The sequence below is a fragment of the Gallinula chloropus genome (assembly GCF_964237585.1).
Source record: "Gallinula chloropus genome assembly, chromosome: 3".
Classification (NCBI taxonomy): domain Eukaryota; kingdom Metazoa; phylum Chordata; class Aves; order Gruiformes; family Rallidae; genus Gallinula; species Gallinula chloropus.
In genome coordinates, this window is record NC_140087.1 from 20,471,145 (window position 1) to 20,587,451 (window position 116,307).

General features: G+C 43.0%; 3 protein-coding genes across 3 annotated transcripts; all 3 read left to right on the plus strand.

Annotated features, from left to right (window-relative positions):
* The first annotated feature begins 20,482 nt into the window (after window positions 1-20,482).
* RRAGD (Ras related GTP binding D) lies at window positions 20,483-41,019 on the plus strand. The gene is made up of 7 exons (XM_084261655.1): window positions 20,483-20,679; window positions 27,145-27,440; window positions 27,837-28,036; window positions 29,014-29,128; window positions 34,834-34,976; window positions 36,802-36,950; window positions 39,718-41,019. Exons 1-7 carry the CDS (start codon window positions 20,532-20,534, stop codon window positions 39,867-39,869), a joined length of 1,203 nt encoding a protein of 400 aa, XP_084117781.1. The 5' UTR covers window positions 20,483-20,531; the 3' UTR covers window positions 39,870-41,019.
* A 13,229-nt stretch (window positions 41,020-54,248) lies between these two features.
* UBE2J1 (ubiquitin conjugating enzyme E2 J1) lies at window positions 54,249-79,802 on the plus strand. Its single transcript, XM_084262103.1, has 8 exons — window positions 54,249-54,290; window positions 64,675-64,748; window positions 65,991-66,122; window positions 66,774-66,858; window positions 68,354-68,459; window positions 70,728-70,857; window positions 74,680-74,811; window positions 78,634-79,802. The coding sequence occupies exons 1-8, from the start codon at window positions 54,260-54,262 to the stop codon at window positions 78,901-78,903; spliced, it is 960 nt and encodes a 319-aa protein (XP_084118229.1). The 5' UTR covers window positions 54,249-54,259; the 3' UTR covers window positions 78,904-79,802.
* A 1,848-nt stretch (window positions 79,803-81,650) lies between these two features.
* LOC311190585 (gamma-aminobutyric acid receptor subunit rho-2) lies at window positions 81,651-110,283 on the plus strand (the record flags this gene model as incomplete). The annotated part of the gene is made up of 9 exons (XM_084262550.1): window positions 81,651-81,844; window positions 90,488-90,594; window positions 97,747-97,814; window positions 101,423-101,646; window positions 103,946-104,028; window positions 105,159-105,299; window positions 105,543-105,695; window positions 107,594-107,790; window positions 109,975-110,283. 9 exons carry the CDS (start codon window positions 81,651-81,653, stop codon window positions 110,281-110,283), a joined length of 1,476 nt encoding a protein of 491 aa, XP_084118676.1.
* Window positions 110,284-116,307: the final 6,024 nt, after the last annotated feature.

The window sequence follows — 116,307 nt, forward strand, 5'->3', positions numbered from 1 at the left end:
CAGCCTGTTAAATCAGGCCCTCTGTGTACCCATTACCTGTTTTGAAGGACTGTACAGTACCAAAACTGTCTATGATGTTGCCTAATGGAGCACTGCTTATTGCAAAACCTGCAATGCTTTTTCAAACTAAATTAGGCTAAAATACCCATCTTAAGTACTGCAGAGCCTTAGGATATGGATGCATGAATTCCTCTTAAGATACAAAACATTAGATATACACCACCAGTAAATAAAAACACGTCAAAGATACTACATAACCCAGGCAGCTGGTTCTAGACAGCCCTTCAGAGATCCCTTCCAACTCCAACTGCTGCGATTCTGTGATCCATCTAAAATATATTCAGTTATTACACAATAAGGATTTATGATTTTAGTTAAGCATATCAAGATGAATAAACTGAGTAGCTATGTTAGAAATCAGAAATTTGTAAAGATGTATTCAAGAATTGATTTTTAGGGCAAAATAGACATAACCACCAGATAAATGAAGACCAGACCAGAGTGTTCCACACACATAGCCCCAACCACTCCCTCAATTCATCCTGAGTTGTTTAACTACTGAAGGAGAAATGGTACAGCAGCAATGCTGCCCTCCATGCACATCTGAACGTATCCAACCCAGCCCAAAGTAAGGCAATTTCTCTGCAGCAAACACAATTAAGTCAGTAATTCTAGTAGGCATATCCAAGTTTTCTTCATCATCTGTTCATACCCAGGGATGCAATGCTGTGATGATGAGATCTGTCCTGCATAGTGTTCTTGTTGGTACAAGACAAAGTATTCAAGAACAGGGCCAGTAATTACAGCTCTGTAATTCTGCTCCTCTCATACATGTATTTTGTCAGTGAGGTTTTTAATGCATCAACCTGAAGGACCTAACAGCGAGTGCCACATCCATGATAAGTACAATAGGGTTACATCTGGATTTGTTTCAGCAACAAAACCTCTAGGAATTATAAAAAGATAATACAGTTCATGAAAAGAAGAATTAAATCTAAAACAGGGTTTATTGCTAAAGCTGCAAGGACAGAATACCCCATAGGAATTACTTTATACAGAGAGATAAACTTGGCAAATACTACCTGAAAAATCGAGATAAACTCAGTAATTACTGAAAAATCAGTTCACATTTTTTAAGTCAGGGAATAGCTGCTTGGTGCAGCAAATCACCCATCAGGGTGGTTGTCACGAACGAGGAGAAATATATTTCAAAAAGCACACGGATGAGACATGCAAATCATGGAGGGAACACAGGCATGCCTTACATCCTATGTCAGTCTGAAGGTTTTCTGAAGTGTTTCCCACTGGATGCTTTGAACAGCAGAGAACAGCTCAACTTTATCCCTAGGTAATTACAGAGTGTCTGTGGAAGGCAAATATCTGAAGCAATTAGAAAATATGAAAAGATCGACGAGGTTGACAAGTTCTGGAGTTGGGAGACTGGACTGATGACTTGATTCTCCAGGGAAGCAAGTCTTTGGTGCCTAATGCACTCACCATTATCAACAAACAAACAGTCAGGGCCAGCAAGAGTGAGATGCAGCACGGATACAGACAGGCTCCAAGTTCTTCCAGAAGGAATACTACCATAAGAAATAAACAGTATCTCTAAGCAGTAATCTTAACCCCTCTATGAAGTTGTAATGCCATACAATCTCTCAATCCCTGATGCTTAGCAGTAGAGCCCTTTTTTTTTGATGATTTTTTCTGGCTGATGGATAGTCAAGCTGCCCTTCACAGCAGTATCTGTACAGGCAGTGTTTGTGAGTAAGCTCCAAAGAGGCCACAACAGAGAATACTTTGGAAATCCTCATCCTCCTGCCTGATCCCTGGCAGACATGGTGCTGAATGAGCTCTCAATGAGTGATGGGCACTTTCTGTGCTTTCTTTAATATTTGCTAAATTCTCTGGAATTTCTGCAGAAGACCCCTGCACACTTGTGGTGGTCTTCTCAGTCTGGTAAGGGGAGTCTGACTTAGGCTTCCCTACCCCAGGGCTCTTTTCTTCCAACCTGTCAAACAGCCCCATTCTGAAAGCATCCTCCCTCATTTGCTGTGGCAGAGTAAGGCCACACAGAGCAAGAGTCCACTACCTTCAGCGCAGCATCTGACTCACGAGGAATGCCTCTACCCCAAGCTCAAAATAAACAAAATTGTATGTTCCTGTCCTATTCTCCTTCGACTGCAAACTAAGATCTCAATTAATTAGTTTTTAAAATCTATGCGTCGACACAAAGTACTTTCAGACCAAGTAATTGAAGTTAATTGTATGTAACTTCTCTCAGTCCAGGCTACAGCTCAGATAACTCACCTTGAGTATCACATTGCTCTTCCATGTATCTCTTGAGAATCTTGCCAGCTGTACAAGCACAGGAACAACAGAAGAAAGTGAGTATCACAAAACCTTGGATCTTGCATCAAGTGACCATAATAAGCATTGCACAAGGGTGCTTTGATGTTACAAAAGACCTAAGAAAATGCCGATGGGTTAGGTCTTATTCTTGCTAGGTTTGCTCCCTTACCAAAGGGCACTTATCAGACACATGCCATCTGCTGCACTGAAATGTGACACCCAACCAGGTAAAACAAAAACTTCCCATACCAGCAGGCTCTTTGCACAGGTAACAAGGAACACCACTAACGTAGTCGTTGGAGGTGATGAGAGAGTCAGCGCTATAGCGACTGCTCCTCTTGCAGGGCACAATCTCAGCTCCTGGTGAAGGCTCTGCCCTAAAGGCTAGGCACAACAAGTCACAGGTTCATCATCCAGAAATATCTGTACTTGTGTCAAGAACAGGGAAGCTGAAAGTGTAAAGGGAAAGCAAATGCTCCCACTCCCTCTCACTGCTCCTTGTTCCCCCAACTTTTCCATGAGCTTGCCAGCCCTGCAGGAACCCAAAGGAGCAACCCTGATCTGGAAGTCATCTCTCTGGGAACTGATGCTGGGTTTAAGGAGACCCAGCCTCTTAATGCTTGTGGACATTTCACACAGCTTGGAAAAAAAGGGGAATCTGGTAAAGTCTTACCTCACAGGCCAGGTTACTGCACCTTTGTAAAATCAGACTCCCTTAGTGCAAGCACCTCTTCGGTCAGCCACTGGTAGAAACCTTGGAAGACAACGCTACCTGTCACACTCATTTCTGTCTCCTCATGTTTCTAATTTGTCTACAGCCAAAAAGAGATGTTTTGGTCTTATTTCAAGTATTGAAAGGGATCGTGCAGTTCAGTGTACCTGCTGAAGTATTTTGAAATTTCAGCATATCTGAGTAAGCTTCATACTTTACTAGGAGTTAGCTTGTGCAAGATTCTGTTACTACATGGAGAATGCCCACAAATTCTGCCCAGGTCCTGCATGCAAATATGAAGCAAAAAAACCAAAACCAATGATGAGCAAAAGCAATAGAGAAGGGTAGGCCCAAGATACAGAGATGTCATGTTGCCAGACTGTGTTCCCAGAGCAAGACAGGATTTTCCTCCTGGCATTCTACTCCCCTACCATCAGGAAGCTCAGCACCCCTGTGCCTCCCATATCCCAGGACACTCTTTTCCAGACACCTTTTTTTCATTTTCACAACATACAGAAAAAAGCCAACCAAATCTGAAGGAGACAGTTCCTGTCTGATAGGATAGAAACAGATACTCACCTGTCACTCCTGCCTAGGAATACAGTAAACCAGTGTTATCAAAAAAACTCTGACCTGCTAAGGACTGGAGGCCTAACAAAGATGGAAGAGCAACCAGAAAAGCCCATGAGCTGCTGGTGTTAGAGTAGACAAGGTTAAAAGAACTCAAAGACAGGAAAAAAAAATGCCTAAAGACCCAAACATTACTAAGGCTGATGTGAGAGCAGACAAAAAAAAAAGAAAAAAAGATGTTGCAAGCTGAGGTAGGTAAAGCCTAGAAGAGAAGATGAAGAAGAAAATCCCAAACATAGAGCTTTTACAAAGCTTCAGGAGATGGTGCAATCACCAATCTGGTAACAAGCACCTGGAAGAGCATTGCAGACAGACAGGAATCTTTTTCCCTTCTCTCACAAATTCTTTTTGAAAGGTTTGTTAAACTACCTTTTGCTCTATTCATGGTTTGTCTGGGTTCAAAGCTGTGACTCAGCAGTCATTAATCACTGCCAGGAAGGCAACTAGCAAAACAAGAGAAGATTTGTAAGGGATGAGGAACAGATCAAAGAAAACCAGACAGTTCATAGATCAAGGATGAGAGATTACTTCTAGGACAAAAGAGAGAAGAAGACAAAGGTGAGGAACAATACAGAGAAACTTTTGGAAGTGGCACAAGATGAAGAGGATTTTTGCTTGGGAAAATTAAATAGGCAGCACCAGATAAAAGGTAGAGGACATGCTCATTACCTTAAAAGCACAAGAGTGGTCTAATATGACCAAAACACACGTTGGCATTTCAATGCAGACAAGATCTCCTGAACTATGTCGATCCACCCTTGGACTTGCAGCTACTGCACTGTGATTAAGGAAAAGTTACAGCACAGTTTTTCTCTGTTCACACTACAAGACTGAATCACATTTTATCAGAGGAGCTGCATTGCCACACAGCCAGCAGCTCTCAATAGCCTATAAAAAAGAGAAACCTAAGGAAAGGAGGACTTACTCTGGTGCCATTTTCTTTTTCATACAGTTAAACTATTCATCTCAGTACAGGTAGGTAGAAAGGAGGGGGAAAAAGAGAAAGCAAGCATTTTATGTATTTGTATTCCTGTTTTCCAATCCTTCTACAAGGCCAGTTTTGCAAACAGAAAGCAAGCTGAGATTTTCTTTACCTTGTTTACTGCTCCCATGATGGTAACTTACCACGCAGTGCTGACAAATATCTCTCCACTGAGTGTTTTCCATTGAGAACACATGGCAACTTCTTTGCAACACACATTATTTTCGTCAGGTTATCTGTACCTTAAAACACTCAGCCTATTGTTCCAACAGCACAGACCTACATGCTGAATTATAAAAATTGTCCAATATCGTATCATCTTGGCTACAGATTTAATTTCATGGAATATGAAACTTCACTGAAAATCATTATAAAAAGAGACAAGAAAACACAAAGGTTTGTTTCCTTTTTAAAAAAAAAATAATTAAGTGTAAGCCTACTACAACTCCCTCTGGGAGGATGTTTTTCATGCAAAGCCAAATTCTTTGAGTCTTATCCACATAAATAGATTCACTGAATTAAATGAGATCAGTCACACAAACAAGAGAAGTCAGGTTTTGATCCAGCATTAGTTACAAAATATGGCATTAAAAATTCATTTTTAAAAAGCCCAGGATAATACACATCCATCTTTAAACTATCTAATAATGCAAAGACCAGTTGAAGGTTTTGTTTTTCAGGTCTACCCTTCTGAGATTTAATACAGTATATTAATTATAATTTTACTATACACAAGTTGTGGATAATTGCCTCTCTATGGGCAATACTGTTATTGAAGTACAAACCAGGAGAATTTTATTAAGAGTAATTATTTTAGTATCATTTTGTTCTTAATCTTTAATTAAGCAAGCCTGAAAATCCCATTTGCAGAGCAGAAGGGATTTTTTTAATGGTAATTGGTAAAATCTGCTAACTTTTGCATTACAGACACTTTTACCCTACCCTGTTTTTCCTGAAAGACCGTGTATATTTGGAGGACAACTAAGTTGAAGATACACAAACCATGAGAAATTTCTGTGTTAGCAGAAGAAGGTTTAGACTCAAAATGTGAAGCGTGAGAACTAATCAAGTGAGGGCTGGTTTGCTTTATACAAGTAAATAACACAGACATGCAACAGACGCTTGCCTGCTTTATTAAAATTCAAAATGTGAGTTTATTAATAGCAATCAAAGACACTGCCTGTATGGTTAATATGTTTCAAGTATTTTGGGGAGGATACTGGGATCCCCTAGAATAACAAGAAGATTCACCACCTTCATGTAAAACATTGTAGCACACTGTTTGATCAGGAAAGGAGGAATTGCATCACACCCCACTGGCTTAGTTTACTTGAAAGGTGCACTTTTTCCACCAAGGCAGAGTAACTGGATGTTTCATGAGAGCTACAGAGGACTACAAGACAGAGTAAGACCTCCATTTCACTGACACTCTTTGTTGCACCTCTGGGAAACAGGGAGATCAGGTCCCAGACACCACTGGCTTTACACCACAGCCTCATGATTTGCTCCCCACTTGCTTCTGCTTAGCCAAGAGGAGATTCATTGTTTCAAATTCTGAGAACAAATAAACCTTTAAAATGTTTTGGGAGGGGTTTTTTTTAAACGCCATGTTCAGTTCTACTGAATACACCACTCTCTTTTTCTTGGTCTGCCTTTGCGCCACCAAAAGCAGCTCCAGCTCATTCCATGTAATTATATTCAGACATTTGCTAGAGGTACAAACCCACTTCGATATATGAGCAAATCCCTATTAATACAGTATTTCAAAAATAATTGTTCTGCAAAGCTGAAATACATCCAAATTCCGGATGCTAGATTTTGAATAAAATACACTTCTAGCTTCCATGCCAAGTATTCCACTTTGAGAATTAAAAACAAAAATAAGAAAACCACGACATGATTCTAGTAGCTGAAGCAGCAACGTGGCATTTGTGTGTCTGCACAGTTACGGATGTGAAAGGCTACATTTGCTGACAGAGTAATGCACTGTGGAAGCCAGAAGTTGGATTTTAAACTTCTAAAGCACGAGTTGGTGGGGAAGGATAAGGGGGAACTGAGAGGAGGGAGAAAAAAGTTGGGGTTTGGGTTGTTTGACTGAAGTTACTCCTGCAGGCATACAATGAATATGGGAGTATTTTTTTTTTCCAAAGTTAAAAATCTCTGCCAAGGCCCAGAGCTTATGCTTACAAATTCTGCTGCAACTTACAGGTGTGTCATGCTACTTGGTGCAAGTACTCATACCAACCTTTCAATTCTGCTGTTCCCTTTTCACCCTGGGTCCTACCTTTCTTCTAGATAAACAAAGTGTAAACTTCTCATTGAGAAAGGACTGGATATTTTCTGAACAAGCAAGGGAGACCTGCACGTAGACATAGTCAACCTGGTCTGACAGGTAGGGATGCACAAGTGAATTACTCCAAACAGTCTGTATTTGAGACTTGTCAAACAAAATCCCCCAGGGCACCCTTTGACCAAAACTAAATCCCAAACAACACACTGAAACGTAAATTTTATGAACCAAGCTGGGAAGTAATCGTGGCATGGACTAGTTAGAGCTGAATGCTCACTGCTGGACACAAGAAAGATGTTTAAATTAAGCTGTTTCATATTTGTGGTGAGTCTGCCTGTAGTCTGTTACCACACATGTGCTCACACAAAGTTTCTCCTCGAGCAACCTCAAGTAATCTGTGGCCAGTCCCAGTGGATTCACCTCAAAGAAGGCTGCTTAAAAAAAAATAAAAATCAATACTATAAAAACTGGGCAGCTATGAGATTAACAGGAAAAGTCCTCATCTCTACAGAGAACCAGCTGGACAGGAAATAAATGGTACATGGAAAAAGCAGTCCATCTTCATAGTGGAGGGACACTAACTCTGCAGCCCCACAGCTATTTGCTTTAAGAGCACCTTGTGTTCAGTATACACACTAACGAATCACAGGAGGACAGGGAAAGATTGCAACAGTTAAATGAGAAAACTTATTGATAGTACTAAATTATTCAAGATAAAGGCAAGCGCTGACTGCAAAGGGATACAGAAGAACTTTATGACACCAAATAACCAACCAGCAAAATGGCTGGCAGAATTCAATACCACCTAAACACAGGCTGATACTCACTGCAGGAAAAAAACCCTTCAACTTCACAATGATGGGCTCTGAATGATTCACAAATAAGATCTTGGGTTTATAATAGATTCTTCTTATGAAAGCATCACCACAGTCAAGAAACAGGGAGAGCGCTGGCAACTACTACTGCAGAGAATAAAAACCAAAGGCACCTTTATTCAACTGTCTGAAAAGTTAAACTGCATCCTGAAAGTTGCAACTCTGGCCCTCACCTCTCAGAAAAGGTTTAACAAAATTGAGAGTGTTTCAAGCAAGAAGAACAAAACAAAAAAAAAACCAAAAAACAAACAAAAAACAATATCAAAGGCAAGACACAGTTAAGTAGGGGGAAATCAGCTTGGAGAAATGCTAGATCAGCATCCAATGAAACCAACGGATGTCAGGCTCAAAACAAGTGAGAAGAGATGGCTCCTCTTCTCATAAAGCAATTTTCAAGCAGTGGTTCTCCTAGCCTTCTCCTCGGGTTATCTCAGCCTGTTTCCTGACCACATTCCCTCCTCAGCTTGAGACAGTCACCGACATGAATGTTTTAAAAGAGGACCAGGAATTAAGGGGATATACACCACCCTTGGCCACAGATGAAATGCAGCCATGTAACAGAGATGAGAATTACCCAGACAGCACAAAAGCCTCCACGTGAACCTCCAAACTAGGCTCAGCCACTGGCCAACACACAGGGCAAACTGAACGAGATCTCTCCAGATGGACGGCCCCATCCTAGTCAGTGAGATATATGCCTTGATCCCAGGCTTCAGGTTGACTGAAATAACATGACCACAGAGAGAAAGATGACCACAGAGAGAAAAAGCTAACACTAGGCTGTCTGTTTTTTCAAGCTATGTCAAAAGCATCTATATTGCTTGGTAAGTTTCTGAAGGTTCTTTATCTTATTAGAATTTAAATATATTAGATCTGTTCTAGCTTATTCTGAAGCTAGTAGCAACCAAGACAGCTAACATCAATCCCCTCTTTTGGCTGAGCTGGCCTCCTGTGCCTTAAATCCAGTCCTGCTTTATCAAGCACACTGGTAACTAAGCTGTCTGTCTCCAGAAGTATCTCCACTCACACATCAAGACATCAGAGAAAGTGAAACAGATGATAACCTCACCCAGTGCATGCCAGGTCAGGATGTCTTAAACCTGGGCTTCTCAAAACTCTAAGTATAATCTTCTGGTGGTACAAAAGGATCCCATTTGGTAGCTGATTATTTATTACTAAAACACCATACTTCAAATTCACACTTCAGCTTACTCCATATTAGAGTCTCCTATTTATATCAACAGACTTAAACCATAGCTGCACTAATGTGGGGTATTGAAGTGTACTGAACAGCCATTCCTGGGGGAAACTCACACACCCCTGGAAGAAATCATCACACATAAAATCTGGGGTAGCATCTCACGTCTGCTCAAGGCTGGAACACATGATACTCTACAATTTCATTCCTGGGGGTGGGGGGGCATCTGCCAAACAACGCAGGGAAGTCCAGAGACTGGATTTCAACATGTCTAAAAGGACCTGAACACATGAAGAAGTGGATATGGCAGGCAGCATAACACAGAAAAAATATTTCCAACTACATTTTTGCTCTCAGCTTCTCCCATGCTACCAAGTTTTTTTGGGCAAGGATTCATATTTACCTGTAAGGCACCATAAGCACGTGAAAATGGTAATAAAATACAAGAATAACATTTATACTTTTTGTAACTACCTTCAGACTCTGAAATGAAAAAACAAGCTGGTTGGCAACAGCTGCTATGACACCCACCTGCAACTCCATCACCCAGCACTGTTCAGTGAAAAAACAAACCAGCAGTTTTGCTGCCCACAGCAATCTACCCAAACTTCCTGTGTTTCTACACATGCAGATTTTAGATCTTGGGAGCTATTCAAAAGGTTGAAATTATATCACAGTATAATGAAAGAAAAAGAATGTAAAGATTTGAGACCAATACCACTCAGAGGGGAAAAAAAAGGCACATGAAAAAAGCACAGCCTGATTCTATACAGAAGCTGTGAAAAGCCATGGAAAAGGGAAAAAAAAAAGTACTTGGAAGAATTCAGAAGCTGCTGTAAAGTCTGGAAAAGACAAAACGATAAGAAAGCACTCTACTTTCAAAATCTGGATTTAAACCAGAACAATAATGTCAATGAAAGACTGCAGATGGCAGGCAAATAATTCCACAGCCGGAAGAAAGACCTGCCTCCCATCCCTAAATCCTCTCAGAAGACTTAAGCCAGATGCAGTCTAATCACAAAAGTGGTCAAAAAGAAAATGAAGGAAAATTACTCATATGTAAGCTTTACAATATACTAATGAACTGGCTTAAGCAATGGGTATGCCTTGCCTATACTGGTGCAGTTATGTGAGACAGTGGCAATGCAGTGAAAAGATCACGTCCTGCCCAAGACTGTGAACCAGCTTCAATTAGATATCAAACTTGTAATAAAAGTAAAACATACCTAAAATGATTCACTGTAATCACTAACAAAAAGTTAACTTAACTATGGAGCTGGCATATGATTACCAGGTATTCATGGTGGTTTTTTATTTTATAAAGCTAGCCCTTTCCTCAGTGACTGACCCGTCTGAGACAGTTTGTACTCAGAAGTGTATCAGCACAACATAAATAGACACAGGTTTTGCTAAGATTCCACACTGCAGATGTTGATAAAACCAACAGAAAATCTTTTTTCTTTTCTTTTTTTTTTCTTTTTACAGGCTTAAAGCAATCAGCATCTCAAACTGGAAACCAAAAGGAGCTCACTGCAACGTGGACACAATGATGTGAATTGTGAATCCCTTATGGAATTCATTCCCATCAGATTCAAATCCATTTTCATAATGCAGAGGAAACTGTTTTCATCCAACACCACGCCAGGTCACGCACACAAAAACTTATCTTCAGTGGCTCACTTCATAAAACCAGATGGGGAAGAAGGCAAGTCATGAGAAAAGTAAGGATAGACAGTTCAAAGAAGCTTGTTTCGAAACAGGATTTGAAGGAAGTAAGGTTTCATGATTTGAAGAGTACTCCAAATATGCTTTTGTTCACACTGTAAGATAAAAAAACCTTATGGTTTTTTGGCATAGGGCCTGGGGAGTAGGAAAAGAGGCATGGAGGAGCAGACAGGAAGACATGAGTGCTGGCAGTAAGACACAGTCTTCCTGTTGACTGCAATGACCTTGAATTTTATCAACAAACGGCAGGATCCCTGATGAAAACCTCCAGGAATAAGTAAAACTGTGCAAGAACAAGGCAGCAATCTACAGCCCTGCATCATATCACAAGCAAACTGTGCACGCAATATTGCGTCAGAAGTACCTCACCAAGTCTACCAAGACAAGCCCTCCAGAACCAGGTAATGCAAAAATTCAAGTTGCTGTACTGTATCTACCAAGCCACTCAGTGTGGATTCCTTCATCACAACAACAGTTTTCACAGGACATCTTCCTCTTCCAATACACCAGATTAACTATTGGTAGTAACGTGCTAGAGTGCTTTTGACCTCAAAGTCCTGAGTAGCCTTAATGCTTCACTTATCCCACACTTCTCAAAAACATGTCCTAAACTGACAGCCATGTCATCACTGTTTTTTCACAGCATTCTTTGCCCCGGCATCAAACAGCTGCACACCAACAGTATCCTTTCCTGTTTCACTATCAAGACCTGCACAAGCAAGTGTCTTGCACCTGGGAAGGAATAACCGCTTGTATCAGTACAGACTGGGGGATGACCTGCTGGAGAAGAGCTCTGTGGAGAAGGACCTGAGGGTCCTGGTTGATGACAGAGTGGCCATGAGCCAGCAGTGTGCCCTGGTGGCTGAGAGAGCCAATGGGATCCTGGGGGGCATCAGGAGGAGTGTGGCCAGCAGGTCAAAGGAGTTGATCCTCCCCCTCTACTCTGCCCTGGTCAGGCCCCACCTGGAGTGTTGTATCCAGTTCTGGGCTCCCTGGGATAAAAAAGACAGGGATCTCCTGGAGAGAGTCCAGAGGAGGCTACAAAGATGATAAAGGGCCCGGAGCATCTCCCCTATAAGGAAAGGCTGAGTGAGCTGGGACTGTTCAGCCTGGAGAAAAGAAGACTAAGGGGGGACCTTATTAATGTTTATAAATATCTGAAGGACGGGATGGAGGGGGAATTGGCCAGCCCCTTTTCAGTGGTCTGTGGAGACAGGACAAGGGGCAATTGCTGCAAGCTGGAGCATAGGAAGTTCCACAGAGAACACCCAACACACACACACACATGTAACAGCTACACAACAACTAAGCCAGGAATTCACACGTTGATTCTGTTTCTCCCAAACTTCCCACCACCTGCCTTCATAGGCCTGTAGGCTTTTGGATGGCGGCATTAGATAAACCACATACAGAGGTGAGGAGAGGGGAGAAGGTTTAGAAAGAAGCCACTACATAGAATTCATTGAAAGGTCACAGCAAGACACAGGGGAGGCTTCCCCCTCCTCACACTGTTGCTAATAAAACAATTATCAGGAAAATTTATTTTTAAGCTTAATACCAGTTACAGAATCAATTTTTAAATGGAAATATTAACACGCTATACTCACAATTAACGGCTGAGTAAGCACAGATGACGGCAGTAACAGCATCATCTAAACTGCCCTTTTCATCAGTCTAGCTCAAAATGTTCAAAACAGGCAATTTAAGTGCAAGAACCCAGATCAGAAACAGAGGCTGCCCCTTAGGATAACCAGACCTAGACACTCCCAGACTAAAAAAAGATGCTTTAGAATCAATTAAATCTTGTGAGCTTCAATTTAAATAAAAAATCATCTCTTCCTGTAGTCTTCCTAAGTAATCATGTGTGTACCAAGAAACACATTATTATCTATCAAACACCAGTTTGTGTATAATATGCATAAAAGAAACTCAGATTTGAAGTTCAAGTTTGTTTTAGCTCCAACTACTTACCATTGCATAATACAGAACATTTTAATTCCTGTAATAAATACATTTGAACTTGAACAAGAATTTTTAAGAAGTTCTTTCATTACTCTAATACCTACGGCAACTGGTCCACACATAATTATTTGTTTGAACTCAAACAGACAGAAATTAAACTATTTTTCTGCTCGGAGCGTTAGGATGAAAAGAACCTTTGGTTCAATTTTAGTCAAATATCTAGATTAAATGTCTCAGCAAGACACTAAAATCATAGTTGCCTTAAAAAAATAAGTATTTCTCATTTAACTGATGGCTGAAAATTTTTTTTCCCCCCAAAGTGTTAGACTTTTGGAAGGTAAACTGTGAAGGCAATCAAAATATAATGCTCTATAATGTGCTGACAAAGGTTTTCCATTATTAATAACCTTTGCCTCTGCCAGTCCTTAGAAATATTAAGCATTGGAGCACCAAAGCAGTAAAACCAACAATTTCGCAAATGCTTTTGTCTGGTATAGACAAATACCTAAGATGATCTCAAGGAAGCTGAGAAAAGTCTGAAGAGTTGCCCAGACACTACAAGCAACTGCAGCTGTCAGAGATACTGAAATTGGTGTTTCTGCTTTGCCTCATGTAATTACTCATCCAGACTTTGATCTGAGTTTTGATTAGAAGGTTGGGTTTTATCCCTCCTGAGTAGAAAAATAAATAAATAGATTTAGACACAGATTTGATCCCATAAAATCCTGGTGTGAAATTCAAGTAACCTGTATTTACAGAGCAAGTAAGGCTGCACTTCAGTCCATCACATTTCTTCTTGGTACTAAAGGAGTGTACATGTTCTGCAGATAAAACTATGTACAGAGCAGATTTTCTGATGTCCAGAAAATCAACCTGCCAGTAATCCTCTACAGTGTATATACCATATTCCCTACCAGTACACCCACCTTACATGGCACTTCCTTGAAAAAAACCTCCATAATAATTTCTGAGTAAAATAGTAGCAAATATTGCTGCATACCATCGCTACCTTGTGGACCCTTTAGGAAGAGATTAGTTAGTTCTTTCCTGACTACTCCACTCCCTGATAGCAGGTACTACTGAAGAATAGTTTGTTCCAGCACATCGATAGTAGCTGGGAGAGAGCAAAGGGGAATCCTGAAATGCCTGGAAGTCAGGTCCTCATAGCTGGACAGGAGGCAGGGAAGAAAATTAGCCCCTTGCTGTACTGTTACAGACTGGGGCCTTTCCAAAGTGCAGCTCTACACCGTCTGATTTCGGTTGGATCATTTTTGAAGAAGGCATGTTTCATTCCTTAATAAACGAAAGGAGCTAAAATTACTTATTTCAATGTTTTATTTACTTAAAGCAATTACAATTCATTTATGTCTTTGACAAATATCTCCCTAGGCCAGTCTTGCCAGTGAAATATGTTGCCTCATTTGTGGTTTTCAATAAAATACTTCCTCTAGTGACATTACACCTATGCATCTCTAAGAAAAGAGATGACAGTGAGCTCCCTGGAAGTTCACCTGAAGTCCTAACTGATGAGAGAAAAAGAGGAATTGCAAGTCTGAAACTGATTAAAATAAATAAATAAAACACAGTTGTCAGATGGTGTTAATTTAAGAACCTAGAAGTGTTTTATAAACATCATCCTTACGCCACCCACCCAAACAGATACATATTGTTAGTCCTATTATACAGATTTAGAGACTAAGGGGCATCGAAGTTTTTTTTCTTACATCACAAAATGACTCACTGGCAAAGTCAAGCAGAGGTGAAGCTGAAGACAAATGGAGAAATACAGCTTGAGGCTCAATCGCTCATTACTGTACAAGTACCTGATTTATTAAGATATCATTCATCTAATCAACTCCAAGAACATTGTAAGCTTGACAGCACAAACTCCAGAACGTGCCACCTGTGACAGAGCATGGTGCTGCAGCTGCCTTGTATCAGCAGACACCCTGAGCCCCGTTTGTGGGGTCAGCTTCCCTGTCTCTGTTCCCCAGCAAAGAAAAGAACTCTGCAAAAAAAAGCACTTAGGTGATCAGAGGGTTGATCAAGATGTTTTCACTCATGGTTTACTGATCATTTCATTCCTAGTGCTCAAGGCCAGTCTTCTACATGAGGTCAATAGCAGCGTCTGGGTAAATACCAAGAATTAGGGGAAAGTGAAAACTTTCCCAACTGAGTACCTATCACAAAGACACTTCTGAATTTTATTACAGTTCCTTTTCAAACAAACAGGGGGAGAAGGAATGAGATTACAACCGTTACAGAATTCCCATCCACTCTCGCAAACTAACAGGTCCTCACTGACACAAACAGGCATAAACCATCCACGTATTAGGCATCTAAAGGATTTCTATAAACATTAAGCACTCACTGAAATCTAAAGGCAGGAGCCTAATACTTCATGCAACCATCCAAATTCAGTTTTGGTATGTGCAGTGGATGTAACTAGTATTTTCAGCTTAGAAATTATTAGGAAGTTCTTAATTAGTGTCATTAGGCTACGTCTTGTGGTCTGCAATGCAACTGAAAATCTTACACAAATCATACATCTCCAGAAACACTTTGTTTTCCAAATATCTAGAGAATGAAGATTACACAATGCTTGGAACTTGAGCCTGCCAAAATAAGTTGTTATAAAACTAGCTGCACACCCAGACATATCACGTTGAGAGCAAGCAAAAGAATAACATTCTCCTCAGAATAAACCATGCACTCAAACAATCCTACTAAAGGTCCTGGACCACGGCTAACTAACGCTACATAAGAATTTAGTCATTTTAACATTTCTCTATCTTTGAACAGAGACAGTTCTACTGATGTGCCCAACAGATTGTTCATTAAACACTGGTAGGACATTTTAAGTTCATTTAAACAGCTAATGGAGGGAAGATCCTCCTGCCAATAAGACACATTCTACCACTCTCAGTTTTTTTTCCCTGTGGATGAAAGGTAGACAGTAGCAGACATGTCCTTCTGGCTGTGTATAGAAACCGATCAGAACCCCAAACGATCACACATAATTACAGAAAACCCAATGACACTGGTTATGCTTTTCAAAAAAACTCAAGCACTGCCTACAGCCTGTGCTGCAACACACACGACACCCCAGCGCATAACCCCCTTACTACTGCTTGCCATAAGATGAACGCTGTGGAGCAAATACCCGCGGTAGCCTTGGATTCTGAAGATCGGAGAGCTGTACCCGCAGCCGGCGTGTACTCACGAGGTGCCGAGCCCTGAGGGAAGCTGCTGTTTGCAGTAAACTAGAGGAAATATTTCCAGCGGAGTTTTCAGGTGATGTCAACAACAGGAAAGATGACTTGGAGCCAGATTTCCATCTCTCATCAGACGCGGCCTGAAAAGTTGGAACGAGAGCGTTAAGGCTTCTCTCTTTGACACCCTTAAACCTGCAATTAACCCGCTACCGTAGATCCAGGCTCCCGGCTCGATGCGGCAGCCCGGGGGGTTCGCGTGAGCGTGAAGGTGGGAGGCGAAGGGGTATATGCCCCTCCTCGGACCCTACTCCGGGGCCGTAACAAGGAAACACTTTAATTACGCGGGCACCGAGTGCTCATTTCGCAGGGCCGCAGCCCCGCCGCCTCCCCGACTACCTGTTCGCCCCCCGCCACAAGCGCCCCCGGCCCTGCCCCGGCCCCATCCCGCCACGACGCGCTTCCCCTCCCGCCGCTCCGCCATCACAGCCACACGTAACCCCGGCGGGAGCGGGTAGGTACGGGCGTGTCCCCGGGGACCCACGCGTGCCGGCGGAGCTCCGCTCACCTGCGCTGCCCCCCTCCCACGGCACAGACTCCCCGTCGGGCGCGGGGCCGGGCGCAGCCAGCCCTACCACCGCCAACGGCGCCTCCGCTGCCGAGCTGGGCTACCCCGGAGGTGCCGCCGCCGTGCCCGCGGCGAGGGCGACACCCAGCGGCCGCGGCGGGCGGGCAGCGCCCCGCCGACCCAGGCCGCCTCCTCAACGGCGTGAGGTCGTGACAGAACGGGCCACCCGCGGCCCTGCCCGGGGCCCTACCCACGCCCCCGCAGCCCTAACGAGCCATTCCCCACCCAGGAAACGGGGAAGGTGGGGCCTGGAGGCGTATGGCCGCGGCGCCCCTACCTGGCACCGGCGCGGGAAGCGGAGCCAAGGGCAGGCGAGGAAGCCAGGGCTTGATCACCAGCGTGGCCTTGAAGAGGGGCGAAGTTACCCGCCACCGGGCCGGAGCGCCGGGTCTGGCCGGAGCGAGGCTCCTGGGGAGCTGGGCGCTCCCCTGAACCGAACCTCCTGTGCGAGTTGTGGCGGCTCGTAATAATTTGTGTAGGAGCAGAAGTGCTACAAAACCAATTTCAGGGAGCAGAGAGCAAGCCAGCGGGCTGTGAAGTCTGGGCTGAAGGTCAGAGAGGGCTGGCTTGAAAGCTGGCTGTGCCTGCCCACCGCCTCACCCACCCCTCCAGCCACCCAACATCCCCGGGACCTTCGGCTCCCTGGAACGATGCGTGTGCGTGGGCGATCGCGTGTGTACATTGGAACTTCACAGACCGATAGGGATGGCAAGTTAGACGGGACCATCTGTAGGCACCGGCACAAGACAGCGTTTTGTGTGAGTAGGCTGAGTAAAAGGATAAAAGGAGGAGCGGGGAGAAGGCAAGCAGCTGCTCCCCATACAATGCCTGATCCTGCTGGCACATCGCTTTCAAAGGCTGCTCCTCTGGAGCTCGCAGGCATTCTCAGGATGATGCCCTAAATGAACTCAACGTTGAAGTATCGCAACCACTATCTAGTTATGGGATCAATATATTCTTTTTAATGTTTCTGTAGATATTCTACTTATGTGTTTTTTTGCCAAACAATTACTATGGCATTCATCCTTCTGTAGCAATAGTCACACCCTGGGTTCACATCAAAACCCTTGGTCTTCAGCAGGGAAGATTTACTGACTGAATTTTGTGTCCTGACGCCTCTCCCATCTCAGCAAAGCTTTGCAACTTTGTCAGAACTCCAGCACTAGCCTGAAGTATAAATGAAATCAGAATGCAATTGCTAAAATAAATACAAATATGTTGTGATTCCTCACCCTATAATTTTGTTTGCTTGTTTCCATATTCAGGATAGCCTTAATTCATGGGGATTTTATTTTACTTAATATTGTGTAAAATTCTGATACAGGAATGGAAGTATTTGTGTGAGTGACAGTTAAGCTATATGTTAAAAAAGTTCTATGTATGTAAATGTTTGCAGGACTACTTTGGCTATGTTTTAGCATTATAATTGAGAAGTAAGATGTTAACCCATTGCAGAAATAGGCTTTCTGGCCACTGATCTGCTGCCAGCCTATTTAATGGGAGTTTTCTACCTTTAACAGAAGTAGGATGAGACACCGTCACAATCCTGCAAGCCTCATGCAGATGGGGTCCCTTGATTGTGTGGATGTCAGTGGGGCTGTTCTCTGTCATTAATTATTGTTAACCTTTTTTAATCCAGACAGCCAATTTTATATTCTAGATTTTTTTTTCAGTTGGGAGGAGAAATTCATGAGGGATTCCCTCAGTTGTCTGAAGTAGGCCACGTCTATGAACTGCAGCTCTCTGCTGGCGAAGGCCAGTCACATCTGATACTGTTCATGTCATATGTTCAGATTCAACCCTGTGTCTGACTGCCCTTACTACAAGTCCTGTGACTGAAGGGTGGGTACTGTTTCATTATGTGCAATAGGGTTCAAAGTCAAATGACCTGACAAAAGAAAAAGGAAAAAGGCCAGGTGGAAAGGGAACAACTTGGTGGCAAAGGGACAGAGGAGGAACAAATCCTGAAGTTTATGTAGAGTCCATGATAGATTATATTGCCCAGGGGCTGGCAGAAGTGCTAGGGGTTGGCAGGAAACCTATCTGGCAATGGGCCTGGAGTCTCTGTGGCTTCAAACTCGAAGCTGGGGTCAAGCAGCAGGTGACTGACATCAGTGTTGTGGGAAGAGTTGCATTGTAACCAGTCCTGTAATTCCTGAGCTTCTACACCCTGATTTAGTATTTTAATATCTCCAAATGATTCTTTCTCACTGGCAGTGCTTCATAGCTCTTTGTATAAAAGAAACCCTAATACAGTCAGATGTCTGGGAAGACCCACTTCCCATAGCTGGCCTTGAAACCAAATAGCCCTTTCTATGCAGATGTGGTCAGCATGCGAGTGGGATAGATGGTCCTTCATTACAGGCCTGGAAACTCTCCTCTTTATCAGGAGTTTTCAGCAGATTAAGGCCTCCCAGGGCCTGCCAAGACACAATGCTTACAAACATGACAGGTAAAAATGCCTGCCCCAAACTCAACTCCCGATTCCTAATTGTAAGAGTTTTCATTTTTAAACGTTTCCCATTATCATTTGGTACAGTGTTAATCTGTTCAAAACTTCCAGATAAGTTTATAAACTGAGAATAAAGGCATTTCAATAAATTCACATATTGTTAGATTTTTCATGATGTGGAACATGAGAGAGGGGTCTCTTCTCCCCCCGCCTCCCCAGGACAAAAGTGGTCCTCCATTATCTTTAATGGGTTAGTGCAGCCTGGTGATGAGCAGACTGTTATGCATCATAGAGGTAGGAAAACAAGCAGGTGTGAGAAACACATGGAGACTCCAAACATAAGCCCAACCATTAGATTGGGCAAGGAGGGAGAGCGGGACAGGAAGAAGCAGGAAGACAAAATGTGCTGCTGGAAAATTGGGAGCTCAGCTGCAACCACCACAGCGGGCAGCATGGGATGACAGCCAGGGGCCAACACACACGCTCCAGCACTTCAGACTGCTACAGGACAACACAAGCAGCGCTAGAAACTCCAGTGAAGGGGCCTGCTGAGGGGCAGAAGGTCTGTCTTCACAGTGCAGGTCTGAGGGAAGCAACGGCAGGCAGCACAGTACACCTCAGTCTCTCACAGCCTTCAAAATCCCATCCTCTTCCAAGGGAAGTTCACTACTATGGTCTTCTCTAGCCTCATTTATTAACCTATAGTATTATTTCTAGAACAATCTCTCACAGCCCCACTGCAAATATCTTACTACCCATTAGCAGCACCCGGCTTAACAGGCTGGGCCTGGCCATACACCGGCATGATCAGCATGGAAGGAGCACTGGGCAGGCCGCTGGCAGCACCCCCGGCGGGCACAGTGGTTGTGGGAGCTGAGCAGAGCAGAACCGAGCCCTGCCCGAGCCCCACGCTCTCCGTGCAGGGTGAGGCTGCCGGACTTGGCTGCCTTTGCCCCCCCCGCTGAGCGGGTAACGAGAAGGCCGGCAGTCATTTTGGTGCGCTGGGCTGGCTGCTGCTCTGCTCGCCCACCCGGCCCCCCGCATGCCTGGTGCGTGCACCGGTCCCACGGTGTCTCTAAGCCCGCGAAGGGGCACCACGGGGCAACAGGGCCGGGGTGGGAGGCGGCGGCGCCCGGCAGGCCTCGGAACCCGCCCGTGAGCACCGCACCGCACCGCCCCGCCCGGCTCTGCCTCCCCGCGGCGCCTGCCAGCGGCGGGGCCAGGGCCTGGGCGAGCGGCGGGCGCGGAAGCCCCGTCGGCCCGTGACCGGCCGCGTCAGGTGACGCGGGTCACGCCGCCTCCCCCTCCCGTTCGCTCCGCGCCCCGCCGGCAGGCTGCGCCGCGCGCTCCGCCGAGCGCCGTGCGGGGGAGGGGAGCGGCGGTGGCGGCGGGGAGCGGCGGTGGGGCACGGCGCCAGCGCGGCACCTCGGCCCCCCCCCCCTGCGCTCAGGCGCGCCCCGAGGCCGCCCGGAGGCAGAGGGGCCCTCGGAGCCTCGCCGGGACCGAGGCCGGCATGAGCCAGGTGCCGAGGAAGCTGCCGGAGGAGGAGGAGGGAGACGAGGAGGAAGAAGACGAAGAGGAGATCGTGGGCTTGGCGGGCTACGCCGACGGGGCCGAGTCCTTTTCGGACGGGGACGCGGAGAGCGGCGGCGATGAGGCGTGTGAGTGCCACCCTCGGCGGCCGCAGCGGTACCGGCACCGAGGGCGGAGGGGAGCGGCATCGCGGGGGCTGCTCCCGGAGAGCCGGGCTGGGCAGGCACTGGCCTCGGAGGGGGCTTGGGGATAGCGGCCAGCAACCAGTGCGGGCATCGAGTGAGGCGGGGCAGAGGAGCGAGGTGAGGGGCAGGGGCGGCCCCGTGTGCGCGGAGACGTGGGTGAGGCGGGGCAGGAGCCGAGGTGAGGCAGGAACGGTGGCGGGGCAGCCGGGGCCACAGCTGGAGGAGATGAGGCTGGGCAGCCGGGAGTCGGGCCTGACTGCCAGCGGATATGGGTCAGGGAGGAGGCAAGGCTCCCCGCGGGATTTGGGGCGCGGTGATGGTGAGCAGGGCACGCAGGGATCCAGGGGCAGCGGGGGCGGGGGCTACGAGGCGTCCGGAGGGAGGGCAGGCCTCGCTGGCGGCGGGGCTGGGTGGTCAGAGGCCAGGTTGAGCGGGGATGCTGCGGAGGTGACCGTGGGAGTGGACGAGACGAGGACAGAGTGGCTCGATGGGCACTACCCTGGGGTCAGGGACAGGGGGGCTCTCTGGCAGGAGCAGGGCCAGAGCTGACAGGTAGCAGGAACGGCTGTGGAAGAGGCAGAAGGAGCGTAGCCAAAGTGGTGGGTAATCTTTCAGTATTTTCCATGTCTGGGGTGAGTTATTAGCAGCTGCAGCCTGGTGATGTGACTTGAGTGTGCCAAGGATGTTGCGGGGGGGGTTGGGTGTCAGGCTATAAAAGGCAGTGGCAACACGAAGCTCTGTGTTCAGGGCTGCTCTGCAGCTGTGAGTGTCAGTCCCCACAGTGGCAGGCTCTCGGAAATGTCTGTTGTCCGTGTGTCTCTGCATATGAGGATCCACGTTACTTGCTGCGTATCTGTGTCAGTATGGATGGTGATGCTGGGAAGGACAGACAGGCTTACCCGGAAAAGCAGCCTCATTCAGTAAAAAGAGGCAATGCCAGCTCAGAGCCTGTCGCTTTCATTCAGAGCCTGAACTCATTCTTCTGAGACGTATTTCACAAAGGAGCTTGGAAAACTCTCAGTATCTCAAAATTGCATTTTTATAAGAGCATAATAAAAGGCCACATGTTTTAAAGATACTTTGATTATTAGCACGCAGAAAACGTAATGTTTAAAGGCACAACCCTATGGGCTGTCAGCGAGTTAGTGCATTGATTAATGCAATTTTGGGGAGGGGAGAAGGTCAGTGCTTTGAGTGTAAGCCTTTATTTTGATTCAAAGAGAATATATTTTTGCATATTTCTTTTGTGCTAAACTAACTTAGCATTTTCTGTGGAGAGTAATCCACATTTGGTCCTCAGAGGAATTAATTGAATATTTTTCAATAGGACCTTTGGTAGAATGCAAAAAAAAAAAAAATTGCTTCTTTATAGTAACACCAGAATATTGTACTTAAAAGAAACAAACCTTTAGATCTCAATAGTAGGAGAAGACAGTCCATGCAGGGACAAGATTAAAACAAAGATCCATTTTAACAGTCCAGATGCCCTGGCTTTCTGTTTCGTTCTGAATTCTCTGGAGGAATAGGCATAGAGCATTTGCAATGGAGGGAATTGGGATTTGGGTCTGTGTTTTGTGTATTTAACACTGGACTGTGGGGTAAGGGGCTTTCCCTTTCCCAGTTTTTGTCCTCTCTCTTCCTGGATCACAGTGTCACAGCCTCTACATTTTTTATGAAGAAAGAATAGAAGGGGCAGTATGACTGTTGAAAGTGAAGGGAGAAGCCAGGCTTAAAAGTAAAAGCGTAATTTGTGCTTGTAGGTATACAGGAGGTTTCAAAACTTCATATTGGTCATCTCTCACCTCATACTGTTTCCCTGTCTCTAGACTGAATGCTGAAACCACGGCTCTTGTCCCTCTCCTCCTCCTCTTCTTAATCTTTTTACTTTACACATAGGGTCATATTCAGAGACCATAAAGCACTTAATTTACATAAAGCCTAGTAATATTTTTTAAATACACAATTTAGAAATATTTAGAAGCAGGGAAATCCTCTGCGGAGTGTCCAAGGGAGTAGCTTTAAGACATATCATTGCAGAGCGCTGCACTTGCGGCAGGGTGGAACCGGGTCTTCTGGTTCTGAGTCTTTTCTTTAGCCACAAGAATTTCCTTCCACCAGGCATTTCTGCAGTGTTTATGAACCCACAATAGCTGAACAGCCTTCTCGATTGCATATAAGCTTTTTCTGTTAACTCTTTCAGGCCATCTGTCAGCATTGGAGATGTTCGTTGTGTGTGGTTTGTAAGGCTGTTGTCTTGACAGCACTCCAAAGTGCTGCAAATGTCACAGTCACAGTAGGAAATGCTACAGGATCAATAGGCCTGAAGATTCATGAATGGAGAGTTTCTTTACTCAAAAAGGGTTAAAGCTTAAAGATAACATTTTACTAGTGGGGAAAAAAAATTAGCCTTGTTGGTTTAAAACTCAGAGGTTTGCTGCCTTGCAGCAAAATAATTTCTTTTGGTTTGATGTCACTTGAGTAGATGAACTGCAACGTTTTATTTCAATATTTGGAAACTGGCAAGATCTACAAATACATCTTCCAACATGGCATCCCCATCATACGTGCCTGTGAGGTACTGGTAGTCTCCTGCTTGAACAACTAATTGAAATTGGAGAGGAATTCAGGATGGGCTTCAAAAACTATTTGAGTTATCAATGAATGTCTCTAACAGTGTGAAGAAGGTATTAAAGTCTCTGTGCTGTACTGTGCAACCTGGTGAGATGGGTCGGGACTACTACCTGCAGTCCTCAACTAACTCCTCAGAGCTGGGCTCTTCTGCATGTTTCAGTGCGTGCAGATTTTACACCACATGCAAGGACACAACGGCCATTATGAAATTCTGTAAGGAGTTGAGTGCTGCCTTGTGAGGAAAGTGCTTTTGGGTTTGTTAAGTTTAATTTGTGAATACTTCAAAGGACAGGGCCCCTAAACCAGCATGACTTCTGTTCTTTATGGCTGCTTGGAAAAGTCGAAATATTTGGCTGCTGATGCCCATTAGAAACTGGCATTTTATAACATCTACTGTCTGCGGAAGTGAATGAAGCAGGAAATGTGTTGCATCTCACAATGAGGAGAATAATCTTTCCACATTACAGAATAGAGAAGAGTTGAGTGTCTCTCTTAGGCGTATTATGATCTCACTCAGTAACCTAGTCTCGGAAGTCACAATGATCCATCTACTGGCATTTCTGTGGCAAATTAAAGAAGGAGTTGTCATGTACTCTGCAAAGGAATGTGGGCAGGCGGCACATCATCCAATTCCTTTACATATAAGGTAATCTCCTAACTCTCTCTCAGAGGAAAGTGCTGTAGCAGCCATGCTATCTAGTCAGGTTTGGATGATAGTCATTTACATTTCCCTGTCTTTGGACTGGCAGGATTTCAAAAGCTAAGTAACAGTCTTACTAGCAGAGGAGCTGCTGTTCATTCTTCTTATCGGTAACTCCACACATGCAATGGTATTGTTTCAGATGGCTTTAATATAAAGCAATTTATTTCTAGTGAGTAGTAGAGTCCATAAAAATCTTAACGGTCTGGAATAATTTACTACAACAGCAGTGTAAACCCTCAAGTTATTTAAAACATTTTTCAGATACACATGAGTTTGTAGCCGATTTCTTAAAGAAAAGGAAGTTATTTGGGTTACTTGTCTTCAGGTTGTCTCCTCACGGGTCAGAACTTTTGAAACTGCTGTTCACCTTCAGCCAAATTTGAATGACAGATGTCTGAGAGATGTTTAAGTTCCCACACGTTTGACAAAAGCTAGCACAGAGAAGAGACACAAATGAAAGTGTCCTCAGAGGGACAGGCAAGCAGATGTGTGCATTCTTGGTGGCAACAGCTAGCAAACTGGTGTATGTGTGTATGTACCGGTGTAGGTATGATGTAGTAAGCTCACATGTGTTCAGCTCCACCTAAGTCACAGTGTCTCATTTCTGTTATTTGGAGGATATGTCATAAGACATAGGGGGGAAGTTGGTGTTACTGTGGTGGGAAGAGGAAGGGGACACAGTGCAAATCCGTAGCAAATTAGACTTTGTAAGTTCTGTCACCTACAGAGCAAATGGAAATATTTTTTAAAAATTTCTGAAACATGCAACAAAGCCTGAACAAGACTGTTCTTTATATGCCCTTATGAAGTATTGTATTCAAAGTAGTTCTTGTAAAGCTTTCAGTAAATTATTTCTCTTTTGATGTCCAAAATGTAAATTGCATGATGTATCCACACTGATTAAATTGTCCTAGAGCAATGTTTATTATTCCTCTATACATATGAAATATTGTAGGCACATCTTTCTTGCAGCCACAGGAGGGTACTATCACAGGTCAGGTTGATAAGAAGAGTAGAGCAGTGTGTTTACTGCAGTTTGTTACTTCCTAAATTTGTTGTCTGTGGATCAGCAGACCTTGGCCACTGCTGAGTTAGGAGGACGAAGATTCTTAAGGAGTTACCTGTAGTTGTTCTGCTTGAAGGAGTTTCATCTGTGCACTGCTCCAGTGTGGCAGGGTTTCATGTGTGATAATTGCCAGGAATACAGTAAGTGGCAATACCTGTCAAGGTCTTTCAGCTGTATTTAAAATGGATATGATCCCACTGATAGTAAGTTTTCAAAACTCTGCATCAGTCAGTCATTGTGATGACACGGCCCACACTGAGTGGCATAGCTGCTCACAAGCCAGTAGATGGTGCCAAGGGACGTTTGATGCAAACACTGCCAAACCTTCAGTTGAGAAGCCCTAATTCTGGGTTATTGAAGGCACAATTTGGGAGGCACAAACAGACGTGAATAAGGTTCTGTGCCCTCCTGGCAGGCACATCCTGCTCTTGTGTTTCTCAAAGTTGTGGGTGAGGCTTGAGGAACAGTAGAAGATGGTTGTGATCATCACCCCAGCTGCAAGACATGTTCCACATCAAAGGATTCCTTCAAGCTTTCTGGTTTTCAGCTCACAAGGCTCTGTAATAAATTGACAGGTTCAAATTGTTGTTGCTGAGGTTCCTGTTTTGGATTCCCCTACGTTTGGAGTAAAGTCGATCGTGTGAAGCATGCAGAGCGTATGCAGGAAGGATGCATATGAATAAATGTCTGCCAATTTTCTGCAATTCAGAATTTATCCTAGCATAAAAAGCAATGCAATTATGTCGTGCTCTGAATAATATTAAGTACTGCAGTGGGTGGGCGAAGGTCTGCCTGACAGCTGGTGTGCTTAGCCTGTTGTCTGATCGGTCTTTTAAATCTGACCTCTGTGAGCCTTACTCTGCAGATTCAGCATTGACAACTCGGGTTTTTTGCATGGGTTGTGTTTGATGCTGCAGACAGGATGTCACAGGGTATCAACAGTGGTGTTCGGAAGCGTTTCACTGCCACAGGCAGTACCGTTTCCACCTTGGACACTTCAAAGTTACAGCCCAACTAAATGCAACGACTGAGACCACTGCAGCTGTTTTAATTAGAGATACCTGAAACTGAAGTGGGTGTGCTTACAGGTGTGGATAGCTACATATTCATGTCCTTACAGACAGAACAGTGTAGTTTACTCCTGTGACTAGCTTTATGCTAATATAACTGCATCAGCTCTAGAAAATGTTCTGGTTTAGTGGCACCAGCTTCAAAGTGGGGTAGGTAACATAATGAAATCATTATGTTTCCAGGTCTTTGTTTTGGAGATAGGCAAGGGATATGCTGTCATCTTATTTATTAGATAACAAACTTTTACAGATTGTAACACAAACTGTTCAGTAGCAAGTGAAATTCTATTACCTTAGAAAAGGAGTCCTCCTGCGCTCAGTACTGTCTTGTAAGTCCCAACACAGAAGAATTTTTGCCTGTCAAGTTGTCTTCCTCCTATAGCTCCTGGGATGTGTGAATTTATTTATCTGTTTATAGCTAGCTATTTACTCATTTTAGAAGAAAGGAAGCCCTCAGGTAGCCTTAGGAAGATCACATGGATGTAGCTAATGCAAAGTTACTCCTTTCTTTCAGCTGTATCTTTCTGATACAGCTACCAGTTGATAAGGGTATTTGCTACCACATTATATTCTTTTTAAAGATGGGTTTCAGTGTATATGGGATAGTATTAATTAGAGTAAAATCAGGTATTTTAGGATGTCTTTGAGTGATAATGAGTTTTTCACATTCAAACTGGGTGATCAAACTGTCTGCAGTCTCTATCTTACAGGTGAGAAGTTCTTAACAATGAGAAGTAGGTTTTCTGGTAGTATAGCTTAAGGGACAAATAATTCAAGTTAAAATGCCTGTAGCACTACTCCCTAATCTTAAAAATTTGGAACATTTGCATAAAGTCAAGTAAAATATAGTTTAAATAAATGTCAAATGCCTGTTATCTGACAATTGCTAATTACACTGCCATAGCATATTACTTTTCTTCTTGTGTAATTTTATTCAGTTTTGGATTTCAATGATCCCTTCAGTACTGAAGTTAAGCCAAGAATCCTGCTCATGGGATTGAGAAGAAGTGGAAAGTCATCTATTCAGAAAGTTGTCTTTCACAAAATGTCGCCGAATGAGACTCTCTTCTTGGAGAGCACAAACAAGATCTGCAGAGAGGATGTTTCCAACAGTTCCTTTGTCAACTTTCAGATATGGGATTTCCCTGGGCAAATTGACTTCTTTGACCCTACGTTTGACTATGAGATGATTTTCAGAGGCACTGGAGCACTGATATTTGTCATTGATTCTCAGGTAAAAAAAGAGGGTTTAAGCTACTTTCTTGTTTAGCAATAGACAAATGGGTTGAAAAGCACAGATTTTTTTTTTCAAAGTAAATAAATTGTCACAAACACACATTCAAAGAAAGCTTGAAGAGCTGCTTGGTTGTTTTTAATCTCTCTCTGCAGTATGTTCAAAAGTTAACTAATTTGCTTTAACATCTCAAGGTTCTTGCTCGGACTCCTAAGTGCTGACAGCATGAGATTGGTGCACATGATGTATGTAAGCTCAGGCTTCTACTTACAAGGAATAGAAAAAAAATTAAGCTGTTGTTGAACTGTAGCATTATCTAAAAATAAGTATCACAAAATTTTATATATATTTTTAAGAACATTCCTACAGTTGTAGCTTTTCTTTTTACTTCATTAGGATGATTATATGGAAGCATTAGCTCGGCTGCATCTTACTGTGACCAGAGCCTATAAAGTGAATCCAGATATCAACTTTGAAATCTTTATCCATAAAGTGGATGGTTTATCTGATGATCACAAGATTGAAACACAAAGAGATATTCACCAGAGAGCAAATGATGACCTTGCAGATGCTGGATTGGAGAAGATTCACCTCAGGTGAGAAAAGCTGCTCTGCAGAGAATCCCAAAGAGAACAGCAGCTTATTTGATGCTACCATTTGCTGTTCTCTTGAAGTAGCAGACAACAAGCTTTTGATATATGAAGGAAAAGGATAATCAGAGACATTGTATTTGACCTGAACCAAAGAAAATATCTTATTTCTGATTGCTGTCTTGGAGGGAAAGATGGAGAGGACATGGCCTTTAAAACAGATGACAGTACGCCAGAGTCTTAGCAGTTTTTCCTGCAGCTGTTGTCTTGAAATAAGTTGCTTAGACAGCAGCAGCAACCCGAGCTCCAGCCAGTAGGGTGTATGTGGTACCTTGCATCACTTTTGTCTTCTTTGAATCCTCTCTGCCTGACAGTCCCCTCCTCATCAGTAGTCCTCACTGCTGCAGCCTGCTCGGAGCCACTTGGGAAGACAGGTGCTGTATCTTTGCCTTATGTCTGTTGATAAAGCAGGTTGTTGTAGCAAATAATGAAAACTGGTGGGCTTCTGCAGACTGGGCGCTAGAGGACATCAAGTTGTAGTGTCTTTCTTAGCACTTAAAGCCAAGTGCAAATGTGTGAAAAAGAGAGACAGACCTGCTCCGTGAACATGCCAGCTCTTTAGAGCTCTGAGCAACTTGACTGCATCGTTGCACTAATAAATGGCTTCAGAGCTTTCAAAGAGTAGATCACAACAGATACACTCAGTAATATTCCTGTCCTGCAATTTGAAACATTTTTGTAAGAATACCAAGGTGGGAGTTGCATCACGAAGTTCTACATAGAGGTCTAGTTTGTAGTGTCCAGGGTTTTTTGGTAAAGAAATTAAGTTCTGTGCTTCAATCTTAACATGTGACTTTTGATCACAAGGGGTATTGCATAAGTGTAGGCACTTGCTGTTTGACAATATTTCACTCATATTATGAAAGGTACATCATGTTCACAGTATGTGGCTAAAAGGAAAATGTGGTAACGTTTTTTTCCAGCTTTTATCTGACAAGCATATATGATCATTCTATATTTGAAGCATTTAGCAAAGTGGTACAGAAACTGATTCCACAGCTCCCAACACTGGAAAACCTGCTTAACATCTTTATTTCAGTAAGTACTTGTTATATACTTTGTCTGTAGATGCGCCTGTGTCCAACATGCATGTTCAGATACTCTGTTTGCTGCCTTCTGAAAAATTATGAGCAATGTGAACTCTCAGAGAAGTTGTCAAAACTCAGTTGAAATGCACCCACATGCAACATGTCTTTGCCTCCCTGTTTGTTAAGCAGCCCTGCTGAGATACTCACAGTATTTCCCAAATCCCATAAGGTGGGTTAGCAGCCATCACTTTCCTGCTCGTATATCAATCTGAATGTTGCAAAGGTCCATGCAGCATGCATTTGTTTAAGTAGTATATAACCTTGTGTAAATAAATTCTTAAAGGAACATCATCTAGTCTGACCTCTTACAGAGAGTTTCATAGAATTAATTCAACTTTGTATCAAAGTTTAAAGTCTTGTCTTGACATTTTTAGACATAGAGTCCATCACAGCTTTCACAGCTTTTACAGTTACTCTTAAGGCAACTCAGAGAGCTTTATATACCTAGTGGCTTGTTGACTTCTGTGGAGCTCACTGCTTCCTCCACTCTTTTGTTTGTGTGGCTCCTCCCACTCTTTTGTACTGGTTCTGACATTCGCCCGTTTCTTCATGGACTTGCTATGACACACACTAAGGCACTGTTAAATTTAGTTAAAAACAGGGCACAGAGCAGTCCAGCATCCTTTTGTTTTAGCACAAGATGAAAGATGGGAAGGTGTGGCCATGAGCAAAGACAAACACATTGGGTTGGTTGGGAAAAGGATGAACTCACAGTTTTGATGTCCAGTACGTCAGATTAAAGCAGCTTCTGAAACTGCACCCCTTCTCACAGTATTCTGATTTTGTACCTTGCATCTAGGATGAATTTGTCAAGCTTCAGTTTCCAAACAAGGTACTTAGCTGTGCCTTTTTGTGATTTTGAAGTAACAAAGTTATTTAATACCATTCAACAGCCTGTGAGATAAAATTAGACTTCACAGTTTCTCAGTGTAGGGTGTGAAAATGGAGAGAGAAAAGAGTTGGATGAGTTGCTGAAAGGGAGAGTTAGAGGATGATCTTTCCAAAACTTACTCTTTTACTATTAAGCAACAAATTATGCTATTTTGTAATGAGTAGTTTGTTACAAAGATCTGTTTCTACCAAAATGGATCGACTGTATACCAGTCATCATCCAGTCTTGAACTCCACTTAGGGCAGAAAGAAAATATAGGAGTCCTGGCAAGAGTTTTGGAGCAATTGGATATTGAATATGTCTCACAGGCTTAAAAGAGAGAGCCTCCTTGTGCCAGAGTCACCCTAGTCACTCCTGTCGTGAGTCAGATCTCTGTACAGGGTCTTCTCACTGCTTGGAGTTAGTAAAGAATTTCTGTCAAAACCCTGTATGAACCAAGCACAAGCTGCTTCCTGAATGACTGATGACACTTGTGTGTCTGGAACACCCACAAGGCAGCTCTAGTAATATCTAGAGTATCAGACATGGTTTGTAAGGAAGAGCAGTTCTTTTAAATGAGTGGGAAGTTCAGAAAAGTGAGGGAAGTATGCTGTTTCCCCTGGTCAGTAGGGGAAACATCCTCAGACTGCTTCTTAACTCCAAATGGAGCAAAATCCAGTTTGTTAGTGACCTGTAGCAAGGTGTAGCTGCATTGCTACGTCCTCAGTGTGCTTGCTGTCTCTCTTGATGAGTATCCTCTATCTGTAGACAGGAAGCTTGGAATACAGCTTGGAATGACTTCTACTTGCAGCCACAGGAAGACCAAACATCATTCCCCAGCATAGAATTAGTTAGTGGGTGCCTCTTTACTTTAGCAGCTTAGTGACAAAACACCTTGACATAGATTTTCGTTATGCCTTGCCTCAGGAAGCCCCTGTTTGGGATATTGAAGTGTGGGTGTATTGGTGTTCTAGTTTGGGTTTTGCCAGCAATATTCATGAGGATGTGCTTTCATTTATGCCATGAAGACTTCCAACATGAAAAGCTGATGATTACAAAAATAGACTCTTAAGTTCACATCAGGTATTTGCCTAACTTTATAGTGCCACAGTGTGTTAGCATGTAGGTTTGAGGAACCATCAGTGTGATATTACTGTTTCTACATTCTTTAATGTAATTCTTAGCTGCATGTAAACCATAAAATAACAGTTCAATTGGCATTCAGAACCCATGTAAATCTTAAGTGACTAGTGCTCTTACCAGCTTCATATAGAAGGATATCTGCTTTTAATTACTGTGGCCTTACCAAGCAATCAAGTTATGTGACATGGGAATGTGGATTTTCATTTTAGGGTTGTTGGGGATTTTTGAGGGCTGTTAAAAAGGATGTGTTACAAAACGAGTTACTGTGGTTAAAAAAAAAAAAGGTACAGTTTTGTTTATTTAATGATTTAAATTTAACCTGAAAACTCAAATATATTTAAAATTAAAATTCATACTTGAAATCTTATGTTTGGTGCAAGACCTGTTTAAATGACTGTCCAAAATTAATTTGTAGCTCTGACTGGTGATAGCCTGCAAGTTCTACGAAAAACAACTGTTTAAGGCCGAATTCTGTCTTACTCTTCATACTTTGAAGAAGGAAAAAGATAAGCCCATTTACATAACCTAGGAATTTGAGTAATGCTACCAGTTTTACTGAACCCATTCCATTTAAAGAATGCAAACTGCCTTCTACTTATCAAACCCAATATAGTTGTGAAATATTTCAACTACCTCCTGGGTTTTTACCTATCAAAAATAAAATCTCTTACATTCATTGCAGAAGATTTGTCACAATGACTCTCTTGGTCCAGATTAGCCATGGAATACTCTTACATCTGTTCAGAGTGCTTGATAAAGCTTCTAGCCCATGTTGCATCTTCTTTCCAGACTGTAGGGTTCTGTCAGAGATGACAGTTGCTTATTCTGACCCTGTTCTTGTCGACATCAATGGCAGCATTTCATTCAGTTGCATAAGGCCTTTGTTTCTCTGCTGAGGAACCCTCCTGCTCTAGTAACAGAAACAGTTGCTTTCTTACTGTTATTTTCTCTGGCTAAGCATTAATGACATAATGTCTTTTTGAATAGTGTTTTTTATCACTGTTTCCTTAATTTTTTTTAATGACCTGTAAATATTGTTTGCACTGGTATTTTTTTTTTCCTTGAGCTATTTTATCACAAACATTCTGGCAAATACTTTGCTTTTTCAGTTAAAGTTGTAATAAAACCCCTGGCAAATCAAATCTATCAAGTCATGTGGGTACAATTCAGTGCCTGCTACTCCTGGGAGTCCATCCTACCCTTTTGCTGAGTTCTGTCACTACATAAAGTTTGACAGAAGGAAATCTGGCAGTTTCTCAGCAGTTCCTACCACAACATACTAATTTCATCTGAAAGTGAGTGTGGTTGAAGTTAAGATGGCAAGCTCTCCCCTTATGATCAGGCATGACTGCTGGCGTGGCTAACCTCTCAAGTTGAGAACCTTTACAGATGTCACTGCAAGTACAGGCAGGCTGCAGCAGCTGGAGGTGGAAAACTCACTTCTCATTGCTAAATCTTATGTAAATGTTATTACATTGTCCCTGGCATCTTAATAATTTAAGATGCATCTTACCTGTACAGCTGAAATTATCACTAATTCTCACTTTACATAAGGCAAAATTTTATAACCAGCTCTTCATGAATGACACTACAGGACTTGAGTTCCAACTTCTTTTGTCTAAAGTGACTTGCATTTTCAAATATATATTTTGGCAGTGAATATATTTAGATGATATTTACAGGTGACTCTTGTCATTAATCTTATTTGACAGCATCTGTTGAAGTATGTGATGTGCTGTCAGAATTATTATTTTAAAAAAGATTTAAATTACAGAACTATCACAGGTGGCCAGAATAAACAAAATAACTATGGATATCGTTCTTAATGCTTGAAGAATGTAGACTCATAGAGCCAGGCAGGCTGAAAGGGACCTTCAAAGGTCAGCTCCTGCTCAAGAGTCAGGCCAGTCAGAGCAGGTTGCTCATGGTTGGGTCCAGACCAGTTCTGTGTGTCTCTGAGGATGGAAACCCAACAACCTCTCAGGTCAGCCTGCTCACAGTGCTTCACCACTCTTACGCTAAACCTTTTTCTTGTATCAAGTCACAATTCTAGCTCGTGCCTTTTGCCTCTTGTCCTTCAACGCTGTAGCTCTGAGAAGGGTTTGTCTCTGTGTTCTGTGCACCCTTTCATTAGGTATTTGTAGGTAGCAGCAAACCTTCTTCAGGCTGAACAAACTTGGAGGCTCTCCTTGTACATTGTATGCTTCAGCCTATGTACTTAAGGTGTCCAGAGTGTTTTGTATATTGTTTTTATTAAGCAATCACTGAGATGTGCCCACTCATGGAGTCTTTTCCATAATGAAATACAAGAAATTCAGCTCTGTACTCTGTAATTATTGGTTCATGTTTCCAGCCTTATGGGGGTGTGTGATGGTGGAAGAAGTAAACCTAAGAAGAGAATGCCTGAAGTATTGCTGGCCGTTGCTCAATAGCATACCTAGGGTTGAAGCTTTTCTACCTATTTCAGGAAATTTGGAAAGTGGAAGGGTCACTTTAGTCTCTTAACTATGTGTTAAATAGTTGACTTGGGACAGAAAACAAGGAAAAGTTCTGTAACTACAAAGGAAGCTGAAGTTGTTAGGGGTTTGCAGTGTGGGTTTTGGTAGTTACAAAACAGCTGTGGCAGCAGTTCCAAACCATATTAAAAAGGGAAGTCCATATATGGAGAAAATCCGGTTTAATAGAGCAAAGTTGCTTCTCTTCCTGTATAGGTAGATTCTGGAGCGTATTTTATAGCTTGAACTTTATCAGTTCTGGGAAATTGCCCTTTGCGTTCCTGCTGGGACAACTGCCTAGGTGCAGTCCCTTGATATCAGCAAGCAAAGCTGCTGTTTTCAGTTAAACAGTACATTTTTTAAATTATTTTTTTTTCCCCAGGAAGCAGAGGCTTATGGCAAAGAGTATATGCTAGAATTCCTGGCTAGCTTCTGAGAGCTGCAAATATGATACATCTCCAGTATGGAGGGAGTCTTAATCAGCTTGGCAGGATGACAGGAATGTAGCTGTCATCGCATTAGCAAGCCTTAGCATTATAAACATGGCTTTAACCACCAATGCTACATGAAAACTGAAAGAACTCCCTCAAAATACTGGGGTTTTTTTCCTATGATCCGAAAAGATGTTCTAAGGAACCAGGCAGTGAGACAGCTACAGACCCCAACGAGAGAATGTCTCAATTTCCTTGAGAAATTAGTTTCATCTTTGTCCATCCATTTTTTCTACCTTCTTGTATGTCTAGCTAGAATAACTTTACATTACGGGTCTCTTTTTATGTCCCTTCTTACAGTCAAAACCCCAGAAGCTTGATCTTGGAAGATTTTTTTTTCTTTTTATTTCCCATGCATATTCCTCTGAAAATATATGTAATCTCTCCAGATGTTTTCCAGAGAGGGCAAGTTTGGAAGTGTAATTTGGTGTTGTGTCTGCTCAGAGGCAGAAACCGCTGGAAGGTCAGTGAGCATCATGGATTGCAATAAATGCCAGCAGTGCTGTATGTACAGCTCTTTCAAAATGAGCTTGATTGCAGTTTAACAGCCACTTCTTAAGCCTAACTTTTTGTGTAATAGGCAAGTAGGGGAACAAAAAAATCTTGGTATTAATTTAAGACATGGCTTTCATTGTATTTTTCTTTTCTTAAATAGAATTCTGGGATTGAAAAAGCATTTTTATTTGATGTCGTCAGTAAGATCTATATTGCAACAGACAGCACTCCAGTGGATATGCAAACTTATGAGCTCTGCTGTGATATGATAGATGTTGTCATTGACATTTCTTGTATATATGGGTAAGTAAATTGTTAATGTTTTTCATAAAACGGTGTACCAGAATTGGAATGGCCTCAAAATTAGAATGACGTGGGTATAAATGGCAATGAGAATGTATAACTTGCCAGAATTATAAATTATTTGTCATATAATTTGTCATGATAGTTATTTGTCAGAATGGGAAGAAAGGGGAAACAGCAGACCTCTGAGGTGCAGATCCCCTGCCAGCAACAAGCACTGTTCTCCACCCAGCCTCTTTTGTGAACACCTTCCTCCTTCTTTGCTAATAATTATTTTTTGAGGAAGGAATGGGAAGTAACCAACCTACAATAAAAGGGAACATTATCTTTTCGTTCCCCAGGGACACATCCAACAGAAGGATGCCTCCCATTTAAAAGGAAAAAAAAAAAAAAAGTGGGACCATATTTCTGTTTATTTTATTAGCTGGTGGCCTCTGCTGGCCTCAGGGAGCTGCCTCACTTGTGCTTTGGTGCTCTGTCCTCTTTTCCTGACATGACCTCCATGGGGTTTGGAGTTTTTTAGGGGATTTTTTTTTCCAGTTTCCTCTCCTTACACATTAGCAACCAGATATCTTCCGGGGTAGCATGTACATATCCTTTCAAGTTTTGTTTTAAATGGCTTGGCCCTTGGCCAGATACAATGCCAGCTATTCCTGGGAAAGGCAGGGGCACATTAAGAATTAGTGCATTAGGATGCATACACTTGGAGGCCAAAGTGCAGCATGCTTTGGAGTCTTTGATAGCCTTGCATTCGTACCCAGGGACAGACTCCTTGCACTCTTGGAGAATGTATGAGGGAGAGTCCTAGTGCAGATGTGCACTAAGCATTAGAACTTCAAAAGAATAACAAATCATTGAATACCTTTCTAAAATGTGTATGTTCTACTGTACATTTCAGATTTTGGAATTGGTCCCTTCACTAATTGTACAAGAACTTGTGCTTGGCAGAGGTGTACAGTAGAGGATGCTGATTCTGTAGCCTTTTTTATAGAGAGAAAGATGCTATGTAGTTCAAAAGACTGCATTTAATTATTATGTGCACAACGCCACTTGTGGGTTCTCTATTCACAAAATGTCTCTGCCACAGTCTCTGTGTAATCATTTAGCATTTATCACCACAAATTTACTTGCCATGCTGGCATTACAATTAATTTCTTGCCCTCTGTTCCTGGAGCACCAGTGGAACTTGCCACCTTAATATACTACTGATACTAGTTGTTCTGGGAGGTTTGTAGTAATTACCCATTTAGCAAGGTCTGTGTGTACATTGAGGAATGAGGGTGAAATTACAAGGTACAAAACTAACACAGTGATCATCATAGCACATCATTTGTGAAGGAGAAATGCCTTTTCATGATGTGGTGTTGCAAAAGCCAACATCATGAGGAAAGTCTCATGATGGCTTAAACTATCAGCTGCCACTGCACAAGCAAGGTTACTAGACTTGGAATTACCAGTACAGACTTACTGGTTCACGTGTTTTAGATAAAGTCATGCAGTAGGGTGTTGATTAAAGGAAGAAAGACTACCTTGCGGTAAATGGTTGGCAACTAATAGAAAATACGTCTGCAGCTCATGTACTTGTCCATCCAATTACCTGATTTCTAGCCCCAAGTCTAAGATTTGGTATGTGATTGGATAAATGACTTAATGTCTAGGTGTTTTTAGTTTATATAGTGTGTGGCTTGAAGAGCAGCCTCCCAAAAGATTAAAATGAATGGTTCATGAAGTTTGAAATTATCTGGTGAAAGAAGAAATGTGGGGGTACTGCTATTACATTATCTGGTGACTTATCTTGTGTGTTTGTTTGAATATTGCCCTTTAGGCTTAAAGATGATGGCACTGGAACTCCTTATGATAAAGAATCAATGGCAATCATAAAACTGAACAATACAACTGTCCTTTATTTGAAAGAAGTGACAAAATTCCTTGCTCTTGTTTGTTTTGTCAGAGAAGAAAGCTTTGAGAGAAAAGGTATTTTTCCCTTTCCTACTATTGTGTTACTTTTCCCTTATATTAGCAAATTAATGAATAACTGTGCTTGTTATTAGCTGATAACAGTCTCTAGCTGTATCCCAAATAGTCAAGGTAAGTGTAGAGCTTACATAACATCTTTAAAGGCATGAGGTATTTGTGCTGGCATTAAGATAAGATGAAATCATAAATGTGTTTGACAACGTTGTGATATGAAAGCATATGAAAGTTTACATCCAATGCAGTAAAGTTCCCATCTGCAGCAGTAGAATGTGGCAGTTTCTCTTGGCTAACGTTGACTTGTACCTGCCAGCACCAGCATACGCGTTTGGAACAGCTTGTGTGCCATAACCAAGGGAAAATTATTGAAACTGCCTGATAGAAAGAAATATGGTCTTGCTTTCCTCATCTCTGAAAAAAAGATGCGGCCTTTAAAAAGCTTCATCTTTGGGAACTAGATTGCTTTCATATTTGGCAGTTTAGGTGCATAAAGTTTGTTGGTTATCTCTCTGGCGCTGGTCATGGTCAATACTGAAAGCTTAGTTCGCAGCAAGTTTGCAGATGATACCAAGCTGAGTGGTGTGGTCGACACCCTAGAAGGAAAGGAAGCCATCCAGAGGGATCTTGACAGGCCAGAAAGATGGACCTGGGTGAACCTAATGAGGTTCAACACTGCCAAGTGTCAGGGCCGGAAGAATCCCAGACACAGATACAGACTGGGAGAAGAGCTCCTGGAGAGTAGCCCTGCTGAGAAGGACTTGGGGATTCTGGTAGATGAGAAACTTAACATGAGCCAGCAGTGTGCTCTTGCAGCTCGCAAGGCCAATGGTATCCTGGGCTCCATCAGAAGAGGGGTGGCCTGCAAGGACGGGGAGGGGATTGTCCCTCTCTACTCTGCCCTTGTGAGGCCCCATCTGGAGTCCTGTGTCCAGGTCTGGGGCCCCCAATACAAGAAAGATGTGGAACTGTTGGAGAGGGTTCAGAGGAGCCACAAAGATGATCAGAGGGCTGGAGCAGCTCCCCTACGAAGAGAGGCTGGGGGAGCTGGGCTTGTTCAGCCTGGAGAAGAGAAGGCTGTGGGGGCACCTCATTACAGCCTTCCAGTACCTGAAGGTAACATACAAACAGGAGGGGAATCAACTTTTTAAAAGGGTAGACAATGGCAGGACAAGGGGGAATGGATTAAAACTAAAGGAAGGAAGGTTTAGATTAGATATTAGGGGGAAGTTTTTTCCAGAGAGAGTGATGAGGTGCTGGAATAGGCTGCCCAGAGAGGGGGTGGATGCCCCATCCCTAGAAGTGTTCAAGACCAGGTTGGATGGGGCCCTGGGCAACCTTGTGTAGCTCCAGGCCTGGAGGTTGGTGTCCCTACCTGTGGCAGGGGGGTTGGAGCTCTATGATCTCTGGGGTCCCTTCCAACCCATGCCATTCTATGATTCATGATCACTCTGCTTGCTGGCATGATTTTCACTGAGGTACTGGTCGTAGTGAAAGGTCCTGAGACCAGACATGATCCCTGGTAGAATGAGCCATCTTCTGGGCTTGCGTCCCCATCTTGTGATAGTAATCCACCAGTGTTGGTGTGTTTGTGAGTGCAGTACTTATCCCATGTCTCCTGGGCTGTTCAACAGGCTGTTTAGCTTTTTATAGAACAAATAGTTGAAATTCTCTTTAATACCCATACTGCCTTTATTATCTATGACTGTTAGATGTGGTCATCTTTTTTTTACTGCAAGTAGTGTTCCTTTGACATACCTACTAAGAAAAGACACCCTGTTGAATAACACCCTTCAGGGTTTGTCCAAAGCTGTGTCAGGTTGTTGTGTCTGCTCAGTTTGGCACACTTTGTGCTGTAGCCAGTTTTGGTATTATAATGCAGATTAGCCTTTCATGGAGAGTGATTTCCACTTAATATTTTGTCTGAACTTCAGGGAGAGGGAAAACAGTTCCTGGAGTAAAATCAAAGTGTAACACGGTGGATTTAAAATACCTAAATTACATGTCATCTCCTGTAAGGGAATTTGAAGTGCTAAACATTGCAGCATTTGAGTTAAGAAAGCTTATGGTATTAACCTTAAATGAAGTCCTAAGCTCAGTATCAAAATTCTAAAATTGTATGGCAGTATTACACAGTTGTAGCACCCAGTACATCTTCCAAAGACTGCCAGTATGACTTTACAGCTTTTCTGTGGGAACACATTCAGCCCACTCACATGGCACAATTATCTGCCTGTTACGTATGTATGTAATCTAACAGCATGTTTATTGTGCTATTTTTATTTACAATGTAAGATGAAATGTAGCTGTCTGTTACTTGGCAATATTTCTATCAAATATCCATTTCAAACCATATGCATTGTTGGAAAAATGAAAACTTTTTGAATACTAGGTGCTACTTATTTTTATCACAGTTATTCTGTAAAGAAAATTTACAAAATTGCACCATATTTTATGAAGGATTTTAATTTTTCTTGTAGTATATTGAGCATTTCTGCAAAGCTGCTTTATTAAGTTGAAGCTTTGTTATCTGCCAATGAACTTCTATTTGTTTTCTCTTAAGACTTAAGAAGTATATTAAATACGAGACAGAGTGTGAATCTCTAACGGTCACTGAATTATTTGTATAGCACAGAAAAAAATGCCTGGAACAATCACTGATTATGAGACAGTAGAGTGTTTGCCTAAATGTAAACTCTTGAGTAATTTTTTCATTACCTAATTTTTATAGATGTCTTTATTAATGTGGAGAACATTTCTGTTCCTGTAGGATTAATAGACTACAATTTCCATTGTTTCCGAAAAGCCATACAAGAAGTATTTGAAGTAAGAATGAAAGTGGTAAGATCTAGAAAACATCAAAGCCACATGCAAAAAAACAAGAGACCCACTCCCAATGGGACACCAAGAATGCCACTGTAACACGGAGGGTTTCTGGCACCGTGGCAAGCAAAGCCTGGCGTGAAGTTGATGTGACTTCAGCATCTCATTGCACTGAGTGAAGAGGAAAGCGAACGGGACTGATGTATTATATGGATTTTTTCCTGAACGTTCAGAAAGCACTGTTTAAATATTTTTATCCAATTGGTTCTTTTCATATAGTGAGCACTTTGAGCAAAATGTTGTATATATAAGCATTGAGGTGAACACTTGTAAGAATTTTCTTAATATATGCTGTAAACCTTTTTCATGCCATATTAAGAAAAAACAGCTGTGACAGAAATACTGGGTACATAATTTGCACTTTTTCATGTTTTCCTTGTGGAGTTGGACTTCGATAAACTTAGTTTTTATGGTGATTTTGATGCATGGTGTCAGGTAAAATGTATGCTGTAGTTTATTTACCTGCTACAATCAAATTGGTTAGTAAACACTTAAGAAAACTTGGTACAATGCCTTTTAAAATTTGTGACAGCTAATACCTAACATTCATACAGATCTAATTTCGTATATTTTTCAATTTGTAAACGGAAGAATAATTTTGAAGTATTGCAGCAATAAGCACCTTACCAGAGATCATAACTGGTAGGTAAATATTAGCTTTTATAAAACAGGCTTTTGGCCAAATTCCACCCGGAGTTCTCCATAACACTGGTCATGCCCTCTGTTGGGTCTGTTTTATTATTTACCTCAGCGCATACCACTAAAATACCTTTCTATAAAGATAATTGTTTTGTAAAATGGCTCTATGTTTCACTGGTATTTTTATAAGGCTTCGGAGGAGGGTGTTGTATCTGAAAGGTTGAATTTACATTGCTAAGTTTGTTTTGAGAACCTGCACCTCTACAGTTGGCACAGTGAAGAATCTCTATGTATTTCCACCCTGATGTTCTGATGTACTGGTAGGAAGTCTTAAAGATGTGAGCACTGGGTTCTGATTCCCTCTTATCGGGATGCATCTGTGATTGAAATTGAGACCATTAAAATGAGGTCTGGACAATCTCCCTGCAGTAGTAATCAGCATACGTCAATACTTTTTCTTTTCATAGTGAACATGGGCAGACTTGCCACAGGATCAGCCAAGACAGCAGAGCACTCTCAAACCTTAAAAAAAGTAAATCTTACTTTCTGAGTTCTGTATTCCATGGTTTTGTTTAATTAATGATACAAAATTATCAGAAGAGCAACAGCCTTCTTTTTTTTCCCCTCCCAGTCCCACCACACACCAACTGCATGCGTGGTGCAGCAGTGTTGACAGCAGCTCTTGGGAGTAGGAAGAGCTTGACCTGAACGGGAAGCAGCTTGCCATACACCAGAAACAGGTAAAGGGAGCTGTAACTCACTCACTCATAACTAATCTGTCCCCAGCTGAGAGAGTTCTGGAGACAGAAGGGAAGATGGAAATTGGAAAGTTTTCTGCCAGCCATGGTAAGGCATAATGCTGTCTGTCTGTTGGGCTGCTAAGAGCCCCTAGTGTTTGTGGGCTTCTGTTGAACAAGGAGGGGTTCAGCCACTGGTGAGTCTCAGTTCAATTGTGGGTTGAATGCAAGTGCAGTTTCTGTGTGCTTGTGGTGGTTTTACCCCAGCTGACAGCTAAACCTCACACAGCTGCTCACTCACTCCCACCCTGGTGGGATGGGGGAAAGGATCAGAAGAGACAAAGTGAGAAAACTTGTGGGTCGAGATAAAGGCAGCTTAAGAGCACAAACAAATTAAATTAAAAGAAAAAAAAGGGAAAAAATAATTTCCACAAAACAAGTGATGAACAGCACAATTTCTCATCACCCAAAATCAATGCTGCATGAGGCCCCCAGCTGACATGCCAGTTACAAATGGAAGATGATGTTATATGGTATGAAATACCTCTTTGGCAAGTTTGGGTCAGCTACCCTGTCCCTGTCCTCTCCCACCTTATTGGGCACCCCCCTGCCTTCTCATTGGCAGGTCAGTTTGAGAAGCTGAAAAGTCCTTGACTGGCAACGACTGAAAATATCAGTGTATTATTAAAATTACTCCCATCCTAAATCCAAAACAGCACTGTGAGAGCTACTAGAAAGAAAATTATCCCTGCTGAAACCTGGACAGTACCTACCACTTATTCTACACCATGCATGTCATGTCCAGGTCCCACATGTTCCAAGACATTTCAATTAATCACCACCACTTTTCCTGTCTCTTGACATATACGCACATATATATTATTCTCCTAGTCAGTGGACTACCACAGTGAAATGTCGGTAAGATTACAGAATCACAGAATCACAAGGTTGGAAAAGACCTTTGAAGATCATCAAGTCCCATTCCCATCCTAAGCTAAACCATATCCTTAAGTACCTCATCAACCTTTTTTTGAACACATCCAGGGAAGGTGACTCAGCCCCCTCCCTGGGCAGCCTGTTCCAGGCCCTGACAACTCTTTCAGTAAAAAATTGTTTTCTAATATCTAATGTAAACCTGCCCTGGCACTCCCTTCAGGTACTTGTAGGTGGTGATGAGGTCTCCCCTCAGCCTTCTCTTCTCCAGGCTAAACAGCCCCAGCTCCCTCAGCTGCTCCTCATAGGATTTGCCCTCCAGCCCCTTCCCCAGCCTGGTTGCCCTTCTCGGCACTTGCTCCAGGACTAGAGTGTCCTTTTTATGGTGGGGAGCCCAGAACTGGACACAGTATGTTCATAAATGCCCACGAAATGTCCATTTCCTCTTCTGTATAGAGACAGGTATATATTGACACATAGCGAGGCTCTGGTACTAGACTGGATACATGAGCTGGGAGAGCCAGCTGGCATGAATGTGAAGGCTCTCTGTGCAGGCATCTGCCAACAGGGAGACGTGTAGTTTCCAAGCCCTTTACTGCCCCCGATGCGCGTGACTTGCCTTTTTGAAACAAACTGGCTCTTTTGACATGAGTCTTTTGAGTGTATGTGGAGTCCTTAGTAAAAGATGGTAGCCAATAGCCTTGATGGGGCTGAGCTCCATCTATCTTCATACAAGATACACTTCTAGGTGCTTGGTAAGGTGAGAAGCATAGGGCACAGCCAGAAGTACCAGCCCTGGTGCCAGTGTGAAGGATGAGGACAGTAGCTGTAATCAAAGCAGAACACTTCAGAAATGCAGAGCTGAAATTCCTTTTGCTACTGTCACTACCTGTCATCTCAGGTGAGGGCAGCTCTTCTGACAAATGCCTCAGTTAAAATACACAAAGCTGTCTTCAGAGTTCACCACAGCAATGGTGGGGAAGAGCTACATTTTGACAGCTCTCCAATCCATGGGACTTGATGCAGTTTCCATATATTTGGCCTAAGTTCTATGTAGTCATGCATATCCTTGTATTTAGAGACTGTCAACTTACTTAAGTTAGCTCTTGTAGTCCCCTCCCCTCTGACATAGATTGCTTTGCACAATTTAGTGAAGGTGACTTTGCTATTGTATAAAATTTTGGATTGGTTATTATCAGAGTAAGCATAATTTTTATCAGATTACTTATGGTTCAAATATGTTTAATTATAAAACTGAAAGAATGTTAAAAATGCATTAGTTTTACTGTTTAACTTTGGTATTTTCAGTTTAGGTTATGACTTACCTGTTTCACTTTAGAGTAATATTTTTTTAATTGGTATATCAGATTTCCACGTCTGGCTGAAGTGATTGAGCACTGAGTGACTGAGTGAGGCATGCAAGGTTGGTTTGTTGGGGCTTTTTAAAGAGTATATTATTTCAGATATTTTGCTTTCTTTTAAAATGTATTGAGATTCTAGTTTTGCTTTTAAAGGGATGAAATACCCATGTGCTACAAGAGAGAACTCTGACATACTGGTGTTGACTGAGATGCCTTTTTTCAAATCAGAAGTTAAGCAAGAAGTAATCACTTCCTGAAGAGTACAGCATTTCTAAAACACCTGATCTGAGAGTCTCTATTTTTATATATTATCAGAGTTGCCTAGACATATCAGAGTTGCCTAGACATAGCAGGAACGGTTACTGATCTAGCCATGTCTCTTCAGAACACTGGTTTAGAATAAACCCAAACCAATTTAGTATCCCACAGACACTTTAAGGTCAGGAGCTGAATAATTATAAAACATAGAGTCCAACAACTTCTTGCAGCTGAGGAAATTTCTGCAAGTAATTCAGTAGGCAGCAGCCCAGAGTACTTAATGGATTCTTTGAAGAGTTAAAACACATCCTTGAGCATACACTGGAATGCGGCTATTTAAAACATTACAGTGCTGGAATGTCTTTCTAAATTTCTGTGATTACAGACATGCTGTGCATTAGCAAGGAAGTGTAGTTGACAGGAGCAAAGCACTCTGATAAAGCCTAATTCAGATGAGATCTCATGTTTTGTGATAGAATGGTACGTAAAAATTCTGAGGTTTCTTGCATGATACGTAAAAGAAATTTTAAAGAACCCACTCACTCCCTCTATTTTTATATGCATCATCAGATTCAGATTCAGAATTAAAATAACCCTAAACAGGTGTGCTAGTTTGACCCTGGCTAGAGGCCAGATACCCACCAAAGCCGCTCTATCATCCCCCTTCTCAGGTTGACAGGGGAGAAGGTATATATTGAGAGGCTTAGGAATTGAGATAAGGACAGGGAGAGATCATTCCACAATTAGCATCATGGGCAAAACAGACTCAACACAGTATAAAGAAAGTAAACTAATTTATTACACCACATTACACACATAGTAAAAACAGTTGGATAATTTGACACCAAATCTTAAAGCACCTCCCCCCACCCTTCCCTTCTTAGCAGACTTCTCTTTAGTCATGATTTCACTCCCTTCTTCCCCCCCATTGTGACATGGGGAGGGGCAGGGACTGGAAAAATGGAGGTTTCAGTCAGTTCCTCACAAGCTGTTCTTCTTGGCCGGAGGGGCTATTCCTCACATCCTCCCCCTGCTGCACCGTGAGGTCCCACCCACTGGAGCCAGTGCTCCATGAACTTCTCCAACGTGAGTCCTTTCCCACAGGACTTCAGCTCTTCACCAGCTGCCCCAGCGTGGGTCACTGCTATGGGGTTGCCCTTCTCTGGACTCGCTCGAGGACCTCAATGTCCTTCTTATGGTGGGGAGTCCAGAATTACACACGGTGCTCGAGATGCAGCCTCACCAATGCCAAGTACAGGGGCACAATTACTTCCCTAGACCTACTGGCCACACTGTTTTTGATACAAGCCAAGATGCCACTGGCCTTCTTGACTGCCTGGGCACACTGCTGGCTCATGTTCAGTCTGCAGTCACCCAACACCCCCAGGCCCTTCTCTGCCTGACAGCTCACCAGCCAGTCTCCCCCAAGCCTGTAGTGCTGCATGGGGTTGTTATGTCCCATGTGCAGCACTCTACACTTGGCCATGTTAAACCTCATCCCGTTGGTCTCAGCCCATCGGTCCAGTCTGTTCAGATCCCTCTGAAGAGCCTCCCTACCCTCAGGCAGATCAACACTTCCTCCCAGCCTAGTGTCATCTGCAAACTTACTGAGGGAGCATTCAATCCCTTCAACCAGGTCATTGATAAAGATGTTGAACAAGACCGGACCCAGGACTGAGCCCTGGGGGACGCCACTCGTGACCGACCTCCAGCTGGATTTGGTTCCATTCACCACCACCCTTTGGGCCCGGCCATCCAGCCAGTTTTTAACCCAGCAGAGGGTCCACCTGTCCAGGCCAGTGACAGCCAGTTTCTCAGTCAGAATGCTGTGAGAAACCGTGTCAAAGGCTTTATTGAAGTCCAGGTAGACCACATCCACAGCCTTCCCCTTGTCCATTAAGCGGGTCACCTTGTCATAGAAGGTGATCATGTTAGTTATGTGCTGATGTTCTGAAGCCTCTGCCCAGTGCAGGGAGAGCAGTCTGTCTGTATCCAAGGGGAACCTCAGCGTGTCATTGAGAAGGGGTGTAAGTTCTGCCCAACATGGCAATTACCTGAGAGCTAGCATCAGGATGCCATGGTTCTAACTCACTTTCTTATCAGCACTACAAATTTCTGACCCAAACGAACTCAAGTTTGCACGTAGGTGTTTATATCTCAAGTAGGTGTCCTACTTGTTCTGGGGTTAAATCAACTATTGATTGAGTTTCTCCTGTTATTCATGTACATCCACATCAGGTTTGGGGACTACTTTTGTAATAACCAGAGCCATCCGAGCCTTGGGAAACATAATCTGGTTCAACTCTTTTTGCAAAGGAGTATATGGAGAGAACAGGAAGTCCAGAAGAGTCAAGTCAAAAGGACTGAGCCAGATGAAAAGGTTTGAGGGGCCAACATCTTCATCTTTAAACCCTGCACTGAGAGGTGGAACCATACTCCACTTTTCTGCAGTGCCATTTTCCAAGACTGACTCATCCTCTGGCAAGCCAAATGGTCTGATCCACAAATTGCTGCTCTCAATACTCCCTTCACAGCTGCTCGAACTTCTGACTGCCAGTATGCCATTCATCACACTGTCTGGTCTCACATCCCCAGCACCAAATGCAAGCTCTGCAGCAGGGGCACACAGATCAGCTCGCTCCCGCCAGTCCTGTTCCCCTTGCTCAGCACTGTTTCCAGCCCTGTTCCTTCAGCAATTTCATTTCATATTTCAATTCCACATTTTCTATCTATAAAGCAGCAGTTGGCACTCCAAGTTCTGCAATTCTTCACAAAGCACATCATGCAGAAACCTGGCTTTAAATTTATTCTCTTGACAGATTATAAATGTCTTTCCTGCTTTTCTTGATTCAGCCTCTCCTTGAAAACTTCCCACTCCCAAGAACTTGGTGCATCCTTCAAAGTTCCTCAAGATGGGAGAAGTTTATTCCCTTCTTCTCTCCCCTCTTTATATTGCTCCCATTAATAGTCTGAGCTGTAAATCTCAGAAATCTGAATAGTTCCAACACCAGACTGCACAATTGGTTTCCGCTTTTGTTATTCCTCTTTCAGAATAACAGAATTCCTCTGCAGCCTGCATGCCCTGTGTCGTGGTTTTACCCCGGCTGAGAGCTGAGATCCATGCAGCTGCCTGCTCTTTAAAGGAAAAGAGCAAGGGGGGGGGGGGGGGGGGGGCGGTGAGAGGCAAGAGAAGGGAAAAGGAAGGGGCACATAACAACCCCAAAACCAAGAAACCAAAAGGCCGGTGGGTTGGGATCAGGATAGTTTACTGAAATAGCAAAAAGATACGATATAACAATGCCAACAGGACTTCAGAGCAAAAAATCTATGAAGCTGTTGATACACAATGCAGTTTCTCACCGAACCCACAACTCAGGCTGTGCCACCCAGAGCCGTCTCGGAACCCGACCGTCCCCCAAAAACCGCGCATCCTGGAGCCGCCCCTCCTCCTCCTCCCATCAGCCCCCCTTTATACTGAGCATGATGTAATTGGCATGGAATACTCTCTTTGGCCAGTTTGGGTCACCTCTCCTGGCTTTGCCTCTCCTTTCTCATGAATAGAGAAATATGAAGAGCTGAGAAAGTCCTTGACTGTCTGACAGCAACTAAACACATCAGGGTGTTATCAGCACTGCTCTCATCTTAACTCTCAAACACAGCATTCCATCCGCTGCTACAAATGAAGTTAACTCCATCCTGACTGAAACCAGGACACCCTGCCAGTCTGCACCCCTTGTGAGTCATTTTGCTAAACACCTTCCACCATCTGCAAAAAACTCCCCCTGCGAGCAGAAACACACAATTTAAAAGTGTGAAGCAATCACTTCTTGATTAATACAGCTGACTGTGACTAGCAGGCTACTAGACTAAGCATTAGCATTAAGAAGCTCACCTCCCCCTGAAAGACACCAGGTGAGTCTTCACTGGCCAGTGTCACCAAGCTGCTGTTTTCCAACCCTCCGCTTTTCCCTTCCAGCATTTTGTTTTCATATCAGTGTTTTTCTTCTGGACCTCATCTCAAGAACCATACCTCCATCCATCTCAGGTTCTGCCTTATCTTACTTGGCTCTGCTGTGCTGTGCAGCAGTGCCGTGAGCGTGCTGAACTGAGGCTACAGGATGGGCCCTACCAGGGCTGGGCTGTGGAGCCCAGGCAGCTGAAGCTGCAGAGGAAGGTGACTTGGTAGCAGCAAGTGGTGGAGATCAGGTTAATATAGTCAGCTGGAGCCCAGAGAGCAGTGCAGTTTGCTGGAGGGCAGACATGCTCAGTCAGCTCACTGTCACAACTCCGTGTTTAGTCCAGTCACCCACATGGGCCTCTTGTGTTGTTGAAGGTGCTGTAGGCACTCCACCTGGCCTTCAGGTACTGCTCCATTCAGAATGGCACCAGTGTCCCATATTGCACCATTTTGTTCCATATGAATGTCTGGCATACCTTAGGATACCTCACATGGCATCAGGTGCTTATGTGTCAAGCCCTAGATTTCCACTAACCATCTAAGAAACTCCTTGGGTCCCCAGCTATCTACAGGGGGTTGGTAGAGATGACTGATAACTCAATATATCTTGGTTAATGACCCGGTAAGCTTTAATCATTCTTACACCAGTAGTAACAAACACTTTTGAGAACCTTTAGATTGAGAGCCTGCTCATAAATCCTTTATTCCCATTGCTGAGTCAGCAGGAGCTGTATGGTAGCAGTTGTACACGGGCAGGTACACACAAGCTCACATTAGAGCCGTAAGTAACATTTTTGGAATGGATGGGGTGGAAAGATTTCTTGGTGGCAGTTCCACAGACACAATCCTGACTGCTTTCCCTCTGGCTGCCGTAACTGTGAAGGCACATGCTTCCTTCCCAGAAGGAAGCTTATGGGAGTCATGTAAAGTGAAGGGGAATGGGGAGCAACTCACATAAGAAAAAAGTGACACAATCTGGGACATGAAACCCCGAAGAGGGAGGATCATGCAGAAGTGGCTGCATGAGTGAAAGGCTACACCCCACATTTTCTCTCTAAGGAGTGGCATAGGTGCAAAATAATTTTTAATTGGAATAGTTCACAACTATTGTCCAACGATCCAGCACTCTGCAGTTTGCACAGTACAGCATATGCAGCAGAGAAAATTCCTCCTGTTACCTGTTGTTAGTAAAGCTAGAGTAACTAGGTGAGGGAAGCCCAGCGTCACAAACAGCTGTCACTCAGACAGCAGCCTCAGCTTGGACTTGGGCCTTTGCGCATTATTTCTGAACCAGCAAACCACGTGAACTATTACAATGATGATGCCAGAGGGGTGTGAGTCAAGTCACTGGTGTGACTCTTCCCATTCTGTGGGGTGGGGAAGTGGGGAGAAGATGAAAAATAAGTACCTTTATTTTGACTTCACATAATGGAGACTACTGCTTGGGCACTGAGAGCAATCTGTTAATGTCTTCCCTCATTCTCTTTCTTCCATTTCTGAAATAACACAAGGCAAAAGTCAGCTGGTAAAGCCACTCATTTCGTGAGATGGTATCTTCAGAGCTCAGCTTGAAGAAAAGACTGTAATCGCTCTCCTGAGAAGCACCGTGCATCTGTGCAATTGCTACAGGGCATTGGTTACACAATGCTGTGCTTGTTTTCATTGGTGAGGAGGAGGTGCACTTGTTGAATCCAGATTTACCAGGTCTGAATTCACAGAAGGGTTTTTAAAAGCTGAGACTGTTATTAGTCACCAATGAGCACAATCATGATTTCTCTTCCAAGTGAGTCATACCTGTTCCCAGCTGATAATACAGGTATATTATTAGATTCCTTAATACAATTGGAGTTTAATTATGCAGCCAACTGTCTGTATTGAAAGGGCAACGTTATAAAAGAAGCAAATCGCTCTACGTTTTGTGAATTGGTGAAGTGCTTTGTACAAAGAACTATTGTATTTTCATAAGCTTTGGTGATCTCAAACTTTCTCTAGAAGCAGCGATTCGTAGCGGAGTTTGAGACAGCCTACAAAGTGTACAGCCCCCACACTGAACTGACTTTAGGCAATTGCTTAACGTACAGTACATGCTGCTGAAATGTGCCTTACCTCTCACAATGCTATAACCTGCCCAGAGAAGGAAATAATAGTTCAGTGTCACCTTACCTAGCTTAATTCTCTAACATCTGCAAGAACACACTGAGGCGTCAGACCCACGTGCAAAAACTGAACCCCTGTGTCACCCAAGTGTCCTGCCTCCAAGAGAAAGGGCAGGTTTGGGGAGTGACTCTCTCTCTGGGGGCTCCTGCTGGGGCCTTCATGGTGTCCATCGCCCATCCAGCTCCGCACACCAAACTCTGGGATTCCCATTCCTCCTCTGTTGGACCTTTGAAGTCGGTTAAATATCAGAGACTCCATCAACTGAAATGGTTGTGGTTCTTTTAAACTGAGGGGAAATGCATGGTACATTTTTATCAGCTATAGAGCTATAGCTATCAGATGGACCTATATATATACATGTGAAGACACCTAACTGTGACGGTCTATGACATAGATGGTTTTGCCTGATCACCCTTCACAACTATTGGAGAGAATCAGGAACTTTTAGAGCATCTTTTGTTGGATCTACAGCTAACATCTATGCCAGGCAAGATGAACTGTGCTGTAAAAACTCCTGGTTCTCTCTGTGAAGTGAGTAATCTGCCCTGAAATGTATATACATAGTCTGTGATTCTCCAGAGGAATTCTGCCCATCTGTTTGCTCTGATTTGGCCTTTCCTTCATAGTAGAATCGGCTCCAATTGAAGAATTAAGCCTTTTATCGGGGCTAATGATTGTCATTAATTTAGTACTATTTTTTTCCAACATCCTTTGCTCTGATGCTACGTGGTTGTATCAGAGTATCTGTTTTCACCCTAAAGAAAAAAACATCAGCTTACCACAACTGCAGAAGTTCATAGAAACGTGGAAAAACATCTTCTCAGAAACTAGTAGAAATTAAAAAAAGTTTAAAATTATTTGTGATTTTTTTTTCCATACTGAAGCCTTACTTCAATGTGAAACATGTACTAAAACCAAATTGTTCGTATTTTGAGTTTTCAAACTGACAATTCTTGCTGTCCTGCAACCAAGTTGGTGAAGTTGCACCAAACCTTTCTGCAAGGATTCAGCGTGGTGTTAAGTCGTCACAGCAACATTGTTTCAGAAGTGTTCCAACAAAACTTTCAGTTTCTATATGCTTCAGCTGAACCCGGTTATTTTTTCACCGAGTTAGATCATATGACAGGATACCCAAGCTACAGAAAGTGCTGCCAGCATGTTGACTGCAGGTTTGCTGCTATATTTGGCATTTGGTTTGAAAAAAAAAAATCCACAAGTTCTAGCACAAAATGGCTTCTCTGTGCAAAAGTCTAAACAAAAGGCAGATGAAAACACAAATCCAAAGGGTGTTTTGACCAGAGGCAGGAAGAGGAAAGCTCCTGCTACAGACTGGCAGCACTGACTGTACAAGATCTGCAGCACTCGCTCCCTGTCTGCCCCAAGCAGCTACAGACAGGCAAGGCTGGGAATCGGTCCCCAGATTTCTACCCGTACACCGACAAGCCTCACAGGAACCAGCAGTTTCATCTGGCAGCTCTGACTTTTAATTAGTAATAGAGCTGAAAAGAAAAGTGCTTTCCTACTTCCAGCTCTGCAGTTTCACGTGGCAATTGCCCCAGCACTCAGGCAGGCCACGATGGAGCTTACTTCAATGGGGAAAATGTCTATGTCCTATCAGTGAGTTTCTGTTACTTAAAATGCCTATTCAGCTTAATTCCAGTAGTGCTCAGCTGTTGTGTTATTACAGTGGCTGTATGCTTCTTTTTTTTACCTAAAAGCCCAAGCTTCACGTTAACAGCAGGTCCTTCCTCCTTGAACTATGTATAAAATGACATTGTAAGTGCAGCCAGGGTCAAAGGCCAGAGCCCAGAAGGGAAAGCTGAACTCCACGTTACTCTTCACTAGTTTGTAATAACTATCACTTTGTAATTCATGCCGTTATGCAGGCTATAATACCATTTTTAAAAGTATCCTCTATCAAAATAGATCCCAGAACATTTTACTACATGGAAATACAGATTTCAAAATGCTGCTCCCTGACTTTGGAGAAAGGCAAGATTTAGTCAGAGATGGTCCAAGAGCCCTTCTCTCACAATGCAGCAAGATGGCTCCAGCAAGCGACTGAGGATCACAGAATCACAAGGTTGGAAAAGACCTTTGAAGATCATCAAGTCCAACCATCCCCATCCTAAGCTAAACCATATCCCTAAGTACCTCATCTACCCTTTTTTTGAACACATCCAGGGAAGGTGACTCAACCCTCTCCCTGGGCAGCCTGTTCCAAGCCCTGACAACTCTTTCAGTAACAAATTGTTTTCTAATATCCAATCTAAACCTGCCCTGGCACAGCTTGAGGCCATTTCCCCTTGTCCCATCTCCTGTCACCTGGCTGAAGACACCATCGCCCACCTCTTTACAACCTCCCTTCAGGTACTTGTAGGTGGTGATACGGTCTCCCCTCAGCCTCCTCTTCTCCAAGCTAAACAGCCCCAGCTCCCTAGGCCGCTCCTCATAGGATTTGCCCTCCAGCCCCTTCCCCAGTCTGGTTGCCCTTCTCTGGACTCGCTCGAGGACCTCAATGTCCTTCTTATGGTGAGGAGGCCAGAACTGGAACCAGCACTCGAGATGTGGCCTCACCAATGCCGAGTACAGGGGCACAATTACTTCCCTAGACCTACTGGCCACACTGTTTTTGATACAAGCCAGGATGCCATTGGCTTTCTTGGCTGCCTGGGCACACTGCTGGCTCATATTCAGTCTGCAGTCACCCAACACCCATATGTCCTTCTCTGCCTGACAGCTCTCCAGCCAGTCTCCCCAAGCCTGTAGTGCTGCATGGGGTTGTTATGTCCCATGTGCAGCACTCTACACTTGGCCTTGTTAAACTTCATCCCGTTGGTCTCAGCCCATCGGTCCAGCCTGTTCAGATCCCTCTGAAGAGCCTCCCTACTCTCAGGCAGATCAACACTTCTGCCTGGTTTAGTATCACTGCACAAGATGGGACATACCTGTTAAGAACAACCATGGTGAGCAGACAGATCATCCTTTCTTAGCCAGAAATGCTGAGAAGTCATCAAGAGTTGTTGACAAATGAACCCTGTGGTGCTTTTGGGGTAACGGCGAAACCTCATGGTCTGATGCCATGCCTTCCCTTCCACTATATACATTATTTATGCCGTACATTATTCGTAGTGCTTTGTCCTGTAAAAAAGATCTCTTTGCCCCTTTGCGAATTCAGCTACTTGTTAAGATGGTGCAAAGTCACTTTATTTATTTCAGTTACTACAACATCACTGTGTAACAAAATAGGAAAGGGAAGAAGTAGGTCTATTGCTGTTCAGTCTAAGAAAGAAAAAGGGAAAACATAAAAGCGTGCAATTTTTTTTACGAGTAGGAAGAATATAAAAGTAACAGACAAAATTAAGGACAATTAATGAGCTAGAGACAAGTATCAAGCTTATGCTCTTGAAGACAAGCACATAAAAGCTCAGACGTTTCTTATTTGTTGATTGTACCGAATTAAAATGAGACTGTTGAGATTATGATGACTTTTAAGTTCTTAGAAGTGCCACCCTCAGTGTACCATGGCTATAACCATGAGATAAACTGAAGTTGTAGATGCAAATGTTCTTCTGGCACTGTGGCATGGAAAAAGTGACCACCCCATCAAGTCAAGCTCTTGCAAGTAATTCTTGCCTAAACTAACAATCGGTGCATGACACCGTTTCCATTTGTCATGATCCTGAAAATCCACAAACAAGACGCTATGAAACCTTAAAGTATGTTCCAGTCTTTGGGCAGGGGTCTGTGGGGTGCTGGAAGCCCCCTTTCAAAGCCCCCAGTTTTCAAACGCATCCACTTGCGCGAGAAGGACTCTGGGCAGCTCACCCCCATGGCCTCTGCTGTTCACAGCTGGGACAAGGCGGGCATGCGGGGAGCAGCCACCACAGCAGAACTGCGGCCGAGGTCCCACCCCAGCTGCGCCCGCAGCCGCGGTTCTGTTCTGCTGCGGAGCCCGAGTGTCATCCATTCGCTGCTGCTGGGAACCGGCTCCTTCCACACTACGACAGAGGAGGGTTGGCAGCTTGTGAATTTTAATTTGCGTAACACAAGCTTAGTAGCAGCCAGCAGCCACCACCGCCGGCTGCAGCACGCTCACCCGCCGGGCCCCGGCCGTGCGGCCTGCTCCGACCCCGGGCTGGGCGGGTGCCGCCGAGGGCCACTCCGCGCGGCCAGGCCGCGGGGCGGGAACGGCGAGGCCCCGGGGGCGGTGCCGGCGCGGCAGGTGCCTCCCTTCGCGGTCACGGCGAGGCCGCTGCTGCCACGTCAGGGGAGTTTCCCTAGGCGAGGCGGACTGGGCCGGGCTTGGCCTTTCTCCTCCTCCGTGCCCAGACGCGGCCCTCGCTGCCGGAGACCTTGTGGAAGGAGCGAGCGGTCCCCGCTGCCATGGAGGCCCGGTACAACCTCAAGAGCCCGGGTAGGCGGCGTGGCGGTCCGGCGGGCGCTAGGGAGGCGGCTCCCGGCCTCTCCTGCAGGCCGCGGCCGGGCGGGGGGCGGTAGGGCCGGGCAGGGGGTGCGCGGCCGTTCTTTACCGGCTGCCCAGGCCTCCGCCTTTTGCGGCGGACTGCTGCGGGCCGCCGCGATTCGCGGGAGGCTCTGGGGCCGCTGCCGGGGCGCGGCGGTGGGGCTGGTAACCGCCTCCCGGGCCGTGGCGGGGCAGGTGCAGCGGCTGGGCCGAGGACGCGGTGCGGGGGCGGGATAGGGCCTTGGGCCGCCGCGGTGGCCTGGGTGTCGGTCAGCTGGGCGCCGGGGAGGTGACGGCATTCAGGCGGAGGCCGGCTGGGTCGCTTCTGCTTCCCGTGCGATGGCGTTCAGAACGCCCTCGGAGCTGTAGTTCGGTTGGTAACACCCTGGCTCCCTGGTGAGCGTGTGTTTGTGTGTGCCCACGTTCCTCTGCTGGTCCGTGGAAGCCTGCCTTTGAACTTTGTCAGGTGGCCGTGCCCTGTTCCCCAGGGCATGCCCCTGTTCCAGGTCGGTGAGTGTGAGGGAACAGGCTGCCAACCATAGCTTACTATGTGCTGTATAGGTTTGTTTTATGGAAGCGCTGCTGTAAGCACTGTATTTACATACTTGTGTGCACGTTTGTTCATGGGATTCCATTTTAAAATTTGTGCCTTCTAGTTTCTAGATTTTCGTTTGAATCCTTGACGTGATAGGGATGCCTTGGGAGATGTGGGAGATACCTTGTGCTGGGAGGGAATGTTTTGCTGTTTGGGAAGTGGAGCTGAGAGCAGTTGGGGCCCTCACAGATGTCTGTATGGGAGCAGTGGCCTTGCACCAGTGGTGCAGACCTTCATCTCCTGGAAGCTGTACATGCAGCCTGCCACTGATGGAGCAAAACATCTTCCACAGCTTCTAAGGGCTAGGTGGGTTTGTGTGTTGATCGCTTGTCCTGCCCCTGCTTTCCCCTCTTCTGGTTTTGGGAAGTGGGTGTTATCAGCTTTGTATTAGGGTGAACACTGGCTTTATTGGTTAATCATACTGTCATTGCCAGCATGGGAGGTGGGAAGAAACAATGCTATGATGGCTTGTACCTTACAAACATGAATGACAGGCTTACTTAAAGCAAAACATGCCTGGTGGATGATGTATCTACTGCTAAATTATGTCTGTGGCCTTCACACCCAAGTTGCATAACTGAAAGATAAGAAGGATCATAAAGCAACTTTAATGGTACTTTAATTTATGGTCTAAAATAGCAGAAAGGAATCAGGAAGGCTTGTTGTTCTGGGGAGATATGCTGAATGTGTTGTATATGTGAATTCACAAGGCCATGCAAATGTGCTTCCTAATTACAGTTTGCCACGTCATTGAAAATAGTGGTGGTGTGCTGTATGACGTGCTTCTGGGATCTGGGTGGAGAGGCAAATATTGGTGGTTTAATTTAGAAATGTTCTTCCCCCCCTTGTGTTGCTAGTTCTCCTTGTTTTCAAGAGACAGTTACCTTCATTGGATTGGTTTTCAGCACTGGTGCTGTTCCATAGAAAAATTAATCTCTCTTGGCAAAGATGAATGATTCATGCAATGGGTCAATATTGCATCCCTGAATTAAACCTACTCTGTAGCATATTTCTTTCTATATGGATGCTGAAAGTCAATAAAAATATTTAAATAACTTTAAAAATCTCTATAATATTTAAAGCACTAATTTCAATAGTCATTTAACACACGTGAAATTTTTCATTTAAAAAGGGCGAAAAGGTATTGAATAAACACCAAACAAGATTTAAAATAAGTATTGTTTCTTCAGCAGTTGTCCATTAAAATGAGTTGTCTGTGGTTATATATAGTGATTACTTTCAGTCTGGCACATTTTTTACTAAGCAGGTAGATAAGCATACACAAACATTAATATTTGTGTGTGTTTTACAAATTCCTATCTCATTATGGTTACACCTGTGGTATCTTACGTTTTCCATTCCACTGAAGGCTTAAGGTGAAAATGTTGAATGTTCTACTTTTAAGGTGGTTTTAATTAATGTAAATAAACTGAAATATGTAAAACCAAATCCACCATGTTTCCTGTTTAAAGTGGTTGTGTCATCTGTGTGCTGAAGGCATGATCTCGGTAACTGAGCCCTCCAGGGCTTTAGAACTAGTAGCTGTTCTCGTGCCTGTTGTTCTTGTTCCTCTGAGTTAAAACAGAGGCAGAATCGAGCCGCTAACCTTAAAGGTCTTGGTCAGCTTTAGGGATTTGGAATGTGCTATCTTGAGACAGGGTGAAAAAAGTAATTGTTTTATAGCTGCACAAGAGGCGTCTCCTGTTGAAATCTGCTTTTGGACTTGAGCAAACTCTGGTTGCAGATGGTGACTTCTGTCTGCTTGATTAAAGAGAGCAGATACTACTTGCAGTTTTAGTGTGGGTTGTTACAATGATTATGTTTGGCTTTATCCAAAATACTGTAGAGGAAAGCATGTTTTAAATAGGGAAATTTTATTGAAAGAAACCTGTGCTTTTATTGGTGGTCTTTTTAAGCTGTATTCTCCTGTAGGGCTGTGACAGGAACTGAAGCTCTTCTGTGGTTATACGTGGATCTCTCTTCTGTGAGTAGGTGTGCTAGACCAGACTGACGAATGAGCATCAGTTGGGCTCTCCAGTGTCTGTCTCTTACGTGATCTCAAGAAGATCATATGAAGAGCAATGTTGTTACCCAGATTTGTCCTGCTGCTGGTTGGTCCTAATCAAAATATTTCTCTTCTTCCTTATCCCAGTTTCTCCAGCTAATGTTAATTCATCTTATTGTATATAAAACACAGTAACTCTCCACGACAGGAAATAAGCTGTGCCCCTTCAGCCTGCATGTCTGTCACTGGGAGGCTGCACAGCTGGTGCTCTGGCAGCTCTCTGTTTACCATGGGTGCACTCATGGCCGCTGCAGGACTGGGCTTGGTGAGGGTCTGTGTGAAGCTGCTCATGGCTCCTGTCACTTACTCTTGGTAAGGGCAAGGTGGTGTGGGACAGTCACCTGAAGCTGTCTTCTCACACCATCTGTGGATGTGTTTGTTTTATGATTATTAAGATGATGAAGGGCCTGGAGCATCTCCCCTATGAGGAAAGGCTGAGTGAGCTGGGACTGTTCAGCCTAGAGAAGACTAAGGGGGGACATTATTAATGAACATCTGAAACATCTGAAGGATGGGATGCAGGGGGAAATGGCCAGCCTCTTTTCAGTGCTCTGTGGGAACAGGACAAGGGGCAATGGCTGCAAGTTGGAGCACAGGAAGTTCTGCACCAACATGGGGTAGAACTTTTACCCAGTGAGGGTGAGGGAGCCCTGGGACAGGCTGCCCAGGGGGGTGTGGAGTCTCCATCTCTGGAGATATTCCAGCCCCGTCTGGACGTCTCCCTGTGCAATATGAGCTGGGGAGCTGCTTTGGCAGGGGGGTTGGACCCGATGATCTCTGGAGGTCCCTTCCAGCCCCTATGATTCTGTGATTTCTTACCCAAAAGATTATTAATTTTTAGGAGGTAAGAGACTTGACGCTCCGCACCTCGGGCTTCTTTGTGTTGCTTCAATAAGGCAAAGCCTTTTAAGCTGTTGCTTCATATTTTTATGTCTATTTTTGGCACTTGTAGAAGGGCAAGCTATTTTCTGTCTTAGGATTTCAAAATGGATTAGTCAGTGTATTTCAGCCTGCTACCATATGGCTGATAAACCTCTCCCATCAATATTAAAGCTCAGCTGACTAAAGCACAGACTTCATCCTCTTCATGCTTCAGGAACATCCCTATTTTCTGAAATTTATAAGACAGCTACTTGGAATAATCTCTTTACTTTTTTTTTCTTTCCTAAGAGCTGTGACCCTTAGTCTGCTGTGAGATCAGGCACCAAGTCTTGTAGTCACTTTTTTGTAGTGGCAGTCAGTCTCCCTCTTTCACGTAGGATGTTACCAGTCTTCTAAGCGGGTATTAGCACAGACACACTTGAATTGTGAACAGCTACTTACAGTGACTCACAGTCCCCAAACAACAGTGCTTTTTTTGTTTTGTTTTGGGTGACTTCTTTGTTTTCATCAGAGCTCCTCCTCTACAATTTGACTGGTGAGGGTGAAGGAGGACTGGGGGGAGCACATGGGGAGGCGTGGCTGTGTGCCCTGCACTTGCTGCCTAGGGACAGTACTTTTGGATCTTAGCCACACAGGGACTGTAACGTGCCAAGGTTCTGACCCTCTTAGCCGTTGTCTTCAATACATTTACTGCTTTTCCGACAAACTATACTTCTCTCTGCTCCATATTTTTTACAAGTAAGAAGTATCCTCATCGACAAGCATGCATCAGTTCTTTGTTAATAAAACCCAGTTAATAGAAAATAGTATGTATGGGGCCATTTAGTACCTTCCATGTATGAAAGAGCAATAGGATTTTTTAAAAATAGAAATGGATGTTGAATGGATGTTAAAAATCGATTAAAGCTGAATATGTTGTTTCATCTTGGTGCATTCAACAAGCACCACGCAGTTGGTAAGTTTTATCTCCATTTGTGTTGACTGAACAGTTGTTTTGAATTGTAACTACAGAAAGAGTTCTCTACTTCCTGCTGCTCTGAAGGAAATGAGGACCAAAGGTCTGTCATTTCTAAGGGTGAGAGGAAAGAGAAAACAGACCAATTAATAAAAGAAAAGAATACTTTTAACATTTGTCAATACTGTACATGAGTACAGGAGGCCAGCCAGCCTTGCTAAAGGATAAGTGTGAGGCTGTAAAGCACCTATTTAGGAGGCTTTTGTGGGTCTTGGGCAAGGATATATGTGAAACCCTGAAGATGTAAAGCAGCTGGCATGTCTTTTGGCAAGTTGTATTTCCATGTGTTCTTGTACCAGAAGTAAAAGCAACCAGCAAACTGGATTTTAAAATAAAATAAACTTTGGAACCTCTGTCTGCTCAGTTGTTAGAGTTGTGCAATCACACATTTTGGTTTTGTAAGAACAATTGTTTTGTCTTGTTACGTGAGATCAACATAAAAGAGGAACTAGGCTAGCCAAGACCATGCCAGAAGCAGGGAGTGATGAGTGACCTCATTGTCTCCATTTGCTTCTTTTAAGCAGAGAACTCTTGATTTCCCAGTGTGGTGAAACAGAGTTCCACAGATTGTGATCTTCAGAATAATCTACTACAGTAGATTTTGGTAGAGATGACTTTAGAATGGTGATGCTGTTAACGTGAGACTGGTGTTTTAACTGTTCTTCGTATCGCCCACTCTTCTAGTCCTAGAGGATGTAGCTTTGATAAGGTGGTCGCTGTTGGTATGGGAAGGATCGTGTTATGGGTTGCTTCCACTGCTGGCTTTAGTTATAGAAGACTGAAAAATCTGGAAATCTTTGCATGGTCTGTTGCAAGTATGCCTGTTTCTGCATCCTTCTCTTGCTGAGTTGTCAGAGCAGACTTAGAGGCAGTAAGGAATTGTCCTGGTTTTGGTCAGGATGGAGTTAACTTCATTTGCAGCAGCGGATGGAATGCTGTGTTTGAGAGTTAAAATGAAAGCAGTGCTGGTAACACCCTGATGTTTTTAGTTGCTGTCAGACAGTCAAGGACTTTCTCAGCTCTTCATATTTCTCTATCCATGAGAAAGGAGGGGCGAAGCCAGGACAGGTGACCGAGCTGACCAAAGAGAGTATTCCATGCCAATTACGTCCTGCCCAGGATATCGGGGGCTGATGGGAGGAAGGCCGAGGGCGGCTCTGGGACGCGCGGTTCTTGTGGGACGGTCGGGTTCCGGGATGGCTCTGGGTGGCACGGCCTGAGTTGTGGGTTTGGTGAGAAACTGCATTGTGTAGCAACAGCTTCATAGATTTTTGCTCTAAAGTCCTGTTAGCATTGTTACATTGTATCTTTCTGTTATGTTATTAAACTATCCTTATCCCAACCCACGGGCCTCTTAGTTTCTTGGTTTTGGGGTTGTTATTTGCCCCTTTTCCCTTCCCTTCCCTCTCCCCCCTCCCCCCCCTTCCCTTTTCCCTGCTTTTTCCTTTAAGGAGCAGGCAGCTGTGTGGATCTCGGCTCTCAGCCGGGGTGAAACCACGACAGGAATGCTTCGGAAGAGAAACAGAACATGTAGCATGTTCCCCACATTGGTGATTTAAAGACTTTCCTAACTGGAAGTTTCATCTTCTAGGGGTTTTATTTTGAATGGGTGTATCTGGGAGGCCTGTTTTGGTGGCTTTTTTTTTTTTTTAATGAAGAAAGATCAGGTATCTCAGTCCTAATGAAACTTTAAGAGTAGTCTTAAAACAGCCAAAATTGAGTGACTATAAACTGCTGTGTAATTCTTAAAATGAAAATACAGTCACATTTTTGTGAAATAAAATATTTATAAAAACTCAGAAACCTATTTAAAGACAGATGTGCACAGGGTTAAGAAAGGTGAGGGCAAAATGAATAAGCACAAGGAATGCAGAGGTGGAGAAGAGCATTAGTAATGTGGAGCTCATTTGAAAGTGTGGGAACATGGGCTTATTTCCGGAGTAGATACCATTTGAGGCTGTTCTGGAAAAGGATTGTAATTTATGTTTCAGGGTACTTTTCTCTCAAGCCCCTATTTTCCCTCTTTTGTTGTTTTTTAATTCACTAATGATCACATACCACTTACAGGCTCTAAACTGTCCAGGGAAATCACATTCACAGTGGAGTAGGTGACAGTTTCCTAGTGACACTGCGCAGGTCGCTGTTAAGAGTGTCTGTTTAGATTTAATAAACCACTCTCTAGAGAGTACAGTGCCACTTAAATACCATCCTCTGTATCAAAGAGCTGCAGTAAAGGTATTTAAAAACTCTCCAGACTGCGATGACACTCTGCTTTAAAAATGTTCTTGTATGCTATAGTGACCACATCATTTAAAGTGGTTTTTTAAACTTAAAACGTCAAAGCTTACCAAGTGTTCTCATCTTATGAGAAATCCTGTGTTCTTTACGTATAAATTTTATCCTGACTTTTTATTTCTAATTGTGTGATCCAGTCCTTGTGCAGTTGAACTGTGATTCACCGTTGCTTTTCCCCTTTATGTGAAATTTAAACTTTACTAATTGGGATTTTCTTTCGAATGTGAATACAGACAGTTTGCATGAATGTCTTACCAGGTGGTGGGAAGCTCACTGAGCTCTGAAGTGGCTTGGTGGTTACACTGGCTATGGGTCAGGCTCCCTTGGCTCAGTGGTTTGTGTCCCACTTAGCAAAGGGAGAAAAAAAAAAATGAAGCCAGCTGGATTGAAACAGGCTCCAAAAATGTCACCTGTGACACATGCATCATCTAATTGAAGGGCTCTGATGCATGTCTCAAATGGATTGTACAGTTTCATTTTAAAATCTTTTAAATATTATTGTCTAATATTTGTCCTAATTGTAGATCATTAATAAACAAACATGTAGCAAAGGTGGCACAAGCCAGAATGCATGAAGTTCCATCTGAACATGAGGAAAAATATCCCTTTGAGGGTAACAGCACTGGCACAGGCTGCCCAGAGAGGTTGTGTAGTCTCCTCCTCTGCAGATACTCAAGACCCACCTGGATGTGACGCTGGGCAACCTGCTCTGGGTGATCCTGCTTTAGCAGGGGGGTCCCCTGCTGTTCTCATATTTACTGATAACGTAAGTGGGCTGAAAAGTTAGAGAACCCTTCATCCCAGAGAAATGTTCTAAGAGTTTTATTAATTCACTGGAAAACCTGGATTTAATAAATAAATTGCATCCTGACTTATGTTGTCTTGGTCAGCAAAGCCATGGGGAAAAAAAAAAACATTACTTTTTCTGTATTTCTCCTGAGTAGACCTCTAAATCTCATTAAAAATGAAGAAGAAAAAATAATAATAGCCACCATTAAACAATAAAATAGAAAGCATTTGCTGAAGCAGAAAAAGCTCTGAGGTGGTTTTATTCACTTTTGTCCAGATCAATTAAGTTAGCATTAAAGATTAGGAGATCTCTAGCTTTATGCCAGATGTTTCAGTTTCCTTTGTTTATTTGTTTATTATGTATTTTCTTTTTCAAACAGAAGAACTGAAAATCAGTAGAAGGAAATGGTTGCTATCCATTTGAGGAAGATACTGTCAGGCACAACTAATATCACTTAAGTATGAATTTGTTTCAGTGATGATCCTGCAGTCATCTTTATGCACACAAAATGCTCACTCTTCATGTGATGAAGTACTAGGGGCTGCGCTTTGCTGAACCTGAGACTTCACCCTCACCATGCTTCTTAACTTGGGTTTGATTTGGATTGTCACTCACCTCACCCGGGTCTGTTTCTCCTGTTGAGCTTTTCTATCCAAGTACCCTTGCTTTTTGTGGCTGAGTTGTGGCAGATCTTCAGGAAGCTTGTCACCGTGTCTGGGGTTCTGAGTGATGGAGTTGGAATTTGTATCAGATTTTCTGAATTTCCAGTGAGCAAGAGAGACAGAATCATAGAATGCATTAGGTTAGAAGAAGGGGCCTTTGAAGGTCATTTTGTCCAGACCTCTGCAGGAAGGGGGTTTGCAATATGCAGCATTGCTCTGCTGAAATAAATCCTGTTGCAATGTTGTGTTATCTTTACATTAATGTAACCTCTTTGGCTTTTTTTTATTGTCATGTGCTGTTCACTGATAACATAAAAATGAACTGAAATCCTTCCTTATTAAATTCAGAAGACTACCAACAATAGAGATGTAGCTACTAACAATCTCTCTTCTAGCTAAATAAATTGCTTTAAGAATATTTTTTTCACAATAACATAAAAAATCCGTAATATTTTATTAAGAGAACGTCACCAAGTGTCCAGGGTTGTAGGCTGTGAAGCAATGCTGGATCTGAACCCTTTTCTGGTCCAGGCTGGTTTTCTTCATATTCCTCACTAACGAACTGGTAAACCTTAATACAGATGAAAGAGGCAAACTGGTGTTCAGCAGAGCCTAACATTGCTGCTGGCAACCTGACCTTGCAGGCTCTGCAGGATGGTTAATTGACACCTGCCCCTGGCAGCAGCAGCAGAATTGGGACAGCTGGCAGCAGTGAGTTTCTGCAGAGTCTGTTTGCTTTTTGGGTTTCCATGAAAGGGAATTCTTGAACTCGGAACTGTTGTTTATAGCTGTCAAGAAGTGTGAAGGAGCAAAAGAACTATTCACAGTACATTGAAATCAAAATTCCTCTGCAGGAAGGTTAGAGTAGCTTCCCTCGGAGCATTGTGAGTAAAGCTGTGGGATCTGAGTATGCTACACAGCCTACAGTCAGCTGGGGATGCCAACACTTCCACCATATCTTTATGCTTAAACTGTTAGAAAATCTGGATAGTGTTTCTCCTTCTTTGTAGTTAGATAATTACATGAGTGGGAAGGACATCAGCGGTTTGAAGTGGATGTTGATAATGGATTAAGGGATCCTGTTCCTATGTAGTTACTTAAAGAGGTAACTGGTATTTGTACTTTTTCCACTAAGTTGGAGGGAGTAAAAACTTTCTACCTAACCTTTGTTCATGAGGTGGTGTCCTTGAATTTCTTGTCTGCAGTTCTTATGTTTAGTTTGTTTCTCAGTTTGGCTGAGTTCTTCATTAGACATTAATGCACGATGCATGTCGGGACCCCTGGCAGCACAAATTATGTAACAGGGTACTAAAGGGGAAGGAAAAAAACAGATGCAGAAAATACATATGATGCTGGTGGTTCTAAAGCAGAAGATTGGAGACAATAACTATTTGCTGTCCTGAATTTAGGATGGAAAAATGCAAATGTCCACACTCAGTAGTAGGTTCACATTGCCAACGCTCTGGGTAAAGTTTTCTGACTGGGCGTACACATTTTCAAATCTAGTGTGAAACTCATCTCCTTGGTGTGTTGGGTTCTCTCAAATCTTATGGTGATGCCCTTTGGAATAACTAAGGGTGTAGTCACATAATAGTCACAGGGGGTGTCAGGGATAAAGCTTTTCAAGAGTTGTTTAAAGATGCACGCCATGTTCTTTGTGATAAAATATTGAGGTTATTAGTCTTATATATCTTGTATTTAAAGTCTGAAGCTTTGTTAATGACACCTATGTTTTTCCACACATCTCTGGTGCAATTAATAATGTACTTTCTTCCTAATGTTCAGTGCTGATAAACTATGTGACCATGCAATGTGTTTTTCATAACTTAGTGCTCGTATAACTGATTTAAGATTCGCTCAGTGTGAGTAAATTATATATACTGTCTTGGATTATTAACTTCAGTGAAGAAGCTGGGATGTGCTGAAGAAGATTAGTTAGCTGAATGGAGATCTTCAAGTAATGCTTATGTATTTTTGTATGCAGTGTGCATTATCTGTCTTCATTTCATGTCTTACACTGTCTCTTTTTCAGCTGTCAAACGTTTGATGAAGGAGGCTGCAGAACTGAAGGATCCTACAGATCATTATCATGCACAGCCTTTGGAGGTTTGTTTCTCTAAATGTTTGCCAGATCTTCTAATTAGGCTGTGTTGTGTTATACACTCTTAAATTCTCTATATGCAGATGTATTTTAAATGTACATATTTAGATATGAGCAGACCTTTCAATGCTGATTTTACCATGGTGGAAATTAACAGCAGAATTCTACTTCAGTGGTATTGTAGTTCAGGGTTGTTAGTGAAAGTAAATAAAACCAGCTTTACATTGCATCTGAGTACTTTTATCACACAGGTATAGTCTGTTTATTCCCTCTCCTCCTTCTGAGACTACATTATGTTTAAGTTACGCTTTTTCCCCAACCTCACATCTCAGCTAGGTTTTTTTAGTTGTTCAACAAAACATTTAAGCCTAGGTGATCTGAGGATTCACTGGTGAGAAATGTAAATGGGTGCAGTTCTGGATGCATTCTAAGAGGCAGTGCTTAGATTCCACATAAATAGCAGCTTCTTGAAGTCATCTAAACATCCAGTTAAATTTTTGACATGAGAAGACAGTGAAGTTCTGGTGGTTAGGAGCTTGAACAGAAACACTCTCTGATGTCACTGGAATGATAAAGAAAGGCAGTGTTCCTTGGTATTCAGTTCAGGGGGTTGGTTTAGCAGTTCACAGAAATACATAGTGCACAACATGCTTACAGAAATAGGGTGTTTCTATGTGCTATAAAACACACCTTATCAACTAGTTTTTGTCTTTACCTTGTCTTTTCCTTTCCTGTGGTGAAATGTAAGGTTTAATTCATGCTATTACTTGTAACTTACATGAATTTCTGGGTTAGAACAGTGACTCACTGGGAAGAGAACATTGGCAGATGAAAGGAAGTGCTGAAAACTTTGTTACCTCCCATCCTTCCAAAATTTCTTACTAGGTAAACAGTCACAGCTCCAATACCAGCATTAGTTGAGAGGTCTTGTTCACCTCATTTGGCCTCCTGTCCTAACAGCAGCAGTTGTTCTGAATAGTTAATCAACAAAGCCATTGTGTAAGAAAATTACCAGCTACAATATTTTATCCTTTTAACCAGAATCCTAGTACTGTGTTGGTTGTCTTACTCTCCATTTGATTTTGACTTGTTAAACCTTCTGCCATGCACAGTTTCTTTAGCCTATCCTTGGCCAAGAAAATGGTGTTTAGTTGTGCATTTAATGGTGTTTAGTTGTCCATTTCTTTGACACAATCTTCTTGTTTTGTTTCTTTTTTTTTCTCTTTTTGGGGGGGGTGGATTTTTAGGATAACCTTTTTGAATGGCACTTTACGGTCAGGGGCCCTCCAGATTCAGACTTTGATGGAGGGATTTATCACGGGCGAATAGTGCTGCCACCCGAATACCCCATGAAGCCACCCAGCATTATCCTGCTGACGGTAAGTGTGTCCACTGCCTTTTCTTTTATACCTGTGGTTAAACTGGTCGTGTACCTGAGAGGGATTCTTGGCATTTCAAGTAATGTTATTTTTGCAAGAAAGGTGGTGTAGTATAGTGAATGCTGCCAGCTTAAGACCAGAAGTCTTCCAAGGTGGCTTTGGTATTCTGTAGTTACAGGAAGCTTACCACCTAGTGAGCTGAAGTTTTCTCCAGGAGCACTTACTGCTGATGTCATTGTCTAACCAGATGCTCTTTCCAGAGGCCCTCTTGGTCTCTGTTGGAGACACTGGTCACTTGTAGGAAGGCAGACTTACTCCTTGGGGCAAAGGGCCATATTTGTGCATAGTTTCTTAGAACTATAGCTTTTCCAGGCTCCACATGTAGTGTGTGGGTTCCACAAGCAGCAGGCAAACCACCATGTCACACTGGGGCATGCAAGGTATCAGTTAAGGGTTTCTTCATCCATAAGTAGAGGCAGATGACAGACTTTTTAGTTCAGAAAGCTGAATGCCAGTTTTGTGAGGTTGTCAGTAATATAATTATTAAACATTGACTGCATATATATTTGTCTGATGGTGATTTTTATAACTTGTACCAAGACCCAAGAGTGAATATCCAGCGTGTTTTATTATCTCCTCCTTCCTTTGAAGGCAAATGGCAGGTTTGAAGTGGGGAAGAAAATTTGTTTAAGCATCTCAGGGCATCATCCTGAAACATGGCAGCCTTCATGGAGTAGTAAGTAACACTTATTTGGAAAATGTTACCCCCCATCAAGCAACTCATTCTTTAAAGTGAAAAAAATAATCTCACAAAGATTGCTTGTAGTGGAAAAGAGACTGGTTTTGAGGGACTAAAATTAAGGGAGAATTTGAGAGAGAGTTGTAAAAGAAGGACATAGGAAGATTTCAGGATACTATTAAGTAAATGGTGTGAAAGGGTTGAGAAACTGAGGGGTGTTTGTGGGTTTGCATAGCAAGCTGGGGTCAACCCACCACAGGGGCGAGGGTAAGCTCTTACTTATTTGGATACAAAAGCATTAAGAATTGTCAGACTACTTAGAGTATTCTCTGGTTTTGTTGGTTTGGTTTTTAAATTGTTCTTATGAAAATACTTCAAACCCTATTGCTTTACCCTGGTTTTGTATAATCGTGAAAACCAGCTTGAATATTGGTAGAGGTGAGTGTGGTCGGCTTTCAGTTCTGATGCTGTACATCTGAACACTCAAGAGGAAAGACAGTGTTGTCTGAGTTCAGAGTAACTGAGTGTTTTCTACCTTTATATTGTAAGTTTCCTTATCACAGAACTTGAGGGTTGGCACAATTTATCCACAGCAATATTCCTCTGGTTTTGTAATGTTTGTTTTGCTGAGTACAGTACAGCAGTCATTTCTTTGGATGTCAGCTGCATTATTAAAATATGTTAAGATGATCTGTGGAGTTTTCTAGCAGCCCACTCCTCAACTTTTGTAAAACCTTTTAGATTTTTTCTGAAAAATAGAAAATCTCATCTTCTAAGTACGAAGTATAAATACCCTGTCTCTCTTCTGTGATACTTACCGTGATATTTATTTACCCAATATACTGGCAAAGTCTCTTAAATTCTTAAATTGGTGGCTGTGTAAAAAATGGAATGATATGTATCATCAAAAGAGATGTTTTGGGTGACAATTTTGTTTATGTGCTGTTACTAGTATTTCAGCAAGCTCCTTCCCCAGTATGTTGGCATAAAAAAACTGAACTAATTCTGTAATACATTGCATAAAATAAAGCCACTGAGCTCTTGTGCACTAAATTGCAGAATGCATGTCTAATAGAAAATACATAAAAAGAAGAATGCCTTAGGAATCCTCCCCTTCTTCCCCCTGTCTATCTATATGCTAATTTTACCTTACCTTTTGTTCTTCAGGACCCGTTTTTAAAGTTTGGAACCTCTAATCTTTATATTGATGCAATGTTTCTGGCATAACTTTTTTTTTTTCTCTGTGTTGGCTGGTGGAAGAATAAGGCCTTACCTTTAATTTATAATGTGAAGTTGGGAAGTTTAGAAAAAGAAGAAAGCCTTGATGCCTACCAAAAAAAAAAAAACCAGTGGCTGCTTGTATGAAATTCATATTGCTCCTCTGGACAAAATGAAATTTTGCAGGCAGAACTGCAACTTTACAGAGTATGGAGGGAGTAGAAATAACAATTGTTTCTGCAACCTTGTTTGTGTATCTGTTTTCCCATTTTAGTAAGAACAGCTTTACTGGCCATTATTGGATTTATGCCCACCAAAGGTGAAGGAGCAATAGGATCTCTGGATTACACACCGGAAGAAAGAAGAGCTCTTGCAAAGAAGTAAGTGCTGAGTTTGTTACTGCAGGTACATATGTCTGTAGTCCCTTTTAGCGTAAGGGACTGAGTAGAAGTTGGTCACTTCAGTCTCTAGTCATCCGTTTATTCCAGGCATTTAAAAAGTTGTATGTCATGTATGTTTATGTGGGGTTTTTTTCCATGAATATTGTGCAATTTCGGAACTTATGGTCAAACAAAACACTTTGAGACGTCTGTATTCCTTCCAGCATTGTGTGGTCAAATTAGAGGTTCATCTGAAACTCAGGCTTAGAGATGTAATTAATATTGTGATGCAGTGGTAATTGCAGTGTGGAGGGAAAATGAGCATGATGGAATTGCTAGTAAGCATAAGTGGGGGAGAAAACAACCAAAACAATGATGCATCATTTCCCTGAAGTAAATAACGAAAGAATGACAAAAAAAGCAACTGCTTCTGAATGATTTCTAGGAAATTAGCGTAAAATTAGATTTTTGACTGATGAAGTGATTAGCTTCGTGGACAAGGGGAAGGCTGTGGATGTTGTTTATTTTGATTTTTGGCAAGGCTTTTGGCACAGTCTTCCTGACCACTGTCATAAAGAAACTCATGAGGTAATCTTAGGTAAGTGGGGACAGTAAAGTGGATTAAGAACTGGCTGAACCCCTTGGCTCAAGGAATTGTGGTAAGCAGCACAAAGTCGCTACTCGTGTGCTTTAGGGATCGATACTGGGGCCAGTGCTATTCAGTGTCAGTGACCCGGGTGATAGGGCAGGGTGCACCCTCATCAGGTTTGCAGATGAAAGGATACTGGGAAGAGTGGGTGATACACTAGAAGATTGCACTGGAGGAATCTCATCAGGTTCAGCAGAGAGAAGAGCAAACCCCTGCCCCTGTGGAGGAATAACGCCAGCTGACCAGTTGGAAAGGAGTGGATGAGGGGAGGACCTGGGGGTCCTGCTGGACAGCCAGCTGATCACGAGGAAGCAAAGAAGGCTGCATTGAGAAGAGCATTGCAAGCAGGTCAAGGGAAGTGATCCTTCCTCTGTACTCTGCACTGGTGAGACATGTGGAGTGCTGGTTTCAGGTCAGGGTGCAACTCACTGGAGCAAATCCAGTGCAGTGCCACAAAGGTAATTGAGGGGCTGGAATCTGTTTCATACAAGGAGAGGCTAAGAGAGCTGTGAGTCTTCACCCAGGAGATGAGGAGGCTCAGAGGATCTTATCCATGTGTACAAATATCTCAGTGGAAGGCTTTTTTCAGTGGCATCCAGTGACAAGACAAGAGGCGGTGAGCACAAACTGAGATCCACTAAATTAAATCTGAAGGCAAAGAAGCTTCTTTGTACTGTGAAGATGGTCAAAACACTAGCGCAGGTTGCTCAGAGAGAATGTGGAGTCTTCATCCTTGGTGGTATTCAAAAGTGTGACTGGAAACAGACTTGACCAATATGCTTTGCTTGACCTGCTCTGAGTGAGGAGATTGGACTAAATGATTTCTGGAGGGCCCTCCCAACCTTACTTATCCTGTGATTATCCTTAAATGAAATCTTACACCTGTGGGGTTTTTTGGGTCTTTCTCCTTTCCCAATCTGAGGTTGAGAAGGTATTTGAAAGACCATATCTCTGCCTTATAAGGAAAGTTACTGTATTCAATATTGTAACTGGTACCTTACTTTGAGACAGATGTGAGTTTACTCTGCCTGTACTCCAGGTCAATCAGAAGCCACAACTTTCCTGTTAGCTTAGCTCTGCATCAGAGCTAATAAACCCTGCTGAGAGGGAGGGCGTAGTGAGTTAGTCTGGATACTGTAGTAGTTTCTTACTGGCTTGGAGAGCTGCCTGTAGTGTGACCTACAGACAAATGATGTGTGCAAGAGAGGAAAGAAAGCTAATGCTCTTGCAGAATCTAATATTCCTGGATTTGAGGTGCAAGCTGCTGGGTCCAATTTAATATTTGTAACAATAGTTAGATCTTTATAACTTAGAATTTTCATTTGTTGCAGATACGAAGTTTTAAAATGGTAACAAAGTATTAATAAAACATAGATAATAATGTGCCAATCAATTGTTAATGTTTTCCTAAATGATGTGGCATAATATGTGTTTGTAGTATAGGTAGTTCTCAACATACTTCTTCAAGATGTGTGATTTGAGGTGGGGGAAGCACTTTCAAGCTACTGGTCTTGACACCACTTGTTTTTTTGTGGATTGTTTTGAAAATAGTTTGTTTAAACAAGCACAGAAGAACATTATGAGAACATGCTATTCTGAGCTGTGTCATTTGTGGCCAGGTCACAAGACTTCTGTTGTGAAATGTGTGGCACATCTATGAAGACAGCCCTGTTACCACTAACATCCGGCAGCGTGTCAAGCCAGGCGGACAAGGAGGCTAAAGAACTTGCCAGACAAATTAGCTTCAAGGTGAAATCACTGTTTCAACTTGTTATCTCTGTTGTATAGAATAAAAACAAAGCAGGGAGGGGAAGAGGGGGAGGAAAAACTTATAAATTGCAGCAGCGCTCATCATTTCAGAAACATTCATCAATCACTGCTTTTAATACAGTTTGAAAGAGGAAAAATAGTGGATCTTTTCAATGTGCCAGATAATAAATTTTGCATCTCAAATTTCATTGTTTTCACTCAAAATCACTGATTAGTTTTAATTTCAGTGTGAACACTGCAGTAAAAACTGCCTGTGTTGCTTCTACTGACATGTTTTCAGTCTCTAATAACTTGATTAAATTCTCCAGAATTAATCTGGTCAACAAAGTGTTAGGAAAGTTTGGGCAAAGCTAACCTAAATTTCTTTTCCTTTGTGATTTCCCCCTGCCCCCTTTCCTTTTGGCTTGTGGAAAGAATAAGACACATTCCTACTGAAAAATGGTTCCAAATTGTTTTGAACTACTCTGCAGCTGAAGATACTGAAAGTTGAACTCTGGTATGGAAGTTGCTGTTACCCAAAAACGTGTTCTAGCTTGTGTTTCAGTGAAAGCAAGGTCTGTTTAGCCCAGTACATGCCTAGAAAATTGCATGTCTTGCATGCACGTTTGCTGGGTTTTCCACTAAACTCTTAAATCAGCCATTACCACAGATTGTTGTGCATGAGGGCAGGGAAGTACAGTGATACGTTATGATGGTGTGGCACTGGTGCAGAATGCATCCTCACTGAGGTAAGGGATACTAATGTGTCCTCTTTCATCACCAATGTGTTCTAACACTGTCCTATGGACTATTTTTGTCTGTGTAAGTTCCATGAGAGTAAAGAGGGCATCCTTCTGAGTGCTGCTGCCAGTTTTGCAGGGCCTTGATATTGCTGTGTGGTCTCAAATCTAGATGTGTTGATGTGGTTGGGTCTGTGTGTAATGACACTTATGATTAAAAATATTGCAAAGTGTTTTACGAACATGAGGAGATAAAGGGACAGTTTTAAAGTTGAACTACTTAGAGAAGCAGTGGACTGCCTGCTCCAGGCTCTTTTACAATATATAAAGGTTAAAAAGTGTAGGATTCATGTTTACCTAAGAACTGCTAATTCTCATCACAGAAATTCTAGAAATATCAGAGTACACACACACACATATATATGTATATATTTAGAAAGAATTCTTAATTTATATTTCATAGCTTTTTTCAATTTTAAATGAAAGACTTGAGGACATCGATGTCTAAAGAAAATTGGTGTGTTCCATGTATCTATATACTTAACTCCACCTCCTAAGAACAAGCACTCAGAATGGGTAAAACAAACTAAAGCCTCAGGTTTCTACAGCCTTTTACAATCCATTGTGGGTTTTTTACAAGGTAAATCAGTTCTGTCCTCTGATTGTGTCTTTCTTCCCTTTCTATAATTAAATTTTAGGGATTGAGGGTGTGTTAAGCTTCCTACCTCTCTGCTCTGCTTGACTGACTTATTGTTTGATTGATGTTGGGCTGAGGCATTTGATTGTGTTCGTAGTAAACTAATAGTATGAATTACTAGCAGGGAATACAGAGGCTTTTAATTATTTTGATATATTTCATGTCAATTTATGGGATAAGATTTTAACCATCAGATTGCTGATTGATTGTATAATTTGAGACCGTCTCTACTAGCAAACATACTTGCAATCTCTGCATTATCTTGATCCTTCAGAGATTTCCTAACTTTTTTCTAGATCATCCTGGGATTATGAGAAATCTTATACCAGTTTAAGCAAAATGGTAACTTCTAAAAATGCCTGTGTTGCAGGAGAACAAAAACCCCTCAACAAACCACACTTCCTCATTACAGTTTTCCTGCTTCTGTGAGCCTCCACCTATGTTCTGGTCTGTTTTAATAGAAAATTATATCTTTATTAGCTTTACATTGACTTGCAAATTGGTCTGTGTGTATTACCATGAATTCCATTCCGCTTGAAATAAAAAAAAAAGACTGATAGCACATGTATTACTGTAAAACAACATGGTTTATCTACACATTGCCATCTCAAGGCATATTTTACAGTAAAATTAATTCTTCAGTCCCCCTCATTATTACATTTAAATATGTTCATCTTCCCTTGATGTTCTTTCCAGCTATTCTGAAGGAGTGGTAAGAGCCAGACAAGAGGCACAAGCTGACTAAAAATGATATTTCCATTTTTGGGGACTTCAAAGTGCTTTTTTTTTTTAAATGCTAGTTAGACTTCAGTCTAGCATAATAGACTTAGTACTTTCTTAAACTAAAATAAATCAAATGTACATTTGTTAGTGTATGTGTTTTATAGAGATTAATGCTAAAGATGAAGTAAGATCTTCCTAGAAAAAGCTGAGGTATGAAAAACAGTGGTCATGGGTTCCAGGGTAGGATCTTGCAACGGAATGTGAGAAAGGAAAATTCACCCCACAGGTTGTCAAATGCTGGAGCAGGCTACCCTGAGAGGCTTTGGAGATGCTCACAACTTGATTGAACAATGACTCTACTTTGAGGAGGGAATTGAACCAGATGACATCTAGGGGGCCATTTCAGCCAAACTATTCATAAATCATGTATTGCTGCTTTGCTGGTCCATCTTTGAGTCACAACTTGTCCTAGCTAATACTGGGCTATGTAATAGTCAGATGCAAAAGGAAAGCAGTGTTGTCAGACTGCAAGTGTTTTTATATCCTAAAATCATCTTCAGTTTGTTTTAGTGACTTAGTTTTTGGATTCTCTTGAGATAATATATGTGAAGAAACAAGGAATTTAATTTCCTCAAGTGAAATAGTGTCATGAAAGAAAGTTTATCAGCTTGTTTTCACCATAACTGGTTGGTTTTAATACATTGTTTGTATTTCTTACTACTACTACCACTACTGATATCTGCATTTGAAGACAGTTACTAGATTTGGAATTGTCATCGGTATAATAAATTGAGCTCTAGAAACATGACTTGGGAGAAGACTTGCTTGCTGATTAAAATGGATCTAGTGATTTTTTTTATTTATATATATATATATATAAATTTGAAAGTGTTTCTGTTCAGGATTATGATGTTATGTCCTTTCCATTCTGAGGGGATTATTGCAGGTATATATACTGTTTTATCAAGAGGTTTGTTAGTGATCGTCTACATGTTACTACCAACCCCTTGTCTCAGATTTCCAAAAGAAATTCTGGGATTTGATGTTTATCAGACTTTCTATAAATGCTTACAGAAGTAGTATTGTAAGACTTGCATTGTTCTTCTCTCATCATGAAATCTAAGTATTGAAGTTAAGGTATGTGTGCCTGACACAGTGTAGTGCCACACGTCTGTACCCACTCTGGCTGTGAGGCAACTTCAGTACTTAATAGAAGCAGCATAACTGAGTTAAATTAGCACTTACCAGAGGCTAGTTAGCCCCCCTGAGAAACAGGCTGTATTAGTTCACTTGTAACAACAATATTTGGCATTCAGTTAAGGACCTGATTTTAAAAAACGGTGTTATTTCTGGCACAGTGGTGTCCTGGATGTTTCTTTTTTGCTCTTTGCATCTATACATTTTTTTGAATGTTATACCTGTTACGTGCAAACAAGCTTAATTTTTTTTTTTTAAATTGAAGTTTGCACATCTGTAGGCTTATTCCTAGAGAAAGACTTTCTTACACCTGTTGGTTTGTAATTGAAATGCATCTGGATTACTTGATTGTTACATTTCAGTGAGTTTCATTCTCCATACATTAAAATAAATTCCAAAATAAAGCACATCATCTTGGAGCAATTTTGATCTTCTCTCTGAAGCATACATATGTACTTCTTGCAGGCAGAAGTTAATTCATCCAGGAAATCTGATGCTGGACCCTCAAATGTGTCAGGATTGAACCACTCTGTTGCTTCACATGAGCCTCAGCAGGATGGTGCAGCTAGAGCATCACAGGATCCAGCAAATGCAACGGTAGGTCCATCTTTCAGCTTTATCGGTGCAAGTACACGCATAGTCCAAGTGTGAAATTGGTATTAAGCTGATTGGAGGCTTCATTGAGAACATGCTTCATTGTAGTTCACACATCTCTTCTAGAACTTCTGCATACTCTGATATAAAATAGAAGTGTAAGCTTTAGCAAATAGTATGCTGAATCAGTTTCAGCAATAGCAATATCTTGGCTTTCACTTTCTTCTCTTAAAAGCAATAAATAATGTTCTTCTAGCAATTTGTGTTCCCAGTAGTTCATTTAATGTGTGGGTTAACAATTAACTTAGACATGAGGGTGTCTGAAGTACTACCACCATTTACCATCTTCATATGACAGGTTTTTGCAATGGAATTCTTAGCCATAGCAAAAAAAGTTTCAGTCATAATTATTAATTATTAAGTCCATCTTCCTGTTTCTTATAACCTCTTAAGTATATCTGACTAAAATATCCTTACCATTTGAAGTGTGACACTTGTGTTTTAATACTGCTAGGTGTAAGACTTGCATAATGGTTTCAGAAGTGACCGAGGCCTGGTGGTGGGCCAAGGCAGCTGCTGTTATGACTGTGGCAAATGCAATCTAAATTCACTGATAAATTACAAGCAAATCCCAGCTAAGCTGCCTTTTTTAGAGAGGATGGGGCTGTGAATCACTTAAAACCCCCAAACAACTAAAACGTGTCAAATAACGTCAGACCATCTGTTGAGTGTTTGCAACATATTTTCAAGCTATGTAGAAATATAAACATGCTAATAGCATACTCTTTTCCCCACAATAAGGATTTTTCCAGATTGTTCAGGATTTAATAAACCATTTTATTTTATTCTTCTTATTACAAATTCTAGCTAATCAAGTAGAACTGGCCAAAATACCAAGGTATTTGGAGTGTTTTCTTGAGGAAAGAGACTGATTTTTTTTTTTTTAATTAATCCCTTTTCTAGGAAATTTATTTTACTCAATTATGCTGATTTAATAGTAATGATGACCTTCATTTTTTAGTAGAACAGTCCCACGTGAAACGAGGCCTTTAAACATACTCATGGACGTAAAAATATTTATGTGATAAACTGGAAATAATGGAAAGTGGCTTCATGTTTTGAGGGATCAGACTGTCACAGTCATGCTTGTTACTTTGAGTTTGAAGCAGTACCCGTGCTTCTGAGCTGCCGTGTTTTGACTGTTAGGAATTTTCTGGAGCCTTTGAGGAGTGAAAACTTTAAAACCAAACAGTAGAGGAAAGAAATGTGCAATGGGGAAGACAAAAGAATGGGTAGATTCTTTAGTTGCATTTTGTTATTTGGTGGAACTTTTTGTTAATTGTAACATGTGGACATTTTACTACATAAATCTAAGTCGTGTCCTTGGAGCAAAGTCTTCTACCAGTCCTAGCAGTTTGAGAAGCCTCAGAAATAGTATGACAAGTGCATATTTGGTGACTGTAAGGATCAGATGCTGAAGGTGGCTACGATGTAGCTCGTAGTAAATATTTAATAATTTTTAGTCTAGTAAGTGTTCATCCTCAACATTTCCAGTATGGTTTGGCAGAAAATGACTTAGAATTGGATGGAGATTGTCATGTGAAGTGGTGTAAAAGTCTTGACACTTTTAATTAAGGAGAATTTAAAAACTTGCTCTAAGTGAAGACAAGAAAGCTGTGATATTTTAATTTTTTTTAAACTACACTCCATCTGATGGTTTTGTGATTCTTAATTAAGTATTCAAACAAAACAATTATCTAAATGTATGTAAAATACACTGGTCCCACATTTATATTAGGTAATGATCAATCCTTTCTTATATAACTTGCTTCTGCATGTCTGCTCATACTTGGCCATTGATGAGGGTGGGAATCCCAAGGCAGTGGATTAGCTCAGCTTTGGGTGAAGCATTCAGTCTTCTGCTGCCCTAATGCATTTAGATAATTTTCTCAGAAAAAAGAAAAATAGTTAAAGCTTTGCAATTGTCAGCGAGGTTTCTCTTGAATTACAGCTCCCTTTGTGTCAGTGTGTGGCACCATGCCCATCCAGAACAGGGAGGTTTTAATTTTAAAAAATGGAAGTGTTGGGAAGAAACTCAGGTGTGTGACAACCGGGGTTAGTTACTGTATGAAGGATCAGGAGTATTTCTAGATTTTTAAAAATTCCTTTTTGCAAAGGTATTTTAAGAAGAATAACACTTTGCTGGCTGAATTTGCAGTTCTTGCTTCCTGAATTCACCTCTGTCCGTCTCCCCTTCTGAAGGATGGGAGTGTAGATGAATCTAGGAACTTGATTTTCAAAAGCTCAGCTTCCCTATGTCTTTATTGTCTTTGGCATGAGGATCTTTCAGGTGTGTTCAGTATGAAGCACAATGACTTCTGCGGTGTAGTGGAAATCATGGCAAGCTGCTCACGGTGTTCCTGGCTGGCTCTGCTGATAAAATGTTTTTTATGAGATTTACTTTTCTTTGAAGCTACTCAAGCTGCTTGCTTGCTTAGGCAAGAAACCAATGTCAACAGGCATGCTGTCAAATGTGGCAAGTAATTGTGTCAGTACTTCCCTACTGATAATAAACAGTGGGAATTACTAACGGTGAGGGGGTAGGAAAGGAATGTGGGATAGTACAAGCACTGAGGAGGTGGAAAACTGGAGATTATTCTCCCACATGGAGAATGTGTGGCCAAAGACTCACAACAACAAGTACTGCTTACTGTAAGTCTCGTGGTTCATCAAACCTGATGGACAGTTTAGGACATCCCCTGTCTGGCCGTGTGGGATGGTTGTCTTTTGTGGATATAGTACCTGGCCAGAATCATGCTTAAGGTTATGGATATTGTGTCCATTAAAATGCTTTCACTTGGAAGCAGTTACAGTATATCCAGAACTCTGGTTTTACCTGCTGCAGTGGTAATCAGCCTCTTAGAAGAAAGGAATTGTGGGAGAAAAGCTGTCTGGAAAATAGCTGCAGGCTGCTTTAAGTGCATATATCTGCAGACTGTTCTGAGAAGTGAAAAGAAGGCAAAAAAAAAAGACCACAACTTTTTGTCAGAGCTACTTTTAAACACTTAAACATTTTTACAGGGTTAAATTTTATTTCCGACATCTGTGCTGTGCCACTATTTTTAATATTGAAACACTGGAATTTTGAGCCTTTCAGTATTTCAAGCAGGATTAGGCCAGTGGAATATCAGAACCCATGGCTTCAATCTTGTAAACTGAAATTTTTTCTTTAGAATAATACTTCTCCTGGGCTGAACATCTGTTGCCTGTATATTTTTCTCTTTTGCTACAGGTAGCCCAGCGTTTGACCAGTAGAGGGCAATAGGTGTGTGCGTGTATAGGTACAGCTCTCACCAGCTGCTGAAAATCGCTTCCTCCTGTTGTGTTCAGGATTTTTGTTCTGTGTTGTTTGCAGTGGTGGTGATGAGAACAGGCTTTTGGACCCAGCGTTGCTTAATTACAGCTCTCTGGACTTCTTCCTTGCCCTCCCCAACTTGTTTCCCTCTCAAGTACAGGCAACATTACAGTCTTCAGACGCTTCTTGAACGGCAAAGAGTTAAGCAAATCCTAGACAAAGATATTTAAAACCTAGAATTCAAATATTGTTTGACAGACTTTCTTCAGACGTTTCTTGTCCCTAGAACTGCTGATGTGCAGTTTGAAGTGGACTTCTCAAGGTAGCGATCTCCTAATTACTAGTGACATGTACTATCAGGCTTTCAAGTGTTACTGCCTGCTATCTGAAGAGTACAGTTTAGTCCTGGTGGGTTTATTCCTGGCTAATCGTATGCACTGTTTTGCCTCTCATCTCTTTGCCTTTTTCAGCCTGAAACTCAGGGCAGCACTGCAGCGACCAGTCAGGAGCACACGCCGCCTGTGTCCACCAACACGTCTCTGAGTCCGCGGCAGCGCCGTGCCCAGCAGCAGAGCCAGAGACGGGCTCCATCTTCAACCGACTTCAATCGGGTACAGCAGCCAAGAGTCAACATGAACCACACTGGATCAACTGTTCTGATTGTCCTCCTGACTTTTGCATTGGCAGCTCTTATATTTCGTAGAATATATTTGGCTAATGAGTATATATTTGAGTTGTAAGGGGGCTTGTCGTAACGTCAGCAACTTGAATGCTTCGTTGAACATTCTGTGTTGGGTATGACATGAACTGTTTACAAAGTTTTACTTTTTGTATTTACATTTAAATCCTTATGAATGTTAATGTACCTACAGATACATTACTTGTAAGAAAAGCGAAGTTGGACATATAACTACAACAAGTATTACTTGAGTGCCCTCTAGATACTTGGAGAAACAGTGCAGTAGAATAGTAACATCAAGGTATGTGGGAGGGGAGTCAATCTGAGTAATTTATCAACTAGAAAAAGACAATTCAGAACAAGTGGCTGATTCCTTTGTGGAACGTAAATGCAATTAGTCACCCCATCTGAGTTAGTGTAAGATCTGACATTGGGGAAGGAACATGAAACACTACTATGTGTTTGCATCCAGTGAACTCTTCATTTAGAGTTTTGTAACCACTTTTATTTACCATGACACATTTCTAGAGGAGGGAACACAACATATTGGTTGTGGTGCTGCTTTGTGTGTGTCATGGGGGAAGGCAGGCAGGAAGGAAGGGGCCAGAAAACTGCTTGTGTTGTTTTGATTTTTATTTTAGTTTTGGAAGAAAGATTGGATAATCTTTTGCAAGATTTGAATGTCCTCTTCTAATACTGTCAGTTGTATATCTTGGGTTTTTTAAAATTTGAAGATTATATAAAACGTATCTATTATTGCAATAGTTATAAATATGTAATATAATTATTTACCCAGAGCTATTGTCTTTTAATTATACCAGAAATATACATGTGTTAAACTGAATGTTTCATACGTGGTTTTATTTACTAAAGAAAATTTAAACCTTATTATACTTAAACCCTCATATATATGAACATGCTTAAGAGAAGTATTTATTAAAACCCTGGTAGTAATAAAGAAGTTCAAGACAGTCTTTGGTCATGTTTCAAGTATCATTTGGCCTTTTGTTTCATTTTCTTTTGGTTTAGGGTTTTTTAACCTAAAATCATTCTTGGACCCAGAGGCTTTCTGCATTATTAATTTAGTAAAAAAATAAACAGTTGGTAATCACAAACGCTGGGAAGTCACATATAAAAGCAATATACAATTGCTAGGATTTTGAAAGACTTTCTCTGTGAATCAAGTATTGCAGTGGTGTGGAAGAAGGTGCTGGTATAACTTTGCTCTTTTGTTCTGATTTTAAGTGTATTCCAGGATGATTATTTCAAAGCCAGTGAAATTTAGGTAGCTTTCCTATTCTTCTTGTCAAACATGATAGCACTGGTTTGAGATGCTCATCCGGTTTCTCAGCAAGTACTAAGCTGCCTACAGTGCTCCTGAATTTTGTTAAATATAGTATGTGTTAGTGCTTTGAATGGTAAAGTAGCCATAACTACTTCTAAAACAAGGAAAGCCCATTGTCTTTCTAAGGAGGACGTGGAAATCAAACCAACACAACAACCCCTACAGAACTGCTTCTGGTGTGTTTACAGAATCACAAGGTTGGAAAAGACCTTTAAGATCGAGTCCAACCATTCCTGTCCTATGCTAAAGTATGCTCATGTACCCTTTTTACACACCTCCAGGGATGGTGACTCAATCCCCTCTCTGGGCAGCCTGTTCCAGGCCCTGACAACTCTTTCAGTAAAAAATTGTTTTCTAATATCCAATCTAAACCTGCCCTGGCTTAGCTTCATGCTTCTAATGCCAAGCTAATGGCAACCTGGCTTGTATCAAAAATATTGTGGCCAGTAGGTCTGGGGAGGTGATTGTGCCCCTGTACTCGGCATTGGTGAGGCTGCACCTTGAGTGCCGGGTCCAGTTCTGGGCTCCTCACCATAAGAAGGACATTGAGGTCCTCGAGTGAGTCCAGAGAAGGGCAACCAGGCTGGGGAAGGGGCTGGAGGGCAAATCCTCTGAGGAGCGGCTGAGGGGAGCTGGGGGTGTTCAGCCTGGAGAAGAGGAGGCTGAGGGGAGACCTTATCACCACCTACAACTACCTCACAGGAGGGTGCAGAGTGGTGGGCGATGGTGTCTTCAGCCAGGTAACAGGTGATAGGACGAGGGGAAATGGCATGAAGCTGTGCCAGGGCAGGGTCAGATTACATATGAGAAAACAACTTTTTACTGAAAGAGTTGTCAGGGCCTGGAACAGGCTGTCCAGGGAGGGGGTTGAGTCACCTTCCCTGGATGTGTTTAAAAAAAGGGTAGATGAGGTACTTAGGGATATGGTTTAGCTTAGGATGGGAATGGTTGGACTTGATGATCTTAAAGGTCTTTTCCAACCTTGTGATTCTGTAAATCAGGAAATAAAATCTTAACTACTATAAACCCACCAGAACCCCTGCCCTACCTTTGACAATGACAGCACATCTTAAACATGGCATGGGTGCCTTCCCGTTAAAAAACAGCGATGAAGCCACGTGAAGGAACAGACAATCTGGAAAGCCTGATGGAAAAGGGGCAGCCTGGTTTTACAGAGTCTGGCAGGAGGAATAGCACTGTCCTGAGATTAGGGGATTGAGCAAAAAGCCGGCGTGCAGAGCTGCGGGTTTTTATATAATGGCTTTAGTAAATATCCTTTAGGACCCAGTGGAAATGTCTGGTGAGGCAAACTTGGTGAGTAATGGCCAATCATTAAGCGGAGATGAGGGGAAAGCTTTGAGTGGGGAGCCCCTGAATGCATACCCAAAACACCGCGCTGGGAAAACAGCATTTCTACCCCCTGTCGCTGATGGACGCGCGGCGCTGGAATTAGAGTCGATTCAATGTTTAAACCAGGGGGGACTCGTACTGCAGGAGGTTACTGGAGTGCAGAGCGCCCGGCTCCTCTTTCCAGCAGGATGCCTTGTTTTGCAAAACTCCTTTTGATAATCTTGTGCTTGCTACTTCTGGTGGAAAGCAGAAAACACAGGAGGAGGAGGTGGACGAGCCAGAGCCAGACGGGGCTGCAGAGGGCAAGGTAAGGATTAGTAAAACAGAGGTTTCTTTTCCAGGAATGTGATGCATAATGTGTGTTTATATATTCCTCCAGAGATGTAAAAATCCCCCCGTCAGGGTCATTGTGTGTACAAGCAGCTTTATAAACAATGTTTTTATAACAGTCTGTGCCAGCATGATCAGTCTTGACAGTAAATGGATGTGTTTAGTGCTAATTTTATCTTAACGAGGCAGGTTTTGCGGATAAATTGACCGCTTCAGCATGGATTGTGGTAAGAATATTCTTGGTCCTGTATGTGAATTACTGAGAAAATACAGAAAAGTTGCAAGTCAGAGAGCTGTTTGAATCTGCGTGGGGTTTCAGCGCTGTTTGAAGAGCAGGTCATTTACCCTGCTTGTTGCAGTGTCTGGGCTGCTTAGGTTCACTTGAAATTGCATGTTGTTCTCCAGCAGAGAAGTGAGGAAGTTAGTATGTGTGATACTCATTAATAACGAATCCCTGGAAGTTACTCAGGTATCATAAAATTGAAATTATAGTTTGAAGAAATCCACAGAGACTTTAAAAAAAATATGTATATTAAAGTCAAGCAAAGGCGCAAGCAAGAGTTAAAGGGCTTAGTAAAATTTATTAGATTTACTGTTGCTGAGATTTGACTGGAGGTTTACGTTAGAAAAGATAATCTTCCAAACCTGTCAGACAGTCCAAAGTATGTTATCCTTTTTTGTACTTATGTCATCCGGCAGCAATTATATCTTACAAGATTGTTCATTGTTTGAGGGGCTCAAAAAATGAAATCGGGTTAATCCACCTTATTAAATGGCTTCACTACGGCTGTAAACCAAAAGCTTTTCCTTTATTTTGCTGGGGTTTCTTCGGTTTAACAGTCAACGCTTTTGTAAGCAGAGTTGTTATTTGAACATTTTACTAAGAAATGTGATATAGTTGAAAGCAAATAATGCCTGATATGCTTTCTGATTTATGCTGCTTATTGCAAAATGCAGTGGCATATGCTTCTAGGGACATACATGTCACAAAGCTGAAACTGGTAGGGCCTGAGCCTGAAATCCTGAAGCCAGCTGAAGTTTTGCCACTGATTTCCACAGAATCTCCATTATTGAATGAGATCTTCCATTTAATTCCAAAACATTTCCCAAGTCCATTTCTAGGAAATACAGGGGCTAGACAGTAGCATTTTCCCCCAAACCCCTCATGGGTACTAGAGATCGCCTACTTTGAAGTAACAAAGTAGTATAAATCTTTCTTTTAAATGTGACTTTATCCAAAAGTGGTACCCTTCTCTGGGGTTAATAAGGTGTTTGAATATTTTGAGCTTTATTTAAACATCATGAAAGCAATCTACAATTTCTACAGTGCCACTGTGAAGTTGTGATAGAGTGGAAATCAAAGCACTGCTAAAATTATTTACGTAGATTAATTTACTGTAAAGAATGAACGATGCTATTTGGTTTCCTGTGAAATAATGACTTTAATGAACAGTTTTCCAGCCAGGCAGAACCCGAGGAACTCTCTTTAATATAGATGTGTTTACATGTCCTATGCAGACAGCATACTTATTTAAAAATATATAAAAGCATTAGGGGGGTATTAAATGTGAATGACATTTTAAATAACAGAGAATTCTGCAATGCTGCAAAGAAGAGTGTGTGCAGCAATGACACTGATTACTTAAATTTCCAGTTATGTAGAAAATAGTTGCAACAAATAGTGAACTGTTCTAGCAAAAGCAAATTAAAGTCAGTGTCTATGCTGGTTTTCTAATAATGTAAGAGAAATTTAAAAAGCTTCCTTTTTAATAACTGCATCACGTTTCCCACTTAGTATTTCTCTTGCTGACTTACCATAAGAAACAGTAAGTTCAACAGTAAACATATTAACCAAGAAAATTTATTCCCACCCATATTTGTGAATCTGTATTTGCCAAGTTTGGTATTTTGTGTCCTTTAAGGTGGTGCATCAACCTGATGTAAAGATCTTTACTTTGATTTCAGGAAGCTAGCTTGGCTTGTGCACGTGCAGAACATCTTCAGTTCTGTAGCTCATCACCTGAATGTCGTACAGAGGTTCAGACCCACGGAGCTCTGAGGGCCTGAGGTAACGACCTGCAGGCTCCGAGGCAGCTCTCTGCCAGGGGTGCACAGAGAATGTGTTGAGCCTCCGTGGGAAGGGGAAGTGCTAAGGCCAGGTTAGGGCTGTGCAGTTAGGAGCAGGGTAAGAAATGCCAGGTTAAGGGCTGGCCTGTGCATCCTTAATTACTCCCCTTGTTTTACATTGATACCGAGCCACAACACATTCTTTTTTCTGAGCATGGCACTTCACTCAGCATGGTGAATGGCTAATGCTTCCTTAATTTCTTTCTTTTGTTCCCTTTCACCATCCCTTACTCCTGCATCCCCCCACCTCACTGATAACACAACTCTCTACAAGTTGAGGTAGGATTTAAGGAGCTGCCTCTGTGCAGCATTGCCATGATCATTGCCTGGAGTGGCTTCATGTTATGCTCTGGTGAACCTGGGTTTTGCGTAGGAAATTGGTGGGTGCTCATAGAGTAACAGCTCCTGGCTTTGTACTTTGCTGGTAGTTTCTTCCATTTTACGGGGTTAGAGTCTCCATCATTTATATTGCAAAACTGGCCAACAGATACTGGTGACAAATATTTGTATGAAGCTGAGGGCGTGCATGCTGGTGTACAAGCTGACACATGGTGCATGAAACCAAGGGCTCCTAACTAACAGAATGGTCAGTCCAAAGATTTTACATCTCATTCTGTTTGGAGAAATCAAGTGACAAATGAACCACAAAGTAAAACTTGTCAGAGTCAGCTGACAAAATGAAACTTGTCAGCTGAGCGACTGCTGGGCAGGGCCCAGTATTACCTACACACCAGGGAATAAATTCCCAGAGAGGGGGTAAAGCCTTTGGTGCTGCAGGAGAAGCTGTGAGCATTGAACGGTGTGGGTGTACGTGTTGAATGGGCCATGGCCTGTGCTGCCATGTTGCTAGCCCAGATTTTCCAGGGAGCTGTGTACTGCTGTCAGGCTGTGTCAGACTTGCAGTGTGTAACACTGACTGTACACTGCATGTTCCTGTCTGCTCATAGCTTCCTCCAAGCAGCAGCCTTGCTCTAAGTGCCAAGCAAGTGCTGTTGGGGTGTCCAGCACTGGAAGGGAAACAGTTCGGGGGTGCTCTTCAGTAGCTGTGTGGTGGTTGCATCCCAGGAATTGTGAACAAATGCCCATCTCCTCTTAGACTATCCATCTGGGCAGAATTTCTACAGAGAAAAAGAGAAACTCTGAAAAGTAGGGCTTCTGTTAACTGCTGGTAATGCTTCTGGTTATGTTTATTGCTCTGCATAAATTGTCCTAGAGAGCTCAGGAGATTTGGCTATCTCCACTGAACTTGTGAATGCCATGTTTCCAATGGCCTCTGCCCATCTGCCTCAAAGTCTGCCTATTCCTCTCTCCTACCAGAAGCCTTATGCCTCAAACAGCAGCAACACTGTGCTTTTGAACTGGAAGTGACTTTGGGCTGCCATTAGCCAAAGGCTTCCTGCCAAGGTTTTTGGAAGCAGCCAATGATTTGAAGTATGTCATCAGAGATGTAATTTTCAGGACATGCTACGTGCCAGCTTGAGGTTGGTGCCCAGAAGCAGAAGTAGCCATCAGGGCATGGTAGCACGAGGCCTAACACTTGGACTGTTTTTCCAAACATCGGTCTGCTGGGGCAAGGAGTCTGTTGACCCCTGCTGAAATGGCTGCAGCTGGCAGGCACAATCCCTCTGTTGCCTCCCAGGGCTGTGTTTCCCCCCCACCCCCCCCCCCCGCCAGCTTTTGACCAGGTGCTGCAGACGTCTTCTGGCCTGTGGTACCTCCTGGCCCCTCTTGATCCTCCCAGCTGTATGGTGATGTCTTAGAAGATGCAATATTTGTACATGTCTCAGTGGTTAAAATGTTGGTAACTAATTTTTTAATGTGTGTGTTGCTCACTTGGGGTTCAAGTCCAGGTGCTGCACAGCCACTATCTGTGCAGGGCCTGTTGTCTCCTGTGCTTTTACCCCCCAACACTGCAACGTTGCAACAGGGCCAAATAGCAAAGTGAAACAGAAGCAGGGAGAGACATGCACAAGTGGCAACAGCATCTCTGAGAAGCAAACCTCAGGCCTTGCGATGGCTGCATGCTCCGTGTCTTCATGTTCACCATTATGACTTCTCTGCTGTTGCTAATGATGCACCCTCTGATTTTGTCGTAGCTGCATGGTTGTCCAGTTAGATTGTGAGATATTTAAGGCCTCAACACTGCTTCCTCACCAGCCCACCTCTCCAAGAGTGATGTCCCCTCCCCCAGAACAGCAGCTTCTGGCTCCCTTCACTAGACCTGTTTCCCTCTCTCCATCTTAACTGTTGTTGGCTTTGGGCTGGTTGAATATAGAGAGAGAGGCAAGGAGTGCAGGTTTTGGGACATGCTCGGTTTATTGCTGTGAACAACCAATCTGTTCTGCAGTCATCCATAATAAGCTGAAAACAAACAACCACAGAAGCATTTGGTTTTTTTTTTTTCCTGGTTAAAAAACATGCTTTATAAAAATCAAGCAAAAATAGATGGTCCAAAGATGGTAAGGTCTAAGGGCATTGTGACCCTGAAACATTCCTCGTGTGTACTATAACAGTGATTGTGTGCATCCTCTGAGCTTATCCCCGTCATTTTCCAGTGTCTGCTTTAGGTTTTCTTTTCTAGAAATCGAGGAAGGAAAGTCTCTTCCCTTTCTTTCCCGCTTCAGGCATAAAATCATAGATGTGTCAGTGCAGAGCGTGTTACATCCAGAGGTAGGGTAACAGAGTGTCTCTCTCCCCTGCAGCTCTGGAAAAAACAGGGACTGGTGTGGCCATCCATGGAAACCAGGATAGATCTGTCTTGTTCCAGAGTTACCAGGGCCTCTTGGTCAGCCAGTATTTGTCAAGCCCTTGAATCAGTGGCTCTGACAGGGAACGGAAGGAAACCTCTGCAAAATGAAGGACCTTGCGGTTCCTTGCTTGTCAGAAAGTTCTCGGCCATATCTGATCCCATGTGATGCCTGTACAAGAATATTGAAGATATGTTCTCCAGCATCATGGAGAACACACACGTGGCATGCTTGTCTGGGAGCGAGTTACTTGCCATAGCAGTTACAAACCGTTATTGTACCTTTCCTTTTTCATTTGCTTTCTAGGGGATCTTCCCAGCAGCCATGTACAGCGTTGGTTAGAAAAGCAGGAGGCCTTGTACCTTTCTTGGTGCCAGGTTTACATCTGCTACACCTGTTTACACCTTTACAGGTGCATCTGCTCCAGCTTGCTGTGGCTGCTACATAGAGTAAATGGGACCTTCAAGTAATGTGTTTTGGGTTTTTTTTCCCCTGAGAATTTACTGAAGTGTGGTAAGATTTTCACTGAACCCATAGAAGTACTTTTCTGAAACCCAATAGGAAATGGAATAATAGGAACCAATGTCCCATGACCGTGAGCTACCACTGCCTTCTTGTACCAAAGTCAACGCTGAATCTCCAGAGGGAGGTGCAGAACCCTCCCAGACTCTGGCTGCCTTTCAGGCTCACCGCTCAGCCATTGCTTTACATCCCTACAGCATGCAGACTTGTTTCCAATTTTATATGTTCTTTTATCTCTGGAACAGTCTGACTGTCTGCGTAGATACCCGCTGCTTTTTTTGAGTCTGGCTGAGCTGTGATTTTTCATGGCATCAAAATTTAATTTTCTTTCATATTTTTGGCAATATAAAAAAGGAAGGATCTGTTTTACGCAATGGAGAACGAGTCTGACTAAAAATGGCTGGAAAGGAAAATATAAACAAAAATAATGAGGGCAGTAATGGAGAAGCCTGAGAGCCTTCTCTCTTCTGTAAACAGGCACAAGTCACAGAAGACAGTTTTATCAAACTCATCCCACACGAGTGAGGTGTGAACAGCAATCAAATTGTATGTGAAAAACATGGCAAAAAAAGAGAAAGGGAGACACATGGCTTTAAAGATCAGAGTGAATTGCAGAGAGTGCCTATAACTGAAAGAAACCCTGAAAATATCTATATAATAAGAACTGCTAAAGGCTGTACATACCTCAGGGAGGATCTCTGAGATATTGGTCATCAGGCTGTCAGTAAATAATCAGGAGGGTTCAGTGCATCCCTCAGTTCTGCAAAGGCACTGGCGGCTGCATGCACCTTTGCTGCAGGTAATGTGATGCTTCCTTTGCCACCTTTCCATGGTGGGAGTGGCATGGGATACCCACTGGAGAGGGTCAGAAGATACCAGCATAGCTGATGTCATGCAGTGTTACAAAAGATGGGGTGTTTTTTCCAAACTTGGTCTTGTTTTTTGATTAAATTGTCAAAAATAGTTATCATGCGTTTCAAAGGCTGTGTAGGCTGAATGACATTAAAAACAGCTCTAAAAGAAATCTTTGTAAATGGATTAAATTGGTTAAAAATGAAATGACAGACCTCTACATCTGTAAAGTCTGAGTTGTCCGTCACGTACCTGAAGGACTGGGCACAAACTGGTGATTAAGTGCTGGCTATTAAATGCAACCCCTGGCTCGGGAAGATCCTGAAAACCTGTTTTCTTCCTAAGTCAAGTGGGTGTCCCCAGCCAGCCCTCTGCAGCCTCTGCAGGCAGAGAATTGTTCTTAGCAACTCTCCCGTGAGCTATTTGCCATTCGATGGTTTTTAAAGGAATGGATCAAAGCTTGGCCTTTCAGTGAGGCTCTGCTATTGATTTACGGGGTGGCATTGTAAGAGCATCAGGGATTTCCATACTATTTCCTCATGCATGCAATCCACAGTTCTATTGCATTTTTAATTGGATTCTTCCCCCCCTATTCCTCGAGTAGAGAGATCTGATTGAACATTGAGTGGTACTTAGGACCTTTCCCTGATGATTGGAGTCAAGCAGGCACAGGAAGATGATTCTTCTCCACTCCCAGCTTTTCAGGAGCAGAGGCAGTGCTGCAGCCCGAACCCTTGGGAAGAAACGCAGCCTCCCCCTGCAGCAAGCAGTTAAAAGCTGAACTTTTGCCTCCAACCATTCCTGCTAATGGCTGTGCTTGGGTTTACTCCTTGCTTTTAGGTGACGTGAATGCAGCTGTATTGGGAGAGCACTTGCTCCAGCTGGCTCTTTTTCACAGCCTGCAGGGAGAGAGATGGTCCCACATCCCAGTTTAAACAGGAGCCCAAAGTGAGGCGAGGGGCATCCAAACTCTCCTGTGTGGCTTGTGCCCTGGAGCACAAGGGCTTATATTCTTTCAAAACATCCCTGTAATATGATTTTTAAAATTTCTGTTGTTTCTTCTTCACCTCCTTATTAAACAGGTTATCAGTGTGCGCAGCAGCCATCGGCACCCCTTGTTTTATCATTCCTTTTCTGAACTGAACACGCTGATAGGAAACTTCTGATTTGCCATTTCTGCTTCCTTTGCCCATCATGGTTTGTATTTGAATGAGCCTAAAGCATATCCACGGCCCTTCCCCAGCCACACTTTTTCATGGGGTTGTGGCCTTCCAGATGCTGATTTTTGGACCCAGATTTTCAGCCTAGTTCCCCCTCAATTTTGTATCTGTTAGAGCAGTCCCATTATTTTTCCTCCATGATTTTTGTTCCATACCAGCCAGTAATATTTCTCCCACACAGGCAAACTAATCTGAGTCCTGATGTATAAAATTCTTTCTATTTATTATTATTATTTTCAGTAACTTGCTTGCAAACAGCTAACTGCAGTAGTATTTACAGCTTTGTCAGATCTTATGCCCAGAGTTTAGGGCTTGAGGAATCTTAATGGTCCAAATCTTCTTTCCTGCAACACCGGGGAATGTCAGGGATGCTGGTCTGGATTTTCTTCCTAAAACCCATGCATGATCTCTTTGTCTGCTGTTTAGTTACTCACTTAGGCCATTTTAGTGACTTCCTGATGCTCTTCTCAAGGCTTTGTTGCCATCCTTATTCTACTGCTATGCGATCTCTCAAATAAAAAGTTAGGACATTTTCCCCCTTAACATTCATCACAAAGTGAAGGATTGCAGATCTTGCAGGTTTCTTTTGATAAAGCCCTGCTTTTCCTGGTGGTGCAGAGGGCAATGGGTGATTAATCATTGCTAGAAGTCAAAAGGCAAGGCAAGCCCTCTGTCCTCTGCTGGTACTCGGCCGATGCCTGTAGGCCAGATAGACGCAGAACAGCGTATGACATTGTGTGACCACCATCCAAAAGAGCTTGGTCACGATAATGTCACCTTGGCACCCAGTCAAGACGTGGCTGGGGAACGCGTGGGGCACAGTCAGCTGCTCCTACATTCACTTGCTCTGTCACATTTGCTGCACCCTCACTCCTCCATGGGTGCTGTGCTCTTGGCCACATGTCTCCCCGGGGACTGTGGTGTCTGTGGCAGAGGGAGCACCGTGTCCATCTTGGAGCCAACTGAGATGGCAGAGCTGCCCACAGTGGGGACCAGGTCTGAGTTAATGCTGTGGAGAAGCAGCTTTGGGGCTGCCGTGATGGCTTATGCCGTGGTGCTGACAGTAAACCTGCTGTGTCCGTAAGACCATCACTCCTGGGGCTCTGAAATCTGGCAGAGACATCAGACCGATGCTACTGCTGTCTTTTGCAGTCACATCTATAAGAAGAATCATGACATGACCAAAGCTTGGAGAGGAAAGACAGAGCAGCTTCTCAGGGTTGATGACCATGACTTCACCATGCGGCCAGCTTTTGGAGGTAAGAATATTTCTCTTGATTTCATACTTATCTATTTGAAAATGATCTCGTTATCTGACTAATATCTACTTCTACTATCCTACACTCCTTTGTGTTGCTGAAGTTGGCTCTTTTTTGGGTGGTGTTCCCCAGGACTAAGGATGGACCCTCCCAGTATTTCACTCTGTTGAGAAGATGAACAAGCTGCAGGTTTTAATATTAACTTGTAGTGGTGAAGTTGGAATGCCCTTCTTGGCTGACAGGACCAAATAGGAGGCAGTGGAGTATTGTTGTCCAGATAAAAATCTTGTCTCAAACTTTCTAAAGCAACCAGAAAGGAAGGAGGGGAGGCCTCCATTGCCTTCTCTTCTGTCTTTCATTGTACCCAGTTACAGGAAGCCCATGCTCACCTGGTCTTTCTAAGCTCACAACTGCAGAGTTCACAGTTTGAAGTGTGCTGGTATACCAGCGTGAAAATCCTTCCTGACCCCCTCTTCTGATTATATCAGTAATGAAGCCCCTCCAGAGATAAGGGTGGAGTTTTCTGCAGCTTTCATTGAATCTGCATCCTTTCTCATTGAGCCTTCTAGGAGGAAGAGCATCATCTCCGTATCTAGCGGGTCACACAAGTGTTTTGCATTGTGCACCTAGTTCATAGAACAGAACTTCTCTGTTAGCAACCCAAATCACTAAAGATTAAGGTACCATGCTGCTTTTTCAGATTACTCTTTTTTTTTTTAAGCCAACCTCAGTTTTTGCAGTTTGGCTGCTGACTTCTTAATGCCTAATGTGGCACTGTCTCTCCTCAATGTCACTACTGGTTCCTGGGGTTGATGGGGTGGGATATCAGGGCTTCTCTGGGAGGAGATCTGGGCTCTTTCCCTTGGTTGGACATAGCTGGGGAGCCACTGTGATTATTATTACTTTTTTTCCTAGCTGGATGTATGTCAGGGACACGATGCCTGTGCTTTTTGGGGAAGCTGAGGTGTTTTGTTCTGTTGTGCTGATCACCACTGCCCTCTATTTCTATAAACAGACCAAATTTCCCCCTATTTTATCCACATTGCAGAGCCTGTGAGGAACACCTTTGTGCAAAGTTCCCACCAAGTAGACACACACAGTTAGACCATTACTCTTCCAGTCATCACGTAATCGCACTTTAACCTCCTTCTTGTCATGATTTCCTGCACTGCCCCCCAATCACAGGCATTGGGGTACTGCTAGAGCCCAAAAACTTGAAGTAACATTTCCAAAATTGAAAGTATTCCTAACTGCCTTATGTGAGGGGGTGGCATTTTTGTAAAGGGAAAACATGGTGTTTCTGTGAGTTTTGCTCAAAGCCTCCTTATCTTGCAGAGCTACCTGGGACAAAGGTGGGGTGCTAGGAGGGCTGCACTAAAGGTGCTTGGGGTAAGGAGCAAACCACGCAGCAACAGCTTTGTTGAGGCTGCAGCCTTGGAAAGCAGGCTTCATGGCCACTGAGGTAGCTTGGGTGCTACGTGTTCTTGTACAGCTGCAGAATTAGGCTGTGTATCTTCAGTGACAGATGATAAGCTTGATGGAAAATAAATAAATAAATAAGTGAAGGAAAGCAAGGAAAAGGCTGGTAGGAGGCCATCCTTGTATTTTCCTCTGTAATGCTAGTCGTCAGGCAGTCACAGTGATTTGCCATGCCAAGTGAGTCCTCCCCGCTCCTCGCTGCGGTGCTGCCAGTCACACTGATGTGGTCTGACCTGCGTGGGATAAAAAGGCTTTCGTGCAGCTGAAGCAGATTAGAGGAGCCCGTGGGACGCGTCTGGCTGCGACTGGTCTCTGCTCTCTGAGGGCGGCTCAGGGGCCACAGTCTAATGAAGAGTTCCTCCCTGTGGGACTGTGTGAGGCCTGTGGTGTTTCGGTGCAGGTGGGAAAGGCAGCTTACCTCTGGGAATATAAATAATATCATAAGGAGAATGTGAGTGACATTGGACTATAAAGAAACCCTGTACTGCAAAAGTGTTGGTCCTCACGCTTGAGAGAACAATGGGCAGCTGTTAACCTTCAGCATTTGTGGTGGGGCAGTCTACAACTTCACCCCTGACTTTGAAGCTAAAACAGGGATGGGGCCTGTAGCTGCTTTATCATGGCCACAGTGACTTCTGCTGGTTTGCAGGGGACAGCCAGCAAGCTGCCAGCCCTGCACAGCAGTGGCCATGCGGCAGAGCAGGCTGGGGTCATGCAAGGTGAAACAGAAGGAAAGCATTTGAGTAAGATGAAGGAGTTTTCAAGAAAAAGTATCTTTGTAAAGAGCAAGGCAGCGAATAAACGTTGTGTAAGTTGTGTTATTAACAGCCCAGTAAGCATGGTTGTCTTGGCTGCTCTCTGCCCATTAGAAACAAGCTATTGGGTACGGTGGTAAGGACAGAGATTTTTGCTTTGCTGATGTCCAAAGTAGCCTCCATAAGCTAAAATAGAATGCATTCATTATGGCCCTTAGGGAGTTATCTCCATGTCAGTGACCTTGTTCTAGCTAGCAGATGTTCAGGTATTATTTACAAATATTAATATTTAAAGATTATGTAAATGTTTGGTTTGCTGCCTTCCCTAAACATCCATTTTAAGCATTTCATCTATGACATCTCATATTTTACAGGGAGCCTGTGAATAAGCAGCTTTAGTTGATACTTAAAATAGCTGTATCTTCTTTGCTGAGGAACAGTCCAATGCTGTACTTTGATTTCTTCACAGCCTGATAACTTAACTTTGTCTGGTCCTTGCTGCCCTTTCTTGATGGGGTTTTTATCAGGATGGATGGATGGATGGTGGGGTGAATGAAGCACCACTAGTTCACCAAGGGTTCATAACAGGGGCTGGAATCAAATCTGCTTCTCCCTGAATGAGAAAGAGAGGTCTTTGCAGTCATGTGGCAGCTGATGAACTGGTGACTGCCTGGAAGCTGCCCACACCTAAGGGGTCATATATACATATGTTTATACAAATACACATATGTGGAAACAGTGAAGAGGATTTTGCAGCTTGCAGACACGGGATCCCTTATGGACATTTGTGTCCCACCCTCACCGGGTGTGTGCAGTATTCCTGGCAGCAAAGACATCTCTAACCTGCTTGTTTCCCATGTAGATATTCTTATCTCAGGGCCTAAATCTGCCTCACTCCTTCACAGATAGACGAGGGGATGCACAGAAACAAGCTGTTGCTGGTGCAGTTTCAGAAGGTGATACCTTTGCAATGAGAAGGTGCAAGGTGCTCTATCATATCACCTGGAAGTTCTATACAGGAATTGTGGGGCTAATGGATACTGCCCAATATGAGAGAGAAAGTAAAAGTGCTCCTATCAGCCTCAGGCTGTACTTAAATCCTCTGTCAACATGCAAATATAAATATCTCTCTCAAAATGAAAAAAACCCACCTGCTTTCCAGTTCCAATTTTTATACCCTTTTATATCATCAAACTTGCTAATGACTGTGTGAGCATCTTGAGCTTGCTTGGAAGCTGCCACTGCACTGGGTCTGAGATGCAAGGGAAATGGCTTGTTGATGGGTTCATTTCTGTGTTGTAAGTGGAAGTCTGTGGCCTTTATGAAGTTTTTTAGGAGTCCAGGGTTTGCTTTATGGGTGTATAAATCCTGCTGAATTAGGATTTGTGTTCTGCAAGATACGGCTGTGGACAGTGATGGAGATAATGGATGTTGACATGCTTGTTGTTTCTGGAAGAAATGCTTCAGTGGAAGGTTATACAATTTCTCTCTAGAGAAGGAAAAGCTAGTTGCTGAGGGATTTTTTTACATTTGCTGCTATAATCTAAGTTACATGTCCTCTGTCTACCTATTCAGTATGTCAGATACCATGTCAGCTGTTCTTTTCCCTTCTTATTCACATCTTCCTCATCATCTGCTCCCTCTCAATAAAAAGTTTTTTTTCTGTTTGATCATCCCTAGAGGCATTTGATGGAAAATTTGGCAAAGCATCTGGATCCCTACTGGTTCAACAGTTTCCAGAGGGACAGGATTAAAAAGCTAGCAGGTCCTGATTGACTCTAGGATTAGTGAGATCAAAGATTTCTTGACATCTTTCTGTGACTGATCAACAGCCATTTAATTCCGTGGCATGGACCACAGCCAAGATGACCTGTATGGAAAACCAGGGTTTGTTTCTGGGGTTAAATAGGACATTTCTTTACAGGGCTTCTGTTTTGCTTCAGACACTGACATTTATGATGTTGGTCACATCAAGTGCCTCTGCAAAACTGTGTCTTGGTAAAAGTTTTGAGGAGCAATCTGCAAAGTTAATAAGCAATTATCTTTACTTGGTGATGATCTGATTCCTATCACTGGCTCTTAGACAGCAATATTTGGGATGGCCCCACTGGCTCTTCACCCACTCTTTCCTCCTCTGTCCAAACTCTTGTCCAAGCCTCCTCCAAAGGGTGTTGGTGTCTCAACATGCCCTTATTCCCCCATTCACATTCTTTCTCATTGCCTCAGCCCCAGATGCCTGACGAGGAACAGGGAGAAGGGAAAAGCAGTGACTGCAGGATTTTCCCCAAGAAGTCCAGAGTTCAAATGATTTCTCCCTCTCTCTGTTATAGTCTTTTATCATCTCTCAAATGTGTGACTAACTGCAGAAAAGAAAAAAACTAAAAGCTGTTTCTCTGATGTACAAGACACCTAACCCAACTTCAGGCCTCTTCTGTCAAGGTCTTTCCAGACCATCCAGCTTTACACTCAACATCCTTTGGTTTGGGTTTAATAAAGTTTCATGGCTGCTCCAGAGTGACCGTGTCCTTGCAGCAAGTTTACTGCTGGTTATCTGGGAGACAAACTGAGTGTTCGGTGCAGGAAGATAAAAAAAGAAAACAATATGGACATAGTATTTTATCTTCAAGAGCAGACAGGGAAAAACAGAAGAGAGGGACAAATACCATCTTGGCAGTGGTGTTCTCTTTGAGGTTTTGGGGGTTTTGTGTTTGCTTTTCAGTTGGCTTTTTAAAAAATCTGTGATTAGTACTCAGTGAAGTGTGGAAATTGCAGCAGTAAATAGACTTTGGATGGGTATAGATTTCCCAAATCAAGACTAAATTAAGCATTCGTGCACAGAGAGTGTCTCTTGCAGTCTAGAAGTTGGGTGGTGGGTGGTGTGCTGCCCAGCATGTGTTGGGCACACAGCCCCTCAGCACCAGCGAGACCCAGTGGGAGGTACCACAGTCCACTGCTGCCTTCCTCTTCTGGCACAGCCTGATTGCTCTGTGAAGCCGTCCTGCCAGAGACCGTGTCTTCTCTGTCAGCACCTTGCCTACCATGACATGGCTGTCTGGAAGCACTGTGGGCACCACCGCCATGTCAGCAGTTGTGTCTGACAACCAATAATACTAATGACAAATACCTTCTCTAGCAAGAGCCAGAGGCAGTGTTTAGGGCAGCCTTGTGCCTGCCCTGACACGGGCTGTGTTGGGCCATGGAGCCTTTCTGAAGTGACTTACTCTGAGGAAGATGGGCATGTGTCATCGGAGTGAAAACGTCTGGCCAGAGTCTCTGAGGTCCTGAGAAACATGTCAGTGCTGATTAGTTGGAAGCTCTCCCCAGGTAAATCTTCCTGGCAAACACCCTTTGGCTTGGACAGGCACCACCAAACCACAAATAGAAGTGAGCAAATGTTTGCTGACTTTCTTTTTTTAAGCATGAAGTGCAAGGCTGTGTGTCTGCGTGTGACATGTAGGTGCTTGTAAGCATCTAGGAGTCATCTGAAAGTGCTGGGTTAGCCCTGTTTCAGCTGAAACAGTCACTTAAATTGGGACTGGTGGTGCTGAGGAGCCTGGTCCTGCTCACAGGGCTTGCTTCAGGGTGCCTGTACCCAGGACAGCTGCTGAGAGACACCGGCACGGCAGGCTGGAGCTGTGTGTGCAGAATGGAGACGGCGGCACCATCAGCACACTCTGCTGTAACTCGGTGAGGCTGGCTTATCAAAGCCCTAACAAAATCTGTGTCAGGGCCAGTCTCAGTAATCAGCTTGTCTCATGGGCTCTGCAATTACCCTTTCCTTACTGAAGCCTGTCTGACTCTCCTTTCTCCTTCAGCAGAGGCTGTGTTCAAAAGTCCCAAGGGTGCACAGGAGCGTGTGCACTTCTGCTGTCTTTTTAGGCTTCCAGTGTGTTCAGATCTTGGCTGTAGTCTTGAGGAAGATGTTACTGGACCTAAATGCATGCAGCAGGACCTGCAGTGCATGGCACTGCACAAATATGGATCTGGATGTATGTAAGGATTGTGGTGCCTCTTAAATGCCATCTAGCTGCTAATCAGGTTCAAAATCTATGTGCTATCTTTGCAAACCTTCATGAAGGCCACTATGGCCCTTGGATACTCACACCGATGTGTATCTCTAGCCTGGGCATGGTCAGTGAGACCTTTGAGACCCACTGCCACATGCTGAGAGTTCAAGCTATCACTGGATCCACCTGGCCTGCTCCTCAGCAGTTCCTACTGACCTGCCTTGGTGGGTCCCACTCAGTGTGCACAACTCTGTAGGTGTGAACCTCCTGCACCAGAAAAAGGAAAAAGCTGTGTTGAGGAAGTCTTGGTCATTAATGAACAGCAGTTTACAGTGAAGTTTTGATAGAGGATTTCTAGTAATAGAGGAGTATGCACTTACTATGGGATGTCTTCTGCTTATTTACTTCATATTCTCTTGTTTCTAATTTTAAAACTACTGTGGAAAACTATTAACATCATTAATGAGTCATGAAAATGGTGATGAGCTCTTGAGAGTTTAATCTATCTTGTTGATAAGAAATGAGAAACCCACAAGGAAGAGCTCATTGCTTGCGGTTTCTTCTTCTCAGTCCCTTGTTCTTGGGGCCAAATTTGTTCATAGAGGCCTAAAATTTATGATGGGATGGCTCAGTTTTTAAAAACATATGCAAATGTTTCATCTGAGCTCTGGATTAGCTGGGCAGAGTGTCAACATTGCAGTTCATGCCAAAGGAAGATAGTTCAGTGTTTCAAAAAGGGGCCTTACATGCTTATTTGCTGACTCTTCTCCCAGCCCCTTTGTGAAGAATCATGGACCAAAAAGTATAATGCAAATTCAGAAGTGTTTTGCATGCCACCTTATGGTGCTAATCAAACACACATGGTATAAAAAGAACAGTTATTTACATATCTAAATCTCATTCTCCTACAGGCCCTGCAATTCCTGTTGGGGTGGATGTGCAAGTTGAAAGCTTGGACAGTATTTCTGAGGTTGACATGGTACGTAATCCTCTTTTAAGCCTCAGTTATTTCTAGTCACAAAACATCCCTTCCACTTGAAACCTGTGGGTTCCAAATTATTGGTCAGATGAAAGTAATGGCAGCATTTAGCAAATTCAAAGAGGCTGATATTCAGAACTAAAGACTTGATAAACCCAGGTGATCAAAGGCTTATCTCTGTATCTTCAGATAAAGATTAAAGGTATGAAGGGGAAAAGGACCTTGAGTAGGCGAATAATCAGTGCTATGAAGGATCTATCACAACCAAAAACATAAGTAGCTGTGTACAAAGCTTTGTGGTGAAGTTCACATGCTTACTGCAAGAGGTTTCTTCCTTAGGGAACCACTGAGTGTCTGTGTTTTAAACATGGTTCTGGGTGGTGTGTTAGAAAATTAAGTTGGCAGCATAAATGAGGAGGAGCTGGTCCTGCTTCTTCATCATTGGGAGTGACCTCGCTGAGGCACATGAGTGGGGATTGCCAGGGGGAGCCTGAACTGTCTCTGCCAAAGTGGAATTTGGTACAGGGGAAGTGTCTTTCTGTCATTTCCTGCTATTCAGGAAATTTGCACCAAGTTCAATTGTGATTTAGTATCTTTATTTTTAATGGAAGAAATGTACACAGTTTTTAACCTTCCACAAGTTTTTTTTGCTAGGAACACATTTTCCTGGTTAGTTTTACTATAGCAGATGGAATAAAAACACTGGAAAGAGAAGTGGAAAGGGGAGCATAGAGGAGAAGATGAAGCTTCTTGGTTTCTTTCTTCTTCTCTCTTTTCCTCCGGTGTTCTTGAGTACCTTCTCTGGTCTAGACAAAACAAAGACATAAGGGAAGAGGTTTAGGTTGATCAGTTTTCACTGTGCAATTACATCTCCATTAAAACAAGGGAGCTTGCCAGCTGGGATACTGACAGAGAAGGTTTTGGGGGATGCGTGCAATGAAGCAGATGTGAGGGAGCTGTCAGCACAGGAAATGGTAGTCACAAGGAGGCCTGGGGCTCTAATATATTAAGATAGTGTCATAGCAGCAAGGAGACCTAATTAGTGCAAATAAATAACTTACAATGCTTCCTGTCAGGAGCACCTGATTTCAACAAAAATGTTGCCTTTCAGAAAGCTTTAAGGTCAGTTCTCTCCCTTTGCTGTAGGTAACTCCACAGCCCTATTTTCCCACCATAGAACAAGTACTTTGTACAGCTGCTGATTTGTATTTGGGGTGGAAGAACAGTCTCCCAGGTCAGTCTGGGTTATGTTGGTTTGTTTTTCCAGGAGTCTGTCCCAGCATGGGTGTTTGCGGAGAGGACAGCAAACAGGGGGCGGGGAGCGCGGATGGCTGTGCCTGCCCCAGGGTGCCCTCCTTGTCTCCCTGCTGCAGGCAGGGCAGAGCTGCAGGAAGGGCTTGTTTCTGAATGGTCAGCGGCCTTGGAAATTGGGTATCCATGGTCAGGAAACCTTTACCTACCATTGCTTCATGAGCCATCTGGTGCCCCAAAGAAGCTCCAGACCAAAGCTGGCTGCTGCTGTGTGTGCTGGTGAGGGGTGCTCTCAGGACTGCCCAGAGCATGGCACAAACATGAAACGTGCTGCCAAAACTGGGGCACTTCTGTATGCTCATTCTCCATGCCTCCAGCTGGTACTATCATTTTCTCAGTTCCTTGTAAAATTTGTTTCCTGAGGGATTTTCCTACTTGTGAGTGGTGAAATAAACCCCTGTTCTTGGTCTGCAATTAGTGCTGGAACAAGCTGTCAGTAATTGTGAACTGCCTCATTTGACCCATGCAGTGAGAAAAATCCCTAAGTTGGATTTTGTACTTAGAAGCAGTTGTCAGCTGCCACTTGGGCTTGATGTTTGCAGTGCTTGGAGATCTGTGGGCTAGCCATTTTAGGCCTGTTTGGAGAGAGAGGCTGGGAGAAGGAGAGGGCTTCTGTCCACTGGGATGGGGACACTCTTTCCACCCTGTCCCCACACGCATTCTCTGTGCCCCTGCTTTGTTTTTCTTTTTCCCAACTCTGGTCAAACTGATGTTCTTTCTTTGTCCCGCCCCTGAGGTTGGCTTTTCCAAGCAGGTTTCAACTGAAGCCTTGCCACTAGCAGCAGTTGCTGTTTCTTTCATAGAATCATAGAATAGCCCAAGTTGGAAGGGATCCATAAGGATCATGGAGTCCAACTCCTGGCTCCACACAGGACCAGCCAAGTCAGAGCAGGGGACTGAGCGCATCATCCAGATGGTCCTTGAACTCAGTCAAGCTCGATGCCTTGACTAATTCCCTGGGGAGCCTGTACCAGTGCCCGACCACCTCTTCCTAATATTCAACCTCTTCCTAACATCCAACCTAAGCATTCCCTGTCGCAGCTTCATACCATTTCCTCAGGTTCTATCCCTGGTCACCAAAGAGAGGAGATCAGCACCTGCCCCTTCATTCCCCCTCGTAAGGAAGCCGTAGACTGCTTTGGAAGGAAGCCATAGCTTTGAGACTGAAGCTGTAAGGGGAAGGTGACCTGGCAGAATCCCTGTGAGGGGAGTAGGGATGGAGGCTAGAACCACTCTGCCAAGGTGGAGGCCTGCAGCTGGATGAGAAGATGTGTCCCTCCGGCAGGTGTGTGCCATGGTCAGAGGGGGAGCCCAGGTGTCGGGCCAGCTCTGTGGCAAGGCAGGAGCAGGCATTGGAGACTTCTTCAACAAATTGGTGCAAAACCTGTTGGCAGTGCAAGGCTGACCCTAGGGCATTCCTTTGCAATGGAGAGTCAGGTTACCCGGTGGTTTGTCATCAGCAAAGTAAAATGAGGTGGAGGTGGTGGTGGGTTTAGGAAGCAGCTGCACAGTAGTTAGGAAGAGATCCCAGGCTGTGTTGCTGCCTGCCCAGGCTTGGCAGCTGCAGCTCCCATAACCACTCACTTAATTGGGAATATAAAGAAAACAAGTGTATTTGATCTCTCAGCATGAGAGAGTAGATTCAGCTCTGAAAGCAGCAGCTGCCAGGTCAGGATCAACAAACAGATGTTTTCCTTTGTGTGACTGAAGCGCCTGTCCCTCATCAAGCTTAAAAGAGAGCTTTATTTATACACTTGCACGGTAGGAAAAACATTTCCCTTGCTTGGTTGCTGTTTGCAACAATTTGGTTATTTGGGGGATAAATTGCTGACTGTTTAGCCTGACCATTAAATTGATTTTAAAAGTTTTTCCTCTAGAACATGCTATCAATACCCTAATCCTTCAAGAACAGTTTGTCAGGATTGAAGAATCCTTTCTGCAGGGTGATGCTTCTCTTGGGATATCTATCTATCTATCTATCTGTCTGTCTGTCTATCTATCTATCTATCTATCTATCTATCTACCTACCTACCTACCTACCTACCTACCTATCTCCCTTTTGTGACTGAACGTTACTGTGTGCTGTAATACATTGGGGATTTGTGTGTTGCTTTGGCTGAAATTATTTTCTTGGGAAAATCTACTCACAAAGAGTCCATTGGTCCAGGGAAGAGACAAGAGTTGAGAGGGGAGTGATTGCATCTACCTGGTAGGAATGAGTTCTCTTTCTGGTATTTTCTAGATGTAGAGTGCTACACTGACAGACCACTCTCTGGTTCTCTTCCTTTTTCGTGAAGGATTTCACTATGACTCTGTACTTAAGGCACTACTGGAAGGACGAGCGTCTCTCATTCCCTAGCACCAACAACAAGAGCATGACCTTTGACGGCAGGCTGGTGAAGAAGATCTGGGTTCCTGATGTCTTCTTCGTGCACTCCAAAAGGTCCTTCATTCATGATACCACCACGGACAACATCATGCTCCGAGTGTTCCCCGACGGTCACGTCCTCTACAGCATGAGGTAATAGTGCAGCTCCTGGGCATCCCCTGGGGCTTCACTGTTATTTTTTTCTGCTGGCACAGCTTTGTCAACTGCCAGGACTGCTACTGCCAACCCTGATATTCCCATCACTGATGCACGGCCCTGTTTACAGTATGTACAGTGCAAGATGCTTCACAGAAAACTGTGAGAAAACATGCTTGGGCAGTAACAGTATAATCTTCTCCCAGGGGAAGCATTCCCCTAACTCTTTGCAGTCAGAGGAGGGCTTAGTGGAGCAGGAACGTTTGTCCCGGGGTCAGTGTGTGATTAAACTGAAAGCTGCTGATATACCAGATGGTGACCTCTATAATTATCTTATTTTGCTTCCTGTTTGTCTAGAAAAACTTTTTTTGTGGGGGTGGGGGGGGTGGGGGATTTTTTTTTTCTGTTTCTTTTAGTTTCATGTTGTTGTAAAGGTTGAAGTTTATTGAAGCTGAAATGCCAACATTAAAAGTCACCCTGCAGTCCCTGATTTTCTAGCAGGTTTGTTGGCTGGAAGGATCCTGAGGCACATCTGTTGTGACCTATAAGGTTACCCAGCCCGCGGGTGTATAGGGATCATGATCTGGGTTTGCAGGATTCTGTAATGCACCAGGACGTGGAGGCTTTATCCTCTAAACTTCTCTACCTCATTACAGATCCAAAAATAGCCCACAAATTACCACTAGCGAATATATCTATGATTAATAAAGTGAATATATATATTTATCTATATATCATGCTCTTACAAATTACTATCAGTGATCAATAATACAACATCAATCAATCATATAGCAACAGCCAATAACAGCTGTAGCCAAGTAGGTGTATGCTATTAAAGATTGCTACAAGCTTATAATTAGTGGAGTAACTCATGGACAATACAACAGAAGATAGATTTATAACAGCTAGTTTATATGGATGGATAATACTGATATCAAGTGACACCATCACCAAGTGAACCAAATCATCCCATGGGTAGGAGGACAAACCTAAACAGTCACAAAAGTGGGCCCGGGGGGGACCACTGAGACAACAGACAGAGTCTCACTTAGGAGATAGTCTGCGTCATGGTGTCTGGAGTCAGCTGGGTGTTCAAGAGCTGGTAGGAAGTTTATGCAGCGAATTCAGCCTGTTTAGGCCAGCTGTGGTTAACTCACATCCTTCTCTCTTGTGGGTAAACTTAGAAAGCCACATCATCTCCTCAACAGCTCAGAGAAAATTTTGGAAGTAAATACTCTGCCTGTGGGCAAATGAGCAGCTCTGAACAGAGCCAGAGTTTGCCATTAAAAACCCACTTTGTTTGTTGAGCACTGCTGGCTTCAGCACAGGAGGGCTGTGAGCAATGGAAACGATACAGCATGTGGTTTTCTGGGGTGAGGAGAGCATAGGTCAGAGTAGGATTTGGATCATAATCCCTTGAACAGAAGAAAAGTTCTTTATCAACATCTACAATGAATCCAGATGACAGTCACGGCCAATTTAAGTTGGCCTCTGAAATAATGACGCGCAGCTGATTTGCCACTGCTGAATTGAGAGCTCCTCTGCAAATCTGCCCGTGAGAGAAAGTTCACTGACCCACTGGAAAACTTGTTACGTAATGTTGTACATAACTGAACTCATTTAAAAACTGGAGTGGTGATTGCTAGAGCTCTTTAGATAAGGCACAAACTTAATGGAGTCAAATCTCACTCCTTGAAAAACACCTGCAGCAATTTTTCATCCATTGCCTCAGAAATATGCTCCCCAGGTTAAAAAAAAAAAAAACAAAAAACTTGATTGAGAACTGAAAGAATCTGCTTTTGCTTTAATAATGTATATAATGGAGGAATTTTGTGGTTCTCAATAAAGTTGGTCATGTTCCTCAGTCTTGGGTCATTGTTGGGGTGACTATGGAGAGAACTGCACAATGGGGAAAACAAGGAAACCTTAATCAATCTGGGAACCTTCAAATGGATATGCCAAGGTTACTTTATGTTGTTGCCTTGTAGGGAAATAATTGGATGTAAAACACAGTGGAAGTATCCATACTGACATTAATATCACTGTAACATTCAAGATAGCACTTTAGTTCCTTGATATATTACAGCTATTCTTTGAAATTACAGCTTCCTTTGGAGTTTATGTGTATAATCCATCTCTCTTGGACTTGGAGAATTGATTGGCATTTTCCTGAGGATCTTATGGTAACATTATGCATAATTGCTGGGTTTAAAGCTGCAGAATGATTTATCTGACTTAACATTCTCCCTTCACTGCTCCTCACAGACACCAACCTTTCCTCATTTTCAACTTCTAGGATCACAGTGACGGCAATGTGCAACATGGACTTCAGCCGCTTCCCCCTGGACTCTCAGACGTGCTCTCTGGAGCTGGAAAGCTGTACGTTTTGTCTGTGCTCCATGGCTGGCTCACCACATACAGACTACACCCTAGTTTAGTGCCTGAAAAAATAGTTCACCAGAGTTACTAGGAGTCTTTGTATGACCTTCTGTGTTGTTCATTTAGCCCTTATGCTGCAAGATGGGGTAATTTGTAACGAAAGCATCCTTGTATACATTTGCGTGGATGTGACTTGCAAGCAGAAATGTCCAACATATATATACTAGTTTTCAGCAGCTCGCTGGTGAGAAATTTGGGAGAGAAGTTTTGGTTTCTTCATCGCTTCTGACAGGAAGGTGGTGCTTTGAAATGCCACAGGAAAAAGATGAGTAAAATGATAATGGGCTTTCTCTAAATTGCATTACCAATGTAGTTTATCTATGATATAACCCTGACCATGCAAGCACTGTGACTGTGGCTCAGCTTCTTTGGGAAGGAGTTGTTCTGTGATGAGAGCAATGGCTGTTCTGTAAACCTTCTCTGGGATGTGCCAAGACTAAGATGTAATTTTTTTGAGGTCCCCCTGGTTATTTAACTGATATTTTCTCTACAAACAACAGAATCATGGGATCACAGAGTAATTTAGATTGGGAAGAGAGTTTTAGGTGTGTCTTGAGGTTAGCTGCTCCAATACCTCCTGACCAACTCCATAACCTTTTTTTTTTTAATCCATCATTCCTGCTACCTAACACTTTAAGTTTTCATTTGCAGTCTTTTTGTAAGCAAAATTTTGCTTATAGTTCAAGGTGTCTGTTTTCCCTTCCTCTGATTGCAGGTGTTTATTCAGGTGACTATTTCTTGAGTTATTCTTACCAGTTAGCAGTATCTTGTCAATGATTTTTGATATGTGATGCTCAGAAAAGTATTGTTCTAGCTGTGATTAAATCACTGTGGAGTAAAAGGAGGATGTGCTGCCCTGAATGGGATGACCAGGATTTTTTTGTTTTGTTGTTGTAGTCATGGTATATCATATGGCAAGACCTTTTTAACTTGCTGTTATTAGCATACTGATTTATGGCATGATGTTATGCCAGAGATATCTTTGTGTCTGTTAATTTTATCTTGATGTATTAACATTTTTTGTCCTCCATGCTAAAGCTGCGCTCTATTGTGCGTCTTCTTTCCCTAAGATGCTTACACAGATGAAGATCTGATGCTGTACTGGAAAAATGGGAATGAATCTCTGAAAACAGATGAAAAGATTTCTTTGTCTCAGTTTTTGATACAGAAATTCCACACTACATCACGACTGGCTTTCTACAGTAGCACAGGTATTGGCCTTTTCTGAGTCATTGCTATTGTTAAAGCTAATGTTGCTTCAACTACCTGTTAGAGAGTTCTTGGGACTGTATGTCACCATTATGTAGTTTCCACAGTCTGGACAATATATGTTTTGAAAGATCAGTTTCTCTTCTCACTATCCTTTAGAAAGAAAAGATGACAAGTAAGCTCTTTCCCCTCTGTGCCTACCGTCCAGGCTCTTCCCTGATTCTGCCTTTCCTCCTCTCTCAAAGGGTGGTACAATCGCCTCTACATAAACTTCACTTTACGCCGACACATCTTCTTCTTCTTGCTCCAAACCTACTTCCCTGCCACTCTGATGGTCATGTTGTCCTGGGTGTCCTTCTGGATTGACCGCCGAGCAGTTCCTGCAAGAGTCTCTTTGGGTGAGAGCAGCTGCAACAAGCCGCGACTGTGTGAACATCTTTGAACCTGAAAGTTTTGGCAGGAAAGGAAACTGTTGGTTTTGATGGTTAAAGATAATGTTTGTTTTGCCAGATGATTAATATAATGCAAAACTTGCAGTTCCTCTGAAGTTCTCCACCGCTAAGCAGCCCTCCTTAGCTCAGGACAGAAAGGTCTGTGGTTTTAAAAAATTAGGTTTGGCAGAGAAGAGAGGTTTCAGTATTTATGAGTCAAGATCTTTCCCTGGTGTCCAATCCTGCAGTCCTGACACAGGCATTGCCATCCATGAGGGTAGAGTTTCATAGGAGTTTAGGCACCTTCATGGAGTCTAGGGCTTCTGTTACAATATTCACCTATGTCTTTCAAGAGCAGGATCCTGCTGCATCCCAGCTGCCATAGTGAGTGTCCTAGCCCAGGTATGTCTTCCCAAACAACGAGCCCTGAGGTCATGGCCAGTGGCCTTCTCCAGGCTGCCTGGAGGGTTCTGGTGTGGCACATCTTCACAAAGTTGGGAAAGAAAGGCAGCAAGAGATCTAGTCCTGTCAGCACCTGCAGACTTAGGTGTCCCTCCACCTGGTGTGCCCCTGGAAAAACTGAAGACAATGGGGCAGTGAAGGGAACATGGCTTTCCTTGGATATCTGCAGTGCTGAGGATGAGAGGCCACCAGCCCCAAGTTCAGGCAGTTTGGATTTCTCCTCTTCCCAAGGGCACCTCACATCAAGGGTTCAACATTTCAGGGGTAGGAAGGCCTTTCATTTGAGGGAATGGAAAAGTGAAGTTGTTGCTGCTTGAAAAACCCGTGTGCGTCAGTCTGCCTCTCCAGACCTCTAAAACCCACCAGGAGGAGCTTTGTCTACATTCAGGATGGGAGGAAATTCTTTCAGCTGAACATAAAAAGAGCCAATTTGTTCATGACTGCATGCATAGGTTAGAGGAAGGCAAAAACATAACAGGACAATTCTCTGTTACTATGTAAGGCATAAACCCAGGATTTTAGCCTACACGGCTGTCTCATTCAGAGCACTACTCACTGCAGCAACCATGAGAAGAGGCAGTCAGGAGTCTGCTCCACTGAAAGAAATATGTTCAGTGGATATTATTAAAAAAAATTAGCTCCTGATGAAAAGTGAACAGTAGTCACTGTTTCGAGATGGCCAAAGTTAGTTATGAATGCTTTTAAGCTCTATTTATTTAAGTGGCTTTGGAAACTTGCAAATGTTTTTCTCTCCATGACAATCCAGAGTAGGTACTGTTTTGCAGGATTTTATCTACATCTGTCTAAATATATTTACACATACGTGTATATATATATATCTTGACACACATATAAACATAAATACATATATGTTTATAAACACATACACACACCTCTCTCTATATACATATGAAATACAATGATGGTTTCTTGGTGGATGTTCAAAACTTTTTGTTTCTCACAGCTTGAACTGTAGACAAATATTCCTGGAGGTAAAAACTTAATGCTTTTATTTGTCATGGTTTCATGCAAAACATTTTATCATTGTTGCATGTCCCTTTTAAGATCAGTGATTTAGATCAAATCCTCTGTAGCTGTGACCAAAAGTCAATGCTATCTTGATCTTAGCAGACCTGACTCTAAACACTGGTAAAAACCTAGGTTTTTAAGAATTAAATGCTGTTCCTAGCAAAATGATGGTGGCTTTGTTGCTCCTCAAACACATCATGCCCATAAAAGGTGGTGGAACAGTTCTGCATTGGCAGGAGAGACGCTTATCACAAGTCTATTTCACATCTAACATATTTTTGAGCTTCACATGGAGCACAATTTCTGTTTTTCTTGAGACAATAGCCTTATGGAGTGTATCAGTCAATAGTATTTACTTCTCTTGGCTCTTCCAGGGATAACAACCGTGCTGACCATGTCTACGATCATCACTGGGGTGAACGCCTCCATGCCCCGTGTTTCCTACATCAAAGCAGTGGACATTTACCTGTGGGTCAGCTTTGTGTTCGTCTTCCTCTCGGTGCTGGAATACGCAGCAGTGAATTACCTGACCACGGTGCAGGAGAGGAAGGAGAGGAAACTGCGGGAGAGGGTAAGGAAAAGCTTCTGGTCATCGTTTTTTTGTACTCCTTTTTTTTTGCTGCAGCTGATCTGGTCTTTATACTGACTGGTTTATGTCTATAAATGTGAAAACATCCATGAGTGTATAATTTGATCTGTATAAACCTCTCTGGCTCAGGCTGAACTGATAACACCAGGAAAACAATACTTGATCTCATGGGTCTTCATAGAAACATCAGAGAAGAGGAGAGCGTGATGTGTGGCTTGAACTGGGGAAGATTGCAACCTAGAACTGTGTGGGGATGACAAGAGAGGAAACTACCAAATCTGATACTTCACTCCAGCTGCCACCACTGCTATATATTTAAGTTAAAGGTGTTATTTGGAGCAAATTTTTTTCGTCCTTCTACAATCAGTTTTACTCTGGAAACTGTATTCAATGGATGTTAAGAGTGAAGCTGCTCCCCCTTACCAAACACAAACAAGAGGCAGCCAAGTTTATGCTTGTACTTTTCAATGTGCTATGAAAAGTCTTATCCTGCACCCTTTGAGTTTTTCAAGACCTGACCAGATATGTCCCTGAGCAGTCTGGCCCTGCTGTGAGCAGGAAATAGGGCTAGAGATCCCTTGAGGTCCCTTACAGCCTGAATTATCCTGGATATCTGTGAGCCCTTCTTCTTTGTAATTAAACAAAACACCATCACCTTTTGAACACTAAGGCTTGGGACCAATTTTTTTTCAGTGCCCAGACTCCCAGAGCATCATGTTTTACAGCTTCTTTCTTCCCATTAGGAACTCCCCATATTAGTTCACAGGTAACAATTGGTTACCTACCTCATAGAGAAATTTGTATCAGACTTTCAGAAATGCCAGTGCAACTGTCATCTTTCATATGATTTGACTGTGACATTTCCCTCTCTGAACTACTCTATTGGCTTTGAATACCCTTCTCTTGCCCTTGTACTTCTTCTTGTGACTTCCTTCAAGTACAGAATAGACTGCCTACAAACCCAGTGCCTTTCTTAGTCAACAACTCATCAAAAATTTAGTTAGATACATTCAAAAAAGATATTGGAATAAATTCAACAGACTCCCATGACAAAACTTCCCTTCTCTCCAGGCCTTCTAAACAATAGTGTGATCTTGGAAGGCCACTTGAATAGGACCTGAGCATTGTGATTTATCTATGCCCCCATTCTAGTGCCCACCCAGAGACCAGCAGTTCTCTGTGACACCAGGTAGAGATGCTCTGTGCAAGTACAGAGAGTCAGATGGGCCTTATTTGCTGTGCATGATCCATGATCTTTGGCCCTTTAGCCAGCCCTGCCTCAGACTTCCCATGTCCGAAGAAGACGTTATCTTGATAGTACAGAGGAATTAACAAAAATCATCCTTCCTAGGTTTGACTTGTCTAGAATGAATCTGAAAACCCACACATAAAAGTTGGTGGAGGAGAGACCTGGGGGGCAAAGTATTATTGGGTAATTGGGAACCAGAGGCAGGACCTCCTAGCAGTAAGGAGGGTTGGGAGTCCATTTTCATTGCAGTCAAGGATATAATCCACATTTCTGGGACAGAAAGCCTGCAGATTTTAAACACTAAAAGGTGGTATTTGCTATCCAAAATCCTGTCTGTATTCATTGGGGTTTTTTAGATTTGTGGGATGCTTGCTGGGGCTGCTGAAGTCAATGCAAGTTTTGGCATCAACTTCCACAGAGCTGGGATTTCACATTAGGCTTTCTTTTAACTGGTCCTCTCCCTGGTTTAAAATCAGATTTATAAAGAAAACGTGTATCTGTGAAACCTGAACTTGGCCTTTTTTTCTATAACATGTACCAGACAGGGCATTTCCACAGATAAAACTGCATCTTGTCCTTGAATGCTTATAAACACAAACATTGCAAAATTAGGAATCTCAAGAGAGCAAGGTTAGCTAAGAAACCTTTTGGGTAATTGTTATGCCTGCTAAAGCATTTTTCTAATCTTTTCTGAAGCTGCTTGTCCTAGCAGTGTAGCTAAACCACATCTCTTCCTTTTGGAACAGAAGGAAGAAAAGAAAAACTAGTTACTTTTTCTAGTCAAAGAGAAACTTACAATATCTCAACTAAAATTTCAAGCCTAAGTGATTGCAAACTGTCCGTTAGTAAGAAGACATCATTTCTGTGGCTAATGTGTCCTTCCAGAGTTCAGCTGTATTTCTTGTTTGTGTTCCTAGTTCCCGTGTACGTGTGGAATATCTCATTCAAAAACTATGATGCTGGATGGAAACTACAGTGAATCTGATGCCAACAGCCTGGCAGGATATACAAGAAACCAGATGGTCCCAGAGGAAGAAAAACAAGAAAAGATGGTTGTGCACTTAGCTATGAGCAATGAATCTAATTCATCAAGGAAGAGAGGCCTGAAGGGCCATGTGGGCTTGCGCATCATCCAGAACACTCATGCAATTGATAAATACTCAAGATTAATATTTCCAGGCACCTATATATTTTTTAATTTGATATATTGGTCTGTCTTTAGCTAAGTATGCTGGCACAGCAGAGACTGAAGCAAAAGACATTTACAAAACTCTCTTTTGTTCGTTCTTTTTCAGTCTAACCTGGAGGAAAAGCCAGAAAAAACTGATTATTTTATAGCTTCTTTGGAGGGTAAAGGGGAGGACACATCTTCCAGTGGGCACCTCCATGAACAGGCATTATGGAGGAACCTGCTGTGCTGCTTGCTTTCCAACTTACACCCCAGCTCCGACTTGCTTTATGACACATGTTGTCCCACATACTTGAAAATATGTGCTCACCATTCATCCAAAAGGTGCTGTATGTTCATTTGGGGCTGGCCATGCTGGTGGTACTTGCTGTGCAATGGACAACCAGAGACGGTGCTCGTGTGGGCTGTCAGGGATTAGACAAATGCAACTGGCAAGGGGAGGTCTGAACTGTGCATCTCTTGTAAAGGAACTGAAGGAGGCCTTTCCTTTTCAAAATCCCTGCTTTCTGAGCAAATCTTTTTCTTTAACATATGAATGTCAAATTTCTTCCCATTGGCTCATGAAGAAGACCTCCTTTTAGGGTCCAAATCCTGCTTTCTCTGGATAGGACCTTCATTGGTACCATCAGGGCGGTTGACTGGCCAGGATCAGCAGGGTTGGTTACAGAGTGCAGGTGGTATGTTTGCATTGGTTGTTGGTTGGGATTTTTTCCAGATTAGAAGTAAGGAGTCACGATGAAACAGAGCAAAGAATCCCACAGACTGACAAGATGACTCCCAGGGTATGTGGGTAATGAAAACAAGGAGATTTAGGTATGTGTTCTCCATATAACCAGCACATGATATGTAGCACCCGCACCCTAAAATGAGCAGGGAAGCTGATGTGTGGCAGGTACAGTCAATGGGGAATGGGCAGCATCTCTGGGACCATTGCTTTGTCTCTCCAGAAGCAGGAAACAGTGCTGAGGGCAGCACTGGTGGTTTTCAAAGATTTTCCTCACCCCTGCCCACAGAGAAACTCTGTATCCCAATGTGCCTCTCCTAGTCGACACATTGTCCTTCTGTTCAGGAATTCTGGATCAAGAGGGAGAGATGTTTGCTAGAAACTCTCTCTGCAGAGGCACAGGCATGTCAGGGATTCAATGGCCAAGTATAATACTGTGGGATTCAATGAGACCTGTTTAGTTTCTGGTTCCAGGGTTGATGTAAATCCTTTGAAGCTTCTGGAGGGCATTGTAACAAGCTTCTGTGCTTGGCATTTCATTTTTCATCCTGTGGTATCTCCCTTTCCTTGGCTGACAGCAAAACCCAAATGTAGAAACGATAGCTACAAGACAACGATGTCCAGGTTTGTGTGCTCCTTATTTTCAGAAAACACCATGACTTTTTGGCTGTGGTGGAGATTCTGTTCATCAAAACATTTGGCTACCACACTGGAACTCAGTAGGGTGGACACAACCTGAAATGTGAAGACCCAGGACTGAGATTAGAAGATGACTCAATGATAAGATTAAGTTACACATTTGACTGCAGCTGGGCCATGGAGATTCATATAAATAACATGAATAAAGAAAAGGCAAACAAAAATACTAATAAAACCATAACTATTTGTTGGTTTGTGAATTTTTCTGCTTAGTGCAGCAGTAATTGTTATGTCCTACATCTCAAGGGATGTAGAAAGAAAATGGCAGGGACTCCAGGCTGTCAACAATACCCAGGTTTTTCCCTTGTGCCTCAAATATTGCTGCCTAAGTCCCCCTGAAGGTTGCACTGACTTACTGGAAACAAAATTCATGAGAGAAACTAAAATTAACAGGTGTGTTCTCCTCCTTTCGTCAGCCCTGTTAATAACTGACACGAATGGAGTTCTGTCTGGTCCTAAAAATAAAGGAAATAGAGCCCTGAAACTGCTGGCAAGAGGAGCCATGAAAGGACAGTACCTGAAAGGAAGAATTGCCCTGCATCCCAGCCTGCTGCTTCTCTCCTGAGCCACATGGTCAGCACATTTGCTGCTCATGGCTCTCCTTGGAGCTGAAATCAGATTGCTTCTCACATCAACAGGTGGATATCACTACAATACAGACACAAAAAAGTATTAAACAAGTAGCCCACGCATTGTTTGAGAGGTTAAAGCCCAGTTACCAGTGTGCATTCTTCAGCATTAACGGTTTTGGTGTGTAAAGGAGGAAGCAACACCACTTCTCTCATCAGGACAGCACAGCAGAGCAAAGGGACCTTTGCTGGGGGAATGCAGCAGAACTGCACCATGAGGGCACCAGTGTGGGGAGTGACAAACTTGGTTCCTGTGTCCCTGGTTTTGCCAGTCCTTCTGTATTACTCATGGCACGTGCCATTTAACCTCTCAGTGCCTCATCTCCTCCCTCTGGAAAGTGGGGAGCAATAACATTTACCTACCTCATGAGGTGCCGAGGGGCTTACCTTGATTAACTAGCACGTGTGGGGCAAGTTTATGAGACCTGAGCAGGTCACCTGGTGGGAATCCAAAGGTTTTTGTCTTAGTTACCAGTGAGTTCTTCAAAGGTATCTTCTGAATCAGTCCAGCTGGAAGAAAGGGGGTGTCACCTCCCCCACCAAGCTAGATAACTCCCCACATTATAATGAGATAGCCAGAGATAAATGTAGCCCAACAGCCAAAAGGTGAGCACTGACAATGAATAATGCCTCCTGGCATAAAAAGAAAAGAAAAGAAAAGAAAAGAAAAGAAAAGAAAAGAAAAGAAAAGAAAAGAAAAGAAAAGAAAAGAAAAGAAAAGAAAAGAAAAGAAAAGAAAAGAAAAGAAAAGAAAAGAAAAGAAAAGAAAAGAAAAGAAAAGAAAAGAAAAGAAAAGAAAAGAAAAGAAAAGAAGAAAAGAACTCCTAGTACTTTACTTTGCCAATGGTTTTTATTACATCTCCTGTTCCCTTAGAAGTTTCGTGGAGACAGACAGTCCTTCAGATTCTATCATCTTTGTACTAGCACTGTCTGTAGTTCAAATGCTGGCTAATAAACATCTTTTTGAGAGGCCACCTCATTGTTAGTTTATGTGCATGTGTACATAACTGATAGAGATTGATGTCTGTTTCTACCAGACACTATTATTCAGCCTATAAAAACAACAAGGTTTCCATTAAAGGAAAAAAAAGTTTCTCTGTCTTAGGCACCACTTATTATTCATTAAAACAAAAGATGAAAACTACAGATGCAAATAAACCCAAGATAACTCCTTCAGGCAGTGTATGAATTGTATTTTTCTGCTTATTAAGGGGAGAGTAGCTAGGCACAAAGCTAGAACAAATATTTGAAGTGTGGGACTGGGAATGTATTTCACCTTTATTCTCCCCTGGATTACAAGAGGCTCCATGTGCAGCATCTAACTTCCAGTGACAAGATCCAACCAATGTTTGGTGAAACAGTGCCTGAAGGTAGGCTCTGAATGCTGTTTGATGAACACAACCCAATGCTGTGAAGTACTGAGCATCTGGACAATGAACCTACTGAAGGAGAGGATTTTTGGAAGGGCACAAGGGAATTGGACAAATGAAGCCCACTGATAAATATGCTGCTTTCTGAACAGTCTGGTTCAACAGTGGAGGGAGAAAATGTCAGCCCCACTTGTTCTGCATCTGGCTCCATTGTACTTTTACTTACTTCTAACCAAATCATGTCTCTGAAAGAAAGTAACTCTCTCTCTAGATAGGTATACATATGTATAATGTATATGACGTATAATGTATATGCAGGTAGCATATAACAAAGGAAGACATTGAGACATGTACCTATAATGAATAGTGTACACATGTGAAACTGTAACATACTATATGTAAATTACCATTTGTTGTGCCCAGACAACTTACTATGTTGAACTGAAACAAAGGCTGTTACTGCCAGCCAAGGGCCAAGAAAATGATGCACTGGCAAAAATGATGGGTTCTCCCAAGTTTTCCTTCTGAAAAAGGAAGGGCTGAGAAGTTTGCAGGAAAGGCAGGTGCTAACCTCGTTGTCTGATGGGTGCAATCTGCTGTGCCGATTGCTGTAATCAAGCCTGGTAATGACATAACAGATGGAAAGGGTGGAAAAGACTCTATTTTATGGCGTGAACTTTAAAATGTGATTTTAATTCTCTTTGGAGATCTGTTACCTATGAGCTAAAGCCCAGGGGTAAACGGTTTGAATAAACACCTCACTTGTAATTGATTTTAAATAAAAAGCATCTCAAAAGGTAATGGAAATGTAGTGGAAGCATGCAAGTACTTTGACATACGCAAGGCTCCTTGGGAATACCGAGCCATTAATTACAGCCACAAACCACAGAGACCTTTTGTGAGAACTCCAGCCCACAACTGAAGAAATCTTCATTATCACTTTACATTTAAGGGCACACTTTCAGAAGCCCAAATGTCAGGTATATATATCTCAATCTCCATTCGATTATAAATGAGAACTTGTCATTTAATTCCTCCTTTGTGCCTTGGGAAAGATTGTCTCTGCGCTTAGGGGTGGTGGGTGAAACCTCTGTGAGGCCCCGGGTGCCTGATCCCGGCTGTTACCCCTGATGCAGACAATGGGACTGTGGTAAATGAGCACGAGTGAGGCTGGTACCCCGGCTGCTGGGTCACGGCTGTTGTCTGTCGAATTTCCACACCGGGGAGGTGGCAGGAAGGTGCAGTCTCAGCAAGGGAGGTGTCGCCCTGCTGAAATGTAAGGAACGGGAGAACGTGTTTAAAAAACCCAGCGAGACTTCAGCACTATTAAAATGAAAATGTAATCCAGTCTCACGCTAAGCTGATTAATTCCTTTGCAAAAAATGGCATCTGAAATAATGTATCAAAGGGGTCATTACTGTCCCGGTCAGAGGAATTGCCATTTCGGATGAGGCGAGAAGGGCGGGGAGGGAAATCGTGGAGTAGAGGGCAAGGTGCTGCTCTCAGTGTCCCGTTCTTGGGGCGGTGCAGGGGGACTTCCAGGCTGAGCAGAGCCCGCTGCAGATGCGAGGATCAGAGGATCCACCTTTTCCAAGGCTCTGGGTGCCTGGGCATCATACATCAGCCTGTGGCATTCCTTGTTTTGGGCAGGAAAAAGCCACCCTCTCTGCCAGAGGTGGTGAGATCCCTACCATCCATGGGGCAGTCGTGAGGGGTGGTACAGGTGGTGTAGCCATGTTGGGGAGAGGTTTGGGCTCAGTTCTGGCTCTGTGTGTGTCGTTAGCTGGTCCTTAGCCAGGGTTTCATGCAGGAGCCACAGGCCTGCGGCAGCCTGGGCAGACAAACACCTGGCAGAGGCCCCTCCACACCAACCCCAGGACGCATGCACAGCACCCAGGTGTGCCCCCACTTCCTGGCTCATCCTGCCAGCATTGGAGAGATGGGGGCTGCATCACTGGCATGACACACAAGGTATCCCCCAGCCCCCCTCTTTGCAAGGAACCCCAGACCCAGACCAGCCCTGCATTACCCCTTCCTCAGAGCAGGCAGCTAAGCCCTGAGCAGACAATTTGACACCTGAATTTTAAGATTTCCTGCCTTTGAGAAAATGCATAAGATTTATCTTGGCCAATTGTCCGAATTGGACTTCTCCCACAAGACTTCTAGGGATCTCAGAGTGCGGATACATGCACTTGCAACAATAAGACATTAGCTTAGGAAAAGTGCCTGGCAACTCAATTGATGCAAAATGCATATAAATGATGGGAGGGGGGAGGGGGAGGAAAAGATTTTACTGCTCTACTTGTCACGCAGATTTATAGAAGAAAATTGTGTTGTTTAGCTTAGAGGGAATTCAGAGGGGGAAATGAAAGGACACGTTAATTGTAACGACAGTTTGAATTACTTGAACAAATATATTTTGGGAAATGGAACAGAACATTAGAGCTATAAAACTCTCTAACCTCCTGGCTCTTTCCATTTTATCTGGATTTTTATTAGGGTACAAATTCACTTCAACCATGAAATTTTAAACCTTTCTTATTGAGGTGCATAATGACCACATTTTTATAGGTACAGTTAGGAAGAGACCTTCAGTGCCGTGCACAGATTGTAATTTCAGCAGTCTCCAAATAAAAGTA

Bases quoted from the DNA above. Each gene is read 5' to 3' on its own strand.
- UBE2J1 (XM_084262103.1), top strand. From the start codon at position 54,260: ATGGAGGCCCGGTACAACCTCAAGAGCCCGG. The intron at 68,460-70,727 runs GTAAGTGCTGAG...ATTTGTGGCCAG, and splicing joins AGAAGAGCTCTTGCAAAGAA to GTCACAAGACTTCTGTTGTG. The intron at 70,858-74,679 runs GTGAAATCACTG...TACTTCTTGCAG, and splicing joins CCAGACAAATTAGCTTCAAG to GCAGAAGTTAATTCATCCAG.
- RRAGD (XM_084261655.1), top strand. From the start codon at position 20,532: ATGAGCCAGGTGCCGAGGAAGCTGCCGGAGGAGGAGGAGGGAGACGAG. The intron at 28,037-29,013 runs GTGAGAAAAGCT...GTTTTTTTCCAG, and splicing joins TTGGAGAAGATTCACCTCAG to CTTTTATCTGACAAGCATAT. The intron at 34,977-36,801 runs GTAAGTAAATTG...ATTGCCCTTTAG, and splicing joins GACATTTCTTGTATATATGG to GCTTAAAGATGATGGCACTG.